General features: G+C 38.7%; 2 protein-coding genes across 3 annotated transcripts in view; one reads left to right on the forward strand and one right to left on the reverse strand.

Annotated features, from left to right (window-relative positions):
* Nucleotides 1-1,853, forward strand: part of KCND2 (potassium voltage-gated channel subfamily D member 2) — a 488,170-nt gene extending 486,317 nt beyond the window's left edge. For both annotated transcript variants that reach the window (XM_049641730.1, XM_049641731.1), the window contains exon 6: nucleotides 1,362-1,853. In XM_049641730.1, the coding sequence (XP_049497687.1) occupies nucleotides 1,362-1,539 (178 nt within the window). In that variant the 3' untranslated portion in view covers nucleotides 1,540-1,853. The remainder of the gene's footprint in view (nucleotides 1-1,361) is intronic.
* Nucleotides 1,854-32,023: 30,170 nt separating this feature from the next.
* On the reverse strand, nucleotides 32,024-103,152 carry TSPAN12 (tetraspanin 12). Its single transcript, XM_049641737.1, has 9 exons — nucleotides 102,948-103,152; nucleotides 102,527-102,694; nucleotides 101,420-101,555; nucleotides 89,095-89,177; nucleotides 87,732-87,867; nucleotides 67,403-67,477; nucleotides 63,587-63,694; nucleotides 59,357-59,500; nucleotides 32,024-33,497 (listed from the first exon to the last, which is right to left on the reverse strand). The coding sequence occupies exons 3-9, from the start codon at nucleotides 101,483-101,485 to the stop codon at nucleotides 33,192-33,194; spliced, it is 918 nt and encodes a 305-aa protein (XP_049497694.1). The 5' UTR covers nucleotides 101,486-101,555; nucleotides 102,527-102,694; nucleotides 102,948-103,152; the 3' UTR covers nucleotides 32,024-33,191.
* Between the last annotated feature and the right edge of the window lie 41,027 nt (nucleotides 103,153-144,179).

A 144,179-nucleotide genomic window follows, 5' to 3' on the forward strand; every position in this document is an offset into this window, starting at 1 on the left:
AGAGCCCCTTATGTGAATGCAAATAGCCTTAAATGATAGATGTTCAACACTTACTAAAGGAGACCAATTAGATTGACACTGGTATCATTGGAAAGTACTCAGCAGCACCTAAAATAAATCAACACCTTCAACGTAACAGTGAAAAATAAAACTATGCCTATACAAGTCTCTTGAACCAATATATAATTTTGATCATAAAGATATTTTGAGTTGCCAGAAGGACAAAAATCAATCCAACACACAAAAAAAGATAAGTGATATGCTACAATTGTTCACCTGTGGTTAGTTAATGGACAACTTCAGTGAAATTTTTCTGATGGTATTTTCCTTTGCTTGTCTTTATTTGCTTTCTGTTTTTCCCACAAACATGTAAGTGCAACACAAAGTAATCCATTTAAACTCTACAACTCATTAAAATGATCAATTCCTGCCAAAATAATTTTGCTTTGTTCTTCAGATTAAATAGCTATGTTTTTATATTAACAATCCATTAATTCAGCACTGCTTCTTTGTTCTCATTCAACAATCTTTGTGAAAAACCTGGATGAGATTCTGAATTCAGGCTGTGTTGATTTACATAAATCAGATGTCTCTGGGACCAGAATATTAAATTTTAGAACAATGAAAGATTTCTGTCTCTAAATGTTCCACCTCTGCGTTGCAGAATTAAGTAGCAAGCAGAGAAGTACTTAGAAAGAAAATTTTAGGACATAAACATTTTAAGTAAGATTTCCATGAAAATAATTAGATTTAAGTATATCATGTATACCCTTCTTGTTCCTTTCTCCTTTTCCCTCTATCCACGTAGAGTATAAAAGTCATGCAAGAATACTACTTAGGAAAATCTTGAATTATTGGCAATGGCTAACATTTTAGGGTTCTTAACATTGGCTGTCAGTAACTTGAGAGCTTAAAGGGCATCGTCTTTCCCAAAGAGACAAGACAGTAAAATGATTCTGTGGTCAAAAGAATTGAGACACATTCACAGGTAATTGAGGTACATCCCTTTCATTGGAGCATCTCAAAGCTCTCAGAGGTCCTGTCTTAAAGAAAACGATTTTACTTTGCCTGACCCTGGCTTTCCAAAACTGGCCTGAGTCTCTTTCTTGCATTTTCGTAGGAAACACTTTGATAAACACTGCCTGAGCCAAATTGAGCTGGGTGTTAGACACTCATTTAATATTAATGACCTGACCAATGTTCATTTCAACATATATTAAGGTTTAGGGCTTCATGTTTTAAAAATCATGGTGACTGTAATTAGATATTTGAAATGTTACTGACAAAATACATTCCTCAGTTGCAGGGAAATTTTTTTAAGTAAACAACTTACTTTTTTAAATCTATTTTCTCCTCATCAGCCGATCCAGTTTAAATGCCAAAATGGAAGAGTGTGTTAAACTAAACTGTGAACAACCTTATGTGACTACAGCAATAATAAGCATCCCAACACCTCCAGTAACCACCCCCGAAGGAGATGACAGGCCAGAATCTCCTGAGTACTCAGGAGGAAATATTGTCAGAGTATCTGCTTTGTAAGACAATTGGAACCAGGTCTAAGAGAATTTGAGCTCTGGCTGTGGAAAGAATTCCAATGTGGAAGAAAGAAGAAACAATAAACCTTTTGCAGATGAAAACAGCAAGGCAAGAAGGTTGGCAGTGAAATAAAAACAAAGCTTCCAAACTTGAGGATGGAAATAAAACCACCAAATGGCATTTCTAGACAGAGTCTGACCTGTTCTACAGAGAAGTAGTCTGTGACCCTTTGACTTTGTGATTGAGCACAATGAAATGCCGCCTAGCGATGCTTCTTATGATCTGAACTCTTTTTTAATAAAATAAATAAAATAAATCTTTGAACATAATGTTCCAGTTGAATGCAAAACAAAAAAATATGGAAAACATTTTGATAAAAATTTTTCCTGTTAAAACCATGAACATTGGCTATGATGAAGATTATTACATATTAAAAAAAACTCATACAACACATTTGTATTGACTGAAGGAAACCATCATAATGCATGCTAGAATTCTTTGGAGCAGTGATCTCAGTGTCCTTATGTTGTCTTCAGAATAGGCATGATAAATTATAATTGTAGAAAGGGGGACTTTCTGTGCACTTACAACAAGCTGATTGCTCATGTTCCATGGTGGGCTGTGCAAATTAACTCCTTTCAGAGCTGCGGTATTTCTCATGGGGATGCTCATTAGTAAATCTAAAGCGTTCGGATAGTTCAGTATTAATTATCATTTTACCTTGCACCTAGATACTGTTACAACTGCAATAATTCATTGTACACCTGTTGTATCAGGAATCAGGATTTTTGTTGTTGTTGTACTTTCCAGATCCTCATAGATACAGTAAGAGCCACATACATAGAGAAACTTCTGGTGTGGCCAGATTTTAGATAACTTTTTAATCCAAAACTATTGTGCCATAAATGTTTTTCAGTAATATTCTTTGGTCCTCTGTATTCGTGTGACAGTGCATTATCTGTTCTTGTATTTCTATAGCACCTTTTCGTGGGTTTATCGTCATCAACTGGACTAACGTTTTGTAGCTCAAATGACTTTCCTACTTTTGTATTCCCCCACATATTAGCTTGTAAGTAGATTACCATCATCAATCCCCTTGTCAAAAATTAGGAAAAAGGAGTTGACATCTATGAATGATCTCTAACTTCTTTGCTGTTAGGGAAAAGCCCAGACACTGGATATATCGTTCTGTGTTTCAGGCAAAGAGTAGGCTGGGATGAATATCACAAAATCGGTGATCCCAGAGTCTCACTTGATGTATTATTTATTTTACTTTAGATCTCGAATACATTTTGAGAATAACTAATGTGAATTGAAATGCAGAGATAAACTAGAGTGCTTTATGTAGCAATATTTGTTGAAAGCACGCTTTCTATGCCGTTGGAGAAGGCAGCACAAATTTATCTGAGAAAGGCTCCTGTAGACTGCAAGGAGCAATTTTCTCCACTAAATCAGGAGGATAGGAGTTTGACGATGCAAAGTTGATCTCTATGTACATTGAAGTGAAAAGTCTTTATACCTTTTCACCTTTAAACTATATCAGCAGACATGTCTGCACGTGACAGTGTAAAAAAGTTGTATGTCAAATGAAAAGTTTCGTTCATTCCAAACCACCACTGTAAGAAATAAAGTTTAGCTTCTGTACATGGAAAGAATTAATAATTATCCCTCTACTATAGAGATTTTAAAATGCTTATCATAATTTATCATAAAAAAGACTTAATCCAACCATTTTCGAGTAAAGCCAGAAATTCTTGCTTCCCATTTCTAGAATAGCTTCTAGAACAGTGCTGTGCACACAGTAGATATTAATAAACATTTGCTTCATAAAAGTAAGGCAAACTCTACTATCTCTCGGGAAGAACTGGCTTTATACCTAGTATGTCTTTTAAAAAGTTACTAATCTTCCTGGAGCGTGAATATTAACAATTATATTAACACCTGCCTCATGTCACTTTATGCTTCTAGAGAAAATATATAGTGAAACTTCTTTGATGGCAGTGGTTGAAAAACTTCCTAAAAAGTAGACTAAGGAAACCACAATCAGGAATACTTAGGTCTTTTGATTCCCAATGAAAAGTTCTATTTTCATGTTCTTAATACTACATTTAAAAAAACAAAGTTAGATGATTTCAGTTGACAATTCTGCCTCCTTTTCAACTTATCGTTTATCCCAAACTATTAATTTCTTTAGATTTTTGGAAAAGAAAAAAAAAATTTTTGGTGTTTTAGGTGATTTAAAAATCTACTGTGTTGGTGGTGAATGACTATTGATGACTGTGTTAAGTGCATCTGTATCGTAAGTGAAATGTAATTATTTCTGTGTACCATATGGAGTAACCAAGGTCATTGTTTTTGGCAATTTTGTTTGAAATTCATATATCTTATTTCAAAGGATAGCATAATACCTGCATTATGCTGGAAAAAAATAGACCTTTGGAGAATACTTAAATAAAACATGTGCATGCTTGAACAGGACAACATGGTTGACTGTTGCTCTTTTTTCTTACACTCCCTCCCTTTCCAAAATCTAGGCTACATCATACTCATATTTGGGGGAACCTTGTAACATGTACAAACTCAAAGAACCCATCAATTGTGAGTAACACTTAAATCTGAACAGTGGAGATAGTAGATTTCTGCCAACAATGGGAATTGAGGAAGAGACTTTAAGAAACAAAAAAGTTAATATCACCTAAAGAGTGTGACTGCTTTAGATGATAGTTTTTGGAAATATGTTGGCAAGTACAACTCCATAGCTACTAATTTAAGTATATTACAAGGTTTTGTTGGTCATTACCAAAAAAGGGTAGTATGTTTAAAATCAGTTGTTTTTGTATACGTGATATTTTTAGAATGCTTTCTGCAATGTATGACCCAGTTTATTAGCCAGTACCCTACATCCCACATGCCTCTTGGACAGCGTGGTCCACAGAGAAGTAAGGCTGGTGCCTGAACCTTACATACTTCTTGACTACCACTACTTAAACAAAGTGAAGCTCTGAGTTGATGACATTGGTGAGAACTCAATCAGATTCCCAGCCAAAGACTCTTTTCAATTTAGGAAACAAAGTGTTATATTTGTCTAGCTATATGTGTGTGTATATGTATATTTATATGTATTTATTCATATACCTACACATAGATTTTTATTCCTTTTTTTTTAATGCACATCTGACGGTTTCTCTTCAGGAGGAAACAAAAAACAAGGAAATTTTAAGAGATTATCAGAAGAGGGGAAAATTCAGAGTAAATCACAGACAGTGATTCTGAATAGTGATAACTAGTGATGCTCTTGGTGGATAGTCTCTTTTTGTTCCTGTTAATTCTTTTCTTTTATAGTCTTTGATTTATTGAGATGCCAATCCTGCATTAAAAAGGTTTAACACACCTCCCTATTCCCTCAACTGAGTTACAGTGTTGGCTTGGAAATAGCCTCCAGGGAGTTATATCAGTGGCTGCCGGCACCATTACTCAAAAGAATAAAAAGGGTTCTTCATATCAAATACATGACTCCTCAGAGTTTCATAGGAAAGGCATCTCCTCTTCCCTGGAGTGTTATTAGGTGTTTGTTTTATTAACTCACAGGTACAAAAATGATTGCTCTGCACTGTGTAAATTTCATCAGAATTTTCAGCACAATTGCATAGGCACACTGTACTTTAAAAAAAAAATAAGAGCTTAAGTTGGATATACATCAGCTGGTTGTGTTTAGGGTAGCAAAACATTCTCAAAAGAGTAAGATATTTTACATGTGAGGAATTATTACTTTTGAACAACAGCGTATTTGCTTAAGAGAATTATAAAATGTATTTATTGCAAAAGTTTTCAGTGGAAATATTACATCAATATCTTCTAATTCTTTGTTCTTTACTGTCCACTTTACCTTTTCCCTCCTTTCTCTTCAAGCCATTCTTTTACTAGATTATTCTCTCCCTTCCCCTAATCATTTTCCCCTGTTTTTTTTTCCTATGGAAATCCACTAGGTAACTACTGCCCATTCTATATATAATTCAAATTCTTGAGTGCATCACATGGGTCAGACATTGTGATAGGTGTTGGGGAAATAGAGATTAAAAATCCAAACCAAATCCTCTCCTCAAGGAGTTATATACTGGAAAACAGCTTAACATGCTCTCTGCTTTACGCTGCTAGGCATAGTCTTATACTGCAAGTATTTTTCTTTCTGCCATAATAATTTTTTCTGCTTCAATCTGCTGAAAACATGTCTTCGAAGGAGGCTACATTGAGATAATGTTCTTCAAAGTACTTTCTAAAACCCTCCCATCATATGATTAAAATCTTTGTGTGGGCCATGGTCCTCTTTCTATGGGGATGCAGGAAAGGGCACATGAATCCCCACCTGCCTGCTTGGAGAGAGATTAGAAAACAAGGCAAGGCAAGGCAAAACAAAACAAGAAAAGAGGCCCAACTTCACATTTATGATGTGAGCATGGTAAAAAACTAGACTTCCCTAAGTTTGCACTCTGCCCTTCCTACCAGCGCCCCAGATTATAAAGAAAACTATTGAAATAGCTTTGCAGGAAGAGTCTCACATAACACTGCTGTGAATCCTACTGCCCCTCCCCAAATTCATTCATCTGCTTAATCCCCTTGAAATATCTGAGAGACACTCTGACAATAAGAGCAGCAGGTCTAGAAAGGAAGGTGAGTTTGTAATTAGCAGCACTCACCAAAAAGGTGGGCCCAGGTGGTCTGTGTCAGTTCCAAGGAATGAGCCGGGCTGAAGAAGGGTATTGAAGGAAGAGTATCAAAGATGTGGAAAGAGATTTAGAGGAACCCTAGAACAAAGATGTGGGTGTTGACACGGGCTACAAGGTGGTAGAGAGGCATCCTTGGGCTTTGATTCTAAATTCAAAGCCTTTTTGACTTTAATCAAGTTAGAGCTTTGTTAGAGCTACAAATCGTAACACCAAAAGGTATTATCTTAATCTATTATCAGTTTTTACTATTCAGGCATAGACAAATTGCTCAGAGATCTCCTGGGCTCCCTGTACAACAGAGAACAAAACCCTAAAAGAGCAGAATATAGAACTGGTACTGAGAAATGGGAAAGAGATTTGAAAGAGCCAAAGCATGAACCTTGACCTTGGCAAGATGAATCTGTTAAATTTCCGAATCAGAGGCACTGGATATAAAATTTTAAAAAGTAAAAATGTCATGCTCATCACATGTTTCCATATGACTTATCTGGACTTCATGAGCATTATTTTTATTCCCAGCCACCTGGTAAGGAACCAATGGACAAGCCACAGAAGTTAAACCTGAAGCTGCCCTTTCCAATACACAGTTTCTTTCTTCTGTAAGTTCACAGTGAACAGTAAACAATTATGATTATAGCCACCATGAAAAGATAACAACAGTAATAATGACTGCGAACTTCTACTGTGTTCTAAATATATACCAGGCACTATGCTCATGACTTTATATGTATCAGTCCATTAAGTAATTATATTATCCGAATTTCTGTTGAGAAAACTTTAACACTGAAAAATGATGGCTCTGAAAATTCCTATTCAGATAATATAAATTTTTGAATTAAATGATGTATTTCTGTATAAAGTTCCCTTTTGTAGAAATATAGATGACATTTGTTTTTCTAGTGTAAAATAGAACTTAAAGAAAATGGGGGCAGGAAGAAGCCTGGTTATAACCATGCTGTGTTGGTTGCAATGTCATTATCAAAGACAATCACTGTTTCTTCCCATTTTCATTTTTCTAAATTTCTCTTATCTTGAAAAGCATGCTACTAATAGCTATTCCCGATTGACTATTGGTGAATTAAAATAAAAATGAAACCTAGCTGAGAAATATACCAGTGTCCTAGTTGACAAAGATTTTTCCAACAACCCCATAGCGTGGCATACACACTGAGATAATTTTCCAGTAACAAAAATAATGATGTGTTAGGACATCCATTATCTCTCACTTGCTTCCCTTTTTGAACAAGGCCTGCCAAAATGTTCAAGGTTGTTGATCAGGGCTGTGGTGATGACTGTGGCATCTCATTGGCTCATAACTCATCTCCTGGAGGCATATAATAATGGAACAGAAATGTTTTGGAATTCAGGTCAATAACCACAGTTCCCATCTTTCATTATCTTTTATATTTTCCTCAGATTCTTGTAGGCAAAAATCCCAGAGGATGGCTATGAAGTGCCCATTGGCATGTGAAATAAGGTGCAGAGAGATTTGGATTGGCAACATAACTGTATAATTCAGTATCCCAAATTAAGATGATATAACTTAAAATATCCTTGGAGTTTCACATCTTCACAAAGAATTCCAAAATTTTTCTGCAGGTCGTTGATAGTTTTTATTTGCTCCTAATAAAATACAGAGCTTCAATAAAGGTGTAAACACAGACATTTGATTTATATAGAACTGTAGAAAATTTAATGTACCTTTTAAAATGGTACTTGGGATATAACTACTTGTCATAAAACTTCTTCTTTGGGCTTCATCGTTTGCTTGTTTTATGTTCCAAAATAACATTGGGCTATTAATAATATCTCTTTACCGTCCATCTCACTCTTTCCTTTCCTACTTCTCCATAGGTAAATGTGTTAGTCATCATAAGTATTAACATTGTGCCCATTCTTTTCCATGAAAACTTAGGCCAAAATTAAGATTAAAAAGAAATGTAATGAAAATTTAATATTACATATGGTTAATCATGGTCAAATCCTACTGAAGATGATAATGAAGGGTAAAAATTCGCATGTCTGTTTTTTTTCCAAAGTAGGAATATACATCAGGTAAACCCTAATATAAAAAAAAAAAAAATCACAGTATATTTTGAAAAAGAGACATATATATATAATATCAGATGGCTCAACTAGTGTCCAAAACAAAATATTTTATTCATCCAAGGATATATGGGCCCATTAATGAGAGACTAAAAGAAATGGATCCATTTGTGACCAGAGAAACCTGATACAGAGTTTGGAAGATACAGAGTTTGAAAAACCAAATTTAACAGCATCTCTGTTTCTCTGGCTATCATACCTACTGTTCGGTTCCCTGGCAAACATCCTGAGAATTTAGTTCGATTACACCGCAGTTATTTACTGTCTAATAAGACATAGATTATGAATTTTCTAGGATTATCTGAAATTAATTCAAGTCATTTCCCCCATCACTTAGAGCCTCCAATTATAAGTATCTCAACATACGTTTAGACTGAATGCTAAAATGATTATAATAAACTCAATTTAGGAGAATAAGGTTAAGGCCATCAGTCAAAAAGTGAGGGTATAAATGCCTCAGTTTATGTGTCCGAGTACCTCTGATTCTAATTAAATATATTTCTATAACAATTCCTTACTCTAGTCAAAATTTAAATACAGATGATCTTTAAAAGTACTATTGTTTGTTTTTAAATAGTTGCATTTCCCTTCCTATAGCAGAAAAAAATACTTGATGTCCAAAATGTGTTATAGCATAGCCTCAACAAATGGCTTTTACAATATCAGAGAGAGTCAAACAATGGGCTCCTGGGTGACTCAGTCAGTTGCTCGTTGAGCATCAAACTCTTGACTTGGGCTCAAGTCATGACCCCAGGGGCATGGGCGAGCCTGTTTTGGCTCTGTGCCAAATGTGGAGCCTGCTTAAGGTTCTCTCCCTCTCCCACCCTCTACTCTCCTCCCCTGTTCATGCTGTCTCTCTCTTTCTCTGTCTCTCTAAAAAATAAAAATAAATACATTTAAAAGAGAGAGAGAAAGCCAAAGAAATAAGTGAATGTAAGCGTCCAATGCATTCTTCATAATAGAAACATGTAAGTAATATAAAATGTTACTATAAAATAGAAATATTTCTTAAAAATGTCTTGTATGTACATTTCTGTGTTTAATCATAGATTACTCTATAATTTATGTAATGGTTCTATTATGAAATGTCTTTTATGTCTCAGATAAAACTCAGAAGAAAAATGTTGGAGGGTGGGGTACACACCCAGGGAAACAGGCAGAATGTGGAGTCCCATTTATGTCACTACCTAATGAAACAGAGGAACTTCTTAAAGGACACTTTCTTGCCAGTAACATTGTATCTTCTGGGGCCTGTTTTTCTTCCTCTGTAGAAAATTATAATGTAGCCATCTAGTTTTTTAAATAAATTTTTCTGAAAAGATGGATCAAAAATAGCATTTTTAGGGGGTGTCCAGGTGGCTCAGTTGGTTAAGCCTCCAATTCTTGATTTGGCTCAGGACGTGATCTCACAATTTGTTTGCTTGGGGCCCTCATCAGGCTCTGCACCGGGCACAAAGTCAGCTTGAGATTCTCTCTCTCTCTCTCTCTCTCTCTCTGCCCCTTCCTCACATGTGTTCACACATTCTCTGTCTCTCAACGTCAATAAATAAGCTTTAAAAAAAAAAAAAAAAACCAGCATTCTTAGGATTACCAAACAGCATTACCTTTTGTTTAAAGTTTAATGTGATTGCCTGAACCTGCGTTAGTTAGCACAGGGAAGAAATAAGTTAGGGGTGAGCTGGAGAGCACACGTGAAATTTGCAAATGTATGGAGGAAGGATCTGTGCCTTTTAGGTGACTTTTAAGTAAACAATACACAGGTTTCCTTAAAATTTAACCCATTTCTTGGCTAAAGTTGTTTTAAATTTGAAGGTCATTATATCCAATAGTGGAATTATGGAAAACTACCATATTTTATTGCCATGACATTAGAAAGGACACCGAGAGTTTGAAATTCTTGCTTTCAAGATGTATCTGTGAACTTCTACCCTGTCTCCTCCTACATTTTAAGCGGCTAAACCACTTTCTCTGGATTCCGTAAATTGTAAGGATCACAGAGTATACATATGCCTATGTTCTCTGGGTCACGTTAATCATTGTATGTGACGCTCTGTGGAGAACTGGGGACACCAAGAGGAAGGAAGCAAGTTCTCTCATTCAAGGGGGATGTTAATGCATCCTGAATATTAAACAGTGTGTTGCAATTCCAGAAAGTTGTTTGAAGCTCCCTTAATGGACTGTATAATAATGTCCACAGTTTGTTAGGTTTTGATGTTTATATATTTTTGAGAGAGAGACAGAACACAAGCAGGAGAGGGGCAGAGAGAGAGGGAGACACAGAATCCAAAGCAGGCTCCAGGCTCTGAGCTGTCAGCACAGAGCCCGATGTGGGGCTTGAACTCACAATCTGCAAGATCATGACCTGAGCCAAAGTCGGACGCTCAACCGACTGAGCCACCCAGGCAACCTGCCCAGAGTTTAAGATTACACAAATTTCAAAAAAGCTTCTAATAAGAGACATTTTTAAGGAATGATTTTGCATTATACCTCACCTATGATGAAAACAGGACTGCAAAGGGGCATAATGAAACTCGGGCTGTGGAGATGGCCGTTCTTCTCATTCATTTTCTTTGTGAGCACATTATATGCTCTAGGCATATAATGCTGGGTGCTGGGGACAAACTGAAAACAAAATCCTGCCCTTGGTGGTCCTGTAAGGGAGGAAAGAAACATTTTCTATTCTTCTGAGTTCTTGTCTGAGACCCCCCTGTAACAAAAACAGATTACGAAGAGAAAAGCAAACATGTTCGTTCACACGTATACCTCAAATATACGCGAGAGATACCAGGGAAAGTGAATAACCATCCGAGGTGGCCTAGAATTCAGGACTAAACAACCACCTTATAGGAAAAAAGAAAGGTGATATAGGTCTCTTAGCAGACAGTAAATGATATTGAGGAAAGAAGAATAGATAGAAAGTATGATCATTTGTGACAAAGTTTGCCTGGATGTTCTAGGCACATAAGGGGAAATCAGAGGAAGGCTCTCTGCATTTGCTATTGTTCACATACCTACAGCTCAAAGTAATCAAAATACCAAAGTGGCATATTTGGGGGGTCCTGAACTCCTACCGCTGTATTTTGGGGAGATGGGCTCTGCTACCCTTCAGTGTTCATAGTCTACTTGTTGACTTGGACTCCAAAACAGGTAGAAATATAATTAAGCATATGAAGTTCATAGTGACATGTATTCTAGGAAAAAATATACAGGGTTCAGATCAGCAAAGACACGGTGATGATAGAGGAGGTGAGCAGGGGAAATGCTCAATATGATGGTAAAGGAAGAGTCTGTAGGAAAAGACATGTGTGACCCTGTAGAAGGAAGAGTAATTTGAAGAGCATTCCAGGCTGGGAAGCACATGTACATTTGCCCTGGGAATGTAAAGAGCCAATCAGTTGGATTTCAGGAAACTTCATGGGTTTTAATTTTTCCCTTCTAGTGTCTGTTATCTCAGGTTTCCATATGATTTGGGGCCACATTTTTCTGGATATTTTAAAGAAATTAACAGTTTATCACTCTTAATTCCTATTCCTTTCCCTTTCATAATTGAGTGCCAGAATAAACATCTTGTTGTGAAAATGACCGCTAACGTTTACTCATTAAGCAATCAACACAAGCTGAGCCATTCACTTCCTTTCAATTTCTCTGTAACAACTTTAGAGTTGTTATTAAGATAACCACTTTCCAAGTGAGGAAACGTAGGTCAAGGGAAGTTAAGCAACTTGCCCAAGGCCACAGGACTGGTAAACGATTAAGATGGAATTCAGACCCACGTTTGACTGCAAAGCCTGGGCATTTAGCCCAACAGAATCTCCCATTTGTTAACAATAATATTGAATAGTACTAAATCTGAGCATAGCATGCAACTCTGGATTTCGAGGTAAGAAGTTTAGGAACATCTTGTGACTTGCTTACATTTGTGTTACTGTGTTTTCATCACTGAGATGACAAATATGATCCCTGTCATTACAGTGTTTGCATCTAGTTGATAAGACTACCATTAAGCAAATAAACACACAGATAAGGTATCATTGAAATTAGTGCCGCAACGGGAAATAATGGGGCACTAAAAACGGGCTAACAGAGAGGTCCTCAGTCAAGATTCAAAATTCAGCAAAGTTCTCTTTGAGGAAGTGACATTTATGGGGGCCCAACAGAGAAGTGGGAATTATCTACAAAGGGGAGAAAAACATTCCTAGAAGCAAAATTGCATCCCACAATATAAAACAGCTCTTGCAGCTTTTGGAAACCTGTGAGGCCTGGGTGGTTGAGCCCTGGTGAGTGAGTGGTGGGGTGACTGCAGAGGGAAGGTGGATGTGGCAGATATGGATGAATTCAGAGACCCTTCTACTTAAGGGCTTTGGATTTTGTCCTCAGTACGAGAAACCATGAGGAATTTTGAGCAGAGGAGTGACATGATCAAATTTACAAGTTTTTAAAAAAATTTTTTTTAACATTTTATTTTTAAGACAGGGAGAGACAGAGCATGAACAGGGGAGGGTCAGAGAGAGGGAGACACAGAATCTGAAACAGGCTCCAGGTTCTGAGCTGTCAGCACAGAGCCTGACGCGGGGCTCGAACTCACAGACCGTGAGATCATGACCTGAGCCGAAGTCGGCCGCCCAACCAACTGAGCCACCCAGGTGCCCTGAAATTTACACTTTTTAAAGATCACCCTACTCGGGGCGCCTATGTGGCTAAGTCGGTTAAGCGTCCGACTTTGGCTCAGGTCATGATCTCTCAGTTTGTGGGTTTGAGCCCTGCCTCGGGCTCTGTGCTGACAGCTCAGAGCCTGGAGCCTGCTTCAGATTCTGTGTCTCCCTCTCTCTCTGCCCCTCCCCTGCTCACAGTCTGTCTCTCTCTGTCTCTCAATAATAAATAAACATTAAAATTTTTTTTAAAGATCACCCTACTTAAGGGACGCCTGTGTGGCTCAGTCAGTTAAGCACCTGACTCTTGAGTTCAGCTCAGGTCATGATCTCACAATTTGTGATTGAGCTCCATGTCGGGCTGTGCTTGGAAAGCACAGAGCCTGCTTGGGATTCTCTCTCTCTCTCTCTCTCTCTCTCTCTCAAAATAAGTAAATAAACTTTTAAAAAAATCACTCTAGTTGCTTTAGGCTGAAGAATGAGTTGGAAAAAAAGCACAAAAGGAAGCTGGGAGAACAAGTAGGGAACCTTTTCAGTAACTCAAGTGAGCAACAAGGTATGGCTGAGTGAGAGAGGCACCTGAAAGGACTGGATGACCTAAAGAACATAGAGTTAAAGTCTAGGAGACTCGATAATGATTGATAGCAGCATGAGAAAATTCTAGGAAAGCTGTCAATTTCTGATACAAGGTGAGTGGAGGAAAGTGTCATTTGCCAAGGAGATCAGATGTTCTGCTTGAACACGTCCATGAATCATCCCAGAGGAGAGGGAAAATAACAACAATATGAAGAATTAGCAAATATTGATTAAATGCCGACTATATGCCAGACATAGCTTTTAAGTGCTTTAAATGTATTACTTCATTTATCATCAGGAAAACCCTATAAAATATATACTCAGCTTCTCCAGTTTATAAAGAAGCAGAGGCACAGAAATGTTACATAACGTACATAGGGTCACTCAACAAATAAGTTGCAAAATTGGGATTGATCTCCAGGTATTGACTCCAAAGCCTGATATCTCAACTTCCAGGGACCTCTCACGTTGGTCTTTAAGCATACAGTTAGATACGGCTGTACACAACTCTGTGTACACAGCAAAGTGCCCCCTGGGTTTCCTTTTTGGAGCCCCTTGCACTCCTTCCTACCTCTGATTATTGTCAGTCTATGCTAGGAGGAACACAGTCTAATTGCAATAACTTGTAGGAAGATACAGATGACAGATGTAACTCCCAGGATATTTGCAATTGCAAAGAGCTCACTTCAACTTAATGAATCTCTGGAGAAACATCCATATTGAGAGAGACAATATCTGTGGCCCCTGAGTACTCTCAAAAACGCTCTTTTACCCAATCTACCTATCAATCAGGGTGTCCTGCTTACACAGAGACATACCAAGATACACATACAAGCCTGCACACACAGACACACATGTGCATATAGTCAAATACAGTAACACATTGAGACACATGTACATTATACACACCCACACAGCATGCACATACACACACACGTTCAAAATGTATCTACACATGTGCATACAATGTGTGTTAATATACCTAAGTACTGTGTATTTTTAACATGGAATATACCTTTATTAATAACCCTTATATTACCATCTTGATCAGCTTATCGTTCACTGAATTAGAGCTTCCTACTGGTATGCCCAGCTTACTGATCCCAATCTTCCTCCTCATGGTTTTTTTCTTGGGGAGGGGAGGGTTCTTTTGTTTTTGTTTGGTTTTGGGTTTTTTGATATAACATGCACAAATAGAAAATCTCTTTCACTTTTATAGTGATACTCCTGACTTTGGGTTATTTCGTTCAATTCTTTCCCATAATTACTACTCAAACCATGTGTTATTTTTAGTTACAATTGAAATAAGGTAGGATTTCCAGTTACATGCTTTTTTAACCAGATCATATATTACATGTGAGTGAGTGTGTTTGAGTGTATGTGTGTGTGTGTGAGTGTGTGTGAGTGTGTGTGTGTAATCAGTGTGCCTGGCTAGTGGGCAGGGGCAGAAATCTGTAAAAAATTAGAGCAAAGAGTTTGGGTTTATTATTCTAAATGAAATAGAAAGCCACAGTGAGTTTTAAACAGAGGAGTGACAGGAACTGATTTCATTTTCACAGTGCCACCATATATTCTCTGTACTGCAGAGAATACTCTCAAGGGCAGAGAAAAGGTAAGAAAACCCATTAATTAATAGAAAAACCCATAAAAGAAAACCCTCCAATAGCTATTGGAGCAGTCCAGATGGGAAGACACATAGCCTGACCTAGATGATTAACCAAGGGGATGAAGAAAATTTCGTAGGTGCAGGAAAGATCATGAAGAAAGTGCAACAGGACCTGCTGGTGGACTAGACATAAGACAAGGAAGAGCTGGGACAACTGGGTGGACTTACTAAGAAAGAGAAGCCCAGGAGTAAAGCAGGGAATCAAAATTCTCTTAGCCACGGTATATTGAATGCCTGTGAGCCATGTGGAGATGTCGAGGAGCATCCCTGGAATTGCAGAGAGAGGTCAAGGCTGCAGACAAATGTGCTTCATACACCATGGTACTTAGCAGGTAAGCACATACATGAAGAAGACGTGAACAGCTGGGACTCGCCAACATTTTCAGGCAGAGGATGAGGGGCAGCAAAGAAAAGAGACTATCATTGAAGGGTCAGAAATAGCAAGAGAGTTTTATATCAGTTTTACCAGCATGTGAACCAGCTGAAAAAAATAAATCTATTTTATGTGCTTTCTTCTGCAAAGCTAAGAATTAGAGTGAGGCATTGCAGTGGTGTTTGAAGATGTGTCCATGAGTTCTTTGATACTTCTCTCTCTAAAAAGTGGGGCTGACTTTCCCTCCCCTTGTGTGTGGGCTGCATTTAATGACTCACTTCTAATTAATTGAATTCGTGATGGTGATGGGCTATCACTTCAAGATGAGATTATAAAAAGATTGCAGCTTTAATCTTGGGTGCTCTCTCTTGCTTTTTCTCACTTTCTCTTGGATCACCGGCTGCTGAGGCAAGCTGCCTACCACATTGCGAAGTGGCCCAGAGAAGAACTGAGACTCCAGTCAAAAGCTAGTATCAACTTGCCAGGCATGTGAGAGAACCAACTGGGAAGCAGATCCTGTGTTGCCAGTCACACCTCCACATCTGGATGTAGCCTCCACATCTGAGGCTTCAGATGACCGAAGCCTCATCTCATGCCTTCACGAGAGACCCTGAGCCAGAACCACCCGGAAGAGCAGCTCTCGAAAACTATGAGATAATAATTGTCTGTTGTTTTAAACCACCAAGTTTTGGGGTAAAATGTTAAGAAGCAATAGATAATTAATTCATCAGCATAATGGAGACAACAAATGCTATATAGCTATGAATAATAAGCTTCCCCTACAATAGTTTTGTTACTTTACTCCTAAGGGGGAAAAAAAAGAAATCAAACATGTTAAATGTGTTTGGAGAGACCAGAGTCGATATCATCTTTTCTCCACAAAGAAGTGAGAACATGTGGCATGGACTCCCATCTGGTTAACATCTTCCATATTCATCTATTTGGGTCAAAGAATTGTCTACCTCCAATAGTATTCCTGGTAATGAAACACAATCTCTAGAGGTTGGTGTCAACATGCTATGGGTTTTGTAAAGTATTCCCAACAGGAATTACTTTAAACCCTCCCCAATCACCCTGAAATTGAAAGGTCAAGACCACATACAGAGAGTAAGGAGAATGAAGAGTCAGTGAGATCTAAAGGAAAGAACAGAAGGCCAGGCTCTCCCCACACCTGGCTGTGGGCTTTGGAAATGTATCCAGCCTTTTGAGCCTCATGTCTGCATCTCTGAAACGAAGTTCTGCCCACTTCACAGACGGATGAAGAGTTAAATAAAATAATATGCGTGAAAAGACTTTTTAAATGACAAGGTTTTAGGTTGATCACACAGGCCATCCTTGTCTACTCCCTCTGCTATTGGTATGTGGATAGGAATAGCTGGATAGAGGACAATGGTTTGTTTGAGGATAGAATACATTCAGGTGACCCTGAATGTTCCTCTCAAATTGTTCATATGTTGTATGAGCTCAGCACATTTTACTCCAAAGCACACAATTCTACCTGAGTATCCCTAGATAGCCCTATACACTCTATTCAGCTATTCTCCTGTTTTACCTCTGTAAGTGATCATTAGGAGCTTATTCCTTCTCCTTTTTGATTATTCTTTACGAGCTATTTTATCTAGATCAAAGACAGAAAATCTCAGGGAATAGCTGTGGATTAGCTGGCGTTTTTAGCATCAATTTTCTACACTTATTTCTCTGAGTTGAAATCATTAAAGAGAATCACACTAATCATGGCAGTTGAATGTAAGCAGATAATCATATTAAAGTTCATTTATAAATAAAACCTACACTCTGAAAAATCATCACAGATGAAATGTGTATAAACAAAATATATGTGCTCCTAGTTGGTTCTTCAGGGAACTGTGGCATCAGACTTATTGTTATTACTATTATTTTAGCTTTAGCCTTTCCTAGCCTTTAATATAAAGGAGAAGGCATTCCTAGGGAAAACTTCTGGTCTCTAGGAGTGAATGAAGAAAACCATCCTAATGACAAGTTTGATCTACCTAACCAGTCAAAGAAACATGCAGAATTAGCATCTCTTCATAAAAAAATTCCAGATTAGAACGTAAATTTCATCTATTTTTGTCTTTGTCTTCTTAGAAGTTAATTTTTTTGTGATCAATTCTTTTTAAGGGCCTTTATTTTAAGAATCACTTTTCTGAACTTTAGCAAATGTTTTGCAATGCAATCTATACTACAACATGTTTGCTTGCCACTTTTGGCTTCATCTCAAGTGTTTCAGATGTTAAAATATTTTTAATATGAAATATTTTGAAAATACTGAAAAGTAGGAAAAATAAACAAACACTACATTCTCACCACTAAGATCCAACAAATGTTCATATTTTGACTTGTTTGTTTCAGATATTTCTACTATTTTTGAAAATGAAGAATTAAAATAACAGGTAAAACTTTCCAGATTCCAATTCCACCCTTGTTTTTCCATACACAAACCTTACCCTGAGATTTATTTAAACCTTACAGTGTTCATTTGTGTTTTAATCATTGTTCTATATATGTGAGTATGCAGAATAAGTCAATAAAGTTCAGATACCAGAATGTCTTTGGTTTATTATAGATGAATGGATTCAAAGGCTGGGAGACAGGAATTTGGAATGGTTTTATCATGTGTGAACCACTCACCCACCCACGAACTCTGTCTTAAGGAATTACCCAGAATACACTACCTTCACTTTTACATTGAAAAATACACTGGTAAAGAATGGACCTACATTTAGGACCTACGTCCTAAAAAGTTCAAGGTACTTCAAGCCCGTAATGATGTTGAGAGATGCTCCCTCTGAAATGAGCTCCCTGATGCTGGGGTCCTTTGGCACAGCTGGAGGTGATTGTCAACATGGACGGCAGAATTAGAGCTGTAATCAAAAGAGTTTAAACTAAGGAGATCTTCAGTAGTAGCTAATTGATTATGGTACTCCTCAAAGAAATATATTTGCACGGGCTACACTCTAAGGAAAACACATTAATCTTTAATTCTTATGAACAGTCTTGACTTTAATTAACTCAATGGAGCCACAATGTGTCACATAACCCCCATTCTTGAGCCAGTTTGTAAACACGAGCTCCTTAAATGAAAGGACCAGATTCCTTCCAGTTTAGCTAGCATGTTTCTGCCACAGTACCATTAGAGGTTGTGTAAATCTTCTTGAGTTGCCCAAAGGCACCAGCAATCATTTACTAGTGTGGCTGTGTAGTGGAGAAAGTGAAATATTTAGACTTTTCAGAGACTATTGGACTGACTAGGAGCTAACACAAATTCAGGGAAATTCTCTAAGTCAGTGGCCCGGTAGTCAGAATAAGGACACAAGAAGTCAGTGACCTACATTAAATGGAGTTGAGAAGCCAGAAATTCTTTCTTATAATGCAGAGGAAGGAATGAAAATCAGAGTCCATCTCACAGTGGACTGAGTGGGTCTATCAACTCACTTGTGCTTAACACATAGTTTCTGAATACAAATCATACATTCAACAACAGGAAGTTTACCTACTTCGGCTCTTTTATCTATGTAGTAAAGACAATAAGGCAGGAAGGATCAAATGAAAATGGCTGGAATACTCCCTCCCTTCAAAAATCGAAAATCACCAATAATACTTCAGAAATTTGTGCCGCTATCAAATTTCAAAGATGGGGGGTGGGTGTTTCTGTCACCTCTCCCAATTAATTCACCTATGTAGTCTATGCCAAGGACAGATGGGTTTGTAGATTTATGTGGATTATCATAAATGTAATCAGGTAGCATTGCCACTTGCATGGTTGTTCAAGCTGTGGTTAATAGTATGCCATCATTAAATCTGGCAAAACTTTCTCCTCTGGACCAACTAGCAAACAATTTACTTTTCTGTTGCAGGGGCAGTACTATAGATGCCCTGTATTAACCCTGTGCTTTGAAGACTCTGGCTCTTGTGGTAACCAAGTTCTAGGGATCTTCATCATCTTACCAACCCACCAAACATCACGCTGGCCCACTATTTTGGTAGCACAGTTCCAGCTGACCCTGGAATGAAATGTGTGGGAATACTATTACACTGAAGCTGAATTTCTGCATGTCACCCCTCACCTTGACAAACGTTACACCTTTTTCTCTTTGTGCAATCTCACTGTCTTTGTTTTGCCCCTTTACCTGATAAAAAAAATCATGTCTCAATTTTCCCTTATGTAGCCTCTCTTACAAGGTGTGCTCATTTTTTTTCTTAGTTTTCTGACCATTCCTTCTCTGTGTCTTTCACTGACTCTATTTCTTCAACACACACACAAATAAAGCTCAGTCAAGTCATTGCCCATAATCTCTGTACCCAGAATACGCTTTTGTGTTACCATTCATGAGGAAAGAGGTCTCCAGTGTAGAAATTTTGAAATATAGGTAATTACAAGCATACACATCCGTAGAGCTGGAAGAATCAGAAGGAAGTCTGGGAGATGGCCAGAAATCTACAAGTGATTTCTCCCAGTTGCGAGGCCACCAATGAGAAGCCAGATGACAGCTGCTACAGGAAGAAGTGAGGACTGAGCCTTCTGAACATATGAAAGTGGCTCTCAATGGAATGACCTACCCTGAAACCATATAAGAAGGAAATTCTGAGGACTCTTTTCCTAAGTAACATAGGACAGTGAGGATACAAAATACTGCTGAGTTGACTGAAAACAATCCAACTGTTTTCAAACAACTGTCTTGAACCTGAGCTTTTCCTTTAAAAACTTATAGCATCCTGAATTTGCCATGATAATGTCAAACTTGAATCCAAAACAAAATCTTCTTTACAACAGTTCTCCTTTCTAGTTTTCTCTTCTGTCTCTGGCACTGTATTCTTAATGGTCTTTCTGACTTAGAAATCAGGGAGTCAGATTTTATTTCCTCTTTGTAATCTGTGAACCTCATTGTTTTTTTTACCTTCCATGCTTGGTTTCTTTCTTCCCAACAATGCTGCAAACATAGTACTTCAAGTTGTCATGATCCGGTTCTTCGTATTGCTATGTTCAGTTCTGTCTTCAAGTATTTTCATTGTTCAGTCTCTTCTCCATGCTATGCAAATGTAGACTTCAGAAATAGGCCCTGCTGATAAAAACCCACGTGGGGCTCTCCATAGCCTCAGAATAAAGTCCAAAATTCATAGAAAGCCCTCCTCTATCTGACCCTGTCCTACCTTCTCCAACCATAACGGGCTCCTTCCTGCTGTGAACACACACCCGGCTAACGCCTGTCTCTTTGGCTTATTCATAACGGCCCTAACCTGAAAAACGCTTCTCATTTTTTTCTCGTTAAAATCTGCCCCACCACAAGTATAATTTTCCCATGATGTGCCAAAACTCCAGCCCGCTTTGATGTCTTGCTTTCTCTGAAATCCATATCTGTACCACATACTTTTGCATTCAGCCTTGTACAAATTCTCAGTATTGTTGATTCAATTCACACATTAATGAGTACCTTCAGTTGCCAGAAACTGTACCAGGCACTGGTTAACTGTTCCATGTCCACTTGCCTGATCTCTCCAATTACACTATGAGTTTCTTGAGGCCGGGGTTATAGTTTAGTTTATTTACTTATTTATTTATTTGCTGCTCTTCACAGTGTCCAGCCCAACCTATTCTACATAGCAGATGTTCAATGAATCTTACTAAGTTGAATTGAATTGGTCTCAAACTTGGCAAGAGAAAATAAGATGAATTCCAAGGAAAACTAAGAGAGAATAGAAGGGAATTAGGAGCCATCCCTTTGACAAGCATCTGAACTACAAATTATAAAACAAAGGGAAGTCTCTCCTGCCTCAGGTACAGATGCCTTCCATCTTTGTTGCTAGATCAATCAGAGGTCATTATTTATAGGCCTATTTTGTTAAAACTTCTTTTAAGAATAGGAAAAAAATATGTCCTGGAAGCAGAGTAGCGATACCCTGCGTTGGAGTGGAATGAAGTCCCTGAGAAATGCAAGAGATGCTGTATCTGACTGCCTATCTTGCTGAGTCGTTACAAGGCCCTGAAGGATCATTTTTAAGAGCAGGCTCAATACTCCATGTGTTCATCTCTGTCCAGGTGAAATTTTCTGACACTAAACAGGAGAAATTTAGCCACGTCCTCATAAAGTATCAGCTACTAAACACTAAATTTATAAATTGCCCAAATGGTTAGTGAAGAATGGATATCAGCAAAGCTCAGGCCAGGCCCGAGAACTCCAGTTCAAGCAAGAGAAAGGTCAGAGGTGACGAAAGCCCCAGTAGGCAAGTAGGGACCTAACCAATCCTCTACATGCTCAGAGGTTGGGACACATCTTCAATTACTTATCATCTCCATGACTATTTTAATTTTTTCTCCCTCCCTTTCTTTCTTGAGGCAACCACTGATCTGCTTTCGTCATTGTCAATTAATTTGAATTTTCTAGAGTTTTATATAAATGGAATCATGTAATATGCATTATTTATTGTTTGGCTTCTCTCACTCAGCACATTTCTTTTGATTTTTACCCATGTTGTTGTATATATCACTAGGTCATTCCTTTTTTTTTTTTTTTTTTTTTTTTTTTTTTCTCTTTTTTTTACTTTTTTTTTTTTTTTTTTTTTTTTGCTAAGCTCCCTTCTCTAAGCATAATTACTTTGTGATTTACCTATGCTGTTGCAGGTATCAATAGACCATTCTTTTTACATTATTATTGAGTGATATTCCATTATATGGGTTTAATGCAATTTGTCCATTCACCTGCTCATGGACATTCGGCTTGTTTCCAGTTTGGGGCTGTTGCTGATAAAGCTGCCATAAACATTCATGTGTGAGTCTTTGTATAGAAATATGCTTTGTTCTCTCTTCAATAAATAAGTACCTAGGAAAGGAACAGCTAAGTCATATACTAAGTGTATGTTTAGCAATTTAAGAAACTGTCAAACTGTTTACTAATGTGTGTTTTTTTGTTTTTGTTTTTGTTTTTGTTTTTTAAGAGAGAGACAGAGAGAGCAAGCAAACAGGGGAGAGAGGCAGAGGGAAAGAGAAAGAATATTAAGTAGGCTCCATGCTCAACGCAGAGTCCAACAGGAGTCTTGATTCCATGACCCTGGAATCATGACCTGAGTCAAAAGCAAGAGTCAGGAGCTCAACTGACTGAGCCACTCAGGTGCCCCATGTCAAACTGTTTTCTATTGTGATTCTGCCATTTTACATTTGTACCTTCAATGTATGAGAGATCTAGTTCCTCCACATCTTCAACAACACTTAGTATTGTCAAACTTTTCATTTTAGCCTTTCTCGCAAGTGATACATTGTGGTTTTAACTAACAGTTTCCTAATGAATAATGTGATTTAGTATTTTTCTCATATGCTTATTCTCCATCTGCAAATGTTCTTTGTGAAGTTAATGTTCGAATATTTTACCCATTTTAAATGGAGTTTGTTTTCATATTACTAAGTTTTCAGAGTTTTTATATATTCAGGATACAAGATCTTTATCATATATATGTTTTGTAAATATTTTCTCCCAGTCAGTTCTTTGTCTTTTTATTCTGCTAATGGTGTCTTTCAATGAGCTGTGTTTTTAATTTTGACCATTCCAATTTATTAATTTATTATTTTGAAGATTATGTTTTGCTATCATATCTAAGAAATCTTTGTTTAATCTGAGGTCGTAAAGATTTTCTGGGTTTTTTTTTTTTCACCGTTTATTTATTTTTGAGAGACAGAGAGAGACAGAGCATGAGCAGGGGAGGGACATAGAGTGAGGAAGACACAGAATCCGAAGCAGGTTTCAGGCTCTGAGCTGTCAGCACAGAGCCCTACACGAGGCTCAAACTCACCAACCATGAGATCATGACCTGAGCTGAAGTCAGATGCTTAACCAACTGAGCCACCCAGGCAACCCAAGATTTTCTTTTTTTTTTTTCTAGAAGTTTATTTTAGTTCCACCTTTAGGCCTGTGATTCACTTTGGATTACACCATTTTATCTTCATGTAATTGTCTTGTACCATTTACTTAATGGTGCAAAATATAGAACAAGTTTTGGGGTTTTATTTTGTTTTGTTTTTTTGGTTTTGCATATAGATATCTTATTGTTCCAGTACTATTTGATGAAAAGACTATCCTTTTACCACTGCATTGTCTTTGCATCTTTGTCAGAAATCAGTTGTCCATATATGTTGGTTTATTTCTGGACTCTCTATTCTATTGAATCAGTACCACACGGTCTTAAAACCCAGTAGTATTGTTAGCCCTCTGACTTTGTTCTTATTTTTCAGCTTTTTAAAACTACCAGAGGTTTTTTGCATTTTCATATGAATTTTAGAATTAGCTTGCCAATTTCAACAAAAACTTCTGCTGGGATTTTGACTGGAATTTGAACCCAAAAGTCAGTTTGGGGTGAATTATCATCTTAACAATATTAAGCATTCTGATCCATGAACATGCTGTAAGTCTTCATTTACTTATGTATTCTTTAATCTCTCTCAGCCATATTTTATAATTTTCAATGTATAGGTCTTGCACATCTTTTTTCCCCTTGGATACATCCTTCAGTATTTAGTATTTTTAATGTAATTGTAAATGGTGCTGTGTAATTTCAATTTCTGATTGTTCTTTGCTAGAAAACAATTTGTTTTTTCATACTGACTTTGTATTTTTCATTTTTACTAAAATCACTTACTAGTTCTAGTAGTACTTTTGTAAATTCTACTGGACTTTCTGCAAAAAAGACAGGCAGACAGACTGGATGCCTTTTATTTCTTTTCCCTGCCTTATATGATGAGGGGGAAAAAAAGCCTTATATATTTAACCACATAGCAGACCCTCCATTTTCCTTTAACATTTCCTGTAGTGTAGTCTGCTGGCAAGGAGTGCTTTTCAGCTTTTGTATGTTTGAAAAGTCTTCATGTTACCTTCATTGAAAAGATATTTTCACTGGGTAGAAAATCCTAATTTGACAATTTTTTTCTTTCAGTTCAAGATATTATCCCACTGTCATCTTGCATGCATTACTTTTTCCAGTAACCATTTCCAGTGGTTATCTTGATGCTTGTTTGTCTGTATAACATGACTTTCCCCCCTACCCCCCTCTGGCTGCTTTAAAGATTTCCTATATATTGCTGGTTTTAACTAAAGTGATTATACTGTGACTTGGTGTCATTTTCTTCAAGTTTTTTGTGGTTGGGGTCCTTTTATATTCCTGGACGTTTGAAAATCAAGCTTGGAAAATTTTCTAGCATTACTTATTCAAATCTTTCTTTTGCTGCTCTTGCTTGAGGACTCTAATTACATGTGTATTAGACCACTTGACATTGTCACAGTTCAGTGATGTATTTTTCACTGGTTCTAATTTATTTTTCTGTTTCAGGTTTCTTTTGTATAATTGATATTGCTATGTCTTGAAACTTGTTAATCTTTTCTTCCACAATGGCTTACTTGCTGTTAGTTATAAGCAGCATATTTTTCATGTCAAGCTTTGAAGTTTTTATCTCTCAAATTTCAATTTGATTGTTTTCAAAATTTCTTCCCTATCTCCATTTAATTTTTCTAACACATGAATACCAAGGTAATTGCTCTTTTAATTCTTTGCCTGCTAATGTATCTGTGCCAGTTCTGGATCTATTTCAACTGATGTTTTCCTCATTATGGGTCATGTTTTCTTGCTTTTTAGCATAACTGGTAATCTTTGATTGGTTGTCAAACATTGTAAATTTTCCCTTGTTGAGGGTTGGTTATTTCTTTATATCATTAAATATTCTTCAGTTTTGTACTGGATTCAGTTATATTACATGGAAGAAGTATAATAATCTATGGTCTTGCTTTTATGATTTGTTTGGTGCCAGTAGAGCCCTATTTATTCAAAGATTAATTATTTCTCACTACTGAGGTGGGACTTTCTGTACTCCACTCACCGCCCTATGAATTATGGGTTTTCTGGTCTGGCTGGAGAGAATAGCACTATTGCCAGCCCTCTAGGGACACTAGGTACCATTTTCTCTAGTCCTTTTGAATGTGCTGATCGATACTCTTCTGAATACCCATTCTACATATCTGCTGAGCTCTTGATCCATGCATTTCTTTTCTCCATCACTCTCAAACTCAACTGCCTTGGTCTCTCTGTATTCTGAGCTTAATCTCCTCTAAATATGAAATCCAGGCTCTACTTAGATTCTCCCTCCTTCACCACATACTGGAAGCTCTCTTAAGGAAGTTGGAGAAACCACTGGACTCACCTCATTTGTTACCAGCCTCTTACACATCATGGTCTTTACTGCCTAATATCCAGTATCTTAAACAAAAATCATTGTTTCAAACATTTTTTTCTTATTGTTATATTTCAGGCATAAAGATACATTTGATCCCCATTATTCCATCTTGGCTGGAAGTGGAAGTCTCATTTTGCATTCTTAATGTTGATAATAGATATATTAAACAAAATTTTATCTCACAAATTAAATACAGTATTTATACCTTCCAAATTCTTAGACTAAAATGAAATTTAAAATAAATACATTTATAAGGCTCTAGCTTGTCCTTGATATAATATCTATCAAAGATAAATGAGTTAACAACAAAATAAATGAATATAACTTGTGAATATATAAAAAAAATTCCTAAAGAAACATTAATTAGCAAAATTCAGCAATATATTAAAATAATATGTCATGACCAAGAAATTAAGAATAATCTAGGAAATCTGTTAATATACTAGCTCTCTTGTAAAGTAGTTAAGAGCAAAGACTTTGAATTTAGACAAACCTGGTTAAAATCACACTGTGTAATTTGGGGTATGTTCCTTAAGATCTCTGATCCATAGGTACCTTTTTCTTTATTATAAAACCTACATCATTGGTATTATGAGAAGAGTAAATAGAAAACTGTATTTGAGGCACTCAGCACAGAACTTTTGGATGCCATGTATTATTTAAATGTTTGTTTATTTACTTTGAGAGAGAGGTAGAGAGGGTGCACTCATACACAAGCAAGGGAGGGGCAGAGAGAGAGAGAGAGAAAAAGAGAAAGAGAAAGAAAAAGAGAAAGATAGAATCTCAAGCAGGCACTGTTAGTGTAGAGCCCGACTCTGGGCTCAATCTTAGGAACTGTGAGATCATGATCTGAGCCAAATTCAAGAGTCAGACGCTTAACCATTTGAGCTGCCCAGATGCCCCCACCACACATTTTTTTTTTAAGTTGCTTTCTAGAATTGCATGAAAATTGCAAAGTTAGTGGTGATCTACTATAATCATTAATTCTCCAGAGATTTTTCTCAGTGCTGTATGTGAACTCAGATTTTACTGTGTACACTTCTAGTTTAACAAGTGTAGATTCAAAAGTTAAAGGGTTTGCGGGTAGGCATAAAAGCATTTTATAAATGTGAGACTCTATTATTGTATTAGACCACAAATACAACTTGATAGTTCACTCAGACATTCATAAGACTTTGACTGAGCTCTAACCGCATTCTACAGATCTAATCTACATCCACTTACAGCTAAATGAGTACTTAGCCCATGAGAACCCAGTGTAAACCCCAGTCAAGAACAGATGGCCTCCTTTAGAGTACTTTCTCCTTATTGAAATCATTTTGGATAATAGCTTTTGATTCATTAAACTAACTCATAATTCATGAATGTATTAATTCATACACATAGTGAAGAGATATGCACTGATACCTAAGAAACACTACCCAGTCCTAGGCAGTGTTGAGTGGGATAGAAAAGAGCATATTTGTTCTCAAGAGACACCAGACATACAAAGAGAAAATAATAATATAAATGAAAAATAGTGTTGGGGAGCCTGGGTGGCTCAGTTGGTTAAGCGTCCGACTTTGGCTCAGGTCATGATCTCATGGTCCGTGGGTTCGAGCCCTGCGTCGGGCTGTGTGCTGACAGCTCAGAGCCTGGAGCCTGTTTCAGATTCTGTGTCTCATTCTCTCTCTGACCCTCCCCCGTTCATGCTCTGTCTCTCTCTGTCTCAAAAATAAAAATAAACGTTAAAAAAATTAAAAAAAAAAAAAAAGAAAAATAGTGTTATAAAACAGAAAACACAAGGATCAAACTAGATATCATGGCAACAAATGCTGAGCTCACAGAGGGAAGCTGTTCTGTGGGCTGGAGTTGTCAGAGGAAGCTGCACATAGGAAGTAGCTGCTGAGCTGGGACCTAAAGGCTGAGTGCAGGGTGAGCTGGTGGACATGAAGGCATGTTAGAGGAACACCCTGATGTGAGCAAAATCAAGGAGGCCTCAGATATATCCCACAATGTTAGCGGCAACTAGTAGACCCTGGTTGGCCTGTGTGGCTCGTGTGTATTGACCTGTGGGAAAGTGCAAGTGGACGGGTTTGGAAAAATAAATTCATGCGGAAGATCTTAGTCTGCAAGTACTGAGGAATGTGGCAGAGATTGCTAAGTGACGCCTATACCAGTTTCCCCTCTTTCTATGGTCATAGAACTTCCTGGTCCAACTGGATACATGGGTGCCTGGAATAAAGACAGTTCCCCCAGCCTCCTTATAGTTGTGAGACGTGAATGGAAGCTATGTGTGTTTCTGGGTACGCCCTGAAAGGGAAGAAGCACGTCTCCTCCCATCCACTTTCCACTTTCTCCCTCCTGCTGCCATATATGTGAGAGTAGAGGGTGCCATTTGGGGCCATGTGAGCGTGGGAAATGCCTTAACGCAGCAGAGCGGCAGGAGAAAAGGGCTTGAGTCCCTGACTCCTTCAGGCAACTGTACCTTGGGCTACTCACACAGGTACATTTTATGAAATATAAAATCACTTCCATTTTGTTTAAAGCACTGGACTGCAGCCAGACCTACGTGCTGAGCTATCACTTTCCTGTAGCCCTCACTTATTAGGGCAAACCTAGGATGGCCAGTCCCCTCTGGCTTCATTTATCCCAACGCGCCACATAATTGCCATATACACAGATGAGCTGGACACCTCTGTCTTTTTTTAATTTTTTTTTTTAACGTTTATTTATTTTTGAGACAGAGAGAGACAGAGCATGAACGGGGGAGGGTCAGAGAGAGGGAGACACAGAATCTGAAACAGGCTCCAGGCTCTGAGCTGTCAGCACAGAGCCCGACGCGGGGCTCGAACTCACGGACCGCGAGATCATGACCTGAGCCGAAGTCGGACGCTTAACCCACTGAGCCACCCAGGTGCCCCCACCTCTGTCTTAATCAAAGCCAAGAACACCTGGGAGGGTTTGAACGAAGAAATGACATGACAGGAATTGTGTTTTATAAAAATTGAGTGACGTAAACAGTGTCACCTGGGGCTAGGAGTGGGGATTGTAAGGGATTTACACCAAAGGCATGTAGTGGAACTTTTTGAGATGATGAAATGTTCCGTATCTTGATTGTGGTTGTAGTTACATGAGTCTATAGATTTGTCAAAACTAATACAAATATATATAGTTTACCACCTCAATAAAGTTGATTAAAGAAATTAACTTGGCTGTGTATATGTGCAAGATAGATCAGTGGAAGGAGACCAGAGATGGGAGAAGAGAGAAGAGAGAAATGTAGCACTTCAATAGAAGTTTTAGATAATTTGAACTTGTTCTGGGAAATTGTAGGACGAATGAAATCAGAAAAGAGGCTCATTTTGAAGGAAGAAGTAACAGAATTTGGAGGCAAATTGGGCCTAGAGATACTGATGGCCATGGAGGAGGACTTGACTTTTCTGTGTAAGGCAACAGCTGCACTTCACCACAGGCTGATGAAGACACCGTGTCACAAAGTGGTGAGGCAGGGAGGGTAGAGCACTGCCACTTTACCTAGTTAGATGTATTTCTTCAATATCTCCGGGTCTCTCTCCTTCATTTGTATCACAGGGATCATGATGCCTATGGATTGCAAAACGGTTGTAGAAAGCAGAGAAAATATGTGTAATATACCTCGCACCCTGTGGCCTGGCACCTCATGGGCACCCACGAATGCACGAGATGAGTGATTGCAGTAACATTCTAAGAGAAAATAAATGACTATCAAATGGCACGAGAGACTCTCCCCAACATGTTTCTAGGAGGTGCGTGGAGGTGAGGAAATAATTCGGTTAATCGGAAAGAGGAATCTGCTTGTAAATCACAGGATGATAACAGGAAGTGGGGTTGGATGAGCAACATAGCTCTTGGCAGTATTGTTTTAAAAGGGGTGGCTCCTTTTGCCACAGAAGATTCAGTGGTTTATTCGTTTCTCCTTTCTTTACCTCGCTTGACTCATCCACAGGAGTGGGAGTTCAGACAAAAGGAAGCTCTTGTAGCATCCTACTTAAGATTCTCCTCATATTAGATTTGGTTCTCAGCCCATTTTCTGTCAGGCCTCCTGAGATGGGAAAGCAATGCATAAAAATTCTCAGGCTCCCAGTGAACTCTCTGAGCTCCAGACTGGAGTTTACAGCTGCCTGTAGACATCTCCGTCTGCACGTCCTTCAGGCCTGGCCCACTTGGTATGTCCCAAACCAAATTGATTACCCTCCCACACACCGGCTCCCCCTCCAGTCTTTATCTAGGCTAATGCCATTGCCAATTTACTAGCTACAAACTCTAGACATTTCAGGTCTTTTGCTTCTCAACCCACACTCAATTTGCTGCCCATTTTTGTGGATTCACTCTGTTGTAATCTGTTTTATGCTTTCCTTATTTGTTATTATTATTATTATTTACTTCCATTGCCCTAGTGAGGCTCCTTCCCTCTCCAGGACCACAGCAACAGCAATCTACCCAGCCCCCCTCCAGAGTCAGAGTCTCCGGTGTTCTAGAACTCTGGACACCTGGTAGCTACACGAGGTAAAGAATGGCCGCCCCACAGGGATGTGTAGTAACTATACCTGTCTCACTGCTCGCTGGCTAATCCAGTTAAGTTTCTGAGAGGCAAATCCTTTCTGAGAGTACTTCAATGACTTCCCATTTAGCTTACAAAATGAATTTCAAAACCTAAATTTCACTCATTTCCTTTCTCATGGTATCTCTTCAAGCATCCTGTGCTCTAACCACATCAAAGGACATGCTCTGCCCCCAAAATAATACATACTTATTAACTTCAGAGTCATGGAATGTTCTCCATGAGTTAGCTGAACTCTACTTTCCTTCCTGACTCAGCTTGAAGGCCTTTTTTTTTGGCGTAGCTGCCTCAATTCCACTCTCCTTAGTCTCTCATTCCTCGGCATGAACCCACTCACTGCATGTTCTCCTAAGAGTTTTATCTGTGGCTAGCACAAGGGTCTCTCCACCACATTTTACAGTGCTTGAGGACAGACTCTATCTCCTACTGTCATTTCTGAATCTCCAGGGCACTTTGAATGGACTATTAACTAGGCTGAAAATAATCTTAAATTTTCACCAAAAGTGGCGATTTTTTTTATAAAAGAAAACCTTTTAAAAACTTCCAAAGAAATAGCAATTTTTTTTTCTTTTTTTTTGCAGTACACCCAAACAGTGAACTCCCTCAGCTCTACCATAAGTACACTTTTTAAAGTCTCTTGCAGTTTATTTTTCCAGGTGCACTGCCACCGTAAGAGGCCTGTGGAGGCCACGGCTATAAATGTCATTTGTTCCCATTAAGCAAGTGTAGTATATATAAGATGTCTGTCTAAATTTATGTTGAGTCTTCTGGAGTACTAAGTCAGGTAATATATCAAAAAATCTAAAGTCTAAAAATGTGGAAATTGGCTTTTATTTAAAATTTGCAGATTTTCAACTGAGGTCAACACAATATGTACTTGTTCTTCCTGTGACTGAGACACATCAACCAAAAAGCAGCCATTTAGATAATTTGACCATTATCCAAATAATTCAAATAATAGTCATAGCTGTCTCAATTCCATGGGCATTTTAGGTGAAGTTATGGGGAGCTGGATGTTGAGGAAATTATAAAAAAGGACACTTTTGGTTCTGACTGAGCAAGGAATTTACTCAGTTTTTATTTGGATCTATGGGAGAGATAAAATCTGGCAGTTAATTTCAAATGTTGCATTTCTTAGACTCATTTGCTTCTAAAAGTTACTTGAAGAAACTGGGATGTGAAAACATTGAGAAGATGAATCAGCGTGAATGTGCATATTTTTAGGTTCTAGCAAACAACTACATTATTTATCATTTAGCTCAAAAACGAACCTGAAAAGTAAGTGGGCCTCTTTTTGTCTTTTCTCACTGAGGATACATCCTCTTATAGATTAGTTCCAGAGTTTGGCAATCATTATTGTTACTTTACTGAATCATTTCTTCTTATATTTCTCTCCCCTTGCCAATCATCGTGAGAGGTAAAAGCGTTCATCGTGTATAAAAATTAGACACAAATTATTACTCTCTAGAAAATATTTATTGACACATTTTAATTTTCTTTTCATTTTCTGAGAAATAAACATTATACACAAAATACAGTAAAATGCACTCTCCCCATTTCAAATAAATATATTTTACTCTTGTAAAAAATTTAATAATCTGTGTAATTCACCACAGTATCTTAATCAGTGAAACAAAGCGAAGAAAATCTCTAAATTGTCACTTATTTTAACGATTCTCTTGGCATTTTGCTGGAGAGAAGGAACAGTATTCTCTGTGGAGCTGTATTCAAACTTGTGGACTATTGCCTATTGTTGGGAGAAGACAAAGGCTTTAAAAAGTGTTGAGTGTCAAAAAGAGCCTTAGTTTGGGAGAAAGGCAGCATCCAAGATTTTGCTAAATGAACTACCGTTATGTGCAAACTTCCTTGGAATATTTCCTAGAGACCAGACGACATTCTGACTTAAAATGATTCCTATGCATCACACTGGCAATCTTTCAAAATTAGTGGTTAAGTATTTAAATTAACAGTTACGTACGTAATATAAGCCCAAGACGGATTTTTAAAGCTCTATTACAGAAAAGGTTAACAATAATGGTGCTATACAGGACAAATTTATCCTTTCCACTCACAATTGTTATTCTTAACATTGTAAGAACTGAAATCTACTGAATTATACAGACTTACCACAGACTCTTATATACACATAGATCCCTGATCAGTTTAAGACAATGTGTTAATTTGCTCTTGTTAAGTAACAAGAATATTTTAGTAACCAGAAAAAAAATCACATTTAGATAGTCACCAATCTTCAGAGTTTTCTTATGTATAATCAACCCACTCTCCAAAAACTATGTCACCAAGTAATACAATTCATTAATACTGCCTAACTTCCTGTGTTAGCAGTTCATTGGTACTTGATATACGAGCAAGCTTATGAAAGTAAATCAAACTTTACTGTGGCTCCAATGCCACCAGAGCATGGCTTGTTTACATGGATGCGGAAATGCTGGTCAAACTAGGCCAAAGCATGAGCCTCAAAGAATAACTGTGTTCAGTAAAAATCTTACACAGGCTATAAAGTGGGTATTGGATCTGTCCTCAGCATTATAAAGGGCATCAACCGTTGTCCAGGTGGTGACTTACAAAATGGAATTTTTCCCTCTTCACTTTAAAGGGTAGAAAATTACATGCTCCGGCATTCCTTATGGCAACATTTTTATTTCTACACATTTCTGAAACAGATAAGTGTGTGCTCAAGAATGCACGAGTCCAATAAAATAAATTTGTAGTTTCCTTCTTTGACATCCTCTATAATTCCTCCATCTCGAAGTGTGTAGTAAAGCTGTTTGCCATAGATGTGTGTTCAAAGATCCTCGACAGGCTTGGTTTCAACAGTTCTACTGAGTGACATGACAGGTGCTGAGTCGTGTCATTCTTCAGGGACATCATTTGGTCTGTCCCAGGCTCCCTTCGATCATAATAGAGAGCCCAGAGCAGAGTAATGGTGAGAATCATGGCCAGGATCTGTGTCACTCCAATGGAGATCCCCAGAAACCTTAGCACCTGCAGTTGTTTGGTTCCCCTCAAAAAGGAATACATTTTCTTCCCACAACCCTGTAAAAGAAATAACACAGTCAGTATTACTTTGGGTATGTCACGGAGGGTCAAATAGTGAAAACAAACAATCTGTGCCAGTTAATGGAACCAAACAACTTGAATCTTAACAGTTTAACACAGTGACTCTCAGCAGGGAACACCTATGAGAAACTGGAGGGGAGATGGAGAGGAGCACTTTTTGAAAAGCCTGCCCAGGTGATTCTGATGAGCTTACTCCTTTTTCTGTCTTCCTCACCACCTGACATTGAGAATCACCAGCACAAAACACAACTAGAGCAGGGTTGGTAACCTTTTGTTTGTGTCTTTGTTTGTAAAGGGTCAGATAGTAAATCTTGAAGCAAATCTTTGCCGGCCATATGGTCTCTATTGCAATCACTCATCTCTGCCACTGTAACAAGCAAGCCACCATAGACAATATGGAAATGAATGCATATGGCTGGCTGCCTTCCAGTGAAACCTCATGAACCAAAAAAGCAGTAGGCCACATTTGGGGCACAGGCCATAGATTGCTGACTGCTGATATAGACTGATTCAGATTTTGCAAAAATGTTTCCTTATTATTGTTGGTATTCACTGTTAGATTATAGCTCATTGCTGGAAGCCCAGCTACCCAGCCTGAGTGGCAGAGCCCCGGCTGTGGACGGACTGGTGACTGCAGGGTGGCCCGCCGACAGTGAAGCTTCTTGTCCTCCCGCTTTTAGGTAATTCGGCCTTGAAAGTACCTGGGGTATTGTCTGTTGGGGAATTGCCCTCGGCAGGCCCCCTGGGAAAAGAACCATTAGGGAAGAAGATAAGGTTCCGCAAGAAATTGTGCGGCCTTACGTTTAGCCCTTGCCATTCCCTATGGAGACTCCCCTACTTGCAGGAAGGATAGCCTCGTGCAGTTGCCAGCAAAGGCGGCCAACGAAGGAGAGACATATGGATCCGAAAGCCCCACTCCGGTAACTAAGGAGTGTATCTATGGACACAGGTCACTCTGACCCCTAGGCCCACCTGGCCCCCCGGAGGCATTCCAGATGATGATTGAACCTAGTCGGTTAAAGTACAGAATGGTTCATTGGTTCCTAGGTGCATTGTCTGAGAATGTATAAGGCGTGGGTTTCTAAGGCCCTCTTGGCCCCCTTCCTGGCACCTCGGACCCAGGCGAACACTTTTGTTCTTCAAAACCACGAATGGTTCAGGGAAACAACTAATAGGTCACGTCCCTGTAACTGTTCCACTTGAGGTGAGAGATAAACGACCTTTCGTGAAAACAGCAAAGCACTTTATAGATTATAAACATAGATACATAATAAAAACAATAAAAGAAATTAATCAATAAGCAAAGGGCAGGAGGGAACGTTATGACAAAACAATCATGTTATTCCTTACGGGGTAATTATACAAAGGAACGTTTTCAAAATTAGATAATGTTAGAAAAACATAGATGACGTATGTTACAAGGAAATCACTAGCATATATAATGACACGTTTACTGCAATAAATCGGCTAGTTCAACACACTGCTGTTGTCTGTATCCATTTTTATTTTTGTTTTGTTTTATTTTCACTTTTTCGCCGACGCCGTTCATCCTTCGGGAACCCCTGGACCTGCTGGAGCTGGACTCCGGCAGCTCATTTGGTCAGAGACTTTTCCCAAGGATCAGGAACGTTTGCCCAATCTGCTGCTGAAACTTGCTGATAGGTGGAAATTAATCTATTCCCTTTCACCTACCATCACACACTTTTGTCCACTGTCTGAGAAGAAATACAAAATGGAGGGGGGGGGTGTTCCTGGCATGGCATCGAGTCTTAGTTGGATTTATTTATTTATTTGTATATAGACAGAGAGACTGCATATGTGAGCAAACCAGGGAGGGGAAGATGGAGAGGGAGAGAAGGAATCTTAAGCAGGCTCCACACCCAGCATGGAGCCGGACACAGGCCTCAATCTCACAATTTTGAGATCTTGATCTGACCCAAAATCAAGAGTTGGACGCTTAACTAACTGACCCACCCAGGTGCCCCAAGGAAGGGTTTGAAAAGTATCTTTAGTTTCCCTACACGCTAAAGACACCTGACTTAAAAGGATTAGCAAAGTTTCTGTTTGTATTTAAAGTATAAAAGGCTAAGGAGTGCTTGTGGTAGACAGAAGAGAATTCTGAAAGAAAAAGAGAAGAGGGAAAAAAGGGAAAGAAAAACTATGACTAAAGATAATGGCGGGGGCAGGAGGCGCAAAGGAAAGGAGGGAGAATGCAACTAACAATTGTCCGAGTCACTTCTCCAGTGAACAAAGCAGAGCGAACCTGCCAAGTCTCTATTGAATCCACGACAAAGAAATGATAATTCCCTCTTCCAAAGGGAAGCTGATTCTAAATGAAGGTGAAAATCTAGGAAAGAATTTTATAATAATAAATTTCAAGGACTTGGAAGATTCTGAGTCTTTGCTCTACTTGGAAGAGAACAAATTTGCCTGCCACAGTTTCATGGACTTTGGCAGAAGACAGAGGCCAAGGACTTTATTACTCATAGCAATAGCAACAGCCAGAGTATGTGCCAGTTCCTCGAGATCCAAGTGCACCATGGAGACAACCAGATAATGCCTGCACACAGTGGACTGCATTATGAAAGAGAAACCTGAAGTTTAGGGAACCCTAATCTTTCATAATGGGCAGTAAGTATAAATGTCCTTTGCATCGGAGAAAGATATCATCTTTATTATACTGGACAGTAAATAAACCTGCCCTTTCCTTTGAAGGGAGACACCATCTCTATCTTCAAGGCTGTTTCTGTGCAAAAGCCCTTGAAAAGATAGTCCAGAACAAAGGCATCCATTGCTTCTGCATACAAGACATGAAGAAATGCAAGAGACCCATGTGAAATTATCTCCCAACAAGAAGAACTTGACTTTTCAAAACTTTTGTTCTGAGTTTGTGCAGTGATTCATTCTGCTTACCCTATTGAGGCAGCTACTTGAATAAAAAGAAATTGATAATTACATTGAAAATTTCCTCCTTGGGGATAAGTTGGATAAGCGTCCAACTTCAGCTCGGGTCATGATCTCATGGTTCATGAGTTCGAGCCCCACATCGGGCTCTGTGCTGACAGCTCAGAACCTGGAGCCTGCTTCGGATTCTGTGTCTCCCTCTCTCTCTCTCTGTCCCTCCCCTGCTCGTGTTGTTTCTCTCTCTCAAAAATAAACAAAACAAAAACTTTTTAAAAAATTGCCTCCTTGTTTTCTTCTCTAGATTTCACAAAGAACTCAACTAAATCAAGGGAAGCAAGACTACTGAATCAGTTGTGAATCTGTGCATTATGTTGGAGAAGAAGAATGAACAATACATAATTCTTAGATTTCCAAAGGCATTGATCAGTAACTTTACTTCAATAAGTCATTATGTTCAAAGGAATACAAAATCATGTAAAACGAGTCCTAGACATGCTTCAAGAACTTTTTCTGGTAAATCATGTAATGCAAATTAACAGCCAAAGATTAGCTAAACTTCATCAATTTCACCAAAAATGAACTTAAAATATTTATAATTTAATACTACTTAACATGGGTTTAATAAAATCACTTCTTTGGCCATCTTACCTTTTTAATACACACACAAAATGCATGTATGCACACACATGCACACGCAGTCTGTGGGAAACCAAAATAGCTGTCACAGAGAAAGTTCACCGAAGTTCAAATACTTTTCAAAGAATTTCATTGAGCTAGTTCATCAGAGCCGTCTCACCCTTATGTTTATGTGCAATTCTAACAAGTATCCTTGCATGACACAGTATAGAATAATAGTTAAGACCATGAACCGCAGAGCCAGAATTCTGAGTTTCATATCCCTGCAACACTTACAAGCTATGTGACTTTAGACAAGTTACTTAATCTCTCTGTGCTTCAGTTTTCTCATCTAACCTGATGAGGTTTTGGGGGGTGATTGTGGGGGGTCTGGAGCCAATGGCCAAGAAAGAATTCTTGAAGATGTCTTCAGTGCAAAAGGGTGATTTTATTAAAGCACGGGGACAGGACTGGTGGGCAGAAAAAGCTACCCGGGACCATGAGGAGAGACTGGTTTATACTATGGGGTTGGGGGAAGTAAAGTCCAGAGGAAGTTTCCAGTGAGATTTTCCTATGCTAAAGAAGACTCCCAGGATACCGGAGGCCTAGCTATTGTCAAGCTAAGGTTGTTTTTCCCTCTAGCAAAGCATTAACATTAAGACAGCAGGGAGTTCCTGGAGAAACACTTTACTCTGCCAGCCTCAAGTATTTGTCAATGGGCTGCAGGTTATAAGGAAATTAAATTCTATCTGCCATTTCCTTCTGTCTTTGTTTCCCACACCAGGCCCACTAAGGATTAGAAAGCTCAAATTAAAATAGATAAAAAATTAGGGCACCTGGGTGGCTCAGTCAGTTAAGCATTTCTCAGGTCGTGATCTTGGTTTGGGGAGTTGGAGTCCCATGTTGGGCTCTGTGCTTACAGCTTTGATCCTGGAGCCTGCTTAGAATTCTGTGTCTCCCTCTCTCTGTGCACTCCCCCAATGGCACTCTCTCTTTCTCAAAAAAATAAATAAATAAATAAATAAGTAAAAATAAAAATAAATTTAATTTAATTAAAATTTAATTAAAAATCAAAAAATAAAATGATAGAAAATCTATAAAAAGCAAGTATGAATAAACAGGTACAAGGAAGGTACAACATTTTTTAAAAGAGAATGAAAATACCAAATCACACCATTGTGCCATCTCTGAGTATTGATGCAACAGCCCTTGCTCACAGGAGCCAAAGTGGCTGATGCTGTTTTTCAGGGCAGTGAAGTAACTATCTAAAATGATTATTTGCCACTGATACATTAGATCACTAGCCTTCTCGTGGAGCAGAGAAGTATTAATTTCTTTTTGGTTTATTTATTTCTTTTGAGAGAGAGAGAGCATGCACAAGTGGAGAAGGAACAGAGAGAATCCCAAGCAGGATCTGCACCATCAGCACAGCCCGATGTGGGGCGCAAACCCACGAACCGCGAACCATGAGATCATGACCTGAGCTGAAATCGAGAGCCGGAAGCTTAACCAACTGAGCCACCCAGGCGCCCCAAAAGCCATTTTATATAGTTTGGAAAGGGTCACATTAAAGATAGTTAAATTTAAAAACTTTAGCTTCAAACAACCGGAAATTAATTTATATAGCTACATTATTTAACATCATTGCTAAGTAAGGCAGTACCAGATCACCACATCCATCTTTAGAAAAAGGAAATGGATATAAAATGGCAGCGGATTATGTTTAGTTAATTCCTTACCTATATTCATCAGTACTTAGAATAAAAATGGATGTTTAATAAGTAAATAAAGGATCAGTTAGAATAGATAAATCAATAATTTGGTAATAATAATTAAAATAAACTTCAGAATTAAATGTAAACCATTCAAGAAATACATATGCTAATGATTCAATCCTGTGAAATACCATAAGTCAATTATCATTTGAGTTTTACTTTTTCAGTTGTCACTGGTACTTAAATTTTACCTGTGTAGTTCTTCTTCTTCTTCTTCTTCTTCTTCTTCTTCTTCTTTTGTGGCACCATGTTATGAATGGGGTAGCATTATCATGATATATAGTTCTTATTGTCATAAGATCTCCCACCCCTTTTGACTAACTCATTCTAACTTGAAAAACTGTGCAGGAAAGGTAACGTTTCTTGTTTAAATCAGTGAGTAAAATCAAGCAGAGACTGATAACCAAACTACAGTCTATTGTGTTTCATATTTTGGCTTTGGGGAAAGTCTGTCCTAATTATATTTTAAACAACCACATTTGTAAAAAAAGGTATAGTAAACTATATCCTCTGGGATGGCTTGGGGGATGTGATATACTAGCTAACACTGAATGTTCTAGAGTGGGAGGAGACCTTGTAAGTTAATAAGTTCAAGTTTTAACCTTTAAAAATATGGCTAAAAACCACTTCCAGAACAACATCAACAAAACTGGCAGAGAAAGGACCTCTATATAGTTTCTCTTCCACATAAGTAATGAAAGCATTAGCAAAAATTGTCACAATCAACTTTTTTAGAACTCTGAAAATTAACCAAAGCTTGTAGCCACCTGAGGAGCATTATTCAGAAGTACCTGAGTCTCAGTAAGAACAGCAAGCTCTGTCACATTGTAATTAGCCCTCTCCCATCCCCTCTCCCCAGCTCTGCAGCAGCCTTGAAAATCAACAGCCCATAATTATGGTGAAAACCAGTGGCCTGGAAGCCAGAGGCAACAGAATATGACTGGAGCTCCTTCAAAGCCCCAGTCTCAGATAACTGTCATTATTTGTCCTATCTGGCGGTACCCTGGAAGACCTCATTTGCAAGGTTGTTTTTATTTGAACCTGAGTTGGAGCTCAACCGGGCAACAGCCTTTTCCCTGGGGGTATTTGTCAAAAGCACCCAGAGGAACACTGAGGCTGCCTGAGGCAGTGCATAATAACTGCACACAATGAGCTGGTCAAAAAGCTTAAAAAGAAAATCTGGGGGAATGAGAAGTCCACAGGGGCCTTGGCAAAGCTCTGGGATACTTGTGGAACTTTCCAAAGTTACACACAAGAACAGGGCAGTGCTTATGTTCAGGGCCATGTGCATGCTAAGGGAAGATCTAAGAAGGCCCTGCAATCTTACCTCTGGCTAACTTTGAGGCTCTGCGCACCCTTGACAAAGACCGGGAGGCTTATTGGTTCCAGGCATCTTAAGGAAATCTCTGATCATTCATTAACTGTCCCTAAGTTAACAGGGCAGACTTTAGTGGCCACACATGACAAAGAATACAGATTTTACAGAATTGATTCAGGAAGGTCACTAATGAATAAACAAGCAACAACAAACTCTGGGGAGGGAGGAGAATCTGATTTCCAGAGTTGCCCATTATATTATTTACAATGTCCAGTTCTCAACAACAATAACAAAAATTACAAGGTGCGCAAAGATACAGGAAAGAATGACTCCCATACAAACAAAAAAAAGTCTTCAACGAAAATGCACTTCGAATGAGAGGAATTCATTGCCCCACTAGACAGTTTTGTCCACGCTTGAGCAACATTAATACTTAAGCTTTTCCTTATTGGAACCTATCTTCTTAATAAGATGCATTGGTCCTGGGTCTGCTCTCAAACTCTTCTATAAGGTAGAAAGTCATATTTGAAGAACCATCACTTTCCCTTGAACTATTCTCTTCTCCAAACTAAATATTCCCAATTCCCTCAAGTTTTCCAGATATATACATGTCGTCAGCCTACTGAGCTCTTTTTGGATTGTGCTGATTTGGTCCATGTTTCTTTGAAAATAACACTGATTTTTAACTTTAAAAACTAGAAAATGCAGTAAAATATTAGTGTGCCAGAACACCTCCCTAAGGAATGTGGTGAACATCTCAACACATGGGAAGGCAACCTGGCTATGTGTGCATGCATGACATTCCTCATGGCTCTGTAACACAGACTGCACATTCAGACTGTATGTCACCATATATGGGAGACAAAGGAGCAAAAATTGTACAAGAGGCAACCCCCTACTGCGCCCAGGGCTCAGCCTTTTGGGTCTTAGCCCTCTGAGCCCGTGCTGACACGAACAAAGCAGCTTCCTGGAAAGAAAAACCTTGGTGTCCCAACTCTGTGACTCACTACTACATTAGGACAACCAAGACTGTTTGAATGAGTTTGGATCCTGGGCAAAAAGCTTTGTCAGGTTCCCCAGAAGTGTGGACATGGGATCGTATCATATGACACACAGTAAGGACCTGGCCTCCTTCTGGATCTTGGGGACGCTAAAGATTATTTCCACGTCAAGGTGGGCAACAGCTGTTTATTCAAGGCAAAGGTCTTAGATTCCTCAATTTATGTAACAATAGGTCAGCCTTATCACTACCTCATTTAGTTTATAAGGCATACAGATAACCCCTCAAACAAGACAGAATTTTAATACTTAAGTTTGTCATTAGAATTCATTAAATACAAATCTCTCCATACTGCACACAATTTGATATTTTTTTGATGATTCAGAGGGCATTGTAGAAATTTGCAGTATATCAGGCATCGTGCTGAATATTTGTGAATCATTTACACAATTACTTAAAGTTAAGGATTAATTTTCCAAAAGAATAGTCCTCTTCTTGAGGACAATATTTTTCTGGATTTCTATATAAGCATTGTCCTCCTTAGCCACTCTCTTCCATTCCGTGCCATTGAATAAAATCAGTCTGAACACAAGTTGTGAGCTTATTTTCAGTCAGTCAGATAATCATGCATAAGGTTTACGCTTTTCAGTGCAAACTTGGACACTTTTGCTGAAAACCAAGACACCAAGTCTAGAGAAGAAAAAAAAATACAGATGTGTCTCTATACACTCTATTGTACTATTCACAGAGATTTAGTTGCATAAACAAACATTTCTGTTGAGTGAGTCAAAGAGGAAACAGAAATGTTAGAGTTCAAAACCGCATTCCATTTCACAAAGGGTGTTTTATTCAGAATTGGAAAGAACTCAATTACACTTATTTGCTTTTCTCAAAATAAAATACTCTAAGTTGATTCACCTTGAATGTGTTTTCTTCCTACATAAAGCTATGTTAGTCCTACATTAATAACTTCAGAAAACTCAAAGGTATGAATACGCATGTGGTCTAACCTACTTTACTTGCTGCAGTATTAAAATCCTGGTCAACTATTAACTATAAATAATAACACTAACTTTTTATTAGAGAAAAAAATCACTAATCCCTACGTTTCCTAGAATCTATTGGAAGGCATGTCAGGATGCCTCATTTTACTTGAGGAAATGATACACTTGAAATTATGCTCTGATCTATCTCCAAAATGATTTTCTAAAACTGGAAGCACCCCATGGCTTTTTGTTATTCAATATTCACAAGCAACAGAGAAAAAAATTAGGCAGACTTCTAATCAGCTTATGAAGATAAAGTATGAATTAAGTCTAGGTGCCAATACATGCCAGTATTGATATTTTTCTAATTGATGTTTGGTAATAAACGTGGCTCTCAAGTTTGAAATGACTGTGTTAATTATCACGTACAAATATATAATCTTCAGCCTTATTTCTTCTAAAATTAAAAAAGTGAACGTGCTTCGTGAGTCTGTGAACTTTACACAGGTTGGACCAAATGTTCTCCACTGATAATCATAAGTGCTGCAGGGAAATGAATCCTTCCTTTAAAAAAATTAAATAGCAAGTAATAAAATTCACCATAGGACTTTCTGTTCTCGTTAAGGGTAAGGCTAACCAAACCCGTGCATCGGAAATGCAGTAGAAAAAGTCTTCCTATTTCTTAATGACGGTCCCTGGTATCTCTATTAATTCTCACAATATCCCCATTGGATAGACAGAATCACCAAATTTAAAAGACTGCATCTACTGAATATTTTTCAATTTTTACAGAAAGATGTGGTTGTAAAGAGACGATAGAGTCAGAAAACCCAGACAGTGCTGTTCTCCCTTGTGAGGCCGACTCCTGCAGCAGGCACTCCCTGATTGACTGAGCAGAAGCACATTTACGAGCTGCTCATTCAAACGTTATCTCTCATTGGGCCCTTTGGCCACCTAAATTTCATCTATAAGAAGAGGGGAGGTGTTAAAACCAGTGAAGTCAGAAACCACATGAAGGCCCCAAAATCTTGACCTCAAAATCTACCTTCAGCCAGCACAGATATATAGAACCAGAAAATGCTTACCCTTCCTGTCTTTAACTAGCAAAACCGGGTGCAATTTGGCTAGCTAAAGATCTAATTATAGATCGTTAATTATTCTATTTACTTTAATAAATGTTAATAATTAACAGCTATTATTGTCATTACTGTCATTTGCTACCGCCATGCATTGGAGATTTGTGTTTATTATACGCCAAGTGGTTTGCTAAGGGTTTCTCATTACAAAGCTTGATTTATCTTTGTAATACAAGATTGAGGTAGGTAGTATTATTATCTCATTATAAAAATTAAGTCATTGAGGTTTACAAGTGAAAAAAAATCTACAAACATTCAGCTTATTCCTCACCATGTATTCCATATCTCAAAATTTTAGTGTCTAAAATCTGGGCTTTGGAATCAAATAGATCTAAGCTCAGTCACTGACTAGCTATGACACAGGACTACGTCACTTAGCCTCTTTGTGTCTCACTTTTCTCATCTGTAAAATGGAGGTAATAATACCGCACCTTAATGGAACTATTTTAGGGCTTTAATGAGGTAATGCATGTTTACAGAGCTATATAAATGTGTGTCTTATTTAAAAATTCCTAGGTGGACTTTCCAATCCCTAATTTACCTTAACTCTCAGCTATGACTGGTAGGATTTACTACAAACAGGCACTGTTCTAATGGCTTTAATATGTTCATTCACTCTCCAGACAACCCTGAGATGGGTACTTTGGTTATCCTCATTTTGCAGGCGAAAAGAATGAAACACAGAGACAGGAACACCTTGCTCGCGATCACACAGCTAGTTAAGGCGCAGAGTGAAGACTTAACCTCAAGAGTCTGACTTCAGAGCCTGATCTTCACCTCTGAGCCATGCTTCCTGACTCAAGAAAACTCATTCCTAAAACCCTCTCCTTCCTTGACTTCCAGGACACCGCTTTCCATTTCTCCTCTGCCTACAATAGGTGGGGCTCCTCCTCTGCCCAAGTGGTGCCACTCCCTAAATTTTGTCCTCTGTCGCATATGTCACACCATCTCTTTGTGGGACCTGATCTCCTCCCCATGCATTCATTGCCTCATCTACACTGATAACACCTGTAAACTGTTAGTCCCCCCCACCTGCTCCAGGCTGTTTTCTACTTCTTCATAGTAATCAGTGTTGTCTATGGGAATGCAGTCTCCTAGCCAGAGGCCACATTTCCCAGCCTCCCTTGCAACTAAGCAGGGCCAAGTGAGCCCTTGCCAATGGAATGTGAGCAGAGGTGATGAGTGTAGAGCTGCACACACTGGATGTTCTCCTTCCCATGTCTTCCTTCCCTCTGACCGGAATTGGAGAAAAACAGGAGCAAGTTTGGAAGGCAGGTATTAAAAAAAGGTGGAATTGTCTCACTATCCTGGGTCCCTGGATGAAGGCAGCAGAGCTGTCTGGCAGTCTGGCCCACCTGACTGGTTTATGGGAGAAAAATAGACTCCCACCTTATTCAACTCATTGCATATGGAATTAGCTCTTTCCCTGATCGGTCCGCACAAAATCCACATCTCTGACTGAATTAGGTCTACTGAGCTTTATATTTTCTACTGGTTTCTGCACACCAAGTACCTGACAGGAACCTTAAACCCAGCATTTCCAAGAAGGACCCAATCAAATCCAACCTATCTCCTCAGTAAATGGCTTCTTTATCCAACCAGGATCCGAGTCCAAGGCTAGTGTCCTTACAGCTTCCCTGTCATTCGCTCTGCACAACCAATTCATCATTTTGTTTATTCCCCCTCAAATCACTCACATTCATCCCTTCCCTCTGTCCTCAATGGCACAACCCGAATCCCAGCCCTTATCATCACTCACATGAATCACCTGCAACAGTTTCCTACCTCTCTTCCAGGCCTCAAGGCCTAGTCCTTAGCTCCACTCCTCTTCACAAGGGCGACACAATAATTTCAAGGCACAAATCTAAAATTGTTACTTTGTGAAGTACTTCTTTCAGGTCAAAATATTCAAATGGCTTTCTTATGAGTAAATTGTAAAGGTAAACCTTGCAAGTCTTCATTAACAAAGCAAAAGAAGAAAAGTCATTTGAACGGTGACTAGGTAACGGGAAACCTACAAGTGAACTGTGCCAGAAAGAGAGGGAAAGAAAAGAAGAACGCATTTGTATACCTTAGGCAAAATCAGCAGAACAGTTCAAGGCCCCATTAGATAAAGCAAAGCCTGAAGATAAAAGGGATGTTCCCCCCACCAAGCACAAACTGGTCCTGCAGGGCTCTGAATGATAAAACAGGTATCACCTAAGTCAGAGTAAACCTGACCCCTGCGGGCAGTTGCTGAGGAGATAATGAAGTCAGCAGAGAGGCAGGAGGGAGTGTCTTTGACTTCATATAAAAGAACACTGTGAATGGAACTTCTTGGGGATATTCCATCTAAATAACCACTGAGCCTGAAAGCTGCCTACCGATTACTATCTGTGCAGGAGGTTCTGTGTGTGTTTATCTGAGAATGGAGCTTCATTATTAATAAATCAGAATCCCATGACTACTCAGCGTTAAGCTTTCCTGTCATAATAATGCCTCAAATTTGTGAATGTGCTTGCCTTTCTGCTTGGCAACTACTCACAGACTTTAGCATAAAATTCATGCGGTAGCAGGATTTATGGGGCTCTTCGTAATCCAGTGTAATCCAGCGCCTGCCCTGGCCAGCAAGCCAGGAAGGCCCTCTCGCCCCAGGCTCCAGCTCTAACTTGGCACGATTGCCTCTTTGCTTGCCCCTTTCCGGCCGTGCCACCCAAATATTTTCTCCACGTGGCTAACACCTGCTTATCTCAGGGAAAGACTAGCCCCTCTGTGTTCCCGATGCATATCTCACAAATATAAACAAAATGGTAATTAAAGATTACCTACCCATGTCTGGATCCTTCTTATGCTCCAGTTTAAAGTCACTAATTCCTATCTCTTATTATAACCACTGGTATGAGGATCATTACTATGCAGACTTGGTTAACTTCATGTTAATGCAACTGGCCAGTCCCTAGCCAGGGGTCTAAACTGTTACCTCGGGCTTCTGGTCTTACACTTATCTTTCAACATTAGCCCCTCATGTTGTTTTTTGTGTGTGGTGATGTACTTGGTCCTAAGTAGAATCCTACTACTAGTAATTTAAGAGCAGGGTTACCTGGGAGAAAAATAATCAATCTCATAACTATGTAGAACTTGCCAGAAAGCCATACCCCTATTCCCTACCATCTCCTCTTGGATCTACAATGTATGTCGTGTCTCCACCACAAAGAATTGCTAAGGAAATATTTCTGTGTTTAGGATGTTGTGTCTGAAAATTATAAAATCAAAGTTGTTTCTATTAGTCAAAGCAGACTATATACAGAGTTGACTCACTTTTCTAACTGTTAATAGAAGAGTGTTCGTCAAAGGTGTTGAAGGCTAAGATGCTGCCCAGAAAAGTACATATGCACAGATTATGAAGCAAATACCATTTGTTGACCACGACAGGGTACAAAGGAGATAAGGAGGAACAGGACCTCCAATCTGTGAGGGACGACAGCATGAGTTCATGACTCAGCTCACACGGAAGAGAACACACAACAGAGAGAACAAAAACTTAGAACGAACCATCCCACATGGGTTCATCATGAGCTGGCCCACCTTTAACCTGGGGGAGCATCCCTAATATGTCCATGTACCTTCTGGGAGTACCATGGACCTCTAGATGCTTGTCACCATCTGGGTTCTTCGTGCTGTAAATGGAGGCTCAGAGAGATCACATCCCTTCACTTCCATGCTTCCTGGCCTTCCCTATCACCCTATCCGTACAAGTTTTCTGTTACTCAGAGGCAGAAGTGGTTTGGGGCAAAATTCCTTGGGGAATTATAAAGAATATTTGCTATTCAAACCCAACATCACATGGAACATATAAAGACTAAGGGTCTAAAGGGAAAGTATTCCAGGGGCACCTGGGTGGCTCAGTCGGTTAAGCATCTGACTTTGGCTCAGCTCATGATCTCATGGTTTGTGAGTTCGAGCCCCACATCAGATTCTACACCAACAGTGTGGGGCCTACCTGGGATTCTCTCTCTCTCTCTCTCTCTCTGCCCCTCCCCTACTTGCTCTCTCTCTTTCAAAATAAATAAATAAACTTAAAAAAATAAAATAAAATAAGGGTGCCTGAGTAGCTCAGTTGGTTAAGCATCTGAATTCAGCTCAGGTCATGATCTCATGGCTTGTGGGTCAGGCTCACATCAGGCTCTGTACTGTCAGCTCAGAGCCTGGAGCTTGCTTAGGATTCTGTGTCTCCCTCTCTCTCTCTGCCCTTCACCTGCTCTCACTCTGTCTCTCTCTCTCAAAAATAAATAAACATAAAAAAATTAAAAATAAATAAGATAAGTAAAATAGAGGGAAAGTGTTTCAAAGGCACCCAGCTGTGCAGAAACCATCTCTCTATCCAGCCCTCACATAAACTGCTGTGAATACTACTTTTCCGAAGAAGCCAACAATATCTTTTAACAGTGGTCTTTCTCCCAACTACAAAACGAAGGCATGTATCTTTGGAGGTACATTTTACTTTACTCTCTGTTCCTCTTTGTTTTACATTTTGAGTTGGTCCATTTGAAGGAGGGCCTGTTGTGAACTTGTTTACTTGCATTCATTTTTCTTGAGGCGGCATACGGAGGAAGAAAATTGCATTCCAATCCCTCTGAAAAGATGTTTATTCTTCATTTCCTAACAGGGGTAGCAAACACTGCAACTATCTCTACAACTGTGGTTCTTCACACTTTTTGGTATGAAACCCCAAGAAAAGCTGATGAAAGCTAAGGATACTAGTCATTGAAAAAAATGCATATAAAATATTGAAAAAAATTTCAGCACTATCACCTTTCCCTTGAAGCCCATCCAAGAAGAGCACAGGTCCATGGGCAAGAGGTTGACAGTCCCCACTTTTCTCTGCTAGCTTTCTTTCTCAGTCTTTCTGTTTTTCTTCTCCAGATCAAGTCTAGACAGAGAACTTTAGTAACGACATGGTGGAAAACTCAGCAGATGAGAGAAGGAAGAGACATTTCAGTCCTGTATTCTACCGACATACACCCTGAGTCTGATGTTCTGCTGAGGCCAAGTCTAACACCTGGTATTTAGAGAGTGTGGTTACACAAATAATCCCAAAGAACAGGGTAGTAAGCAGTCAGTAATCACTGACTAGTCTACCTCTGGGTGAGTTTTTGCACTCACAGTTTCACAGGCTAAAAAAAATTCTTCAGTGGATCTTTTTTTTTTTTTTTTTTAATGTTTATTTATTTTAGAGACAGAGATACAGAGCACAAGTGGGGTCGGGGCAGAGAGAGAGGGAGACGGAATCTGCAACAGGCTCCAGGTTCTGAGCTGTCAGCACAGAGCCCGACGCGGGGCTTGAACCCACGAACCATGAGATAATGACCGGAGCTGAAGTCAGACACTCAACCGACTGAGCCATCCAGGTGTCCCAGTGGATCTTTTTGTTTTTTCTAAGTTTATTTATTTATTTGGGGTGGGGAACGGGTGTTCCATGCATGGGGTAGGGGCAGAGAGAGAGAATCCCAAGCAGGCACTGCACTGTCAACACAGAGCCCGAGGTGCACACTGTCAGCATGGAGCCTGATGTGGGGCTCGAACTCATGAATTGCGAGATCATGACTTGAGCCTAAATCAGGAGTCGGATGCTTAAGTGACTGAGCCACCCAGGTGCCCCTTCGGTGGATCTTTGCGTGGCTGCAGCCTTCTCACCGACTGCTCATCATTCAAATGTCACTTCCTAAAAGAGTGGGTTCCTAACCATCCTAAGTAGCTCCCTCACCAATAAAGCCATTCTCCAGCACACAACCCTACTTAAGAGTCTTCAAAATGCTTACCGTTACCTGAGATGATTTTTATTGTTGCTTTTTTCTTGCTAAATGTCTATACACCTAACTAGAATGTAAGTTACACAGGAGGAGAGATTTTGTCTGCAACTTTCTCTGTTATATCCTCAGCATTTCCAATAGCACCTGGCACTCACGAAACATTGTGAGTTGATGAATGTGATGGAACCAGGTTGATGGTCAGAAACATTTTCATCTGTGATTTTTGCATCTGTACTTGTATACAAGTGCGTAGCTCATTACAGGTATTGGAGGAGCTGTGTGCCAAATCCAACAATACTTCTGATGGGAATGTTTCTAAAATGTGCAATTGTTGCTTTATTTCTGCTCTGTCATTTTTCACAGGTTTCAAACGTGTCATAAAACATTATTGGGTCAGGGACCATGCAGGCCACCAGATGGTTGAGAATGATTTATTTCCTTGATTTCAGACTCCTGAAGAAAGATTGCAGGAAGAAAGCCAGTTCTTATCTCTGAGCTTACAGAATATGAAAGATAAAAGGGACCTTGAAGTTCATCTAGTCCAGATCCACTCTTAATTTAAAAACCCATTCTATCTGCCAATGACATGGTTATCTGACCTTGACTTTAATATTTTTAGTGATGAGCCGCTCATTATTTTATAAGAGAACCTGTGTCACAACTGGACTGATTTTGACGAGCAAGGTCTTCCTTCTATTGATTCAAAATTTCCTTCCTGTAATGTCTGGCCCTTGGAGCAACAATGAGCAAGTCTAGTTCCTGTTCTGAATGATGAACTTTGAAATATTTGAAGACATCTAAAATATCTCCCCCTTAGTATCTGCTACTTCAGAATAAGTAACATAAATACCTCCAGCTGTCCCTCACTTGTTCCTCCCTGTTAGACCCTTCCGTCTTCCAGGTGGATGGTCTCTGGGCACTCTTCAATTAGGAAACATGTTCTCCAGGGCAAAGTGGAATTGAGTCTTATTTTTAATGATGGGTTTAATTGTACTTGTACCATAAAGCTACTAAGTGATCCACTTTTGTAAGTCAACTATGCATATAATTATGCACTGTATCATTACCAATACCAGCATCTGTTATTAATTATAAAGTGGAAAAGCAGAGCTACTCTGATATAATGAACCTCCATCTCTGCTGGAAGTCTATCTAAAGAATATCTTGTCACTGGCAATGTCGGCTTGCTACTGAAAATCTTTTGATGAAAATATGAAAAAGCTTTTAAAATAATCTGGCTTCTCAACTTGCACATGCACAATAATATGGCTTCTATCAATCTCAAAATCCATAGAATAAGTAATTATAGACAGCCTGAATGTAAGGTATTCCATTATAAATACTACCAGCGGAAATAATCTAAGTTAAACTAGTAAAAATGAATGGTATTCTTACAGCAGAAGAAAAAACCCAACAAAACTTATCAAATGTTTAATTGAAAGCTTTTCAACTAAACAAAGCACAAGTGAAGTGAATCTGTCCATATTCAGACTTTATGGGAAGATCTGGCAAATTGATTTGTGTTTTGTCATTCTTATGATCAACATTGGTTATAATCATATTATCAGTATTAATCACTAAAAAGGGTAGAGATTATATATAGTGTTGTAGCCCAATATTTTCCCATACTGACTTGCAACTCCTAAAAGCTAACAAATGGATTAAGTTCACACTAGGAAAGTTGATAGGTTTCAACTCACATATACACTTAATACCTATACTGTAATCATCTGTGTTTTTAAAACCTAGTGGTAAGTTATAATGTATCTGAATATCCACAGTTATGTTTGCATTTAATAATATCTTAGAAATATTAAGCATTGTTTTTGTTCTGTGGCACGAACAGGACCTTAACTATTGAACTTGTTAGCTGGCCATCCTTATTTCAGACTTTCACCTGGAAAAAAAAGATGTAGCATAATCACTAAAGAACTCAGAGACACTGAGCAAATGATTCTTTGATTATCTTTTTTTTTTTTTTTTTATCTTCAAGGTAGTATATTTTATTGGATATCTGACAAGAAATTTATTAGCCATCTCTGCACGTATCTCAATAGAACTTTATTTTAGGGAGAGGAGGAAAAGATAACTTGGTTTTTTAGTGTGATATTAGGATATTTCAAGATACATACTTATCTGGTAAAGAACCATGAATATGCATCATATTTATGCATCCATAATAGAAAATATATGTCATTATTGATCTATTTTGCCTCTCTCCAAAAATCATACTTTGTCACCTAAAAGTCAGTCTTGAGTACGTCTGACTCCCCTTTTAGATCATAAGGATCTCATCTGGGAACAGAGACCATGTTTTTTTTCTTGTGGTAATCTCAGCATCTAACACACAGGCTGGCACAAAACTTGCATGGAATAAATGAGGTCTGAAAAACAAAAAAGGGCTAATTAAGTTAATCACCAAGCATATTTTAGCAGTCTAAAGGGACAAAAAGAAATAGAATATTTTCAAGGCTCACAGGAGTACCTTTATGAAGATGACAATGTTTTGTCAGATAAATTATGTAACTTCAAATTATGGAAAGCAAACACATGGCAAGATCATAAAGAAGCATTCTTTATCCATTCATCAGTTGATGGACATTTAGGCTCTTTCCATAATTTGGCTATTGTTGAGAGTGCTGCTATAAACATTGGGGTACAAGTGCCCCTATGCATCAGTACTCCTGTATCCCTTGGATAAATTCCTAGCAGTGCTATTGCTGGGTCATAGGGTAGGTCTATTTTTAATTTTCTGAGGAACCTCCACACCGCTTTCCAGAGTGGCTGCACCAATTTGCATTCCCACCAACAGTGCAAGAGGGTTCCTGTTTCTCCACATCCTTTCCAGCATCTATAGTCCCCTGATTTCTTCATTTTGGCCACTCTGACTGGCATGAGGTGGTATCTGAGTGTGGTTTTGATTTGTATTTCCCTGATAAGGAGCGACGTTGAACATCTTTTCATGTGCCTGTTGGCCATCCGGATGTCTTCTTTAGAGAAGTGTCTATTCATGTTTTCTGCCCATTTCTTCACTGGGTTATTTGTTTTTCGGGTGTGGAGTTTGATGAGCTCTTTATAGATTTTGGATACTAGCCCTTTGTCCGATGTGTCATTTGCAAATATCTTTTCCCATTCCGTTGGTTGCCTTTTAGTTTTGTTGGTTGTTTCCTTTGCTGTGCAGAAGCTTTTTATCTTCATAAGGTCCCAGTAATTCACTTTTGCTTTTAATTCCCTTGCCTTTGGGGATGTGCCGAGTAAGAGATTGCTACGGCTGAGGTCAGAGAGGTCTTTTCCTGCTTTCTCCTCTAAGGTTTTGATGGTTTCCTGTCTCACATTCAGGTCCTTTATCCATTTTGAGTTTATTTTTGTGAATGGTGTGAGAAAGTGGTCTAGTTTCAACCTTCTGCATGTTGCTGTCCAGTTCTCCCAGCACCATTTGGTAAAGAGACTGTCTTTTTTCCATTGGATGTTCTTTCCTGCTTTGTCAAAGATGAGTTGGCCATACGTTTGTGGGTCTAGTTCTGGGGTTTCTATTCTATTCCATTGGTCTATGTGTCTGTTTTTATGCCAATACCATGCTGTCTTGATGATGACAGCTTTGTAGTAGAGGCTAAAGTCTGGGATTGTGATGCCTCCTGCTTTGGTCTTCTTCTTCAAAATTACTTTGGCTATTCGGGGCCTTTTGTGGTTCCATATGAATTTTAGGATTGCTTGTTCTAGCTTCGAGAAGACTGCTGGTGCAATTTTGATTGGGATTGCATTGAATGTGTAGATAGCTTTGGCTAGTATTGACATTTTGACAATATTTATTCTTCCAATCCATGAGCAGGGAATGTCTTTCCATTTCTTTATATCTTCTTCAATTACCTGCATAAGCTTTCTATAGTTTTCAGCATACAGATCTTTTACATCTTTGGTTAGATTTATTCCTAGGTATTTTATGCTTCTTGGTGCAATTGTGAATGGGATCAGTTTCTTCATTTGTCTTTCTGTTGCTTCATTGTTAGTGTATAAGAATGCAACTGATTTCTGCACATTGATTTTGTATCCTGCAACTTTGCTGAATTCATGTATCAGTTCTAGCAGACTTTTGGTGGAGTCTATCGGATTTTCCATGTATAATATCATGTCATCTGCAAAAAGCGAAAGCTTGACTTCATCTTTGCCAATTTTGATGCCTTTGATTTCCTTTTGTTGTCTGATTGCTGATGCTAGAACTTCCAGCACTATATTAAACAACAGCGGTGACAGTGGGCATCCCTGTCGTGTTCCTGATCTCAGGGAAAAAGCTCTCAGTTTTTCCCCGTTGAGGATGATGTTAGCTGTGGGCTTTTCATAAATGGCCTTTATGATCTTTAAGTATGTTCCTTCTATCCCGACTTTCTCGAGGGTTTTTATTAAGAAAGGGTGCTGGATTTTGTCAAAGGCCTTTTCTGCATCGATTGACAGGATCATATGGTTCTTCTCTTTTTTTTTTGTTAATGTGATGTATCACGTTGATCGATTTGCGAATGTTGAACCAGCCCTGCATCCCAGGAATGAATCCCACTTGATCATGGTGAATAATTCTTTTTATATGCTGTTGAATTCGATTTGCTAGTATCTTATTGAGAATTTTTGCATCCATATTCATCAGAGATATTGGCCTGTAGTTCTCTTTTTTTACTGGGTCTCTGGTTTAGGAATCAAAGTAATACTGGCTTCATAGAATGAGTCTGGAAGTTTTCCTTCCCTTTCTATTTCTTGGAATAGCTTGAGAAGGATAGGTATTATCTCTGCTTTAAACGTCTGGTAGAACTCCCCTGGGAAGCCATCTGGTCCTGGACTCTTATTTGTTGGGAGATTTTTGATAACCGATTCAATTTCTTTGCTGGTTATGGGTCTGTTCAAGCTTTCTATTTCCTCCTGATTGAGTTTTGGAAGAGTGTGGGTGTTTAGGAATTTGTCCATTTCTTCCAGGTTGTCCAATTTGTTGGCATATAATTTTTCATAGTATTCCCTGATAATTGTTTGTATCTCTGAGGGATTGGTTGTAATCATTCCATTTTCATTCATGATTTTATCTATTTGGGTCATCTCCCTTTTCTTTTTGAGAAGCCTGGCTAGAGGTTTGTCAATTTTGTTTATTTTTTCAAAAAACCAACTCTTGGTTTCGTTGATCTGCTCTACAGTTTTTTTAGATTCTATATTGTTTATTTCTGCTCTGATCTTTATTATTTCTCTTCTTCTGCTGGGTTTAGGCTGCCTTTGCTGTTCTGCTTCTATTTCCTTTAGGTGTGCTGTTAGATTTTGTATTTGGGATTTTTCTTGTTTCTTGAGATAGGCCTGGATTGCAATGTATTTTCCTCTCAGGACTGCCTTCGCTGCATCCCAAAGCGTTTGGATTGTTGTATTTTCATTTTCGTTTGTTTCCATATATTTTTTAATTTCTTCTCTAATTGCCTGGTTGACCCACTCATTCGTTAGTAGGGTGTTCTTTAACCTCCATGCTTTTGGAGGTTTTCCAGACTTTTTCCTGTGGTTGATTTCAAGCTTCATAGCATTGTGGTCTGAAAGTATGCATGGTATAATTTCAATTCTTGTAAACTTATGAAGGGCTGTTTTGTGACCCAGTATATGATCTATCTTGGAGAATGTTCCATGTGCACTCGAGAAGAAAGTATATTCTGTTGCTTTGGGATGCAGAGTTCTAAATATATCTGTCAAGTCCATCTGATCCAATGTATCATTCAGGGCCCTTGTTTCTTTATTGACTGTGTGTCTAGATGATCTATCCATTTCTGTAAGTGGGGTGTTAAAGTCCCCTGCAATGACCACATTCTTATCAATAAGGTTGCTTATGTTTATGAGTAATTGTTTTATATATCTGGGGGCTCTGGTATTCGGTGCATAGACATTTATAATAGTTAGCTCTTCCTGATGGATAGACCCTGTGATTATTATATAATGCCCTTCTTCATCTCTTGTTACAGCCTTTAATTTAAAGTCTAGTTTGTCTGATATAAGTATGGCTACTCCAGCTTTCTTTTGGCTTCCAGGAGCATGATAAATAGTTCTCCATCCCCTCACTCTCAATCTAAAGGTGTCCTCAGATCTAAAATGAGTCTCTTGTAGACAGCAAATAGATGGGTCTTGTTTTTTTATCCATTCTGATACCCTATGTCTTTTAGTTGGTGCATTTAATCCATTTACATTCAGTGTTATTATAGAAAGATACGGGTTTAGAGTCATTGTGATGTCTGTATGTTTTATGCTTGTAGTGATGTCTCTGGTACTTTGTCTCACAGGATCCCCCTTAGGATCTCTTGTAGGGCTGGTTTCGTGGTGACAAATTCCTTCAGTTTTTGTTTGTTTGGGAAGACCTTTATCTCTCCTTCTATTCTAAATGACAGACTTGCTGGATAAAGGATTCTCGGCTGCATATTTTTTCTGTTTAGCACACTGTAGATATCGTGCCAAGCCTTTCTGGCCTGCCAAATTTCAAAGGAGAGATCAGTCACGAGTCTTATAGGTCTCCCTTTATATGTGAGGGCACGTTTATCCCTTGCTGCTTTCAGAATTTTCTCTTTATCCTTGTATTTTGCCAGTTTCACTATGATATGTCATGCAGAAGATCGATTCAAGTTACGTCTGAAGGGAGTTCTCTGTGCCTCTTGGATTTCAATGCCTTTTTCCTTCCCCAGTTCAGGGAAGTTCTCAGCTTTAATTTCTTCAAGTACCCCTTCAGCACCTTTCCCTCTCTCTTCCTCCTCTGGGATACCAATTGTGCGTATATTATTTCTTTTTAGTGTATCACTTAGTTCTCTAATTTTCCCCTCATACTCCTGGATTTTTTTATCTCTCTTTCTTTCAGCTTCCTCTTTCTCCATAACTTTATCTTCTAGTTCGCCTATTCTCTCCTCTGCCTCTTCAAGCCGAGCTGTCGTGGTTTCCATTTTGTTTTGCATTTCGTTTAAAGCGTTTTTCAGCTCCTCGTGACTGGTCCTTAGTCCCTTGATCTCTGTAGCAAGAGATTCTCTGCTGTCCTGTATACTGTTTTCAAGCCCAGCGATTAATTTTATGACTATTATTCTAAATTCACTTTCTGTTATATTATTTAAATCCTTTTTGATCAGTTCATTCGCTGTTGTTATTTCCTGGAGATTCTTCTGAGGGGAATTCTTCCGTTTGGTCATTTTGGATAGTCCCTGGAGTGGTGAGGACCTGCAGGGCACTTCCCCTGTGCTGTGGTGTATAACTGGAGTTGGTGGGCGGGGCCGCAGTCCGACCTGACCTGATGTCTGCCCCCAGCCCACCGCTGGGGCCACAGTCAGACTGGTGTGTGCCTTCTCTTCCCCTCTCCTAGGGGCGGGATTCACTGTGGGGTGGCGTGGCCGTCTGGGCTACTTGCACACTGCCAGGCTTGTGGTGCTGGGGATCTGGCGTATTAGCTGGGGTGGGTAGGCAAGGTGCACGGGGGCAGGAGGGGCAGGCTTAGCTCGCTTCTCCTTAGGTGATCCACTTCAGGAGGGGCCCTGTGGCAGCGGGAGGGAGTCAGATCCGCTGCCGGAGGTTTGGCTCCCCAGATGCACAGTTTGGTGTTTGCGCTGCGCGAGCAAGTTCCCTGGCAGGAACTGGTTCCCTTTGGGATTTTGGCTGGGGGATGGGCGGGGGAGATGGCGCGGGCGGGGGAGATGGCGCTGGCGAGCGCCTTTGTTCCCCGCCAAGCTGAGCTCTGCCGACCGTCCGGGGGCTCAGCAGCTCTCCCTCCCTTTGTCCTCCAGCCTTCCCGCTTTCCGAGCAGAGCTGTTAACTTATGACCTCCCAGACGCTAAGTCACGCTTGCTGTCAGAACACAGTCCGTCCGGCCCCTCCGCTTTTGCCAGCCAGACTCGGGGGGCTCCGCTTGGCCGGCGAGCCGCCCCTCCGCCCCGGCTCCCTCCCGCCGGTCCGTGGAGCGCGCACCGCCTCGCAGCCCTTCCTACCCTCTTCCGTGGGCCTCTAGTCTGCGCTTGACTCCGGAGACTCCGTTCTGCTAATCCTCTGGCGGTTTTCTGGGTTCTTTAGGCAGGTGTAGGTGGAATCTAAGTGATCAGCAGGATGCGCGGTGAGCCCAGCGTCCTCCTACGCCGCCATCTTCCGGACTCTCCTTGATTATCTTTTAAAACAGGCAACCTAGGTAATTCAGTGGTTTCAACAATTCTTGTTATGAGTTGAGTTGTGTTCCCCACAAAAGCATATGTTGAGGTCCTAATCCCCAGAACCTCAAATGTGGTCTTATTTTGAAATAGAGTCATTGCCGATGTAATTAGTTAAGATGAAGTCATACTGAAAGAGGATGGGCCCCTACTCCAACATGACTTGTGTCTTTATGAACAAGGTGAAATCTGGAGACCTACACAAACAGGGAAAGTTCCATGTGAATATGAAGGCAGGGATTGGGGTGATGCTTCTACAACCAAGGAACACGAAAGATTGTCATCCAACTGCCGGAAGCTGAGGGAAGGACATAGAACAGATTCTTCCTCACACCCCTCAGAAGGAACCAACCTTCCTGACACCTTGATCTCAAGCTTTCTAGCTTTCAGAACCATGAAACAATAAGTATCTCCTGTTTAAGCCACTCACTTTGAGGTACTTTATTACAGCAGCCCTAGGAAACAAATACAATTCTAAATCTCTTAAAAAAATCCTTGGCACACTTCTTCGTGGCACTTTAGGGCCCAAAGCACTTTATTTTGGATATGCTTAATGTGGCATAGTCTTGTCCTCTGAGATGAATTCTTTAACAGCCAAAAGCTACTTATACGTAAGCTATAAATACAATGGATCATTTGTGGAGGTAATCCGCCATTTTTCTCAAATAAGTTAATTTACACCATAAACTAATGAAACTGATTTTTGTGCATCTCTACAATTGACTTTGGCAGCCTAAAAGATGTTTTGAACAATAGGATTTTTAGGGAAAGACATATAGCCTCTTAAGATTACTGTTTTGAAATACATAAATATATATATAAATCTGGATGTTCTGTTTTAAAAAAAGTTTTGCTCTTTATCACCATGCTTTATGGTAAGCCGGAGGTTTTCAATGGTGCTTTTGGATACCCAGATGCTTGACTGGAGATGTTATTGGGAAATAATCCCAGCCCCTCAGCCTGAGCACCCTCCCTGCCATCTGATTTACATTTTGAGTTTCCACTCTAGATCAAGGCTGCAATAAAATTTTCCATAATGTGGAAATGTCTTATATCTGCATTGTCTAATACTGAAGCTGCAAGTCTCAAGTGGCTTTTAAGCATTTGAAATGTAGCTATTTGAACTAACAAAATGAAATTTTAATTTAATTTAATTTTAATTTTAATAGCCACATGTAGCTATTGGTGACTGTACTGGATGGTATAGTTCTAGATTTTAATTTGAATTAAGATTCTACTGCTAACAAAGTTTGAAAATCACCACTACAAAGGAAGGAATAGGAAAGCTTCTGCTAACAAAGGAATAACTGGTTATTCTGAAAATTTTTCCCAGAAAACGCAGATAGGCAACTTTCTTGGGCATGTGAGGATTGATTTTAAACCCAGTGAGCATCTAATTTCTTTAAATCAGCTAACTAAAACTAATATCGCTGATCATTAGCCAGTAGGGGGAACTGAAGAGTAGAGGACAACGTTTTCCCTGGAGAGTGGGATTTTTTTTCCCTACATATGTTTTCATCTCTGTGGAGGACCTAAAATACATAGTCTGTTCAAGAACTCCGAACCTTGTCTTCTGAAATATTCAGAGTTCTTTATACACTCCGCATGCACCTGTTTCCAAAGGATCCCTAGGAGGCAAGAGAACTTGGTTCTAGACAATACGGTTTAAAATCCAATTGATTCTAAATCTAGTCTTCCCCAATTCCTTTTTTGTTTAACTTCTTTTTTAATGTTTATTTATTTTTGAGAGAGACAGAGTGTGAGCAGGGGAGGGGCAGAGAGAGAGGAAGACACAGAATCTGAAGCTGGGTCCAGGCTCTGAGCTGTCAACGCAGAGCCTGGTGCAGGGCTTGAATTCACAAACCACGAGATCATGATCTAAGCCGAAGTTGGACGCTTAACTGATTGAGCCACCCAGGCACCCCCTACCCCCCACCGATTTCCTTTGTTAACACATGATGATTTTATACTGATTTTTAGTGCTATCCTGTTTCTCCACAAATTAGAGAATAATTTTAAGGGCCTTTATATTTAGATAGAAGAGGAAAATTTCATTGGCAAATTGTTGATTCTCTACCTAAAAGTCATTATAAGAAATCTTGTATGCATGATAAGTTCACAACATATGGCCTTACCTCTTGATAAAGGTCACTGAGATCTTCCTGGTGGGCCTGTTTGGAACATCCTGGGAATTCCCTAACACAACAGGAATCTGGGGGCCAGTCCATCTCTGTCATTTCCAGCCAGTCGGTGAAGTACACCACCCCACAGCATTTAAACTGCAAAAGAATGACTGGTCAGGCTCAGCAACTGCAAAAATATTTTCTTAACTTACAGAAGATTAAACGTTAGATTTCTTAAATTTTTGTACCCAGAGCCAAACTCACCTCTCTCATTACCTAACGATGTGTGTACATTCTATGTTGACGACAAAAATGCGGCCAAGGACCCTATAATGGAACACTTCGAACAATAATGCTCATAACACATGCAGACAGATCAGGCATGGCTGAATCTCTCCACAACTGTATGGCCCTCCATAAGTGATCATTCAGCAGCAGACTGAACATTCACAGTAACAAAATCATTAGCAAGAATCCTATGTTTACCATTAAAACTTTAGCTACTAAAGAACAGTTGATCCATCTATTTGCATATCACCTGGTTTAACTAATATAACTGCTTAATATTTTCAGACATTAAATTACAAGTTTCCATTATCTCTGTAGAAAGAGTTGTTGACCAAAAGTCCACATCACAAAGATTACCCAACTTGGATTGATTAACCACTAAATTTTCAAAAATTTTTCAAAACATAAACACAGGTTTGGACAACAAATTTTTATTTAACTGAATGAGAATCTTGAAATAAAGTATCATATTCTAGCACCATGATCTCAGAAGAAATGATATGCCTTTAGTTTGAATAAAATTGGATTGAAGGAAAATTACTGTTGTCTTTTGTTTCTTTTTATCTGATTTCACCAAGGATTAGCAAAAACTTTTTCTGGTGAAAGTTTAGAAACACTGCTTAAGGATATATGTAGATTAGATTCAGAATAATTAACTATGATAATTTTCTGCCCTTGGATAGAGGGAGTTACTCTTCCCTACGGTCAAAAACAAGGACTCCTGGCAATCACTGAAAAGAACTTTGCCAAGAGTGACTGGCTCTGCAAATTATGTAGCCCAACAGACCAATCTGTGTGCAGGATTAACACCGTATCATAAACTAGCACAATCCAGCATTCAAAATCCAACTAAAATCATCTATGAGGAATTCTGAACTTCTCGTGTAAAATGAAACAAGGAAAATACTAAAAACCATTTTACACTTTTCCTTTTGCCTAAGTAACTAATTAAAAAAAAATCTTCAGACTATTGTAAATGATGAATTACTGATGCCACGAGTAATACTAAAATTTTCTGAGAAACATTTTTTATATTTTTAGTACTTTCCTTTTATAAACTTGTTCTAAAAGCTACAGATATACCATAAACATCATAAATTAAGTCAAACATAATTTGACATCATATATTTTACAAAAGGCCTTGAGTATCCATAAAAAACATACGTAGTAAAAAGACTTCACTTTCTAAAAATCATAAACTACTATATTTCCAAGGCAGGCTTTTTCAATTCTTGCACTCAGAGAAAACCCACTTCTCTCGTTTCCTAAGGACATGTGTTTTTCTATGTTGACGACACAAGTACAGTTCTTGGAACTCAAGCTCCGTCCACAATAGAACAGCCCATTTATCTGGCCTGGTCAGGAAATGAGGTGCTCCACAGAAATGACTTTTCCAAATAACTGAAGCATACCATGCTCAGTGCCAGATATATTTTTTAATATTAATAAGTCACTGAGTCATTTTTTTTTCTTTTTACATAGTTGTTTTTCTTTGTCAACAGGAGATACTAAATCGGTAATGAAATTTTCCCTGAGAACTCCCCTAAGTGGTCCCTCCACGACACTAGGCACGACTGGTCTACCTCTTCTCACGGTTTTCTCACCACCTTTAAAACCGCATCATTGAGAGAGGGCCACTCTTGCTAGCATCCTGTGAAACTGGAAAATACCACCACCACTTTACATATAAAGAAAGGTTCCGACGGGCCAAGTAACTTGCAGAGACCAGTATGTGGCAGGAGCCTATTTATTCCAAAGCCTGTACTCCAACCATTAAGTTAAAATAAATAAGTAAATACACCTTTAAAAATGAGTTTTTAAAAAATATATGAAATAAAGATCACTAAGGCTTGAGTGAGAGTCCACTAAAATGAGGTACATGCATAGAACTGCACTGAATGAGGGTCAGAAAAACTGGGGCCCCACCAGGTCACTTTTAGCTCTACAATTTATTTTGGGAGAGGGGTGTTATGGGCTGAAATGTGTTCTCCCTTCCCAAAATTCACCCCAAAATGTGACCACATTTGGAGATAGGACCTTTACAGGTGTAATTAAATTAAAAGAAGGTCATAAAGGCGGGATCTACTCCCATATGACTTACATCCATATAAGAAGGGGAAATCTGAACACAGATACATACAAAAGGAAGACGATGTGAAGACACAGGGAAAAGACTGCTGTCTACAAGCCTGGGAGAGAGGCCTCAGAAGAAGTCACCCCTGCACCCCTCGATCTCAGACTTCCAGCCTTCCAAACGGTGAGACGACGCATTTCTGTTATTCAAGCCCCCAGTGGTAACTTATTATGGCCATAGCCCTAGCAAACTAACACATAGGGACTTTAAAAGACTCTTTCGGGGTGCCCAGAGATCTTTGCCATCTCCTTTCGGGTGAACTGGGCCTATGATACAGAGGAGGGAACTTACCAGGCAACAAAGCTAAAAACATGTACTATCATTACTTCGTCTACCTAAGTAAAGCCCCTCTTTGTGCCACTGGGAAAAAACTCACCTTGCTTTCTAGCCTGTTTTATCTTGGTCTACATCAGAAATCCCAGAACATAAGGAGCTCTGGACAGCTTCCACCCAGGGCAGTAGCTGAACACATCTTAACATAAATTCCCTAAGGCCTCACCTTTTTTCCCTTCACGTTGCCTTTAGTACAAATGAACAGTAAACAAACAAAGTCAGGAAGCATTTAAATAAATAGGAAATCTGTGTCACTATGATAATTTTCACCATCTCGACAACTGTGACACAAGGAGCCAAATTTGGAGATTATCCTGTACTTGAACCTCTGCCCATATTCCAGACAGAGGAACTGAGCAGAAAGCTGGATATCTATCATGGAAGACGCTGCCTCTCACATGAGTTGTGGCCCAGCTCTAAAGGAAATGAAAGGAAACAGGTATACTTGGTCACCCCAGCATCTCCAATCACAAGAAAACTGCGTGGGCAGAGAGCTTGGTTTGAAGCAAAATCAGCGGTTAACTTCAAGTCACCGAATTTTAAGCATCTAAATATAGTCTGTGTTTGAGAAGATGATATCTATGGGGCTTTATGGAAGTTAGGTAAGAAAAGCTGAAAGCGTCTGTGCTTTGTAATGCTATAGTTAATAACCTTGAGCTAAATGAGATCAAGCTTAAGATCCCATTTATTCTTCTCAACAATCCAAGGAGGCAGGTCATTTTATTATCCCTATTTTACAGGTGAGGAGACTGAGGCTAAAGAAGTTAAGTAAATGAGAGAAGCTCATGTAATATTAAGGAGCAGAGCCAGAATCTGAACCAAGATCTGACTAGAAAGCTCATGCTTCTTAAAAAAATTGTTTATTTCTTTATTTTGAGAGAGAGAGAGCATGAGGGAGGGGGAAAGAGAGAGAGAGAGAGAGAGAGAGAATCCCAAGCAGACTCCATGCTGTCAGCACACAGCCTGACACAGGGCTCCTTCCCATGAACTGCAACATCATGACCTGAGCTGAAATCAAGAGACGTTCGATTAACCGGCTGAGCCACCCAGGTGCCCCAAAGCTTATGTTCTCAATGATATACTGATGCTTAATTCCCCAATAAGAACCATTATTTTTTAAAAAATTAACTGTTTAAAAATAAAGACAGCCCTAAAGGTCGTGAAAAATTATGTATTCAAATAAAACTTGGATATATATCAAGAAACTCTCATAAAACTTCACAGTAGGTTAGCAACATGGCTCTTAAGAAATTCTTAAAATATATGTGAAGCATGTGAAATGAAGGGAAAAATGGTACACACAGGAAGAAAAGAAGGGCATGGAGTTACTTAAGGTATTTCTCAGTAAAGAATTCCACCCAGGGTAACTGAATCATAGGCTTTACTTTTCAGCACAGAGAAAATGACCAAAGCCAAAGCTTTGAACATTTGTTTTGAAAGTGTGCCATTTATTCCATACCCTCTGCCTCAGACACTGTAGCACTTACCTCTCTCTGGAAAAAATTCCAAGCGTGGGTAAGCCACCGGTATCTAGGTAAGCCATAATTTGTCATTCTGGCTTTCAAAGTGACCATGTCTGACCACTGTACTGGAACCTGGAGATAACAAACAAAATATCAACAGCTGGAACACACAAACACACACATACAGGAACACAAACGTTCACATATTCATAAATACAATCACTCACAGACTCATACACATACTTGGAATGTATTGCAATTAACAGATGCTATTTTAAACTTATATTTGTGGCCTAAATTAAGCTCAAGGTTATTAGCTACGTATTAAACAATCTCTATGTGTAGATGTTTGCAGTAAATGAGGAAGTTCCTTACATTAAGCAAGGGAAAGAAAAGCAAAATCATTTAATGCTAATATCAAGCATTAGAAAGTCACAAAACAAGCAGTTTACTGTATATCCTACAGATCCAGCTAAAGAGCTCCTCATAACAAATGATCTTTGCCCAGAAAAGTCCTCTGATTTGATTTCAGAATGCTATGGAGTTGGTCTTTGAAGTGACTGCAGGTTATAGCACTAAAATAATGGGATAAGAATTAAGAAGGAAAAGAATTCAGCTCAAGTCAAGCTTCACTATGGATTAAGTGTGTAACTATCTTTCCAAACATTGGGTTTCGGGTGCATGCTAGAATTTTAGAAAGAAAACCTCTCAGATTAAAGCGCTTTTTGTGCTTCTTGCCCCCAGTCACCTAGCACAGTCTCCCTTAACAGAGTGTTTAATCATGACAGCTTCAGGTACACAATCCAACAGTTGGCCAGAAACCTAGTCAGCATATCATGCAGTGCTTTATCTACAATGCCAGGGGAGAAACTGATGCATACACATCATAGCCTCACCACACATGTGGTATTAGGTTTACAATACGTAACTGGGAAACTGGACAGATATCCATATCCGATCTATCAGGTAATACAGGCCAAATTTAGCCAAACGAGCTTGACGCTAACTCAAGATTAGGACTGTTTTGAAATCTTATTTTTAAAAGACAGTAATACCAATAGAAGTAGTTTCAAAATTCCTGACCACAGAAATTCTTCATTGTTTTCCTTTGTTACTTTTCTTTTTTAATACTTGGAAATGTGCATATAAAAGGAAACATGCCAACACTGGGGCACACAACTCTGTTCCCCCCGAAAAATGGTCTGACCAGGTATACTCCATGTTCGCACGGTTTCGACATATTTCAGGTAACTAAACCAAAACTCAGGCTACTCACTATAAGTTATTATTTCATATGCTTTTGAACATAATATACATAGAAAGGAAATAAATTCTCTAGAAATTTGTAATCTGAAACAGTTAATATTATTGATTTTTCTAGAGAAAGAACGAATAGGAGGTAACTATGTATAAGCAACAGAAATAACAGGGAAACAGACTGACGTCAAATCTCTTGATTTGGTTATCAGAATAGTCTTATTTTAAATTTTATTTTACAAAATAAATATAAGTTGTTTCCCTCTTGTGACCACAATCAATCTGAGACCAAATATGGCAAGAAACAGAGATCACTGAGGTTCTGGCACAACATACTGTGATTTGGCCATAAAGGAAAACACACAGTTATTGGCTCCTTGCATGGAACAGCTAAGAGCACAAAGCCCATTCTATGCAAAGGCTGGGTTCTGCAAAATTTGGCAGCTAATAATAATGGCACTTTTCTTTCACACTGCTATTAGAGCAAAAGCAATAAAAAAAATTCTGACAAACTTTTTTTCCAAAGAACCATTTTCCACGTTTCTCTTTTAAACAGCCCAAACAACCCCTGCTCTATCATGATGACTTAGTGGGGAAGATTTGAATAAGCAAACAGTGATGTACGCACTCAACTGAAATGGCGGTGTGCATCCATATAGTACCACTATGACACCAAGAAGGTATGTGGCGATTGTCCCTTAACACAACAGAAGAAAGTATCTTCTAGAATTAGATTATATTAGAATCAAAACAGTTACTTTCACATACCTTAAATTAATTCATTTCATATTTGTTATAACTTGGGAGATTTATCAAATATTAGTATGACATAAAAACTATACAAACCATTTTAAAATCCATAGAGAGCAAACTTATTTCTAAAAACCTTTAATTATCAAAAAGAACATGATCAAAAGCTGAGCTGACGGGATCAGAGGTTAATTATACAACTACTATCTATTGCTTGAATGTCAAGAAGATATATGTATCTTGGGAAGAAAGAAAAAAATTGGAAGAGAACATCTCTTTATCAATAAAGCATAGAAACTGAGTCTGGAAGAACTACTCTTTCACTCCCCTAAATATACAATGTTTCTAGGGATGGAGTGAAAACGTGATTCTCAAAGACAGCAAGAACATTCCTATTTTAATAGGAGATTTCGTTTTAAAGAAAGTTTCTAACTTTCTTAAAATTAGTTAGAACCTGCCCTGACTTTTCAATTTTTAACAGAAAAAAAAAAATCATCGTAAATTCTCTCTTCTTACTAAGAGCTGTCAGACAGGGGAAGCACTACTGTTTTCGGAGGGGTTCAGAGAGGCGGTTGTGCCAAACATCGTTTACATGCAAATTAGCATATGCAAAGGACCCATTAGTCTCTAATTACCGCTTAGGATTCAAAACAGTCTCACAGGACAGTAACAGATTCACCACAGAATCTTCAACAACTGTATCGGTACCAAAACACGTCTATTTTATTACACAACTGCTGAAATGCCTCTCTGAAATAAATACAAAATAACCTCTCTCTTTTTAAAAGCTCTTAAATGTTAAAATGTTGAGGATTCACCTGGGGAACTTGTCACAAATGTGGATGCCTGGTGCCTGCCGTTTCTTCCTCTGCTTTCCCCTCTATTCTGGCCTAGTGCCCTATAATGTGCATTTTAAAGACTGCCCTGGGTGACTCCTGCTGTAGACAGTCCAAGGACTACTTGTTGAAAAACATCATCTTCCTGAAACAGAATTACTCCAAGATGCTCGCAGTGGAAAAATCTGGCCTGCCACCATGAAAACAGCCAGCAATCAAATATGCAGAGATGTTCAACCTCATTGGCGATAAACGCACCAATTTTCATCAATGACGTGGGCAAACGTTAAAAAAGTAATAATGCCTAGTGTTGTGCAAGGGTGAGGAGCAAGTGATTAACCAAGCAAGACTGGTAAAATCTGAAGACAGAGACTCTGACCCTTGTTCCTTCTCTCATTCATAGCTATAAAAGTTTGTTTCAGTTGATAAAATGAAAGAAAAAAAATGCTTCAGAGCTGTTTTCAGGTAGCCAAGTCTCAAACTAGCAGAGTGTTTCTAGGCTGAAGTAAACACACAGCAACTCCTCAAATATAATTCTTAAAGTAGAAGATGGCTCAGCTTGTTGCGAATAGAAGCTGCATGCTTCCTATTCATCAGCATACAGCTGCAGTGGGCATTTTCTGAGGCTTACATGTAGATTTCCAAGCTCTCCCAGATCCTGTTGCAAACACAAATCTTTCCTATTACACACTCAGAAGTTGGCACAATTATTTTAGGACACCTATTATTTGTAGTCTGTTGTATCCATGTTTAAGCAACCTGTGGAATTAAAGACATATAGTACAGCAAATAAAACATTACAAATTATGATTTGGAACTATGCTTTAGACACAGACAAGAAAATGTTAATTTTCAGAGGTATTGGGACCATCATTGTTATCATATAGTATAAACATTCAAATTAATAATCATGTGCCTAAATAACTCCAAAGTATGTGATTTAGAAGTCTGCACTAGAGATTGTCCAGATTGTAACTGTATCCCACTTTGAACTCACCATAATCTCCTGTTCGTACGTCCAAACACCGCAAGCCAGTTCCACACAGAAAATGACGAGCAAACTTCCAAAGTACTGTAGGAGAACAAACAGTTAATGCTGTTAGGATAGAATCAAAACGAGATGCAGTCATTAGACACAAGCTAAATATTATTCAGCATTGTTTATCCAGTGGACAAGAAAACAGAGGCATATAGTCAAGAAGCTCCCTTGGGAGTAGATGGGAGACGTGTCAGCAAATTTAGAGAAATCTGCAGACAACGTCCAACAACTCACGTACATGGGCCGTTTGGCTGGTGCTCTATTTTATCAAGTACTTTCATGATGAATTCACTCAAACACCTTGTGAAATGGATAGGACTACCTCATTTTATAAGTGAGAAAATAATGCAGAAAGTAGGCAGTGCGATTTGCTCAAGAATGTGTACAGCGAATTCTGGAGGGCTAAGACCCTCGCAGTTGTGTCCCTTAAGCCATACCTCGACACCTCTCCCATTGTGGAGGTACCATTGCAGAAATAGGAGGTAAAAGTGTGAGAAAGAAAGGGCTGTCTAAAAGCTCTCTTCACTAAATTCCAGCAGAAATAAAACAATACCAGCGCTTTCTGCATCTTACGTCACTGGGTCAGGGTGGGGGGTCCCCGGTAGTGATGATTAGTGATTAACCCCCGTTACTGGAATGACATTTCCCTTACGGGCAGGAACTTTACTGTGTCCCTTGTTACAAAGCAGGTGCTCAATAAAGATTTGTTATATAATAGAATAAATGAAAACAAAGCAGAGTGATATCACTGTAAGAGACTGGGAGCTGCCTTGGACTGGGTGATCTCTAGGAAGGTGATTTTTAGGAAGAGTCAGTAATGACAAGAAGGCAATGCTGATAAGATTCGTGGAAAAGCAATCCAGGAAGGGGAACTATTAAGTGCAAGGTCACCTATCTGAGCACGCTACTTCGTTAAAAATTCCCTGGTAACTGGAGTACAGAAGGAGGCAGGGTGGGTACAGGGAGTGTAAGTAGACCACGATGAGGAGCATAAAGAGCCAGATCTTCATGGGCAGTAAAAAGGATTTTGGCTTTTATTCAAAGTGTAATCAAAATCCAGCGGCATGTGACAAGATCTGACGTACATTATAAAAACATAATTCTGGCTGTTTTGTAAAAAACGACCTGCAGGAAAGCAAAGGTGTGATAACAAAAAAAATTGCTAAATAAAACAATTGCTGAGCTAGCATGGTAGCAGGGATGGGCTGATACAGGATTGTGAGCCATCAACACTTGAGCACTGAGCTTCTTTGCTCATCATTTTTGCCAAGAAAGGGGAGGAGGAAATAAGAAATCTCGAAAACTGAGCTGATTTTCTACTACTTCCAGGATATATCCCTGTTATTTAAAGACATCAGTCACTGCTACTAGTTTTAATTTGCTTCTTTCATATAAAAAAATAAAGAATATGTAGCTGCATAATCTCGTAGATCATAACATGGTTTGAAAATAAAAATTGGTTCAAAAGATAAAGTGATATTTGTTCAGGTATTCCATTTTAGCACTTTTGTTTTCAATATATGCAGTACTCCTGGTCAGCATCAATCTACTCAAATCTCATTGCCTTACTTTAAAGATTTTAGCCTTACAATGATGATCAGAAGAAAGTTTGTGAACACAGTACTCTAAGTCAGTTTTTCTGTAAACTCTCTTTCATGGCTTACTTAAGAGATTTCTAGACACAAACAATACTACATTTTCCCCTTATGTTACAAAGAGCAAATATTCAATAATTGTATACTAGATCAATTTTTTCTACGTTTTAGAAGACCCTGCAAGAGAGTAAGACTCTAGAGAAAAATTATACCATGGGATATTCTTGTTTTCTCAAATCCGTAATCTAAACTCTTTTCAAAATTGATGTTAGGTTACAATGAAGACCAAAGCAGCCCTGAAAAGCAAGACATCTCTAAAATAAAACATAGACATGGACACTGTTGCTTGTCAGGAGATAACCTTACTTTGCCTTGCAGATCACCAGGCAGATTTCTGGATTGATTTTATATCCTTTTAAATTCCACTTGAGTCGCTTCTCTTGTTTCTTGCCTCCTGGAGTCACTGGCCAGTGAAGGGCCAGCAGAAGGGCCCCAAGCACAGAACCCAGGGCAAAGTGCCCAGATGTAAGCAATACTTGTAATACCTGGGTAACTGTGCCAGGCCTATGGATCCAAACAGTGTAGTAACTACTCACACGCCAGCACCTCTGATTTCTTATGGTGAGCATTACAATGGGCTAGCAACATGATGACCTAAGCATCTCCAGGAATACATAAATAAAGCCTATATAACTAAAACAATCGCTTATTAAAAACTCAAAACTGAGATTATCTATCATGAGAAAGAAGAAGTCCACATAAGTTGGACACTGCTTTAACTCTGGGAAAACTCTAAAATTATTTTATCTTTTCAGATTTCCAGTGATGTCACTGGATGCAAGTTCTTTCATATAAAACAATACTTCTGTCTTTATTCTACTTATACTCGGGAGCAAAGATTTATTTCAGCTTCAGATTGAAAACGCACATTTCATCAACATTGTAAAACCTCCTTGAACTAAATTAAATCTAAAATTTAATTCAAATTATACATATATATGTTGTTGTTTTTTTTTTTTTACAAACAACGTTGCAGCCTCATGGTCAGATGCCTTTGCTTTGTTGTCATTGTATTGGCCTCACACATCTAGTCTTCTAATTCCAAGGAAAATGTTAAATGCCAAATCCATTGTGAACACAACAAAGAGAGATCAACCCCATTTACTCCTACTTTTTCTTTTTCGGTGAGCTCTGAGTCTTAGATGGTCATCTTCAGATTGACTATTGACCAGAGAATCCCTCTGCCAGTATTTTGTTTAAGGGCTGGACCTGAGTGAGGCATCTGCTAATCCATAATTTCAACAGAACAAAGGTAGCAAAGAATAAAGCAATGGCTCCTGCTGACCTTTGCTATGGTATGAAGTGCACATACGTGTCACATTTCACTAAAAAGCCCTCCATTGTCCTCGACAGTATTGGGAACATGTGCATATCTCCCCTGACGGCGTTAGCCTGTGTCTCTCCTGAACGTCTACATCTACCATCCCCCTGCACACGCCTGGGTGAGGTGGTCTGCGCCAATCTAGTTTGCAGACCAACCAGCTACTCTCATCTCCTTCCTGAAACTTGAGAAGAGCTCAGAATTTGGAGTCGGAAGACGGAAGTTCAAACCCAGATCTGAACACACTCTGTGACCTCTGGCAAATCATTAAACTGGCCTGACTTCAGTTTGCTCATCTGTATGGTCAAGAGGAAATAAAGCCTTCTTTGCTATTATCATCAAGGTTGATGGGAGGGTGGTTTGAAAAATGTTTTCATTTTAAATTTGCAAAACATTATACAAATGTTATTCTGAACCAGTGTGTGAAATGCAATCCAATATTGACTTGTCCTTCCTTGCCGTAGAGGAAGTGCATTACCTACAACGTGACCCGTTTTTTTCCTCATTATGGTTCTCCAGCATTTCCTCTCTCGTTCTTTACCACTTTGCTTTTCTCCTTCCCTCCATGTATGGCAGGGTTCCCACTGTGGTACATCAGGCCTCAGAGGCTTTGGCTTTTAAACCAGTGAGGTGCTTCACACATAAGACACAGTGCTCATTAACTATTTGATTATTGGTTCTGCCTGGCAGGGATCTAGTTCTTTTTTTTTTTTTTTTTAAGTTTGTTTATTTTGAGAGAGAGAGATAGAGCACAAGCAGGTGAGGGACAGAGAGAGAGGGAAAGAGAGAATCTCAAGCAGGCCCCGCACTGTCAGCAAGGAGCCCAACATGGGGCTCGAACCCACGAACCCTCAGATCATTACCTGAGCAGAAACCAAGCGTTGGACGCTTAATGGACGGAGTCAGCCAAGTGCCCCTGGCAGGGATCTTGTTCTTAAACATTATCTTATGCCCCGTACCTGAGCAGTACCTGTCACACAGCAACTAGTCAATAAATGTTTGGTGGGAATAATAGTTTACCAATGAAAAAGACCAATTTCAGATTTCCTTGAGATTCTCTAATTCGAACTGTTTCCTGTTGATGTTTGACTCCCCTTGACTTCTGCTTACACATTTAAAGAAATTTTAAATGTTGCCTTTCTGTTTTACTATGGTCTTTTTTTGTGGGTTACTATATGATAATCCGGTGTGCCTTTAAACAATTGGGACGATTTAATGAAGCTAAATGAGAGGAGCTTTCCTCAGCTACCAACAACTGAACATTTTCGACAAATGAAGAATGTGAAGCTGTGTGTTTATACAAAAAAAAAAAAAAAAAAAAATTCAGAATGCGATCATTTGCATGACAAACTATTTTATTTGCTTTAAACCTGATCCAATACAGAGTTCCTTAAAATAGCTAAGTTCATCTACTGTAACTCAACCAAAATTTGTGTTCTATGGATAAGCTTTATCTCTCAGCATATGTTCATGAAAAAAAGAAAACTGCATCAAATAAGGCAAGCGGGCAATAGGACACACACCCCAAAATATGCAATTAATTAGTGACTTTTTTTAACCAAATCTCTCAGGCTGAGGGTAATTACTGTCAGCTAAGAACTGAGAGCCCTCCCTAGGTTAGATAAAAGAAGATCAAATAAAACACTGTATGTGAAGTTGCTTTGTTGACTCTTTCTAAACGAGACAAATGAGAAGAACATGGGATCTGAAATAAAATAGACTTGGCCTCCAGATTCTGGCTCATGTACGTATCAATTGGATGAATGTGGGCAAACCACTAAGCCTCAGTTTCCTCATTTGTAAAATGAGAATGTTAAAAATAACCTTGCGGTGTTGTGCTAAGGATTCAATCAGGTAAAGTGTTCTTGGGTTGTAAACACTCCCTAAATAGCAGCTATTAGTAACCGTACCATAGCACCTAGTAGAGTATAAACTCAATGAGGACAAGACGTATCATTCTGGCTTAAATACTTAACATACTGACTGGGATAGTGCATGTACTCAAGGCCTATTTCTTGAGTAGATGTGCTAGGATCAGAGGAGGATGGTGAATAACATGATTCATTTCCTTTTATCAGCGGCACTCCCACTAAAGGATGTCTAATCCTACAAGCTATTTGACAAAATCTTTACTGAAATCCCTATCTAATGCGAATATAGCTGGTATTTTTCCAAACATCTCTATTAGGAAGCCAAGGAGGAAGTAGTGGGTGGGGAACCCAACTTCTCTTTAAAAAGGACTGAAATCAAGTTGTTATTTTAAACTAAGATTGGCCACAATATCCACAATATGGGAAGAATGGCATAGGGTTAACCACTCCCTTTGTCCACTGGAAATATTTGAGGAGGAAGAGAAGGACATCAAATCCCACCTTCCTATTTAAGCCCTTGGTGACTTGTGGGTAAATGCATCCCCCAAGAGAAACAAAGGAGAGTTATTCCTCCCTATTAAAGGTTATTTCATCTCATTATATGTATACAGACAAAATAGTAAAATCTCAAGGAAGTCCTTTCCTAAAAAAACATTTATTTATAAAAATGATTTGGTTCCCTGATACCATCCACCCCAGGATTTCCCCCTAAAGAAAGCAGATTAATAAATACATGTCCCTATCCCTTCTCCCTCCTGAAATTTCACTTAAAAAAAGGGGGAGGGGCATTTTTTTTAAAAAAGGTATATTCCCAGAGGTAAAGGAAAAGGAGATAGCAACAAGCATAGTTTGGAAATGTACAAATTTATCAACAGTCCCCCAAAAGCTGAGTCGTAACCTAGTGGAGAAATTTGAAAACAACAGGGTCCCCCAAATGCTCAGATATTGGCAGCTGGGATACCACTGAAAGTGGATGAAGGTAGAGCTAAAGAATGACTTGTTGCAAACCTGTTTAGGAAGAAGTGAGACCCCTCAGGTCCCTTTCCCCACACCAGGTAGCTGGGTGACTACCCAACCCCACCCATACGGAAGTTGGGGATATTCATTCATGTCTGGAGACAGTAAAACAGAGTGTCAGGACTAGGGACACTGGATACAGTAGAGGATAAAGTACTGTACTAAAAAAAAGAATTGAAGTTCAAATTTACACACCTTTTCCACAAAGGTTCAAAACTCCAGTCGAACCAAAATAAGCATTGGCTTTCTCGGTAGAATACCGGAAGCAAAAGGGCAGTGGAGGAATGTCCTCAACATTCTAGGGAAAAAATGATTTCTAACCTATAATTCCATAGCAGTCAAAATTATCATGAAAAGGCAAATAAAGCCATTTTTAGCCGTATAGGCTTCAAAAACTTGTCTCCTCTTCAGCAAACAACTGAAAGATGTGCTTCCTAAAATGAGAGACTGAACAGAAAATGGCAATGACTTGGAATCCAAAAAACGGGGATCTAAAATAAGAGAGAGACAAAGTAAATCCCAGAATGGTAGTAAAGGGATAGCCCATGATGCAAAAGCTTCAGTGGGCCTAGACTGGAGCATGTCTAGAATGTTCTGAGAGAGATTTCTTAAAAAAAAAAATTGATAGAATGCCCCAAATATTTGGACATATAAAGAGAACAGTTATACCAGAGGGAGTTTAGAGTTGAATTACACAGAAATACATAGAAAATAGAGTTATTAATTCCAAGAAAAACAAAGTATTATTCCAGAAAGAAAAATTAAGCCCAGTACTTTCCTGGCCCAGCTGTGAATAGTATTTACATAGTCCTAATCCTAAGCACTGATCTATCCAGAGTTATGACACGTCCGTGTTGAGATATGATAGGAAGTATGCATGAAAGGTTGGGGCATGAGGGCAGGAAAGGGCACCAGTTCTCCATCTTAATAAGTTCTTGAGCATAAGAAGTCAGTGGGTAGTATTACAGCTAAAAATTTTTAAAAATGAGAATTTACATAAATATGAGATTTAGAGATGGGGAAGTAAATTCCAAGGGAATCTGTGAAAACAAAATTGAGAGCAGCTGCCACTTAGGAGTGGAAGATGGCGTAAGACTACTATTTCTTGTAATAAGGCCTTGAGAATGAAATTAACTGTAAGTTATGTGCATGAAGCACTCTGATACAAATAAAAGCAAAATTAAAACAAACAATAGTCCCCCTGAAGCCCTGACACCAAAGAGAAGAAGCTTGGAGACAGGATTTTCTATGTTCTACATAGAAAACGTTTTTCAAACAGGCGGCGAATTTTAAGTGGCCCAATTATACTTCACGGTTACTGGAACTAAAGGTGGTGGGTGGCAAATGGAAACTTCATGCTCAGGTGCTGTCATCTTTTTGCTAAATGAACCTTCAGTAGCTTAAAATAGGAGTGCTACAACAAAATACAAAAGTGTATACTTAAATGTGATTTATAGACCCAACCCAGGGGTCTCTCTGTATTACTAGATCCTGTTTGGCAATTCGGATCTCTCCTGGAACATTGCTCATTAAAACCACACATACAGTCTTCTCAGATTAGTGTGAGTTGGATTATTTTCCATGATATTTCATTTCAGTCAAAAAATTATGAAGCTTAGAATTCTATTTTGTGGGCAATTTCATTCAATGAGAGGGGCCTGGTTTTAGTTAACTTGCTGGAGAGAGAGATATATTTGTATACTCAAGTCACATGAGTATATAACATTGTAAGTGCACAAAAGTATATTAAATGTGTGTAAAAAAATCAAGTATACTAATATAGCTATGCAAATATGTGTATGTGAGTGCATACACACACACATATGCATGCATAAATAATTTACTGTGCCAGAGATTTACATGCTATATAATTTATATAATTATATAATATGTAATATACAATTATATAATGCTATACTATATAATTTACTTCTCAAAAAATATTGCAAGAGCATCATTACGCTATTTTTAAAAAGAGAAAATGGAGCTAGGCACATTCTCACATAAGTGAGAGGCAATAGAACACTAAGTTTTTCAGAGCCCAGGTTCTGAAGTCAAACATCCTAGATTCAGATCCCAGCTTTACTACTTAATAGTTGGGCAAATCACTTTTCTAGATCTCAGTGTCCTCATCTGTAAAATGCAGATAACAATAGTGAAGCCTCATGGTATGGTTGGGAGAATTTACATACAATACTGGCTGGCACATAGCATGTTATTATATTAGGGATATTGGTGGTGGTGTTAGCGATATCTCACAATCTACCATTTAATAGACCCCCAACTTATGAACACACATGCACACAGGGACATGTTCACATATGTTTATATAAAACTTTTCTTATCTTTGAACTGATGGGGAATGACCTAAAAACCTATGTTCCCATCTTTGACCTTTCCCAGCTGGAAAAAAAAAGACTGCCAATAATTTCAAAATTTTAAAGATGGCAAAAAAAAAAAAAAATGTCCTTTTTTTGTCCATCTATAATGGCTAAAGGTACAAATGCTGTTTTACTGGCTATGTAAAATCCTTGACAAGTTATATCAGAAATTCCATCTCTTATTTTTATGTTTTGAACTTCTATTAAGTCAGTCAGATCAGCTTCTTTCCAATAGTAAAATTAATTTTTATTCTTATTCACATTTTACAATTTTATAATGAAGTCTCGAGTCATGTAGGCAATGAGTGCTTAACTGTTCATTAAATGGAACTTTTATGAAAGCACTAATAAATGAAAGTGATTTTTGTACCTTTAATTCTTTACTGTTAACAATCAATAATAATAAAATTTCTAAGAAAGTAGTATTTATTTTTGTATAAAATACCAAATAATTTTCACTTTTGGGAAAAGAGAGTAATGTTTAAATTTTCATTTCCAGCTTTGATCAGTCTAATGAAAACATAAAAGCAATCAATGTATTGAGTGTTTAAATGTGAAGAGTATTACATTTTATTTTATTTTATTCTAACGTTTATTTATTTTTGAGAGACAGAGAGAGACAGAGCATGAGTGGGGGAGGGGCAGAGAGAGAGGGAGACACAAAATCCGAAGCAGGCTCCATCCAGGCTCTGAGCTGTCAGCACAGAGCCCGACGCGGGTCTCCAACTCACAGACCGCGAGATCATGACCTGAGACAAAGTCGGCGCTCAACCAACTGAGCCACCCAGGCACCCCTGGGGAGTTTTAAGTTTTATAAGCAGTGAGAAATAGAGGAAAAAATATTTTTGATTACTAAGAGCATCTTATAGAAAATATATTCTATTACTGCAAAACTTCTATCTTCATTCCTTCCACCTTTAGAGAGAAGACTCTGAGATATACAGTATCTAAAGGAAACCAAAAGCCCTAGATCCAACCTACCACAAATAAACCAGGCACTTATTTTCCAAACTGTTTTTCTACATAAATACCAACTAGAAAATAACTTTTACATTAAAACAAAATTCTAATGTTTTCCTTGAACACTGTCATATAAGTTTCTCTGTGCAAGCAAGAGGATAATCAGCCAAGTATCACAGAACACTTTCAGTAAGAATATATTTCACTGAGAGAAAAGTAAAAATTATAGACACTGTAAAAATTATTTTAACCTGCTACGCTCTTAATTTATAGCTAAAAAAAATTATAACTAAAAACTCAGGCCGTTTTATCTTAAGAAACATTCAAAATATTGAAAACCAGAAAAGTCAGATTCGCTTATCTTGGAAAATTAGTACAACCTGAGATTCACCTCCCTGCAAATGAAAACAATTTCAAAATATAACATACTTTACTGGACATCTTAATATTTTTAAAACACGGTGCCTTCTGACTCCTATCTACACACTACATATCCAGCACTTATAACAAACAAAAAGTTTGATTAAAAGCCTACATTCATGAAATGATAAATGATAAACTCCAGTCTCTACCCTGTCAAATACTAAACTCTGCAAGCTTTCAGTGCTAAGTATCTCTATGTCAGTTGTTTATTTTTCCTTTCCTGGTGATTGGAGGTTTAAAAATATTATATTACTTATAGTTAGTAAATAAGAGAATTCCAGTGCCAAATATTTGTACAAGATAATGGAACAGCCGACATTTTGTTAAGAATCCACTGGGACTAAACTACTAACAGTCCAAGAGTACTTGCTGCTTAAAATATACACCCAGACAAAGCCTCTGTGTTAGCCTCGTCTCAAAACGATGTCATAGGCTTGGTACTTTCTGATGGCTAATTATTCACCACATTCTATGTCTCTCTACAAATTCTTCAAAGAAAAGGCAATGTTAAATATCCTTTAAGAATCACAAATGGAGTGAGATCAGTCTAATTTAGGAAAAAACCAGAACTATAAACCAATTTTTGAAGAAACATAATCTTGTAACTCCTGAGCCCATACAAAAGTTCAGGGTAAGGTAAGAAAATATGGGCATGATACGGTCCTTTGTTCATGCTTATGTTCAAATAAATATAGAGGAATATTTCTAATAGCACATCTAAATTCATGTTCCCTTTCAATTTTATCTTCTCCAGTAATTGCTGGGCTGATTTCTTTATCAAGGATGTTGGTGAAGTTCAAATTAGTACGTGTTTGCTTCATGTGCTGTTCAAACTATTTGAGAAATGTGTTACACCAGAATCTGAGGGACTTAGCCAAGGGCTACGAGTTCTCAGGGTCAATGATCTATATCATGAGAAGTAAACCATTAAGGGTGAGGCAATAAAGCAGCTGGACATGCTAGACAGGTTACCACACATATAGCTTCTGTTGCTTTGTAAGCTAGGTCAGCTAAAGTCTGCCTGCTCAGCCCTATCTCCAAAGATTTACAGGGTGTTACTGGTCTCTGAAGAGGCTATCTTTACATATAATTGGGCCATTTCTCAGAATTTGAGACAGGGGTTCCCATTACCAGACCCCGGGCAGAAAAGTGCAAACAGGAAGGAGCTTTAGAAATATTCTAAGCAACAATAGCCAAAATACGAAGCCAGACCTGCTTCGTATCCAGACTGCTCCTCTCACATAGACCCATCCAAAGGTGGTCAGATCCCTCCCGAACATACGAGGGGCAGGAGTTCATTATCACAGGCACTTTTATGACAGCATCTTTTAAGAGACAACAGGTTAAGAAACTGGAAATTTTAAAAGATGTTTTATTGGGCAGGAAGAGAACTTACACTCTAACCTCAGTCAGTAACTTTTGAACCTATTTGTATCTCTATGTCTGCGAAAGTTATCTTCTTCTAAATCACATTGTTTTAATTATTTGACGCTTATTTTGAGACAAGATATATGCACTTTAACTTATTTTTGTATATTCTCCAGAACACCACAAACCCTATTTGTTAAAAAGAGTATTATAATAAAATGTTTCCTTCAATTGTACACATCTACACCTACAAATATTTATTATAAGTACAGAGGGTTGTTTTCTTTCTTTCTTTCTTTCTTTTTCTTTCTTTCTTTCTTGTTTTGATAAATCTATTCAAGCAAAAAAACATTCTTCCTAAGCCAAAAATATACTTTCTTCCTTAAAAGAAGAAAGTCATGCTTAATGTTCAGGGAGAGAAAAATCATCAAATTCTCACCAAAGTTGTTCAAACATCAATATTTCAGCCTAAGTGATAGAAGGAATCGTGTAAATTAAACAGCATGAGGGGCGCCTGGGTGGCTCAGTTGGTTAAGCGTCCGACTTCGGCTGAGGTCGTGATCTCGTGGTCCGTGAGTTCGAGCCCCACATCAGGCCCTGTGCTGATGGCTCAGATCCTGGAGCCTGTTTCAGATTCTGTGTCTCCCTCTCTCTCTGACCCTCCCCCCATTCATGCTCTGTCTCTCTCTGTCTCAAAAATAAACGTTAAAAAAAAAAATTTAAACAGCATGAATTACAGAACTATTTTAAAGAAATGCACCCTTGTCACAACAAATATTTGAGCTACACCAACGTTGAAAAGTAGAAATCCTCCAAGACCTGCTTTTATCAACAGACCAACAATCATTTGAATGGAGTATATCCATTATCTATGGGTAAATGCTTCTAACACGCTTGGAAAGTTTATTCTCCAACAAGTTAAGCAGTTCTACAATAATCCTCTGACACCAGTTAGTTATTTATGGAACTGCTTTTTTTTCCCCCTGAAGCTGGAAAATTGCTGCAGCACTTCAAAGAACTACTGTTCTGACCCTTCCACAAGAGTCCTTGAACCTGGCTTGTCTCCCTAAGAACACCTTAGCCCTGCACCCAGTTTCCTGGTTACTACTTTAACCTGATAACCATATTTTTGCTGTGACACCTGAACTAAACACACCCAGATTCACATAATTTTTTTATAATGTACATCTGAAAAGAAAATTCTAAGACATTAGACTTCCCCACCTCAGTACCTTCATTTCTTCATCAGTAAAGGCACATTGTTAGAATAAAGTTTGTCTTCCATTCTCTCTTGTATCATTAAAGAAGGCTCATCATTTAAAAATGTGAAGCCCCCTTATCCCAGAGTGGCAAAACCAGGTACTATTTTCTCCCGGGTAAATGAGCAGAAAGCCCAGGGCAAGCAGGAAAGGACACTGCAAAAGATAGATCACATGACTCTTAGGCTCACAGAACTTCCAACTGCAGAGTAAGCACACATCAAGACTCTCCATAATGTGGCTTGAAAGCTCACAGAGCCACCTCTCTACCCTGCATATCTGGCCCACATTTCCCATATGACTGACACATGCCTTTCTCCACACACACCAGGAGCTTCCAAATGTTTTACTACAATTGCTCTATCCACCAGACTTTCAGTTCCTCCAGAGTACCTTCCCCCTCAGCAAGGACCTTTCTGTAAGCCACCTCCCACCTCTGCCCCCGATTCTCCCATCATCTCCTTTTCCTGTCCATGTATTAAACGTGTATTAAACAGTCTCAACAGAACAAGGTTATTGTTCCTTAGAGCTCTTTTAGAAAAGTACTTTAATAACACAAAGAGAAAACGTACAGAATTAAAATATTCTAATTATAAAAGACAAACGTCAGCCCATGCCTTCAACTCAGTTTGTAAAGCCTGCACAGAACATGAAATCCAAAAATATTTTCAATGCTAGTTTCCTCGAAGAGACGCTGAAAAAAATCATCTTTGTACTTAATGAGAAGTAACTGTTACACTGGCAAATATCATTTCATAAATGCTATCTTCTTAAGGACAATATTTCTACAATGTCTTTATAGCTGTGATCACTTTGATGAAATGTGTAGTTTCAAAATTTTAAAGTTCTAAAACTAAAAGAATGGTAATCTAAAGGAAATTCAGGGATAACCACTTATTTTAGAATAACCCAAATATATTGCTCAACAGAAATAGTGATATAACAATGCTTATACATTTCAAACAAAATTTAAAGCAGTGTTTGTCATGTGAACTGAGAAGATTCATCTTAATCTGAGCACATAACCAGGACCCGTTATCACCCTTTATCTGAAAAAAGGGAAAATTCTATGGATCACAAAGGGTTTTGAATTTATGAAATTTCAAGGGAAAAAACTTAAATTTAATTAATAAGCTATTATTTCATCATTAACTTCATGAGACACTGCATAGAGAGTAAATATTAAACATCATTTTCTAAAAAGTTTATCTAAAAGCTATTTCCTCAATGGTTGAAATGACTTAATTCTCTCACCTTTTACGTGTGTCATTTGCCCTCTTGCTTGAACTCTGTACTCTAGGGACACTGATTCCTGAGTCAGTCTTACAGCTATATGATTTTACATAAATGCCTACTGTTTTACATTTGCCAAAGGAAGCCAACAGACTGGCAATGTGGAAGCAGAGGACAAAGCAAAACCACAGCACAATTGCTGAACTGACCTCAAGGGAGCATTTGCTGAACCGGTAACCAGCATTCACAGCTGGAACGAACCTTTCAATGGAACATGCTGGCAGAGAAATACCTGGCTTTAAATGCTACGCAGACTAAAGACGTTCACCAAATTAATGGATATAGATTTACATGGCTTATATTTAGTCAAAGCTATCTCATCGTATATATTAAGAAACAACACACAATAAAGCTTAAAATGTTTACTATGATAGAGTACACCTAAATTATGCAAAGGTCAGAAATATAAAAACTATTCGCACTTCAAACCCCAAAGTAAGCAGAAAGTCCAATGAGCACTCAAAATCCCGTCACAAAGACCCAACACTAAGGGCATGAATATCACACAATTGTCCCAAGCCCCTGTCTTGGACACATTTACTTTTAAAGACATCTGCTTATGTGCTTTTCTGGGGCATAATCAGAGGTAGTCAAACCAACATGACTTAAGGAACAGAAGAGGTCACGGAACTCTGTGCTGGGCTTTTGTGCATACAAAAGCAAGTTGTGCAAACTGAGAGCCTCTGAATCCAGAAATGCCTACATCATCTTCAGTTTCCTCCAAAGACCTGAGACCCTTTGTGAGTTTAACAACTAAGTTTGAAAACTATAGCTTTTAAAGAGTTCTAGTTGAAAGGTCACAATAATATGCCTGTATTGCAGAGATGTGTTTTGATCATATGAAAAGTGCATCAGTGTAGAATAATACCTACTTCCTGATGTCAAGTAATACAAATTGTACGGTCATGTACAATTCTTTATTCATAATTCCACTTCAGCAAGGTCTACTGAATTCATCTACCTTCCATCCCCAAAGTCTTAGTTCTGACCCCAGCCATGGCTTTGAAGACTACTGTGTGATCACTAACGGGGCTTCCCAATGCCTCCAACCCTAAGTACTAGAAAAATCCACTGGCTCTTCATAGCCCAAGGGACAACATCAGACTCTCTCCTACAAAGACCTTCACAACTGGGCTACTTCAGGTGTTTTTCTCAGTGCAGTGACACTACAGCCACACAAAATTTCTAAGTTACTCCTCTGTGTCTTTGCACACTTTTCATGTTGTTCTAGAGCCCCTCCCTCCCCTTCTCCACCAGAAAACTCTGATGCATTCAATATCTTTTCAATAGCTCAAATAAAGACCCTCCTTCGAAACCGGTCATAAGTCTCCAGTCGCTCCTTATTCTGTGTTCCCACACTTATTTACTTCTAACTTTAATATTGTATTAAATTTTGTTATTTTCTTTCTATTCCCCCCTTTCATCTTTGTATCTCAAGTGTCTACCACATGCTGGCCAAAGGACATCTGTCTAAAGAGGGAAAAAGGAAAGAAACAGGGAGTGGGAAGGAAAGGAGGAAAGAGGAAAGGATAAATGGCTGGATTCTGTGATAAAAGAAGAGGGAACTATGGTAGAACTTTTATGATAAGGATATTAAAAGAGTATATTTTTAAAGGCTAAATGACCACTGAATGCCTTGGAATTATAAATGAAGCACATTTAAGTCTTAGAGAAATAATGCCAATAATTTATTAATGTATTTTAACAGTAGTGTGGTGTAGTTAGTGAACCCGGCATGGGCTTGAGCAAGGACTCTATTTGAAGGCTAATGATGGCAACTAGCAGCCCTGAATCTTTGGGCACCCTTCCTTCCCTCATCTGTACAATAAATCAAACCACAAAAATTTGCTGTATTTTCTGAGGAAACAAAGTACAACACTGGGCAGATGCTGAATACGTGGTCAATAATATGATGGACCTTAATTGAGAAACATAGATGCTAGGCTACCAACCAAAATCATAAACAGAAAATAATAAAGATATTTAACTCAATAGTTTAATTTTAACTTAATGGCTTATGACTAGCTATATAATTATAAAATTTATAACTGCTTGAAAGCAGGCCTTAAACAGAGAGTCTGTAGAAAATTACCATTTAAGATATTCTGGTTTTGCATTATGATTTCAACCAACAAAATACTCAAGGATGGTTAATGTCCTTGTGGCCATTGAAATTTACTTGATTTCCATTAAGAGCATCATTAAAAATCCGGTTCAATCACTGTATATTTTAAGAAAGCTTTACAAGCGCTTCCATATAATCACTAGCTTTATGCAAAGTCTCTGGAGTAATAAAAATGGAAAAAAAAAAAAAAAAAAAAACCTTCCATTTGAAACACAAGGTACTTGGTCTTGAACTTGTTAGGTGCATCCAACTTCAGTTCTGACCAGTGCCTGACTACTTGTGATTTGCTGGTGGTTGGATGTATATTAGCATCATGCTCTGACAAGTGACGATCTCCTGATGGTGACATTCAGCTGTTGTCGATACTGTAAACATGTCCGCTCAATCTGTTTACATTCCCCTGAGCGGGCACAGCTTTCCTAATGCCTGTGTTAATAGCAAGGTAGAATTGCAATAACAGGGGCGCCTGGGTGGCTTGGTCGGTTAAGCATCCGACTTCGGCTCAGGTCATGATCTCACGGTCCGTGAGTTCGAGCCCCGCGTCGGGCTCTGTGCTGACAGCTCAGAGCCTGGAGCCTGTTTCAGATTCTGTGTCTCCCTCTCTCTCTGCTCCTCCCCTGTTCATGCTCTGTCTCTCTCTGTCTCAAAAATAAATAAACGTTAAAAAAAAAAATTAAAAAAAAATTGCAATAACAAATGAATTTCATTTAGTCTACAACTAAAAGCCTTGGGAGTACCCATCTAAGGCTTAAAACCGATTTCCATGTAGCTGCAATTTCTCTTTAAAAACGAGAAGGAATTTCTGTTACTAAAATCACTTTGAAAGTCATGGCATATGCAAGTTTATTTTCCTAGTCGTTTTTGGTTTGTTTTCCTAACATAATTAGAATTTATTTTTATAAATATACAAAATATATTCTTACAAAGATATAAAAGTTTCTGTTCTATGACAATCTCACATGTATTAAGAACAAATCTAGTTAGAGTAGGGTTGCCAGATTTAGCAAATGAAATTACAGGATGCCCATTTAAATCTGAGTTCCAGATAAACAATGAATAATGCTTTGTGGATGTATATCCCAAATATTGCATGGGACATACTTATACTAAAATATTATTTGTTGCTTATCTGAAATCCAAATTTACTTAGCTATCCTACACTTTATACAGGAACCCTAAATTAGGGTATTTTAACAACTCGTATCTATAACTCAATAGAAGGGTGAAATTCATGACCAAAGTTCACCAGAAATGTTTTCCTATGGGTGGCCTCTTAGCCTGCCCAGTTGTTGGTATTTTAGGGGGGTGGTGTAAGGAGAGGGCAGGTTGGTTATAAAGACCTGTTTTGAGAGTCTCCCGTTTTTTCTTGATCAGTCTGATAAGTAATGGCATTCTGACTTTTGCTTAACAGCACCGTAGCCCAGTTGCCAGCTCTTTTTGGTTTTTGTTTTTTTGTTTCTCTTTTGATAATCATTCAAAAGATATGGCAGCTCTCAGAGATACTGGTTGTCTTAAAATAAATAAATAATAAATAAATAAAAACAAAAAGCATCTTCCTACTAATCTCATTTACAGTTCTTAAAAGTGAAACAAGATTTTGAATACAGGGAAATGAATGAGTTGGGTTGAATGCGTTCAACTTCTTTAAATACTAATTAGGATAAAAAGCTAAAGGGCACAAAGGAAGAAAACATGAGAGTTGCCTTGCAAATATTTGCCAAAGAACTAACATCCTGTCCTATTTTGCATTAGTACCCCTCCCCTCCTTTAAGAAGCCATTCCCCTTGTAGTAGAATCCTATCTAATAGGCTCCTTCTTTATTTTATCTTATTTTATTATTGTTTTTTAAAGATGATCATTTTATACGGCGCTTTAACAATTTCACAATATAAGTTTAAGCAATAAACCTGCTTGGAATCAACCCCAATGTTCAAATAACATCCAAAGATAAGGTGGCGAGGATGGCAGTTTATTTGCTGCCCCCAAATGAAGATCTGCTTTGATTCAATTCCAGCATCATTACAGTTTAGTGGGTCAGACTCCTCCTTTAAAATCTCACTCTCCTCATTGCCTTCCTGGTCCCATCTTCCTTCTGAGGTGCTGACCGCTCCTACTTGCGCTGTTCTAATGTCCTGTCCATTATTCAATTTGATAAACATTTACTGAAGCTATAGGCAAAGTGAACAGTTCATATTATCAAGCTGTTTGTAGTCTGGTAGTTTGGGCTGGTTATAAAACAAGGAAATTTATAATAAGGTAAATGTGCCGGGCTTCAAAGGTTGAGACACATCTACTAGAGACATCAGTAAAGACCCAATGAGAATGGGCTTGGCAGCCAGAAATATTGAGGTTTGAATCAAAGCAACACCCATTATTGTTGAGTGACTTTGGACTCTGAACCTCATTTATAATTCTCTACCTTAGACGATTGTTGTCAAGTTGAAGAAGTGAAAGATCATAGAGAAAGTATTTTATAGAATGTGAGAAACATTTATAAGCACTTAGGAAAAGGCAGCAGAGTAATATAGTGAAGTTGTCACATATATGTCGTACTGGACAGCTATGGTCTGAATACAGCAGATTCTCCATTTACTAGCAAACCTAGACAAATCAGCCAATCTGTGCCTCATTTCCTCATCCATATTATAGAAATAACAGTATCCATTTCATTAGAATTGTGGAGAGGACGACATTGATTAATTCATGTAAAACTCTTCATGTAAAAAAAATTCACGTAAACCTCTACAACATCTGTAAGCACCTGAGAAATGTTAACTACTTTAACATCAGCATCTTTGTCATTATTATGATTCCAGTCCTCCGTGTCACCTTTGCATCATAAGGTTCTTTCCAGCCTCTCATCACAATTCTCTGTGACTCATCCTGCCTCAAGTAGCGACCAAATTACTTGGTTCTTTGTCAACTTGCTTTATGAGCACTCAGACAGCCTAATGGAATGCATAAATGGTTTTCAAAATGGGTTCCTAAAAGTCTTTGAGGTTCCATGAAATATGCTATCCCACCCTCCCCAAACACACAGTCCAGGGACCACCCAGAGTCACACAAGTTGGAGACAGGGGGAAGACTAGTCATTCTTAAATTGTTGTGTAATGGGACATCATTCTAAGATTGTGGTTTTAAAAAAGGATTCTGAGATTTTTTTTTTTAAGTTCAAAATACCTCCTCCGTCCTTTAAGCTATGAGTTTCATATAAAGTAAGTCCTTGAATTTATGTTTAAACTATTGTCCAAATGTCTTAAGTGACAAAGTTAGATTCCAAACCCTTCTACCATTCTCCTCACTATATACGAAAGGGGAGAAAAGTAAGGTAATGGGCATGTTTCCCTTCTCTGAGTGTAATTTATTTTCTGCAGCGTTTTCTCTTTTCCAATCATGGACCTGAAGAATCCATGAAGCCAAGAGTTATCTAATACATCAACACAGGTTGTTCCTGTGAAATTCAAAGCTTTAGTTCAGTTTTGCACTAAGATTCTGTTTTAATTGGCTTGGGATGGGATCCGGTCGAGCCCTGGCATGCGGGAGTGGCTCCTGACAGCCACTTGTGCTCATCTCTCCCCTCTCTGCATTCAGGGACACCACTCTGGTGGCCTGAAATCCACGATGCTGCAAGTATTCAACCCATGGAGATCTTCAAATGCTACAAATCAGGACTTTTTTCTCCTCAGATATCTGGCGTATCAACACACCATTAAAACTTTTTTTTTTAAGTTCCCTACAAGAAATCAATGCACAGCTAATACTGAATCCTACTGCAAAGAAGGGCATATATCCAATGAATTAATTCTTCCAAAATCTGAGATGTCTGCAATTACATGTTAGCAGCCTCACTACCTAGTGCCACTAACAAGCAATATTTTATACATGCAACGTGCTTCAAAAAAAAGCTGTGTGTGTGTGTGTGTGTGTGTATGCTATAGTTTAAACTGACTCAAATTTTTAATGTTAAAAGAGAGTTGACTAACTTTTTGAATTAAAAGTCTAATCATAGATTTTAGAATCATAGATTTTGCGTGCTGAAGGGAATTTGAGAAGTCGCCTAGTCCAACTCTTTCAGAATCAAAACAAAACAAAACAAAAGCCACTAAGATTATGGAAACGAAGACTCATTTTTATCCACTAACCTCTGTAAAGGCGGTGCTGGGATTTTAATATCTGTCTGCTACTTCATCACCTGCATTTCCACATAGGTTTTTTGACAGGTTTGTTTTTAAAAAAGGAAGAGAGAGAGAAACAAAGTTTTGTCATGTCTTCTTCATTCTAGTCCCAAGGAGCCTGTTTGGGTGGTAATAAGGCTCATGACACAAGAAAAAATCTCGTACTTTCAAATGAAAATGTCAACACCTAGCCTGAGAGAAATAATTAAATAGCATCCAAATTTCCATACCTCATCATTTGAGGACAACAAATACTTGTGCTGAAGTCATCCCCCATGGAAAGAACGCTTCCTTTCTCACAGGATGTTGAACAATTACCACAGATTAGAGTACTGCTATCACGGTTCCCTAAGCACGTAATCTTGTACACTGATGAAAAAATAATGCAGTCCTGGTTGGTCTTTTTACCCATAATAAAGAGAAGATATAAACACCATACCCATGCAAGAAGCAACAGATTTCTTTTCACTGTTCCACAGTATCCTAACATCCCCACAATGATAAGGAAACAGCAAACAGCAATCATGACTGGATGAACCACAGGAAAATAAGTCAAGATGACAGCCTCCTCTACCCTGAAAGAAGAACGATAATGTCACGTTATACATAAAATAGAACCAAAATGCACCCAAGACATAGTACAAGACACAACTGAGATTCGTGTTAATAATCCTTTAAATCATCATGTCTCAAAGCTGATGACTGTATCGCTATTTTCAAAATCACTGCACTACCACTGACTTGCTTGCTTGTCTTATTTTTGTTATGTTTTGTTTAGTTTTTTATACAAGTGGTAGCACTTCTACCTCCACTCATTTAAAATATAAGATAGGGGTCCCCAGGGGCACTTGGTTGGCTCAGCCAGTTAAGCATCTGACTCTTGATCTCAGCTCAGGTCTTGATCTCAGGGTAATGAGTTCAAGTCTTGCACTGGGTTCTATAGTGGGCATGAAGCCTACTTAAAAAAAAAAAAAAAAAAGAAAAAAGAGGTCCCCAATAAGAAGTCAATCTATTATTTGCTCTGAAGCTTTAGCCTGAGCAAAACACACAGGCCCCACTGAGAAGGATCTCCCTCCTCTTCTCTGATCTGGAAATCCACATGCAGCACTTTCTCTGCTCGGCAACTAATCTTTCCCCCCAATGTGAAACACTGCTACGTGAAAGGAAATTAATCTATATTAAAAGAAAGAGGAAGGAAGATGATTTTGGTAGAAAACTTTATTGCTATGAAAAAATCATTAACTAGAACCATACTAGTAAGAGTAATAACAACAAAAAATTAGGCATTACTGTATACTAAGCTCCACTTTGTTTAGGACTTCACAAAATCTATCTCAGTTAATCCTTCTGACATTTCAGAGTGGTATACGCGACAGTCCCCATTCAGAGATGAAGAAATGGAGACTGGGAGAGGTTAAGTAACTTGCTTTTTGTGATGTTACTGGATCAACCTTTTGAAATTTGAGAAGACAATGGCAATGCTGAGTTTGGTTTTCCTTAGCTGAGGGATATGAAGGTAGGAAGATGTTGGCAGTGATTTTCCTACAGAAAAATAGCTATGCTGTCCTTTTCATGCAAATGTGACACAGCTGACCCACTCTCCAGAGGACAGCAAACTGATATTAGCATACCCAGAAGTTTTCTCTGGGACAAGTGGCATACCTTAACGAGAATGCTAGAAGATGTAACAAAGGTTATTGATTGTGGAAGAGTACTACCGTCTAAACAGGGGCAAAGTTACTTAGAAACTAGGGTCTAAGAAAACCTGATGAAAGAAATCAATCATTAATTATAAAGCTTACCTTGTTTCTGCAGTTAACGTCAGAACATTATTTAGGTAGTCCCTCATCCAAGCAGAAACTGCCAACACACTGATGGACATTAACTGGAAAGAAAAAAAAAACAAATTGGTTACCAAGGATTTATGCAACATTCTCTGCAAGATTAACAGTTTTAAAAATTAAGGATTTTTTGTTACATAACCATTATGCTTTTTTCCCTACATGGCTGATTCTGGGTTCAAGACAGGATTTGCACAGGATGAAGAGGCCACTGAATGACTAAACTATCAGATGTACAAGATGAGCCTAAAACACGTCATATGCAATAGCAAGGAAGCAATGAAATCCATATGACCGATATTGCCAAGAAAGTCACAGGAGCTAACTTGAAAGGGCTTCCATTAGCTAAAGTCGAACAATTTGAGCACCAAAATAATAATAATAATAATAATAATATAATAATAATAATGATAAATGCAATGCTTTGAAATATCACATGCTAAAATCTATGAATTCATATAATACTTAAAACTCACCTGTCACCTTTGTAAAGATGGTGGATACTCATTATTCAGAAAACTGGTAAGAATTAAACATTTATCCTACCTTTCCTGTACAAAGGAAAGAACTGAAGACTTCATGAAAGTTCTTATAGAAGAATTTCTGCTAATACATGCAGAAAGCATAATAGAGTATCACTATTTAACAACCTCACTGAAATAATGGATCTCTAGGCAAAGATCCTCAGCAACTGCCCAAATTATCAGGTTAGTAGTTCTCAGTCCTGTCTGTACATCAAAATCACTTAAGACTCTTAAAAAAAAAAAAAAAAAAAAGTACTGAGCCCAGAACCACCCTGGAAAAATTCTTGAAAGTGGGGCGGAGGCACGAGAAATGTGTAAGGTTCCACAAACGTTCTAATATGTAGTTAGGAGTGCAAACTGTGACACGTGAAAGGCTAGCTTCTAGAAAGGAGAAATCAAGTGGAAGAAAAAACTGCCATACCCCACTGCTTAGTTTTAGTGTCATAAAGAAAAGACAATGTGTCCCCCAATGTGATACGATCGGAAGCACAGAGATGACTTTGAAGTATTTTTACCGAAAAGTCAACCTGAATCTAACCCAGCCTCCAGCTCTAATTATCAGTTTATAGGAAATACAGGGACTAGATTTAAATTTGTTAAACACCACCATGGGGATGCAATCAGCAAAATTGAGAATATGAGAAATTTCACAGGACAAATGATCCAATTTCTTCAATTAAAAAAAACCGGCCAAGTGGAAAAAAAGAAGGAAGGAGAAACTATTATAAATTGAAAGAAATTTAAGGGATTACCCAATGCAATATGTTGACCTGATCCTGATTCAAACAAAACAATCACAGAGAGACATTCATGAGATGGCTGGGGATATTTTCACTGACTGGATATTTGAAAATGTTAAGAAATTATTGTTTTAGATATGACAGTGGTATGAAGATTTTTTAAAGGATCCTTATCTTTTAGAGATATATGCTGAATGGTTAAATAAATAATCATAATGCATAGGATTTAGTTGGGAAGTGGAGATTATGTTGACAATTGGGTAATAGGTAATTAAGGATTACTTATATTGTGTTTTCGACTTTTGTCTATATTTTAAATTGCCCACAGGTTTTTTTTTAAAGCAACTATATAAAACATGTTCAAAACGAGTCTTCCTAGGAAAAGTCTTCAACTTTTCAAAAAGTTGAAGGTTAACCCCTAACCCTCTCCTATTTAGATGGATTTCTTTTTCTAAAGTGTGCCTTCTACTTATGTTCTTAAGCACCATATAGTGAAAATTAACTTAATTTGATTTTTAATAATTTCTGTCATCTTAGTGAACATCGATTACCATTATACATCATAGATTTAGCTTTAAATTCATTAAATAATGAATATACAAGACAGGAATGAGTCTGTACTGACTGAGTCAAGCAGTGGTCATGAAAAATGCTTTCTGGATAAAGGCTCAAAGGCAAACAGAACATGTAGAGCTCTATGACCTCTGGTACAGGGAAGTATGGCTGCCTGCTCGGAAAATCAGGTAATGAATTTGCTCATTCTTCATTCAGTGACTGAATACATTCAGTGACTGAACACTGACTCAACACCTACTATCTGCCTCATACTATTTGTGCTAGATTTAGAGACCCCACAATAAATAAGAGATGCGAGATCCCAGCCTTTGTGAAGCTTCTTGTGGGACACGAGGAATAAACAGATAAAGCAGATAATTACAGACTATAAAGAGTACCATGAAGCACAGAAAAATGAAGTAATCTGTTCAAGGTCTTACAGGTTCTCAGTGGCAGAACCAAGATTCAAATTCAGGCCATTGGTCTTTGGAACTTAAGGCTTAGTCACCAACTGCCTTCCAAATTTAGAAATGACCATATCAGGGCACCCGGGTGGCTCAGTGGGTTCAGCATCCAACAGGCTCAGGTCATGATCTCACGGTTCTTGAGTTCCAGCCAGAGGCTGCTTCAGATTCTCTGTCTCCTTCTCTCTCTCTGCCCCTTCCTTACTGGTGTGTGTGCACATGTGTGCGCTCACTCTCTCTCTCTCTCTCTCTCAAAAATAAATAAACATTTAAAAATGAATGTATCTATTTCCACAGTGAGGAGACTAGCCTGCACAGCATGCAGGGATCTTTTTTTTTAAAGGGAGGGATAACATGGGGGTCAGTCTGTACTTGCCAGGCTAAGTCTGAATGTCTTAACTATATCCTTTGGGGAATAGAGTCTCAGGAGTCATGGCCTAAAACAGATTATGAACCCTGGGACCACAGCTCAGCAAAGAATGAGGCTAGTTATTACTATCCTCTTTTCTGTTAGGAATAAAAAGACTGTAAAAGTAAAAACTAATAAAAGTTACCCCATGGGTCAGCCACAGTTTATTAATCATGCTTCTAGCTTCTGTGAATTTGATGCTTTAACATCTGTTCTACGTGTTCAAGCCAGACACACCTTGGTCGGAACAAACTGATAATGTGCCTGAGCCACCTTGCCTCGGCCTCCTGCCCTCCACCACCCTTGAGAAGAGGTCTTCTCCCAGGTTCACACTTGTCATTTTCAAATAAAAACCAACCATTCCAGACCCCACACCCCAAACACCTCTTTTATTGCTCTCTCTCTCACTCTGGGCCACTCTACACCTGCCATAAACATGCCAAGGTCCAGGTGCCAGACAACCAGAGACAGCCCCTATACTCCAGAGGCTGCTGAAATTAAAGTAGCCAATCCAGACCCTACTTACTTTGTCTTGCCCATTTCTTCTTGATGTAGCCACAATGAAAGTACTTGCCCAGTCCCTTTCTCTCTGCCTTGTGATGGACCCCAGTACTTCCCCCTTGGCCCTCGTGATGAGGCATGTACTCTCTCTCTCAGGATCTGTAAGTATAATAAACTATCTTTTCAGTGCTAGTCATCTGATCTTTTGACTTCTCCATAGCTAAATAATAATAGAACCTATTAAAACACACAGGGCTAGCAGGGCACCATGGACTACTTGATTATATCTAAGGCTGCATGCTCTTCCTCTACTTGACTTGTATGTGGCCTTTTAAATACCTTGTAAGTTTCACGGGAGCCAGAAAATTCTATTAATGTGATAGTTTATTTACATCAAATTCTTGTGCAATTACAAATAATTCTCTCCTCTCTTTATCATTCTTTAAAGTAATAACTGATCTTGGTTTCCCCATCTTCGAATTTCTTACTGGCTTGTTTAGCCAATTTTCAGTATCTAAGCTCTGAGACAGGTGTCAATAAATTATCAGATTCTTCATTTTGGTATAGTGTATCATCAGTGGTTGTCATCATACACATTCTTCCATTTATAACAAAAAATGTGTATATCTTTTAAGTGGCATATTCCAAAACATCTCTAACAGGGTAGATTTGGTTAAATGCATGGGTTTTGAAGTAATTCTTCCATTCAAAAATACATATTGATCAACTGCTCTTGGCCAGGTCCTTTGTGATGTGGTAGAGACACGTGGATGGGCAGGAAAAGCCATCATCTCTATTCTGTGGTGAAATTTACTAAGAGAACACACCTTAATCAACCCATCAAAGACATAAATGTGTAGCTGCAAACTGTAATAAATTCTGGGAAGGAATAATACTGGTTCCTATAAGAATCCTATTTGTAGTGCCTGACCTATCCCGTGGAGTCAAAGGGACTTGTCTAAGAAAGCTGAGATCTGAAGGAGAATTACACAAGTTCATTACAGAAAGAGCAGTTGGAAAGTACATTCCAGCCAGAAGGAACAGCGAAGATCCCAGGATGGAAGGCTGCATGACATGTTCAAGGAAGGGAAACTGGCATGTGGTAAGAATGGAAAGCCAAGCAGGGACCAGAACACATGGTCTCAGAGGCCATTTAAGGCATATAGTCTTGGCCATAATGGCTATAAGAAGCCATTGAATCAAAAAGCTTTGGTTTGAATTCCACCTGTGCTCCTTTTCAGTTATAAGACTTTGGGTGTCCCTGAATCTTTCCTAAGCCTATTTCCTCACACACAAACTGTTAGGAAAATAAGACCGACTTCACAGAGGATTTATGCAATGAAAAGACAGACTAGGATTCTTATATATATTACCTACTACTATCTCAAGTCACTTTTGACCTCAGGGCTTTCTCTTAATCTTTCTCAGTCAGCTTAAGAGAAAAGGCAACTGCCTAGATTAGTTCAGAAATGGAATCTTCAGATATTTGAAGGTCTGGCACACGGATAAGGAAGAAAGCTCTGTGATATAGCTATCTATTGCATTGCATGGCCATTCCCAGTTTTGACACCTCTGAGAAGGTACTCATTTCCATTCCTCTCGAAACCTGCGTGTCCCTCCCACTGTGTTTCCTATCTCAGTAAATGGTATAATCAACGCTTCAATCACATAAACTGGCAACTGGGCAGACAGCCTGAACCTCTCCCTCCTCCTCAGTTCTCCATCTAATTATTTTCAAGTCCTACAGATAGTTCCTGCACCACGGCTGGTGAATTCCTCCCCCCTTCCTGCCACTTCTGGCTAGCTCAGGGCCTCATTCTCTTGCCAGGTAATTACAATCGTCTTCTAATGAACTTTCCAGCTCACAGAGTCCACCTCATACTCATCCTTCAGTTAGCTTTAGGAAACACAGATTGAGTTCTTCTGCTTATACAGCTCCCACAGCTGCCCTGAGGGGGGCCTTCCCAGCTCTGGCTTCCACTACCCCCAACTCTTTCCTGGAGAGTCAAGTTTAAACGCTTCAGCAGGGCACAGAGGCCCTCTTCAGTCACCTTTAAAGGATCTCTTCAATCCGTTCTCTGCCTGCTCCTTCCCACACACATTCTGTACTCAGATACAAAAAGCTGCCTGTACTTCTCCAGCAATGCACCATGCAGATCCCCCCAAGCCTCTATGTCTTTGCCCATGAAGTTCCCTCTCAACGCACCCTGCCCCAGTCTTCCCAACCTCCCCAGCAGAGCAACTCAACCTTACCCTTTGAGACCAGCTCAAACAGCTAGCATATAAAGATGTTCTCCCAACTCCCTCCTTACCCTCTGGGACAGACTTCACAGAGCAATTATCTATTGTTTCCTATTTTCACCCACCCATCTCATTCCACAGACCACTGACTACAGCCCAACCACACAGCAGAGTACCAGGCCCAACAGTGAGGCCCAACAGATATTAGATGAAATGAATGCGACAATGATTAAACTAAAGGGAGGCAATTTCAACTTGCTAGATGAGCTAAGCAAAATTAGGAGATGCTTCAAGAAGAACCAAGCTTTCTACCACTGGAAGTTTTCCAGTAGAGAGATGCCTGCTGAATTACAAGATCAAAGATTTATATATCAGGTCAGAAGCTGGTTTAAGTGTTCTCAAGCGTCCTTTAAACTACAAGCTTCTACTTGACTCTACTGTTCTTTTGCACAGTAGTTACCCAAGCATTGCAGCTGTGCCCAGAACATTAGTCAAAATAAATAATATCAATACAAAGCCCTATCTTATGGCGAACAAGCAACTCTGAGAATAAAACTGCTTTTTATTATGACATTATTTCTAGCTGCATTAAATGTCTGGAAACAGTTTCATTCTCAAAGAGTGATTTTACTCACTGGGGTTGAGAAAATCATAGCAGTGAACAACATAGAGTGCATGCTGTAGCAAGGAACAAAGCTAAAAGGAGATGAGGTCACCTCAATACAAATCGTGCTATTAAATCTACAAGCACAAATAGTGCGAGCAATTCAGGACCCCTTCCTAAAAACAGCATTTTCCACTAGGTTTCCAAATAAAAATAAAATAATTCTTCAACTGTCATTCATTATGATTAAATTCCTAGGAGCACTATAATTATCATATGTAACTAGGCATATAGCTCCTTACATTTTCTCCAATATTGCAAAATATCATTTGTAGTTGAAGAAAATGCTTAGAAAATAACCCAAATATTACTCTAGAGAAATATGCTTGATCTACTACTTAGCAGGACATTTGCCACATTCTGTCTTGAAAAACATTTAGAAAATGCTAGCTCTCAACAAATACTTGTACATATGAAATTTGCTATTGCTGGAGATATATTCTGGGTTTGTTCAAATCTAATTATGTAAAAATAAGTATTGAATCAAGTTGTTTTCTCAATCAGAATTTTACATGTATGCAGAGTCCTTAAACTTATTATGAAATGTGTGCCTTTGGTTTCCACCAAATAATAAGGGCCTAGTCATAAGACAGACTAATTCCTTCAACTGTCTGCCATCCATAATCTATAGTCTCATACAAGAGAGCGGTTCAAGGCTCTCTTGCAGAAGTTTAAGGCTGACAGATGTTTAAAACCATCTACCTTAACTTTACTTTTTATGTCAAATCTGGTAGCAAAGAGCAGAATGCAGGAGAGAGATGGGGAATTTAGTTACAGTTCTATCTCTGCAGAGAACTTGGACAAGTAATTCAAACTTCTGGAACCTTTGTTTATCCTGAAAATGGAGAATTGAACTAGGTGCTTTTAAAATTCCCTTTGTCTTGGGGCATCTGGGTGGCTCAGCCGGTGGGTTAAGTGTCCAACTTCAGCTCAGGTCATGATCTCACAGTTTGTGGGTTCAAGTTCCGCGTTGGGCTCTGTGCTGACAGCTCGGAGCCTGGGGCCTGCTTCGGATTCTGTGTCTCCTTTCCCTCTGCCCCTCACCTGCTTGCACTCTGTCTCTCTCTCTCTCTCTCTCTCAAACATAAATAAACACTAAATTTTTTTTTTAATTGCCTTAGTCTTAAAAAAAGGTTTGAAATAGTTATTTACTGAAACATGAAGTTAAATCAAGTCTTGATTATTTGGAGGCTGGCAGGCCAAGGTCAGTACTATTCTGCTCTGCCACAAGGACATGTCCCGAAAAATCCCCCACACCCCTCTCCAAAGTGTGGTCCTTATGAACCATGCGATGGCTCATCTTTGCTCAGTTGGGGCCACACTGTATGAAAAACATGTACCAGCTTTGCCCCTGAGACCAAAGCTTATTTAATATTTATTTTTAAAAAGAACTAACGTTTGTCGGAAAGCTCTCCCCTAGTCACTAGAATTAAAGAAAACTTCAAGGACTTTCAGAGTATAAAGTTAGGGGTAACAATTTAAAAAGTTGTATTTTTATATGACTACATAAATGCCATGTGAATACAAATGTCTACTTGCCAAGAATCTCTGTAGGGTCTGCCACGGGTCAAACACCTAAGGTTCACTACATATGGCCAAGGAAAAAGAAACAGGACATTAACCTTCTGTTATTTCATTTGCCCTGCATATATCCCAAAAGTATGAACTGGATTCCCTGTCCACTTTTAAGGTTTTCTTTTATAAGTTTCTTTTCTTAGTTCACTAGAGTAGTTCCTCTCTGTTGCTACTATCTTTAGTAATGGTAGGTGAAAAACAATGGCTCTTATCTGCCAGTGAGAATGGGGCTTAAAAACTACAGATGGGAAATTATATTTTTAGAAAATAATAAGCAAACAAATTTGATAAATGTTAAGTGCTCTCCAACTTCAAGAACTTCCAAAGACAACCATATTTATCCATAGTTGTAATAGCAGAAAATTATCATCTATGAATGGCAAGCATTCATATCATAAAGCCACAGAAGTTGTCTTTAAAATGGAGGAAAGCTTTCATTTACTCAAATAATATGCCATTTAAATAGTAAAAGTGGGATAAAACTGAAGTGAAAATAGCTCATTTCCTTGCTCCTTTGTGGCCAGAATGTGAATCATGGTTACAAAAGAGCTCTTGGGGCAGTTCACCCACGTGCACCGTGTCCCATGTGACCTCTCCCATTACAAACCCACAACACTCATGACAAACCTAGAAGGTCCAATATCTGTGTGCCAGCTCCCCTACAGCTATACCGGGATTGCGCTTCTTCAGAATGTGGAAGGGCCACTCAACAGATGACACATCAAAGTGACTGGATCCATGGCAAGGGAGAGAAGCAGTGCATTTGTGATCTTGAATTGTTTCCTCTTAGACATATCTCTGCCTCACATTTAGAAAAATACTCAGGATGTACTTTAAAACACACACACACAAAGCACTCTGATTTCCAACTCTCAGAACAGCAAAGCAAAATTCGATACGTCCTCAGTTAAGATTTTAGTTTTCTTTTCCCTAAAATCCTTCTGGATACAGAAGGAAAGATGGTAGCAACATAGTAGAAATAGGGAAGGTGGGACGTGGGGGGACTATTTAAAATGCAAAATGAGGAGTAAAAGGCTTCAGCTTTGAGCCCAGAGGTAAAGAGGGCAGGTTTCTCAATCCTGCAAAACTAGAGGCAAGAATAATCCCCTCTCCATACTCAGGATGTGAAGTGTGATGTAAGAAGTTGGGCTCATACGCTACACTGGTTTGTTCTGCTTCTAATCTCAATGAGAGCTGAACACAAGGACTAAAGCCTTGCTCCTCAATACGTGAAGCCCCTGCCACACTCAATCAGACTCTGTATTGTAACAAGACGCCGGTGTGGGGGGGTGGGATTCGTAGGCACACGCAGGTGAGAAATGCTGCTCTGGAGGACTTGTTAGGAGTTGGGTAGCTTATCCCTTCCTACTGAGGGTGTTTACCTCTCCACTGCAAATACATTCACCCCCATTTCCAGTCCTACAACTTCTATCACACTTGGAGAAGAAGTTTGAACTTTGAGTCCCTGTTCTGCCACTCACTAGCAAGTTATTGAACTTCTCTGAACAACCTCTCTCTACCCAAAAAAAAGAAACAAACAATTTTCCAAGGCCGTTGTGAGAATTAGATGAGACAGTAGTGCAAGAATGCCCAGGAATGTGCCCAGCACAAGGCTGAAAACTACATCTGACTCAGTAAGAAAACACAAGGTCTGCAAACATTGTTTTAGCACTGAAAGAATAATGCCGATTCTCCCAAAGTTGATATACACCACATACAATTCCAACAAAAATCCCAACAGATAATTTTAATTATATCAAATAAGCTTAAAGTCCACTGGGAAAAAGAAACCGTGACTAAAACAAGAAAGGCAGGTGCTTTGAAAGAACAGAAGAACAGAAGAAAGAGTACATAAGAACAGAAAGAACAGAAGAAAGAGTATATAAACTCTTATTCAAAACAGCCTATAAAAATTTGTTTAACTGTTGTATAGTAACAGCATAAATGAAATCAATGGACAAACAATAAGACAAACGTAAATGGTAAATATGACATACTTACTGAATATGAATTATAAAATGAAATAACATATATGAAATATATACGTGTCTAAAGAAAATGATGCTCATGCTCATTGGAGAAGAGAGGAAATAAAAAACAAAGCAACAGTAAAATAACACTTTAAACCTTTCAAACCGACAAAAATTTCAAAGTGCCCTAACACCAACAAGATGGCAAGAAATATTTGTGTGCATATAATGGGGTGTATCGGTGTTCTTCTTTCTAGGGAACAAATTCCCCGGGCGGGATTTCTGGGTCAAGGAAATGTAGCAGTGGTAGCAGTATTAATCCCAGGAATAACAATTGCTGCTATTACCACCACGGGGGTTCCTTTGAGTGAGCACTCCACCTCCTGATAATCTACTTGAGCGTCATTACTGTAGCAACAGCGGTAACAAACACAAGTACTACTACCTACTGTTACTGCCACCACATAGCACATTTAGGCACCACTGTTCAAACCCCTTGTGTACATTAACTCTAATCCTCAGGACAACGCTAGAAAAGAGGAACTATCATTCCTATTTCACAGGCTAGGAGACTGAAGCACTAAATGTGACTGGCAAACAGAAGAAGAACTGTATAAAGATTAGCTCTTTTGTTGTCGTCTGTATCACATATCCTCCCACAAAGCAATCCCACTCCTGCCACTTGAACCCACATGAGAAAAAAACCATTTTAACAAAAATATATTGTGAATATACATATAAATGTACACGAATGGGTATATGCGGACAGGTATGAGTAAATACATCTTTGTACACAATTTTAAAAGATACAGAGGTTAACACGGATTATTTTGTTGGAGGGGAAGTTGGCAGAAGAAGAGGGCTGGAGAAAGGGGGAAGGGATCTCAACAAATAAATAAAATACACCCACAGAAAATGAGAAGGCTGAGGTACAGGATAACAGCAAAGACATGACATTTTACATTTTGGGGCGCTAGAAAGAGCCCTGGAGGAATTTAAGAAATAGGTTTTTTGAAGCAAATTCAGTAGTCGGAAGAGCAATATTTTTGTTCAATGATTGAGGTTTCTTTCCTCCCACATAATACAGATTATTAAGAAAATTTCCAAATCATTGTTCTTTGGACAACAACAAAAGTCCTAGTAATTTCAAGACTGAGAACACAGTAATCATTCACGTAAAGGCACTCTCTGGGAGCGAGAAAGCTGAGTTCTGCTACAGGAACTGTCACCATCAGGCCATCTGACCTCTGACCAGTCACTAACCTACCCTTAGTTTTCTCATTCACAAAGTAAGGAAGTTCAACCAAGTCATCTTTAAATTCCTTTTTAGTTATAAAAGTATGATGATTCTATAATTAAAAAGCATAAAGTAGAAAAGTGAAAAACCAGTAAATTGAAGTGATAATTACCACACATTAAAAAAAAAAAAAAACCACAAAGTTCAAAACCTTAGTAACTTTATAGCTAAGTAGGTGATTTAATGATCCATTGAAAAAACGTACATATTTAGAATTAACATCTGCAATGAGATCAATTAGTGATTTTACATTTCCAAGTGGTGAATTTAACTATGCAATGATTTCTAATTCTCATGTAGAAAAAAAAAGTTGCCAATTTAGATATCTTTTCAGATTACTCACGGAAGGAAGGCTTAATTTGTCACTTCAAAATGGAGCCACCCATAGGGACTAGTTGAAACCAAAATGTCATCCTCTAGAGACCACTTGCACTAGCCTTATGAAAGGAGGCTGGTCAATGCCAGCCAGTTGGCCAGATAAATAAACCACACATTAAAATTTTAACAGAAAATTTTGAATATAAGTTATTAATAGAATACAAAATTGGCAAAAATTTACTTGCTTAAGGATGACAACTTCTTGAAGCAACATTAAAAGTTTTAATTTTTATATTTTCCTCATAAATTTTATAAATAATAATGTGATTTATTAATAACACTTAATGAAAATTTATGCCTGGGCGCAAAGCATAGAAAGTCACTAGCTCAAACAGCATAAAGATTTCCATGAGCTTGTTAAATTTTATGTATTTTATTTCCTTAAATGGTTATGGGATTTTCCAAAAGCATACACAAAATTCCTTAAAACTTTGCCAACTTAGAAATAGTTACATGAAAACCACCTTTGCAGCCTGGATGGAATCTCTACCGGTAGAAAAATCTACCCAGTCTTTCGATAGGCTATCTATGTATGAATTCTCACGAAAACATAGTAAGACTGCTTTACGCCAACCAGATTTTATAGGCTAGGATGACGTAAGGAAACAATTTATGGCTTGGACAGTTATCTGAAATTCCTGAAAACAAGCAGTTCCCTAAGTAGTGTGCCATAATTTTCTTATCTACAAGCACAAGCACGTGCATTTATTTATATCCCCAGCTTAACTTCAAGTCTAATTTTACTGCCACCAGTATCCAGGCGTCGATTTCTTTTTTCTAATTACAAATGGCACTTCAGCTAGATCAAAGGCATTTTAAGGTCAAAATGGACTTCTCTGAAAAATAGAGGGTGTGATCCTCTGTAATTAATTAATGTTTAGCCATGCCCTTTGGCGCATTAAGTGTGGCTGGAGGAGACCGAGTCCAGCCGTCCCCACCTGTTGGTGCAGTGGAACTGTTCGACTTACCCAAAAGAGCAGATTGAGGGCATAGAGAAGGCAGCGCAGGCACTTCACGGAATCTTCTCTGGCCATTGTGAGCCCCGTATGGGAGAAGCCCCATCCTTTCACCACATCCTACTCTCACCGGCAAAGTAGCTGCGGTCTGCAGGGGGCGGGGAGAACAGGGCACTTCTCATCACCGCGCTCCTCGCCCCCGCCCCCCCGCCCCGCAGCCCACCCCTCCTCTGCAGCTCTCAGCTGGGTCCCGAGTCCGGCCCGAAGCCTAGGTCATTTGAGACATCGCTTCATCGAAAATCATTTGTTAAAGTTGTAACTGTAACCTCAACTCCCCTAAAGTTCCAAACCGGCTTCAGATAACACCTGCTGAGAAGAGAAAAGATTGACTCCCGGATGAATGAAGGCACACAGTAAACTCCCGTTCTCGGGGGACGCGCGGCGGTGTCCTCTGCATTCTGATGAGACGCTCTGGAAAACGTCCCTCAGTCCACGCCCCCCCCCCCCGGGGGGGACAGCTCAGCTCGGAACCGTCCCGAAGGTTGGAAACCGCACTACCCCTGGGAGACGTCACCGGCGCCGCCGGCGAGGCCGCGGGTGCGAGCGTCCCCCGCATTAGGACAGCTCCCGGGCCCCCCAGCTCTCCGCACCCCCCACCCCACCCCGCCGCGCGAGTGTGAACAGGGGGCACTGGGGGGGGGGGGCGAGGCGCTGAGCTGGGATTCCGCCCCGCGACTAGGGTTTCTCGGGGAGAACGTGAGAAATGGTGCTCCGGCCCGGAATGATGGATTAGCCGGGGGCGGGGGCGGGGAGGGGCGCGGGGGAATTAGGGCCGGTGCAGCTGTGCAGACGCCGGGTTAGTCACTCACGGCCCCCTCCCCCGGCCGCGGCCGCGACCCCGCGCCGCCGGAGCAGCACAAAGCCGAGCGCGGTCCCCCGCCCCGCCACCGCGTCCGCGCGCCCCCGGCAGGGCGCGGTGGGGGCGGGGGGGGGGGAGCGCCGGCGGCGGGGGAGCCCCACCGCCAGCCTCTAAGTAGTTTAGCACACAGCGCCGAGGACAGCCGCCGGCGGGCTGGCGGGACGGCCGGCTGGGGAGACGGGAGACGTGCGGCCACTCACCGTCGGCGCTGGGCTCCGCGCCCCACTCCCGCCGGGGGACGGTCGCGGACGCACTGCGGGGGCTCATCGGGGCAGGGACGCTCCTCCCGGAGAGCCAGAGGGCTGCATTGGCTCAAGGAGGAGACGCTTCCTTCTCTTCCTCTCCCCCGCCGCCGCCGTCGCCGCCTCCTGGGAAAAAGAAAAAAAAAAAAAAAAAAAAAAGAGTCCTGGGCAGCAGTTGCTGGAAAGTCTCTGTTAAGCCACCTCCCAGCGCCTCTGTCCCTCCCAAGTCCTCGCCAAGTCCGGACGAGGCAGCGGCGGCAGCCAGGGCCAGCTGCACAAACTCTCAGCGCATGCTCCGGCCGCTGGCTGCCCGGGTTGGATCCGAGTGGGTGTTTCTTGTCCCTTCACCCGGCGTGAGCCCCTCGAAGGGACGCCTCACCTCTATGAGACGCGGCCCAGAAAGAGAGAAAACCTATGCACTGCGGGGAAGTCCGCGCAGTAACCCCCTTTAAAATGGTGGTGTCCGAGGAGGGGAGGCTGGGTTATAACCATAGGGAAACAGGCTTTTATTATATGAAAATATTTGTGTTTGAGAAGGGGGGGCGAAGGAGTGGCCCAACCCAATTCCTGCAATGAGAAACTAGTTTTCACAACCTTTCTGGAACCACCTCCTGTGATTTGTCACTAACGTGGTGCCCTATGATCCTTTTTATTGCTTTGTTGCCCTCCTGATTTAAAATTTAAAAAATAAAAATAAAATTGACAAAAATAAAAAGAGTTCTTTCCAACTTCCATGGTGCACTGACAGCATTTATGTAAACACCAGAGTAAACGTGTCCGGATCTGATATCCAGAATAGAAAGAAAGAACATTTTTAACTCTTTCACAAGTAACCCAAAGGTTCCAAAATTTTCTCCCAATAAGATTGTCTGAGTTTTAACTGGGTGTTTTATTTTTTATTTACTTTTTTAATGTTTTTATTTATTTTTGAGACAGAGAGAAACAGAGCATGAGCAGGGGAGGGGCAGAGAGAGAGGGAAACACAGAATCTGAAGCAGGATCCAGGCTCAGAGCTGTCAGCACAGAGCCGGATGCGGGGCTTGAACCCATGGACTGTGAGATCATGACCTGAGCTGAAGTGGGATGCTTAACCCACGGAGCCACCCAGGAGCCCCTGGGTGATTTATCTTGAATTGTGTGCAGAGTAACGGGTCTTTAAATTTGTTTTTAAACTAGAAATTCAGGAAGTATTAAAGTAATAATAGGAGACTGTCTTTCCAAAGTACCTTTCCTTTGGGAAGTAAGAAGTTTCACACTTAAAAAAAAAAATCACTCAATCATAGTTCCATATAAAACGTTGATGTTTTGTGCCCCATGATAGTTCACATTTCTATGATTACTTTTGTGCACATTGTGTGGCAAATAAAACTAGACTAACAAATACAAACTCCATGAAACATAAGCAACATCTTTGGGGAAAACCTCATAATGGAAGTCCTCCTTAAATTTCTTTAGGGGAAAAAGAAGAAGTTTGCAGTGCTGTGTCTATCATCTCCTGTCTGGAGTCAGTAGCCGCATGACCAGAGTGACGAGACACACGCTCTCATTTGGGTAGAAGTAAAACCAAGACTAAAAGAGAAGCTGAGAGTTCCAGGTTAGGGTCAGGAAAATTCTTGGTAAGCAAGTCACTAAGCCAAATGTAAGGTAGCAAGCCCAAAAGAGCACAAAATAGCCATCCACACAAAAGACCAAGAAAAACATGCAGTAGTCCATCAGATGACTCTACTCTGGCAATAAAGTATCTCCTGGAATCGTGGATAAGAGGAAAGAAACCTATTTTTTTATCCTCTAGCAGTTTCTGTGCAAATTAGGATGGACCCCAGTCCTCAGCAGGGGACTACTGAGAATCTTGCCATCCGAACACTGTTGGTGTCACACGTTCCTGTGAGAGGCAGAACCATCCCCATGTTGAGGGGCGTCTATGAGTGCCATTATAACTAACAAAAAAGAGTGCAAAGAATTCCCATGTCACTGAACACAGCTCCCCCTCTATTTTGAGAAAGCAGTAAGGTTGCCTTTTCATAATTCATAAACTTTTAAGGGCCCTAGAATAATAAAATTTTGGAGGACAGTGCCTTAGAAGTATATACACCCCACCTCCTTTTGATAAATAAGGAATATGGAACCAAGAGAAGTTAAGGAAGCTGCTTAGTGTTACACCTCAGGCTAAATCAAATTCCAAACTACAATCCACAATCATAATTTTTGAGCACGCTAGTTCAGTGATTCTCAAAAGTGCTGTACCTTTGAATCAGTTGGAGAGCTTTGAAAAAATCCTTAATGCTTAAGCCTTACCCCATACCAATTAAATCAGAATCTCTGCAGATGTGGCCTAAGCATCTAGACTTTTCAAAGTTCCCAAGTTAATTTTACTCTGCAGTCAAGTTTGAAAACCATTGCGACTAGTGATTTACAGATGCCTGAAAACCAGCAAAGGAGTCTCTTCAGGTTTCGTTGGACCAAATCCCTCATCTGTGAGCTGATAAATTGGGGTTAATATCCCCATTTTTCATGTTAGGTAGAAAACAGAGCTGCTATAATATTCCTGGTAAATGGCCATCAGTCTGGGAGTCAATACTTCAGGAGAGGAGTCCTCAATACCTTTGAGGCATTGCGGTACTAGGCAGTTCTGACTGTTTAAACCTGACCCCACCTCCCTTTATCTTATATCCCTCAACTTTAAGTTCTGCTTTGTAGTGTCCACAGCATGAGCAGTCCTCCCATCTGGCAGCCGTCAGCTTCTTAAGGGCAGCGGCTCTTCCCTCCTTCTCCAAATATTTTCTTCATCAGGATTATAGGAGCACGGTAAGACTTGACATCACAGCTGCCATTCTGTGGGCTCTATATTTTTCTCTGTGAGAATAACTTCTTTTGCGCACGAAAAGGAAGATAGAAAAAGTATCAAAATGGCATGACGACTTGAATACAGAATAACCCATTAGAAAGATTGTATGGTCTATGCATTGCCCATGAGGTAGGAACCCAATTCCGTGGCCATTTATGCTCATTGTATACCTTGTGGGTGTGTGGAATGCACTGTGCCACATGCTGAAGATACTAAAAAAGAGATGGGTCTCTATCCTCCAAGGAAAGGCAAAATTATTCTTCTTAGTTTAGGTACTAACAACAGCTATAATTTATGAACAATCTAATATGTGCCAGTTTCAGAGTCAGGAGTAAAACTCAGCTAGGGGCAGCTGGGTGGCTCAGTCTGTTAAGCATCTGACTTTCAACTTCGGCCCAGGTTATGATTTCACGGTGCATTAGTTAGAGCCCCACATTGGGCTCTCTGCTGTCAGCACAAAGCCTGCTTCAGATCCTCTGTTTCCCTCTTTCTTTGCCCCTCTCCCAGTTGTGTGCATCCCTGCGTGTGTGTGTGTGTGTGTGTGTGTGTGCGCGCGCGCGTGTGCTCGCGCTCTCTCTCTCTCTCTCTCTCTCTCTCAAAAAAACAAGTATTTAAAAAGAATTTTAACAGCGCCTGGGTAGCTCAGTCAGTTAAGCGTCCGACTTTGGCTCAGGTCATGATATCAGGATGTGTGGGTTCAAGCCCCGCATTGGGCTCTATGCTGACAGCTCAGAGCTTGCAGTCTGCTTCGGATTCTGTGTCTCCTTCTCCCTCTGTCCCTCCCCTGCTCACATTCTGTCTGTCTGTCTGTCTCTCTCTGTCTCAAAAATAAACATTAAAATTTTTAAAAAGTATATTGAAGAAAACCACTCACCTATACAGTAATGCAGTACAAGGTTCTCACACCACAAAGCATCTCATTTGTCCACATCTTACTGCACTCACTCTGCTCAGGTTTGTGCAGAGGGAAGAAGCAGCATCCGTACTTGTTTGGATGAATGAGTTTCTATTGCTTCTTAGTATAATATTCTTACAAGTGCACCTAAGAGAGTTCTTAGCAATCAATACAAGAAAGAGAGTTAATATGTTTGAAGTAATATGTACCTGACATGAATGGTGCTTCTCAAAATGTATATTAATTCTTCATAACTACATACTGAAATACTGAGACTCAGGTGGTAGATTTCTATTGCCCCAAATAGGTGGTAAGTAAAGAAATGGAGACTTTAGGATCTCTTTCTACAGTTAATCTGCATTAAAATAATATTTCAAATCATGGTAAGGTTTCATTGACAAGACTCAAGAAAAAAGTATTTTAGACATTTTTACCAGTTCTAGAGAATATGAGCCTGAATTCCAAATATATATACTCAAAGTATAACTCGTCACTCTATTTCACATTTTTACCTCTGAAAGAGCATAGCCAATAGGACCCGAGGAAAGCCTTTCATCACCGAACCAGGTAAACTGCTCTTAGCAACAAGTTTAATGTTGACAAATAAAATACAAGGTGTCCAGTTAGATCAGAATTTCAGATAAACAACAAATCATGACAAAGGATGTCCCAAATATTGCATGGGACAAATACCACATTAAGCATATATATACTGAAAAATTATTCATCATTTATCTGAAATTCAAACTTAACTCTGCAAGGTACATTTTTATTTGCTAACTGGCAACCCTCTGCAAGCTAGAAAATTCAACCAAAAGTGCCACAAGAGTAAGGATATAAGTAAATTCATTATTTCACGTAACAATAAGACCAAAAGTAGCATTGTCCACTCGACAATGATATCAAAGAATAAATTCTTTCTCCACCTTGCTCTTCTGATCCACGCAAGGTGTGAGCTCCTGTCCTTTGGCTTCCTTTTCTCATGATTGCAAGATGGCTGTGCAAATCCAGGCATTGTATTCAGTTACTACTTCTTCTAGAGGAGGAAGAAACTATTCCCTTCCATGGGTCTCCCTTAGGATCAAGAAATCCTCTCCCAAAAATTTTGTAGGAGGTCATCCCTGGTGATTCATTGCCTAGAACCCCGTGTCATACTCATGTATGCATCAATTATTGGCAAGGTCTATGAATCTGCTGTGGCTGATTTAAAGCAGTCGCAATGCACTCCCTGTGTCTGGGGCAACTCTTCTCGGAAGCACATGGCCAAACAGAGGACAGATAACTGAACAGAGGCAGATTTCTGCCTGAACTTTGAGTGGAGAAAAGAATGGATGCTACCATCTTCTTTCCTGTTCAGTACTAAAACAACCCAGCTGTCAGCCAACTGTTTCTTGGCACTACTCGGCAAAGCCCTTGGTTACTGAGAGAACCACCGAAGCAGGAACATATCGGCAACGGCAAAGGATCTTAAGAAAACTCCATCGCATCATTTCCATCTCATGACGAAATCTTACATCCTGCACCCATACTTGCCTTTGTACACCACACTATTGATTAAAGGATTGCCTCAGTCAGAACCCTCATAAAAACCCCTAGAAGACTTTCCTCTGAAAGTTTATCCAAACCCAGCCTCTGTACAAAGTTCAGAGATTTGGATACATTTCACCAGCCAGCATTGGTGCAAAGAATCCATTCCTATTCGATAAATATTTATTGAATTGTTACTGCAAACTCAGAACTCTGATGGGAGTTCTAATGTAATTTTGACTCTCAAAGAATTTACAACTTCATTAGCATACTTCCTGTTCAGAAAGCAGAATTTATACAATTTAAGAACTCTTTCCCTTTGCAAAAAGTCTTAATTCACAGTTCTTTGAAACACGCTGTACAGGTTCCATTTACAAACAGCTGCTAAAGCCTACCTTTCTTACAAAGATCCCCCAGGAAATATTCTATTATTCCACATTAGCTCCTGGCAATGCCCACAATGTAACGACTAGGAGGAAGATAGTTACCATGAATATTAGACATTTGTCTTCATCTGCTGCCCCTTCTAATCCACTGGCAGTGCTTTAAAACTTTCAGGTTTGCCCAAAAGTGCATTAATAAAACCTTTATTTATTTACACTAGGTAAAAATGTTTAATTTTAGAAATTATTTTCTAAAATAATGAGCTAATCCAAACTCACTAATGACCTCATCCTACCATGTATAGACCAACCATTTTATGTAACCAAAAAAAAAAAAAAAAATGTGATTTTGTGGTTAGAATTCAGCTTTTACAAAAGGTTTACATTGCAACTAGGACTTTCTATTCCTATGTTATTATTTGTATGTATGTGTATTGGGTATAACTGTATATGGCACACTAGAGATGTAGTAATTTTTCATTTCATATTTAATAGCATGAACGCATAGAGGATTGACCAATGAATAATAAAAACAAACTAATGTCTCTGCTTCGATGATGATCCATTTTGTTCATTGCAAAGAACTGACAATTGCCATTATGTTTTATTATATTTGCATTGTCAGTATTCTTTCTTAAGAAGCAGTATTAAGTGATTTCTATTCATGGTAATAATAAAGGAAGAGATACCATGTCAGAGACATAAAACATCCATGTATAACATATACAGTTAGTTTTTTAAACATACAAGCATCTCTATCATTTTAATGCCTTTCTTAGTCTATCATCACAACTGACTTAAAAAAAAAGATTCGGAAGATAATATGTTTGATTTAGCAAACTTAGATGTATTTTCCCAAATGACTTGCAGGAAATTATATGGGGTTTTTTGGTGTAAGTTTTACATTGATGGTGTTTTATGATCCACCATCACATTAACACTGGGTCATGGGGAAGAATCTTTCTAGGCCTGCCAACGTGGAGACAAGTTGGTTCCCTCTCCAGGGAAGGTGGCCTAAAACATAGCAGCAGCCAACGTAGGCTGCAAGGGTGACCATATGTTAACTTAATTAACTAGGTCCCAACAGCCATTCCTTGGATCAGACGTAAAAGCTGAGCCCGTAGCAGCCAAAACCTTACATTACTTAGGTGTGCTCTGTTTCTTGATCTTTACTTTCTTTTACTGTTCCCAACTTGCACATATACCAGCAGCATCATAAATCACGTCCCCTCTTCCCTCCCTTCCACAACCTCCCTATTCAGGCTAGTGTTGCCAGCTATCCCATGAACTGATCATGTTTGTTACACATCCACAGTCTTACAAACGTGCCTCATTCAGTTATGGGAGTGGGCAGGGATGGCCAGAACCTAAAAACTAGAGCAATCAATTAGGGTGTGACTGGAACTGGAGTGAAGACCCATCAAAAGGCAATGTAAATTCAGGCAGCCGAGCGGAACTAAGTATGAGGGGAATGTGCTGGCAAGCGCGAAGTGGAAATCTAGCAGGAATACAGATGGCAGCATCGGAGAAGCCCAGCAAATGGGAAGAGGCAGGTGCCCTGGCAGACAAACGGAAGTCAGGGGCACAGGAGTTGGGCAGCAAAACAGCATGGAAAGCTTCACAAAATCAAGGAAAGCTGCCCTCCCTGTCAAGGTGATTTAATCCTTCTCTGCCAAGGCCCCGGCAGGGAGGCTGGTCCAGGCTGATGAATGCAGTTCTTAGAAATGCAAGATTCGAGAGCAAGAACCACAGTCCCAGAGAAATGCCTCTAGTCCCTAGTTTGAAGAGTCATCATGTTAAGATTAGAAAAGTTTGTGGTTTCCAGATTAAGGAAGATCCTAAATGCTGGGCAGAGGAGTTTGCACTTAATTCGGAAGCAATGACAGCCACAAAAGGATTTTGATATGGGCAGAAGAACAGAAGGAACCTACCTCAGGGGTTTTGAAGTCAGCCCTGGATTTGAATGCTCCCTTCACCGTATGCTGGTAATGTGATAATGAGCAGATGTCCTTACCTCCATAAGTCTCAGTTTCCTTATCTGTGTACCTTCCTCTTAAAATGGTCATGAGCATTATGTAAGGTGTGAGTGACCTAAATTTAGTGGGGGTCACACTGTCCTTTGATGTTTAAATAGAATAGGTTGAGCCTCCTTCCCACATGCAGTGGATAAACTTGTTCTCTTCGTGCAATCCCTCTGAAGATTATTTGGATGAAAAAGAAGGGGACACACTTCTTCTAGAGTTCTGGATCAATTTATGGATCATCTCGTCATCCCATGCATGCTATTCTTTTCTCTGAAGGACGGCAGCCTTCAAGAAAAGATTGCTTCCCTCTCAAAGTATGGCCAGCATAAGTCTACACTCGTAGTTGCCTTTGACTGAAATCTCAGAGAGTGGGAAGGGATTTCTGTAGGAGCACCACGTACAACTCAAAAACAAATATTAGCAATTGTCTGGTTACTCTAGAACCACTTATTTGTTCCTTGTTGCCTTTCTCTGAAGTTTTCACGTTGACTGATACTCCTCTTACCTGTTCTTCTCTCTCACTGCTTATACTCCAGCCTCAAATTCCTGGTAACTTCTCATGCAGAGGACAAAGCTATCTATTTTGTTTTACAGTCGACTTTGAAACTATGCCCCAGATGTCTCAGCTTTCACACAATTCTCTCCCTGAGCGACATTCTGGTGTGAGGCAAGTGTGAAGAGATTCATGGATCTAATGAAGATACAGTGGACTGTGGACAGCTAGTTTTCAGAAGAGAACCTGGGATGATGACAGTTTTGGGGAGTCATTTTGGGATCGGAACAAATATCAAACACTGACCTCAGAAACTATTCCTTTCAAGAAATCACATTTTGATTGGATGACTTTGTAGAGGAATGTATGCCCAGGGACATTGTTGAAAACAATACCAGAACTGGCAGGCACTTAGTGGAATTTACCAGCTGGCTGCGGTCAGGGAGGGTAGAAGACAACTCTACCAGTGCCACAGTCACCCCAGGGTGGCTCCTTGAGGAATAATATCGGAGGCTTAACACCAAGTGGGGGAAATGGGATTTCACCAAAATAATCCAGCCGATCACTAAACAAATAAACAACCGAATAACAATAACATGCCCCAAAGTGGGAGGGAGCAGCCGGTACCTAGAGTTGCTCCAATATATTATCTAAAATGTCTGGTTTCCGACCAAAAAAATTGAGGCCTGAAAAGAAACCGGAAGGTATGACTCACATACCAGAAAAAAAAAGCAGACAACAGCAGCAGCCTGTGACAGTGACCTGATGCCGGATTTCACAGAAAAAGAGTTCAAAGTAGACCTTATAAATATGTTCACAGCACCAAAGAAAGATGACCGAAAAAGAAAAGGAAGGCATGATGGCAGTATCACATCACATAGATAATATGAGTAAAAAGATCCAAATTATAAAAAATAACCCAATGTTGCTGTATGTGCTAGACCCAATAACACAATTTATATTTATAAGAGCATTTTATATAAACAGTTATATGTATGTATGTATATATATAAAATCATTCAGTATGTATAATTATATGTGTGTAAAGTGTATTGTTGGGCCTAGAACACACAGAAATGTCATATAATTGTAATATACTGGTCAATGACAGCACAAAGGAGGTGGGTAGGAGCAAAGTTATAATGGGCTACAGAAAATGACTATAGGTGATAAAGTAATAATTATATAAAATAGAAAAAGGAAGAGAAAGAAAGAAAGGGAGGAGGGAAGGAAAGAAGGAAGGAAGGAAGGAAGGAAGGAAGGAGGGAGGGAGGGAAGGGGGGGAAGGAGAGAGGGAGAAGAGAATTCCCCATCTGCCTCATCAAAGATAATGATGCCAACTCCTATCTTCTTTAGCAGATGCTCGCTATATGCCTGATGCCCCTCTTCTGCAGGCTCAACCCCAGTCCGGTGCAGAGACAACCCCGATATTGCGATCCAGATGCCGTAACAAGACAGGAGAGCCTATTTGCTGCCAGGGCTTCCAAGAGTCCCTCTGTCCCCCAGTTGCAGCCTATCCTTATTGGCTCTATTGCTCCAGTACTAACTACGGGTTCCGGCTTCTGCGTTTCCTACCTGACATTGCAATTTAGAATTATATTTAGAATCAGAAATCCTTCCCCAAACCCCATCTTCTTGGTTAGGCCTTAGTACTTTTCTTAACCTCTCCTTCCAGAGGCTAGATCTTGCTCCCTATGTTTCATTTGCTTTCTTACTTTTCTGGGACCTGTTAGGATCGGACCCTTAAACCATCACAGTGTTACATCCTGCTTAACTTGGGGTTTTCTTGATGTTGTGCACCATCAGCCCCCCCCCCTCCATACTTATACACATACACACACACACACACACACACACACACACACACACACACACACAAGATGTTGGAGCTTCTTAGTTACAAAAACCAGCAGGAAGCAAGTTTCCTGCCTGACCCTTCAGACATGTACCTCAAGTCCAAGAGCTGGGGCACTGTCTCAGCCCTTTCCTATACTGGCCTGTAGGGATTGCTATGGTTTTTGTGTCTGTATTTGTTTTGCCTAAACACCTTTGACTTTTAACAGTGAATGCACTAAAGTGTCCTCAGCGCTGATGTCACAGCTTATGTAAATAAGCAGGTTATTAGCTTCTCTGCTAGGTGAGTTTATAACATAACTTCCTGTCGCCTCACTGTCAGACTGGTTTTTGCTGGTTCCTTTGTTAGTTTTTGCTGGTTCCTTTTTTATTTTTTGCTAGTCAATGTGTGCCTGCAACAAGCTGCATAGCCCTCCCTCCCTCCCGCCCATCCCCTGCTCTCTTTCTTACCAAAAGCAAAGGAACAAATTTTCTAATTTACTCTGGGCAGAAAATCAGAAGAACCAAAATGATGCAACCGAACTCAGAATCAGAGGAAATATACTCCAATGAGACTCTAGAAAAGTCCCTGAGAGCTTAAGTGTAAGGATTTTGTGATGTCTGTGTTTGCATGAGGACTTAATGCAAGCATTGTATGTATGGTTGTGTATTTTCATGTTTTTACTCATCTGTGTTCTGTACAGTTAAGGTTCTAAGATCAGTGGCTTCTGGTCATGAGATTACTACTACATTAACTTTTTGGGAAAAAAAAGACTCTGGGAAAATATGTGAAGGGAATTTTACTTTTAGCAGATTACAATATTTCTGAGTCTAATTTTGTATCTGAGCTTACTACACACTTATGTAGTGAGTGAAATGACCACTGAACTGGGAAGTAGAAGACTGAGGTTCAAATCCAGATTCTTCCTGAGCCAGGAAACCTAGAGTTGTTTAACGGTTCTCCATCTAGAGAGATAAAAAAAAATTTAACCTAGTTAATTTTAATGTCATAGTTCCAACTTTGAACAATTCAACCACATTTCTGTCCTTCCTACTTCTTACAAAAGTTACTACCCTCTAAAAATAGTAAATTTTTTAGAGGCAAAACATTCATGACCTTACATCCCTTTCTTAAATCTAAACACTAAGTGCTGATATGGGTGGATGTCCCTCAATTCTATTGATAACAATTGTTGAGCAATTTGATATTATTATGACAAATCGCATCCTAGTTGTTAAGATTCAAAGTTAGGTTTACGATATTAGTTTACATACTATTTTTAATTAAAAAAAAAACAGAAATAATCTCCTGTTTGTAAGAGATCTTTAGAAACAGTCTTTGTGTTATATAAACCAAATACTCACGTCTCCTCTAGGTGTATTTAGGCTTTAAGGATGTTAAATTTGCTTTCTTTCTTATTCTTCTTTTGTCTTTCAACTTGGAAGATGGCTGTGATTGAACCATACAGTTGTATTATGTATCCACATTCATACTTAGTCCTGTAATGTTTTGTTCATTGGACATTCATAGTAGACATAATTGTACTTTATAAATCTGTGTTAATTGGTAGCTACTAATTTCCTCTGTTAATTCAGATTCAAGACCTTAAATCACGATGCATTTAACCTATCATTCTTTCATTTATAGGATAAAAATGACAATGTGGTATAATTTTTATGACTTGACAGTCATCACAAAATAATTAGTACATTAGTAATCAGTGATAGCTCAGTACAAGTACAGTTGAGATTCTCAATTGAATAGAATGGGGGGAAAGGTGGTTTTCAAAAGACATGTTTTCTGCTAAAACTAACAGTAGTGCCAAGGGTTTTAGAAATTTTTGCAATGCAGATAATAAAACTGCAGTGAATTGGACTAGAAATATCAAACTCATTTCATATAACTGGCTTGTTCTGAAGTCAGACTCCCCACTTTGCACCAGGCATCCTCTACATGAATACTGAAAAAGAAACACTTCACTCGCCCTGATGAATGCAACAATTATAACACAAAAGAAATCATTAATGCATCAGAACAGAAGAGTATGGTCTGTTAGCATCTAATTAGGCTCTTGCTGTAATTATCCTCCATTTGAGAAATTTTCTTAATGCAAAAATGATAAAACAAATCATGAGTATTCACTTAGTTTAATTAGTTAGCAGCACTAAGGCACATTTAGTTTAATCTGTATCCTTTTTATATACTTTGTTCCAAGGATCTTAACTACAGAAAAGCTGAATACCCTACCACGTTAAACTTTTTACAATATGCACATCATAAAATGTTTCTTGTACACTCCACAAAACTTCCTCAGACAAATTTCCAACATTGTGCTTGGTTATTTGTGCTGAAGGGCTACAGGAGGAGGGGAAGGATTAAGGAAGCACTGTGTGGCTAGAGTTGGAGCAGAAAGAATGAAGTGGGGGAGAAAGCAGGAAAGGGAAGGGATAAGATGGAGGAGAGATTTTGACAAAGGAAGGAAGACCAGGAAAGGGGAGGGAAGGAGAAGATAGAAATAAAGAAGGAAGGATGATCCAGAAAAGGGAGAGTTAATGAGGTGGCTGAAATAGAAGCAAGAAGACAAAGACTGAACTCATCACTCATTGGTGATCACATTGTGATTTTTAAAAATTACCTGTCTATCTATCTATCTATCTATCTATCTACCTACCTATCATCTATCATCTATCTATCTATCTATCATCTATCTATCTATCTATCTATCTATCTCTACTTGGCAATGGTTTAAAAAAAAAATCCTTCTTTCTCTGGGAAAAAGCACAGGAAGAGAAGACTACATTCTGCCTATGATTCTCCAAAAAAGAAAATTCTCCAAGTTCCCTAATAACATTTTTCCATTTCTTCCATAACCAAAAAACTTTCAGCCACTTAAATGGACCAAGTCAGTCTTGATTCTTAGGATCACAAGTTCTTGCTGCCCCCTTAATCAACAGAGAGCTCCTAAGACAATAGGAACAAACTTCAGTTCAGTGATGGAAAGCAACCTAATGTGCATGCCTCTTTGTGGATAGGCAAGGCAGCACTCCACCTAGACATGCTGGCAGGATTGAGTTGTATCCAAGTCAGTTTCTTCCCCTATTTGTATCAGTGGAAGAAAAAAAATCATCTTTCCTACTAGTAATTTCTTTTATAATTTATGATCAGTAAAGCTTGTTTACTATGCTGATTAAATTTTTAAAAACCATGCTTGGAAAGACTGTGCTAAATGAGTTCTTCCCAAATCTTTATGTGTAATGGTCCTGAGATATTTCAAATGCATGTATACATTAAAACGTTTCAATACATGAGTGAAATCTTGATTTGGGCCTATAAAAGCCATCTGGTAATACTCAGCTTTGATTATAGATCTGATGCATAAGGAAAGTTTCAGAATAAGTGGCTCTAAAATCTTTTCTATCATCAAAATTGATGTTTACTAGAATAAATACTTGATGAATAATTAAGAAAGCATGCTCAGATTCATTCACTGAAATAAAACAAAAAAATATGCTGTATACCATTGATTCAAGTTTTTAAGAGGAGAGAAGCTTTTGAGAACCGTTATTTAATTTCATCAGCTTATATTCATCTGGAAAGCATTGATATGGCCATACTGGTCATTAACATATTAAAAGCTCTGAACTACTTGGTAAATAGCTGCAGCTCTGAGCCTTTGACTCCCCAACCACCCTGTCCACTCTCTCATTATCTTTGCACTGTCTAGAAAATACAGCATTAAGGTTGGGGAAGCATGTGCTCTCTAGGTTCTGTCTCAAGGCTATACAACATCCATGCTACTTTGTTTGTATCTGAACCATAATGGTATTCAATATTTTATATATAACCTCTGAATGGAATGTGTGTTGCCAGTTTTTGTCTAATGAGAGAATTAAGTTTTCAGGGGGAAGGAGTAATATAATTACCATAGGGTTGTTTTTTTTTTTTTTTTTACTGTGTTTTTAAACTGTAAGCTTGTATACGCTTCTCTCCTTTGAAATGGTCCAGCCTATTTCACCCAGTCTGTGGATATCATTAGAACTTTATTCTACAGACACAGGTGCCAATACAGTGGCTCAACTTCCATTGCCAATGTTGATCTCCATTTCAGTACCCATTTCTACCCTAGAGATGTAGGCAAATCATGGCATGACTGCATTGCCATTGTGTCTCCTTTCTTCCCACAGTCTTTTCCACTCCCCTCTTGGGTGAAGGAGGAAAAGGATATGTATGTGGAGGAGTGAGCTAGTCTTTCTCCAGCCAGCATAACAGATCTTTTAATAGGTTCATGATCACAGTTGTTTGGGACCCCAGGCTTTTCCTGTACAAATTTTTTATGCGAGTTCTTGATTTATCTTTGTGGGGCAAGCTTCCTTTGGAGCCGGGTTGTGGGTACCACAACCAAAAGAAATCAACTCTTCTCACTAATAATTACATTCGCAGGTCTAAAATGAAACACCTTTACTTTTCTCTTTTTCAAATTGAGCTCCCCAGGACTAGGACCACTGTTGAGAGAAATCCTTCTCTGCTCTAGAGGCTCATCCCAAAAGTCTTATTTCAGCCCTGGCATGTCCAGACTTCACATCTCTTCCAGGAGGTAAATGAAACCTTCTGGGCGCCACATTGGTGTGAGATGAGGTTCGTGAGATAAAGATAAAATGTTGTCTGGATCTTCACCACACACACACACACACACACACAGTGGGCTATAAGAATGTCCTTCCTTTCCCAATCTTCCTTACTACATTTAACATCTTCTTTTTAGTTATTATCTTTAATTGTTCCATGCTAGTCAAAGACATATCCAAAATAATTGGGTGTTTCTATTTCACGTGAAAAACTACAGAATTGCTAAATAAAAGAGCACCATCTCTTCTTTCTGCATTTTGTGAGAAGAAAATATTTTGCTGACGTAAACTCTCCTCGTTTCAACTTCATTATTTTGTTTTCTGCCTTTTCTCAGAGTTAAAAGGGCTTCAGGTGAGAAGTGATCGAACATTGAACGTGTCACATGAAACTTTCTCTTTTCCGCTCAGCACTAATGAAAATATTTGCCTTCTACTTAACTAACAGGTCTTTTCTTTAAAACTTGCTGAACTTGTTTTTTACCTGAATAACTTCGGTGTGAACCATAACAGGGATGCTTTAGATTTTCATCTCTTTCATTCCTCAGGGGGAAAAAAAAAAGAAAGGAGGAGGAAAAAGTCCCCAGTTTTACAAGTTCAATGAAGAAAAGTTTCTTAGTTCATAAAATAATAATTTTAAACTCTCTTTGGCTTATTAAATTACTAGTTTTCATTAAATATGAACCCAAAATCACTTACTATCACCAACACAGTATTTGTAAATTGCCAATATATTTTCATTTTATGTAATTACAATGTGGAAGGCAAAACTAAAAATGAGCATTCATTAACAGATAAGTAGTACTTTAGAGTTTTAGCAAAAATGTTGTTCATTCAGCTAACTCAAACTTAACATATGGCATATCTAAGTTTTTTGCACCTTAAAAACATCTGAATGTCCTGCTGTAAATCTACTGGTGCAATTAAAAAATTGGTAAGACATATAGGTATATACAATCAGCATAAGAATATTTTAAACTGTTTTATCTACCCAACAAAATTATTTCACTGAAGCTAAATAAATAGTCATCAAATTACTACCCAGAAAAGTCAACAGCTGCTTCTAGTTAAGACTTTCATATATGTCTTTACTGTCCCCTCCCTACCCAGCCAAATTAACCCGAGAAAGAGACAGTGGGATTCATTTCAAGAGCTCTTTCTCCCTGCAGGGCACTGGGAGATGATGGAATGAGAAGCAGCTGCATTTCCTGAGCCATTCTGTCCCTTCTAGTTATTTTTCTGCCTTTTCTTGCCCTCCACAGTCTCTCCCTTCCCATATACAATCTCAATTAGTTCTCAAGCTTTAAATTACATTTATACCTTGATGACACCTAAAAGTACCTCCCTAGCCCAGACTGTCTCTACTGGGAACTCCAGATGCCAGTATTCAACCAGCTGCAGAATATCTCAAGCTTCATGTGTGCAAAATGGAGCTCCCAGTGATGGAACACCATACCACTTCTCAATAAGTATTAGTGGAATCACCATTCATTCATTTTTCAACCAGAGACCTAAATTTTATCCTTGATTCAAATTTCTCTCTTATCCGTATATTGAATTCACTCTGATGGAAAGTTCTATTAATTCTATTTGCAAAATATACCTCAAATCCATCTTATTCTCTGTCTCCATCGCCAACAGACTAGTCAAGAAAATGGCAAGCTCTCAACTGAACTACTTTGTCAGCCTTTGTCACATTAATATTTGCTCTCAATTCATTCTCCATAAACAGTAGGAATTCTTGTCCTATTGTTACAAATAAGAAAACTGAAGTCTCTGATGGTAAATAAATTTGCCCAAGTTTACATGGCAGTGAAGGATAGTATTAGAATTTTAAGCCAGGTGAACCAGCTCAAGGTTCAACAATTTATTCAATTTCATATAACTACAAATTGGATCTAGCTAGTTCAAATTTGGGTTCTTTTTACTAAGTTATACTGTTACTCTGTATTTAAAGGAGTAGTGACTCCTTTTTATGGCTCCCAAATTAAAATGGACCAGGAAAGTCACGTGTGTGTGTGTATGTGTGTGTGTGTGTGTGTGTGTGTGTGTGTATACATATATTGTAGAAAATATCAAAACGTTAAGAGATGTTAAGAAGGGAGTAACAGAGAGGTGAAATTGTGATTACTTAATTTTCTTCATAATTTTCTATTTCTACATTGTCCCAAATTTCCTGCTAATAACATATACCTGTTATAATCAGAAAATCATCATAAAGCTTTAAATAGGTCTGGATATAACTAAAATATAGATTTTAAGTAAACTAAATTAAACTGAAACATCTGACCTGTTTATATTAACTTTGTGACCAAATTTTCATTACTTTCATAATTTTATGACTTCATTAATTTTTATTAATTTTATAAATTGTATTGTACAGATTGGTCAAAAGATTCTTTGCAATTGAAATGAGAAATTATAATTTTTTAAGACTTTGCTTCCTTCCTGTATTTTCCTGACCAAATCTATCATCAAATGTCTTTCTCTTTTAATTCTTAAGCCATTCTAAATACTTACAGGTGAAAGGCATATTCACGTACACTTGGAAGTAATCATAAGGAATAACATAGCGTTTACATACAAGTGCTTCTTAGAGCCCTTTGATTGTTTTTATAATTGTGAATGGTCCCAAGAGTTCCACCTATAACCTTTACTTGCTCCAAAATTGCAACATCGTACGTCCATCTTCTATTGACAACTCTGACATTTTCAACAACATACACCTAAAACTGAACTTGTTGACAGCTCCAGGCTGAATTAAGTGCCCCTCATTGATGCTTCCATAACACCCTGTGAAACTTCTTTTAACACATAACTTGTGTGTCGTAATTACCTGTTAGTCTATGTTCTCCACTAGATTGTAACCTCCTTAAAGGCAGTCTCTCTCGTTCATCTCCTCAGTGTCTAAAAATTGTCTGTAGGGATTTTGTCAACATTTTTTTTTCAAATTAAATTAATGAACATCTTTAAAATAGTATAATAAAAATAGTTTCAGCCAATCAAAATCTACATGATAATTAACTCTTGAAGGCAATTTAAAGTTAGTCAATCAACATATATTTCAATGCCTAAAAGATTCAGTTTCCTCTGGACCAGACTGGGAAGGGTTTAAGGATACAGTTTATCAGTTGGAAAATTTTGGCTCTTGGCACACCAAAGAGAAAATATCAACAAAGTGTATTCAGATGATGGCAAAGTATTTAATTTCAATGTTCTTTAGTTCACGGAGTTGGTCCTCAGTTTTCTTCTGTAATTCACTAGATCTCATCTCTGTTATTCCATTTAGAAGGTGTCTTTAGATGTACAAAGACTTCATTGAAGAATAATGAATTTCAGCAAAGGCTGAAATAGAGGGGATTGTTTCCCTTACATACAGCTCTCTAAAAAAGTCTCACTTTTTGTTATCCAAGTATTGTCAACATCTTTGCAAGCTCTCTCTCTCTGAATCCTAGATCATTGTATTTGATTCTTTTAATGTTGTTTAGCGTTGGTGCCTGATATAAAATGACACTTTCAGAATTTCATCAACCACAACAGTATGTTGACAACAACCATTTTTTACAGTTTCCACAAGAGTTTCAAAGTCTCATATTTTGCAGCAAATAATTATGGTTAAAAAAAGAAGAAGAAGAACTCAAGCATCCATTGGTTAGATGAACAAAACTAACACCAGGGTATTTGGCTGGTGAATGAAGGAGACCTTAAGGACTTAAGTAGGCAGCCCCAAATCTTGTGTATGGTAATTGTTGGGCCTAGGGATTCTTCTCATTCCAATGGATATAGGATATGTGATCTCTGGGAGATTGTATGAGGCCAGAGTTTCAACCCCATGAAGTCTGAAGTTAGAGTTCCTGCAGGGTATCATTTACACTAAGAAGATCATTGCCTAACATTGTACAAGGGTCTTTGGAGCCTCTGGCAGCCAGCCATGATTCACTGCAGCAGCATGTTTTTGAGGCAGCTGGTCCTCTGTGTAGACACACACACACACACACACACACACACACACTCAACCCACTGCAGAAATTAACCCTTTCTCACCTAATAATACATTCATACCCTGACTTCACACTACCCATAAGAATCATGTCTTACTCATTGAGGGCCAGTTGTGTGCCAACTCTTCCCATGTAATGTCTCTAAGCTTCACGACAATCCTCTAAGGTAGGTATTACTATTCCCAATGGACAGATGAGAACTTAGAGGTTGAATATCTGCTCAATTTTTCAGAACTAGTGGAAGGCTTAACTGATTTCAAACCAAGATTTGTCTGGTTCCCAAACCCTCTTTCCATTAAAAACTAGTGATCTATTCATGCATCACGAGAGGACCTGGAGAGAGAACAAAAGCTCTTTTGAGGTGAAAAGTCATGAAAAACCATTAAGAAGTTAGGTAAATTCTATTATTAAAATTACAAGCCTATCTTCCTTATTATCAGAGCTGACTTGCTTGAGAACCACAAGAACCTGTGATTACTTTAAAGTGTGTGCTTTAATCTCAATGATACATTGTATTTTAAATATTCATATTCTAGGGGCATCTGGGTGGCTCAGTTGGTTGAGCATCTGACTTTGGCTCAGGTCATGATTTCACGGTTTGCAGGCTTGAGCCCCACATTGGGCCACTGCTGTCAACGTGGAGCCCACTTTGGATCCTTTGTCCCCCTGTCTCTCTGCCCTTCCCCTGCTTGTTCTCCCTCTCTCAAAAATCAATAAAACATTTAAAAAATTAAAAATATATAAAAAGATATTCGTTATTCTAAAGAAATAACTCACTTTAATAAAGCACTACAAAAGTTGAAGTTTCAAAAAAGGAAAGGAATTACCAATAATGTGGTCAGAATGCCATATGGGAGAGGTCAGTTGCCCATGTCCCAAAGGGACATCTGAGGTTGGCCTTCTCTAGTGAATTTACCATGGCCTAACTGAGGCACTGGCTTTAACTTTTTGATATCAGGAGGTTGATTTGTGTCTGATACTAGAAGTTATTTCTGTTAAATGAGAGTTTTTATTCCTCCAGACTGGTTTTTACATGGGGAAAAAAATTATTAATAGGTTGTTAGTTTTTTAAATATTCAATTTATTATCATTATAAGGAAAAAAAAGATTAGTTCTTCTTTACAGTTGTCAGTTCACTTTATAAACCTTATTATCCCATGTACAGGGCTAGCAAATTTTCACACTTTAAAAGAGGCCTTTAATTACTATCTAAAAGGGGTTATAAACCTTGTTAATTAAACTACTTTTAACATTGTAAACTGCATTAATACGTTTAGCACACTCAAATTCTTTCAACACATACATAAATTATCTAACACACTTTTCAAGTATTTAAGCAATACTTAGAAAATTAACAAATAAAACTTTGAAAATGGTTTCCTTTAAGTTTTCTTAAATGCTCAAATACTGTATATGAAATTAATTATATTCAGTCTAGATGCACATATACAAATCAGTTTTTAATTAGCCATTTTAAAATGGTGTAAAAGTGTCCTATACATTACAGATTTTTTTTAATGTTTTATTTATTTTTGAGACAGGGAGAGACAGAGCATGAACAGGGGAGGGTCAGAGAGAGGGAGACACAGAATCAGAAGCAGGCTCCAGGCTCTGAGCTGTCAGCACAGAGCCCGACACGGGGCTCGAACTCACAAACCGCGAGATCGTGACCTGAGCCGAAGTGGGATGCTTAACCGACTGAGCCACCCAGGTGCCCCCATTACAGATTTTTTTAAAGTTTATTTGTTTTGAGACAGTATTGCATGGGAGGGGCAGAAAGAATTCGAGAAAGAGAGAGAGAGAGAGAATCCCAAGAAGTCTCCACACTGTCAGTGCAAGGAACCCAAAGCAGAGCTGGAACTCATGAACCCATGAGATCATGACCTGAGCCAAAATCAAGAGTCTACCACTTAACCACCTGAGCCACCCTGGTGCCCCTACTTTACAAATATTTAATAAAGCAAGTATGCATACATTAATTAATGTAAAAAGATTAATAATAGCTTCTGGATCTCTAAAACATTTCTATGATTAATTCTAAATCTTCCTAGATGTGTAACATTCTTTTCCACGAAGGAAACATATACCACCTCACAAAATTTTAGGGGTTATATCACTATACAACTTTTGAAACTGCCTTCTTAGCTTCTCAATGAATTGAGACCAGTCCCCTGATAAGACTGGATCCTGTCTTTGACAGGGATGGAACATACTGAACCCTTTAGAATATAGCTGACAATAATAAGGACTTTAAGTGAAAGAAGAAAACTTCATGGGGCTCATAACCATTAGAAATGAATCACATCATTATCTAATTTTCAAGTCAGGTTAGAGTCCTACCCAGGTGGCCATGCCTCTTAATTGGATTTTGCTTTCCTTAGTTCTTAAGACAAGTAAATATATTCACATCTAGGTATAAAGACATTTGAATGTAAGGAGGTCCTGAATTTTCTCACACTAATCAAACTACCCAACTCTTCCTGGTATTAAAACCGTATTGGATTGAATTCTGAAATGTCTTGGAGCTTTGTCTGACAATTTTGCTCACAACTTCTAACATCACTCTGTTGACAGACCCATCTTTTAAGGGCAGATGCACACTAACCAGGCTCACAAAAGTAAATTATCAAAACAAAATGCCAATGTGTTAATTACAAGGAGAAGTAGGATTGGTAAGGAAGCCAGGCCCTTAATATCTTCTGGTGCACACATTATCTTCCTTTAATCAAGGCTCATAAAGAGGTGAGTTATTACCTGAAGATTGCCTGGTGAATATGAATCAGAATAAGAGAAATTAAAAATATGACTTGGATAATTAACAACATCAGCATGACATAATCTCTACCTACCAGGGTTTGAAGGAGCGTAATAGATAGCATCCTTTCCTGCCCCAGAAGTTTGGTACTAACTAAAAAGCAAATATGGAGTCAAACAGATACAGCTCAAAATGTCAGCTTTATTACTAATGAAGGCTAGAGACACAGCTTTAGCTACACAACTAAGTGCGCTTGGCGCTATTTCTTCACTGAATTAGACCAACTGACTTTGTCACAAGTACAACTCCTCAATCCCAGTTACCCTTACAGACAGACCCTTGACTACAGGGAAGGAGAGAGACCAAAATGCATGCATCCTGTGGGAAGACTGGTTTCCAAAGAGGGGAGAGATTGAGAGAGTGCCATCTCTCTCTTCCACATTTCACTTATTAGATAAGACATCTCTTCTGCCAAAAGGGGTAAACTGGGGAAAGAGAGGCCAGGAGTGTTTCCCTTAGGGAATCCTTCCACATAAAGACCGGGGAATGAATGCTCCCTGAGCCTTGGTGATAACCATCTCTGCAGGAAGGAGAGATCTGATGTGCCACAGTGCCAGGAAAGGGTTGTTTGCGTACGTGGACCAGGACCGCTTCAGCCCCTGTTGGAGACAAGAAAGGCACTGCCAGGATCTGCTCCTGGAATGCTCATCTCCCTCTGGTTCCATTGCAGATCAATCCTTTTTCTCATTTGCGGGTAGGTGTGGTATGCGCGTGCGTGTGTGTGTGTGTGTGTGTGGTTTTTTAAAAATTCTGTTAACGTATTAAATCAGGTTGATGTCAAGTTCCATGGGCCTGGAAGCTATTCTGCCTTTCTAAACACTCTTTGCATGTCTGTGCCATGATCCATTATTCCTCAATCTTAATTCTCTCTGTTCCAAATTCGTGAAAGATGACCCAGTCCCCAGGAAAGTCATAATAGATTCTGTGGAGCTAATACTACTCTGTGAGATGGAGAGATGTTCTTCTGTTTACATCCTCCCGGGAACCTTCACTTAATGGCAGTAATTGATTTCTTTTTACGGATACGTCTGGTTTGCTGCTCAGTTTTTCAAAACTAACAAATAATTGCTTAAGAATGAATACATAGATGCTGAATCTATTTTTTCAGCAAGGGAAGCTTAGTATAAAAGTAAAAAGTGAAGTTCCTACTGGGAAGAGAGGAAGGGAAATGCAATTGGGAAGGAGCACAGGGCCTTTCTAAGTACTATGAATATTCTATTCCTTAATCTGAGTAGTGAGGACACAGGTGTTTATTATTACCACATATACATTAATTATGTGTCTTCATATGTTTGTATACAAGTGATACATTTCAAAGAAAAAAATAATTCATCCATGATAAAAATGGCAAGTGTAATGATTCTATTTATGTAAAATTTTATGCGTGTGTATGTATGTATAAAAATAGAGACGTGTGAAATGACAATCATAAAAATGTTAATGGAAGATTTCTCAAGATAATGAGATTTCAGATTATTTTGGTTAGTTTGTGTTTGAGGGTTTTTTTTTTCGGCATTAATGTTCTTATGCTATGAATGTAATTAGAAAAATCAATAAAGCTATTTTCATTGAAAACCAAAAAGAAACAGAACTGCTGCACACAAGAAGTTATTAAATGAAATTGTATATGTAGCTTTGTGTTTTGAACTCGTTATTCAATTGCATTTCTACGCACTTATTTTTCTCTAATTAATGGAAAGGTGGTACTAGTATACTGTGCGCCGCATGGGTTCAAACCTTACTGCTGGTACCAAAATCAGCATTATTTTTCTATTGCTGCTGTAACAAATTGCCACAAATGAAGCAACTTAAAACGGCACACATTTGTCACAGTTCTGAAGCTCATAAGTCCAGCATGGGTCTTCCTAGGTTCAAATCAAGAGGCTTGCAGGACTGCTTCCTTTCCAGAGCCTCTAGGGGATGGTGTGTTTGTCTTTCACAGCTTCTAGAGGCCATCCATACTTGTAGGCTTAAGGCCCCCTTCTTCTATCTCTCTATCCATTCTTCCTTCTGATTCTCTCCTCCGCTGGGAAGGTTCTTTTAAGGACTCATATGATTAGGTTAATTTCCCCATTTCAAAGTCTTTAAGATTAACCATATCTTCAAAGTCTCTTTATTCATGTAAGATAATATGTTCAGAGGTTCTAAGAATTAGGACAGAAACATCTTGGGGTGGCTATTATTCCGCCTACTATGTCTGGCTTAAAGATACAAAAATACAAATCTGTGTTTGTCTATATGTAATTTTTCTCTAAAAAATACAAAGGAAAATTCATTTCAATCTTCAAAAAACACATTGTCAAATATGAATGTAATTTTAATTTATTGAAAATAACTTCTGAACAAAAACTGGAAAACATTGTTTATGATAATGATTCAGTTGAAAAATAGGTACATTTATAAATTGTCAAATAAAAATGCAGTCGTGTAAATACTGAAAGCCCAAACCTTATAAATAATTTAGGGTTTCAAAAAATAAGGTATCTTCAACAAGTTTTTAAAAAGATTATAAAATCAGACTGCCACAAAGCAGGAGTAGGAATCATCTCATATATATATATATATATATATATCTCAACCAGGGTCAGCTTCCCAAACAGGTGTCAAGAATGTCAGTGGGAGGGGAACCTGGCTGGCTCAGTCTGTAGAGCTCATGACTCTTGATCTCTGAGCTGTGAGTGCAAGCCCCACATTAGGTGTAGAGATCTCTTAAAAAAATAAAAAATTAAATTAAATTAAAAAAGAATCCCAGTGGGAGCCATTTACTGCACGCTATTCATGCCTCTTTTTGCACCTCATGTATGACCTTTACTGAAAATTCTTCCAGGAAGGATTTATTCCTTTGGGTTCAAGTCCTCTATTATAATGCCAGCTCTCAGAATATAAGCTAAATATTGGTGAAAATCTTGACCTCAGCTTGTTAAAAACTAGGGTAAAACTTGACATTTGAAGAGGAAGTGCATCAGAACTCCACTAGAAACTAGGAATGGCTCATTGAAATGGAAAATACAACAATCTAACTTTTCCGATTGTCTATTTTTTAAATGCATCATCCTGTATCAATAATGACAAGTCATACCAACCAGCCAGGGGAAAATAAAATATAAGGTTATAGAGGCATTTTTATTAAATTTAAAACATTTGATGTTCTGGCCAGAGAGGACAGTGACAAGGGATTCTTGATGAAATAATATGAGAGGTAGATGTAATTTTCAAGAAATGGAAACAGATACCTAGAGTCTATCATAAATCATTGATCATAGTTATGCCTAATGTTTTGTAACATTTTCCATGCAGTGCTTATTGTTGATTCATATTTATCAAAAATAACCTGAAATTAGTGCCAAATGCCCTCAGAAAATATTGCAAAGAAAGGAAATTACTTACAGGGTTACTTCTGCTTCTGCTCAAAAGAGTTTGAAAGCTTTATATCACTCGGTGGCATATTTCATTTAAAGCAGGTTTGTCTACTTTCATGTCTGTGCTATGTATAGCTCACTGAACTATCTTCATTAGATCAAAGGGAAACTCGCTGTACTTTATTTACAAAGGCAAATTTAATGGGTAACCAAGGTACTTATTTTACTAAACTGACTAGTGCCTTTGAACTAATATCTTCACTGATCCATAGACCATGCTCAAATGTGGAGAAGGCTTCCTTGAATCTGGAAAATGTTCTTAGTCTAATTGGTGCACTTTCTTTGAACTGCGTGCCATGGATTTTATTATGCTGTAAGTGCACAACAGAGGTTTCCTCAGGACACATGAGTGCTAAAATACTTTAGAAAACAAAAAAACAAAACAACTAAAAAATATACCAACGCTGCAAAATTGAAACTATTTTATTTCATTATCAGTGGGTAAAAATAACTCACTCCGAAGTACATGATTATGGTATTAGTAGTTTATAATAATAGGTGCAGTAATTAGCATGTAGCTGGCTATCTAATAACTTACAATGCTCACTTCTACATTGATTTAAGTGGAAAATATGTTCTGTGTGTCATATTAATGTAAATATGAATGTGAATATATGTGAAGCAACATCATGCAGTTGAAAGAATATAGATTTAAGAGTCTTACATTCTAATACTCCATTATAAGAACAGAGTGATTTTGCCAAAGTTGTTAATCTCTCTGAACCTCAAATTCCTCATCTTCAAAATAAGAAGACTTCTTTTTTGGTAGACATCAATGCTCCTCACCAGAATTTCTGGCTCTAATTTTGTGGGGCACAAGAGGGAGTTGTATTCTCTCGCCCATTGAGGTTATTATGCATGGTGCTGTAACTTGCTTTGGCCAAAGAAATATGAGGGGAAGTAATATGTCATTTCTGGGAAAAAGTATTGTTTGACATTCTGAGACTTTACAGAAGTATATTTCTTTTCTGGGACAATTTTAGAAATATGTATGGATATGATATGGAGTTGCAAGTCTGAGCCACCACATGGAGAAGAGCTGCCTTTGAGAATTAGTTAAATCTAAAATCTTGCTGTTTGGGGGAGGGGGGGCACCTGGGTGGCTCAGTCAGTTAAGCATCTGGCTTCAGCTCAGGTCATGATCTCATGGTTGGTAAGTTCGGGCCCCATATCTGTGCTGACAGCTCAGAGCCTGGAGCCTGCTTCAGATTCTGTGTCTCTCTCTTTCTCTCTGCCTTCCCCCACTCATGTTCTGTCTCTCTCTCAAAAATAAATAAGCATTAAAAAAATAAAGAAATAAAATCTTGCTGTTTTAAGCACTGAGAGTTGTTACCACAGTTGTTGCCTGTTCTGATGGAATATCCCTGTGAAATTAATGAAAGGATTAAGTAAAATCATATAAATAAGACACCTAGCTGAGTGCTTAGCACATATCAGTTGATTCATAAATGCTGGTTCTTTTCCTTATCTTTTGCTCTAATCTTGTCCACTTTTTAAAAAGTGAACATGCTATCATAAGCTTACAATAATATAAAGGTAATAGTTTTCTCCTCATCCCTTCCATCCTTTCCTATTATCTTTTCACCTCTCCTGCCTCTTTCCCTGGGTCACAGCAACCAGCTATTACAGGCAGAAGTAAAAATATATACATATATTTTATAAAAATTTCCACACTCCTCATAGTGGTAATATCAAGAAAGATAACTTTTTTTCTTATTTTAGACAAAGAGAGCACATGCACAGGGGAGAGGGGCAGAGAGACAGAGAGAAAGAGAGAGAGAGAGAGAGAAAGAGAGAGAGAGAGAGAGAGAGAGAGAGAGAGTCTCAAGCAGGCTCCAGGCTCAGCATGGAGCCCCACGCAGGGCTTGATCCCTTGACCCTGGGGTCATGAGCTGAGCCGAAATCAAGAGTCAGACACTCAACTTACTGAGCCACCCTGGCACCCCTCAAGAAAGAATTTAAAGATTGGTTAGATCACCTGAAAATGCTATTTTTGTCCTCCAGAAGCTGCAAAGGTAGTCTTCTCTGGATTGTCTTCCTCTGATGCTGTTACTTTTAAGTACTTTCCAAGATCCATGGCAGTTCCAAAGAGTATTTTCCATTACATTTACTTCAGTGTCACAATTTCCCTTGGCTTACTTGGTCTGTGAATAGCTACATTTCTGTTTATCTTATCTTGGTCTATATTGAATGTTTTTGTTTATTTGTTTGTTTTTTAATTTACTGCAGTACCTGGAAAATGAAAGCATAACAGAAATATACAAAGAAAATACTTTTTCTGGTTCCGTGAATGCAAGAAATGGCCCAGAAAATAATATTATTAACATATATAGACTACTGACTATGTGCCAGGCACTTTGCCAAGCATTTGGCAAGCAAAGCTTTATGTAATCTTCATGATCCTATGAAGTAGACACTGCAATCAAGAATGATAAAGCCGAGTTTAGAGGAACTAACTCATCAACATCCCTAGCTACTAATGAGTGGAGCAGGACAGGTGCCCAAGAAGTTTGACTGCAAAGTCCACACCCTTAACCAATTCCTAGTACCCATATCACAATATTGGTGTTGCCCATAAAGTCATTCTGTAATTTACTAAGTCGTGTGGTTATAGAGGTATATTAGCAGGATTGTTCTATGTTGATTTCTTATATGCCAAGCTCCATCCTTCAATCCCTACTAAATAACTGACCACATCCCGCATTCCTCCATAATGAATGGATTGCCCACATGTACATATAAAAATATCACATATAGAGAATATGTGTTTCAGTAAATTTCCTGGAAATCAAAGAATGGAAGAAGAGGGGGGTGCTTTTGTTTTCTCTTTGTCATTCGGGGCTCAAGTAGCAATTATTCGTTTATTAAACTCTTGGATTATTTACAGAAAACATTTACAAGGAGGTATTTTAACTCATATTTATTGGATTATTGAATATGGTTGTATAGAAGACAGTATACTAGGAATATTTATGAAATACAGAGATTTGATCCTTGCCTCTCCAAACTCAGTTTTGGAAGGGAAAATGGTTGAAAGATATGCTAGATTTTTGTTGTTGTTGTATAGCTATGGTCACCTGGTACAATGGAGAAGAGAAGAACACAACTCTAGTTTTCTTTGTATATTTTAATTTCATTCCATATTTAAGTTAATTAAAACTGCTATGGAAAATTATCTCTAGTGCCTTCTGTTCTCATTCCATTCTGAGGAGGAAAGAAAGAGAAGACATTCATTACTCAACCCATTAATTTCCTCAGCATTAATTTTTTAGTGTAAAGAGGCTGCTTAGAATCCTTTAGAAGTTCTGAGGTAGAAAGGAAATATTACATGTAATAACCGAAAGAACAGAAGGATAAGATCAAAGAGCAATTGAATAGTTATAAATATGGTTTGCTAGATTAGCAAACAATATTGCTTTAAAATGGTAACTGCATTTTAAGATGGTAAAATGTGATTTTCTTACATCATCTTTATCTCTACATCAATTGTATATATATATTTCTGATATTTGAACATATATGCATACATATACGTATGAAGGATTCTCAATTTGTGCATAAATGAGTTCATAAGACTTTTCTAATTGAAACATCTTGAAAATCTGTCATTCACTTGATTCCATTGTAAAATATTCTCTATTGCTACAAAGAAAGAGTTATATGGGAGAACAACTTTGGGGGCTAAAATGTGTCACACAGTTTTATATAATTTAATATGGATGAATAAATATATGAACATAAGTATATGCACAGAGTCAAAAAGAACATGAGAGGACATCTAGTTCATTCCGTGTCTTTAGGTAGGGGGGATCCTTAAGTTATCAAAGGCAGACAGTTATTAAGAACATTTGCCTGATTAATCACGAATTTGCTGCAGGGAGAAGAGCTATAGATGCAGGGATAAGTAAGCTGATATTTCCCCAGAGAACAATTTAAGATCTTAATTTTGATAAATGTCTATAAATTAGAACACTAACACATGCTAATGATAGCAACTGACTGAAGCAAAAATTACACAAAGATAAAGGAAGATACACTACTTCACGTTTTAGTAATTTATATACACGTAATCTGAGGACAACAGAGTCCGAAATGGATGAGGATTACACTCTAGGCCTAAACCTCAGTGGTAAAAAATTCCTAGATGACAAAGAAATGCTTACCTATACCTTGATCCAAGGTAATATATTGCTTTGTCTGGAAAATATCTCCCCCAAAATATATTTAATGCTTTGATAGGAATGAATTGTTACACCATTCCATAAGCAATTCATTGCCATGAATTTATCCTCACTTTAAATGGGATTTAAGAATACAGTAAGAATAAAATAAAAATTTTATTTTTAGCAGTTTTATCTAATTGCCAAAAATTGGAACAAGTTACATGACCTTCAGTTGTACATCCATCAGTGGAATACTACTTAACCATTCAAAGGAATACACTGCTGATAACACACAGCAACACTGGTGAATCTCAAATGCATTATGCTGAGTAAAAAGAATTTGCTCAGCCAACTCAAAGAGTTACATTGTGTCCAGTTCTGTTTGTGTGACTTTGTGAAAGTGGCAAACTATAAGGATGGGAAACAATGCAGTCAGGGGTTTTGTATGTCAGGGACTGAGTATGATAATGAGTAGGAGTAAGGATAATGACAAAAGAGACATAAGTAAATTTGGGAGAATCAATGAAATTGTACTATACCTTGATTGTGGTGCATTTTTCAAAATACAGAAAGAATGACTTGCATTCTATGTAAACTATACATCAATTTAAAAACACCACCGCTAACAAAAAGGAACATATTTTCTAGTAACTACAAACATACTATGGTTAAAAGAAATATATAGCTGACAAAACCTGATGCATTAACTTCTATGGATTTCCCTGAGGTGAAAGAGATGACTATAGTTTGGCACAGAACTTCCTTTGGCATTTAATTCACAAATGCCTATATATACACATGTCTGCCTCTTTAAAAATGTATGTTTTGTGTGGCATAAGCAGAAAGTTAATGGCTTTGCAGCTGTTAGCATTTGTGCCGTTTTCATTATTTGATGTACATGGGAAATAAATCTATTCTTTTGTCAGAAGAAGCAAAAAGTTTTCAGTTTTATTAAATAATTATTATTTTTTTAATGTTTATTTTTCAGAGAGAGAGAGACAGACAGAGCATGAGTGGGGAGGGGCAGAGAGAGACAGAGAATCCGAAGCAGGCTCCAGGCTCCGAGCTGTCAGCACAGAGCCTGACACGGGGTTCAAACTCACGAACTATGAGATCATGACCTGAGCCAAAGTTGGCTGCTTAACCAATTGAGCCACCCAGGCACCCCATTAAATAATTAGTTTAAGTGATATTTTTGAAACTAGAAAGACCAAGATAAGTTGTGTCATGGTTTTTAAAATAAGGGAATTAATTAAAAATTGTTTTCAAAATAAGTATATATGTCAATTTTAGTGACATAAAAATAAATCTTTCAGGAGAAATTATTATAAAATACAAATAATTGCTACACAATGCAAAAGATATATACATAAAAGGCACCAGTTCGATGAATCTGTTAAGAAAATATAAGGATTACTGTAGAAAAAAGAGATAACATAGAAGGAGGCTATCAAGAATAGACATTCATTAGATTTCTGGAATTTTTGACTAGTTACTCTCCTTCTTAAACTGATTGTGTGATCCCTTGCTAGCCAGGGCCTCGATCCTTACAAATATAGAGCAGTTAATAACAAATTCTATCCTGCATAGTTTTTTTCTAGCAAAGAACCCTTAAAAATACTTTAATGACTTCTCATAGTGATATTCACGTAGGCATGCATTTATCTTTTTTTTTTCTGTGTATGTTCTTAAAAAATTTACCAATGAGTTAACTTGGTAAATGAAATAAAATATTGCTGGCATGCAGTTTTATTTATTTATTTATTATTTTTTTTTTTTCTGATTGTGATTTTTCAAAAATTTTACATTCCATTTCAAATAAATATAGATCAAGTTAAATTATTATGAATGTTTGTCCATTAGCACGTTGATTGCAAGGGAACTGCACCAAATCCTAGCCTATGTGATAAAACAAAATGTCTTATATAAATTGAGTTACTTCATGAGATTTTCATTTTCTCTAAAAAAATTTGTAAAGAATGTTAATTCTCATTTTTGGACTTTTTGAGCCTACATTCAGTTATCTTTGTTTAGTAACAATCTTTGCAGAGAAGACAGGATGGTATGTCAAATATTAAGAAATGATTCTTAAGGAGACTGTGGAGAATGTGCTGATCCAGATATTCTTTTCTGCGCAACTGTTTTAACAACGGTAGTGAAAACAGGATATATGTAAGTGACTCATCAACGCCATGTTAATCACAGAAAAGACAGTCTCTTACTCAGTGGTGACTGAAATTTAGGCCTGAGTAATTCCTGGCTCACTTGAGGAGATAAGATCTATGGAATGTCTCAGTCTCTCAGTGTTTGGGAGTCCTAATACAGCAGAGAAAGTCTGAAGGCCTTTGCCTCAACGCAAGAGGTGCAGGGAAGATACACACATGCATCAGATTTAGCCCTCATACTTCAGCCCCACTCCACTTAAGTAGAATATCATGGCCTTGCATCCTTGCAAGAGTTGGAGAATACCGATGCGGGCCAGCAAAATTCAGTGTAAGATAACACTATGAACCTCTGAGTGGCATGGCTCCCTAATGGATGGAGGTATGGGAGTCACAGTTAAATGTCACGGTGGCATTTACTTTTTCTTCCTAGAAATATCACATACAGAAGGAAATGAGAAGGCTGATGGAAAGCTGGAGTGGCCTTCAGAAGGGAAGCCAGACACACGCACATTCTTAGAGAAATGACCAAAGAATCAGAGATTATGCTTCTAGTTTAGCTAGACAAAGGTGCACACAATGCAACAAGTGGTTTTTTGGGAGAAACGAAAGCCTCTAGGGTTTGAACTGTGTACTCTTAGGAGGGAAGGAAAGGAGCCTTGGTGATACTATATCACTTCCTCATCAAAGGTTTCAAAGCTGTGGCAGTGCTGGAGTGGTGCTTCAAGCACATTACAGGGGTCAGTCCTGTGTCTCCGCCCGAGGCTGGAAAACTAGACCTCTGTCTAAAGTGATTCCACTAGTCCTTAATTCTCAAGATAGAATATCATCCTCCTCAAAGTGATTTTTTAATGTATTTATTCATTTATTTTGAGAGAGGAGAGAGCACCAGTGCAAGAGGGCCAGAGAGAGGGAATCCCAGGCAGGTTCCACGCTGTCAGGACAGAGCCCCATGGGGAGCTGGAACCCATGAACCTGTGAGATCATGACCTGAGCTGAAACCAAGGGTCAGACGCTCAACTGACTGAGCCACCCAGATGTCCCTTACTGGAAGTGATTTTTCATTACAAATAAGGCTGAGGCGAAAGATTGTATTTTTGAAGGTGTGTGAAGAGTAAAATTGAACTGAACTTGTAGCGTTTCCTCGGGGAGGCTCACTGATGGAGGCTACTGCAGGACTTCCCAGGGAGAAGCAGGAATTTGAGTGTAAAGAAAGACTATAGTCAGGGAGAGTAAAGAGTTCATCTTAGTTGACTAGTTTACACTTGTAGAAAAACAAAAACTTGAGGGGAATAGGTTTTCCTGGTACTTCTCATAGTGAAAATCAATTAGACTCACCATCTTCAGTTAGGTTCTGTTTCATTAGAGGATTGAAGAAACAACAATTCAAAATAGCAAATTATATGTTCATAAATATATTAGAGGTAGAATACGAGTAAAATTTTATATCTATTATCAAAAGCTAAAAAAAAAAAAAAACTTCATAGAGGTTGACATTATGTCTGGGACCATGGAAAGGGCAAGCTCTGAAGCTGCCCTTGATATTGACTCTTTCTGAACCCTTGAGTCACAGAACACGGGTGCAGATACAGACGACCCAACCAGTTCATCCCGATGAAAGATTCTGCCCTTGTCTAAACCTCAGTCAGGCTCTTCTGAGTCCTTTTTCAACACATCCTTGACTTTTGGGTTTTTGTGTTCATCTCTGCATTGTCCAATTTTAGCAAGATTTCTGTTAAGTTGTTTTAGCCAGAACCCCCCATCCTTGATATCTGATCATGTGACTTCAATATCTAATCAGTTTCCTTATTCTCTGATACCCACTCCACAAGTGACATCTGATCACCCTGGTCTGCCTTCACCAACAGCCCTACTAGGTCAGTTTAGCCCGAATTCTCTCTTACTCCTGATACTTTCCTTTGGTAATTATCCATGCATCAACCCTCAGCCTGGCTCCTTGGGTAAAAATTCTCGCTTTCTCTTGTTACACTCAGAATTGAGCCTAGTTCTATACTGAGGTCTTTCCCCTATTGCAATAGTTTTTCTGAATAAAATCTGCTTTCACTGCTGTAAGTATTGTCCAAGTCTGGTTTTTCCTTGACAATCCTACCTCTGGAAAGACCACCTAGTTAATGAGAAGGCTGTTTTACACTAGACGTTGATATTGTAGAACAGAATTTGTAAATAACTCTGGGTCGAACCTGATCAGGCTCCTCCAAAAGGTTGCTTCTCTGGCAGGGCTCAGCCAATGCTAACTCAATGCTGTGGTTCCCTGGCAGCATTTTATGGCATTCATCGTCTTTATATATTTGAGATCCATGTAGCCATAAATAGAGCATTGGAAGCTAGGCTCTTTAGCTATAGCTAGGTGTCTCGTCAAACTTACTTAACTCAGATTACAGCAATATTCAAGTCACATCTTGCCAGGACATCTAGGCCTTCACTAACTATATTTTAAACCACAGGAGGCTTTTTATAATGGCTAAAATTATGAGGCTTACAGACTGTCATCAATTATTTGACTTTGGCCAAGGGACATGCATTATTAATCCTTTCTTATTTCCACCTTTTTAACTGTGCCAACAAATAAGTGAAGTGTGTGTGTGTAAGAGAGAGAGAAAAACAGAGATGGTGGTGGGGGGAAAGGGAGAGACTGGGGCATGAAGGCACATCTATATACATACCTATTTGTATGTTGATGGTATATCTGAAATTTATGCGTGGAAGGAGAGACAAAGCTATATGGTTGGGTAAGCAATAAAACGTATAAAAAATGAAAGGTTTGAAACTATAAGAGTAGCTTGCTAACTGTAGAGGTCATGTCTTTGAAAACTCCTGTGGGGGAGAATTTAGTTGAGAAAAATAAAATAACTGAAGTCAGGAATTAACCAATTAAAGTTGTTACACCTTTATGTTCACTACACAAAGCAGAAAATAAACTCTTATCGTTAAAGATAAGATCAATATTGACTCATGAAAGCAATTAATAATTTGTTCTCTACTATTATTTTTGATTTACCACCTAAGTCACTATAGAGGCTCCTTCTCTTCGCTGCAGACTTAACAAGACATATACACAGCTGTTGGATGTTTCTAGAGTCATAGACCATGAGGTCCAGGCTCAGATCCACGATATCGTCAGAATGCAACCAAAGAGATAATTTTTAAAAATTTAAGTCCTTCACATGTGTTTCTTAAAGTCCATGAGGGAGGCGTATTTCTAATGTAATATTTAGAACTCTTTCCTCACTCATCAGCTCCTCTCATATTCTGGGCTACTCTCTTCAAAATTCCTCTGAAAAACTTCCATGAAAGTTTTAATCCTCAAACCATTTTATACTCAAATTCAGTCCACATTCCTTCATCTAATAGTTCATCACAAAAGCCCCAAGACAAGTGGAACAAGACAGGACCTTTTTTGGAGATCAGTGGGGATAGGGGGTGGGGGTGCGAGGAACTGACGAGATGAAGCCAGAATTTATTTTAGTATATCAGGGGGAGGAGAAAGGCCAGCACCATTCAGTGTTTAATAAATTTGCCATCTCACATCCAGAAGACATTTTTTGCTTAACGCCTTTCTGATTTAATGACTTATAGATGCTGACATCTGCATGCCAACCCCTCCCCCTGCTTTCATGCCTCATCTTCCCAGTTCATCTCCATCAGCTTTATTTTGTACATGACCCAGCTCACTCAGTCCTCTTCTAAGGATGAGGTTTTCCTACTTTTAACATTCTTTATCTTTCCAAGCCTTAACCGAGAAAGAAAAGTGGTCTCCCTCTTGCTTGATTTACTTTCCTTTTCTACTCCTAAACTTAGTTCTTTCTTCTTTAATCGACAGGAGTGTTTTGAGAAAGCACATGCGCTAAAATCCTGAGTTGGGTACTTTTTGACACAAACGTATACATACATAAATTAACAAATTCTCTAATTTTACCAAGGGAGGAACTTTTATTGGGGAATGACTACTATATTTCCAACTCTGCTTTAGCTTATACAAGCTAACTCTTAACCAAGAAGATTATGTTTTGTTCAAGGCATTATTGCATTACTTGAACTTGCTTTGTACAATTTGCTGTGTGTTTTTTCTGCTCAATGATTGCAAATACCCCCTTTCAGCTTTACTGTAACAGCTGCTTCAACATCCCGTTCACAGTGGTGTTGGGTTGCATCAAGGATCACTGAAACGCCAGAAGACTGGCTATGGTCCAGGGTCTTGGTAGTGGTGATATTATCTGGTCATTTTAGATAAAGTATGACTCCAACTGATGGTGATGAAATATATTAAGAATAAGATATAGTCATTATGACAGATGAGATCCCACAAATATGCGATAGGCCACAATTTGCCACCGTTCTTCAAGCCTTTAGTTGGATTAGGAATCTAATCTAATATCATAGCCATATGATATTAGCCAATATCATAGACTGCTCTGTCTTCCAACCCACCGGATTTTGATTGACTATTTCAGTTAGTGCATTATTTCACAATGTGTGCCTAAGCATGTGTCTAGTGATAGCCTTAATTTTAATGTGGCTGATACAAATGTTCAGTACATGCAATGTATCTGTGTATCCAATGTATACTACTACACTAACCTTCCAAAATTGTTGTTTAATGCTCAGTCATATAGCATGTGTCAAATGTGCCTGGAAACCTGCTCAAAGCATTTTGGATGGTGAATAGATCATTTCCTGACCCAAAGGAGACATGTGGCCCAGCAAATTCTAAGAACGGTACTAATTAGAGAAGCTGTGATTTGGAAAGAGACTAACTGTGATCATATGACTCCCTTTTTGAGAATGTGAATGCAACAAAGAGGCTGCAGTTAGTAAAAAAAAAAAAAAAAAAAAAAAAAAAAAATACAAGCAGACATCCATGTAACAGAAGTAATGGGAACAAAACATTAGGGAGAATGAAATCACACACAGTAAGATTTCAAAAAAGACCTTGCCATTTACTGCAGCTACAAGTAGGAAGGAATAAGGAGGCAGCCATAAAGTGAGGTTCTTTGACTGGCTTTCCTAGGGATTATGATTTATATCCACCAAAAAGATGATGGATTTTATGTCATAAAGCATGTTGATCATGGCACCATCTTTGATACTGACTTATGAAAAGATTTTTCCAAACATATAAAAAACTTGGAGAAACCTCTTAAGCTTTTTAAAATGAAGTATTTACATACTAACCATGCATTTTTATGGTAAATATCCATAACCCGAAATTTACTGTTTTAACCATTTTTAAGGGTACAATTTAGGAGCATTAGGTGCATCCAAAATGTTATGTAAAATAAAGAGGAGCCGGAAAGAAGGGTGTAAGGTTGGTTTGAATAACCTCCTGCCCGTAATTTTTACTGTTTTATATACAAAGCTTTTGCTATTAGGCAAGATTTAAAACTGCCATCTTTAAAAAAATACTTGGATTAAAAAAACTTGTGATAATTAAGCTACTCATTTATTCTTTAGCCTGTGGCCTGTTCTTAATCAAACCAAAAATTAAATCTTATTTTTGAGGCTAAGACTATGCTGGAAAATATGGTTCTTAATCAAAACTGTTTAATTCATATATATTTTAACTACATATAAATGTATACATGTGCTCATTTAGGAAAAATAATTCAAAGTCAAGTTTTTTATATTTTTACAAGTAGGTGTTTCATTTTAAAAAATCAAGTACTTTTTTTTTTTTTTTTGAGAGAGAGAGAGCACATGCCTGTGCCTGTGCACATGCTTGGGGAAGGGGCAGTGGGAGAGGGAGAGAGAGAACGTCAAGCAGGCCCCAAGCCCAGCACAGATTGGACACAGGGCTTAATCCCACCACAGTGAGATCATGACCGCAGCTGAAATGAAGAGTTGGGCGCTTAACTGACTAAGTCTCCCGTGCATCCCAAACATCAAGTACTTTTTAATTGCTTGATTGGAGGGCACATTTTCAATTAATTACAATTAGAGAAATCGAAATTTCTGAACAACATTTTAATTTTATTTTATTTTATTTTTTTATTTTTTTTATTTTTTAATATATGAAATTTACTGTCAAATTGGTTTCCATACAACACCCAGTGCTCATCCCAAAAGGTGCCCTCCTCAATACCCATCACCCACCCTGCCCTCCCTCCCACCCCCCATCAACCCTCAGTTTGTTCTCAGTTTTTAACAGTCTCTTATGCTTTGGCTCTCTCCCACTCTAACCTCTTTTTTTTTTTTTTTCCTTCCCCTCCCCCATGGGTTTCTGTTATGTTTCTCAGGATCCACATAAGAGTGAAACCATATGGTATCTGTCTTTCTCTGTATGGCTTATTTCACTTAGCATCACACTCTCCAGTTCCATCCATGTTGCTACAAAAGGCCATATTTCATTTTTTCTCATTGCCACGTAGTATTCCATTGTGTATATAAACCACAATTTCTTTATCCATTCATCAGTTGATGGACATTTAGGCTCTTTCCATAATTTGGCTATTGTTGAGAGTGCCGCTATAAACATTGGGGTACAGGTGCCCCTATGCATCAATACTCCTGTATCCCTTGGATAAATTCCTAGCAGTGCTATTGCTGGGTCATAGGGTAGGTCTATTTTTAATTTTCTGAGGAACCTCCACACTGCTTTCCAGAGTGGCTGCACCAATTTGCATTCCCACCAACAGTGCAAGAGGGTTCCTGTTTCTCCACATCCTCTCCAGCATCTATAGTCTCCTGATTTCTTCATTTTGGCCACTCTGACTGGCGTGAGGTGATATCTGAGTGTGGTTTTGATTTGTATTTCCCTGATAAGGAGCGACGTTGAACATCTTTTCATGTGCCTGTTGGCCATCCGGATGTCTTCTTTAGAGAAGTGTCTATTCATGTTTTCTGCCCATTTCTTCACTGGGTTATTTGTTTTTCGGGTGTGGAGTTTGATGAGCTCTTTATAGATTTTGGATACTAGCCCTTTGTCCGATGTGTCATTTGCAAATATCTTTTCCCATTCCGTTGGTTGCCTTTTAGTTTTGTTGGTTGTTTCCTTTGCTGTGCAGAAGCTTTTTATCTTCATAAGGTCCCAGTAATTCACTTTTGCTTTTAATTCCCTTGCCTTTGGGGATGTGCCGAGTAAGAGATTGCTACGGCTGAGGTCAGAGAGGTCTTTTCCTGCTTTCTCCTCTAAGGTTTTGATGGTTTCCTGTCTCACATTCAGGTCCTTTATCCATTTTGAGTTTATTTTTGTGAATGGTGTGAGAAAGTGGTCTAGTTTCAACCTTCTGCATGTTGCTGTCCAGTTCTCCCAGCACCATTTGGTAAAGAGACTGTCTTTTTTCCATTGGATGTTCTTTCCTGCTTTGTCAAAGATGAGTTGGCCATACGTTTGTGGGTCTAGTTCTGGGGTTTCTATTCTATTCCATTGGTCTATGTGTCTGTTTTTATGCCAATACCATGCTGTCTTGATGATGACAGCTTTGTAGTAGAGGCTAAAGTCTGGGATTGTGATGCCTCCTGCTTTGGTCTTCTTCTTCAAAATGACTTTGGCTATTCGGGGCCTTTTGTGGTTCCATATGAATTTTAGGATTGCTTGTTCTAGTTTCGAGAAGAATGCTGGTGCAATTTTGATTGGGATTGCATTGAATGTGTAGATAGCTTTGGGTAGTATTGACATTTTGACAATATTTATTCTTCCAATCCATGAGCAGGGAATGTCTTTCCATTTCTTTATATCTTCTTCAATTACCTGCATAAGCTTTCTATAGTTTTCAGCATACAGATCTTTTACATCTTTGGTTAGATTTATTCCTAGATATTTTATGCTTCTTGGTGCAATTGTGAATGGGATCAGTTTCTTCATTTGTCTTTCTGTTGCTTCATTGTTAGTGTATAAGAATGCAACTGATTTCTGCACATTGATTTTGTATCCTGCAACTTTGCTGAATTCATGTATCAGTTCTAGCAGACTTTTGGTGGAGTCTATCGGATTTTCCATGTATAATATCATGTCATCTGCAAAAAGCGAAAGCTTGACTTCATCTTTGCCAATTTTGATGCCTTTGATTTCCTTTTGTTGTCTGATTGCTGATGCTAGAACTTCCAGCACTATATTAAACAACAGCGGTGAGAGTGGGCATCCCTGTCGTGTTCCTGATCTCAGGGAAAAAGCTCTCAGTTTTTCCCCGTTGAGGATGATGTTAGCTGTGGGCTTTTCATAAATGGCCTTTATGATCTTTAAGTATGTTCCTTCTATCCCGACTTTCTCAAGGGTTTTTATTAAGAAAGGGTGCTGGATTTTGTCAAAGGCCTTTTCTGCATCGATTGACAGGATCATATGGTTCTTCTCTTTTTTTTTTGTTAATGTGATGTATCACGTTGATCGATTTGCGAATGTTGAACCAGCCCTGCATCCCAGGAATGAATCCCACTTGATCATGGTGAATAATTCTTTTTATATGCTGTTGAATTCGATTTGCTAGTATCTTATTAAGAATTTTTGCATCCATATTCATCAGGGATATTGGCCTGTAGTTCTCTTTTTTTACTGGGTCTCTGTCTGGTTTAGGAATCAAAGTAATACTGGCTTCATAGAATGAGTCTGGAAGTTTTCCTTCCCTTTCTATTTCTTGGAATAGCTTGAGAAGGATAGGTATTATCTCTGCTTTAAATGTCTGGTAGAACTCCCCTGGGAAGCCATCTGGTCCTGGACTCTTATTTGTTGGGAGATTTTTGATAACCGATTCAATTTCTTCGCTGGTTATGGGTCTGTTCAAGCTTTCTATTTCCTCCTGATTGAGTTTTGGAAGAGTGTGGGTGTTTAGAAATTTGTCCATTTCTTCCAGGTTGTCCAATTTGTTGGCATATAATTTTTCATAGTATTCCCTGATAATTGTTTGTATCTCTGAGGGATTGGTTGTAATCATTCCATTTTCATTCATGATTTTATCTATTTGGGTCATCTCCCTTTTCTTTTTGAGAAGCCTGGCTAGAGGTTTGTCAATTTTGTTTATTTTTTCAAAAAACCAACTCTTGGTTTCGTTGATCTGCTCTACCGTTTTTTTAGATTCTATATTGTTTATTTCTGCTCTGATCTTTATTATTTCTCTTCTTCTGCTGGGTTTAGGCTGCCTTTGCTGTTCTGCTTCTATTTCCTTTAGGTGTGCTGTTAGATTTTGTATTTGGGATTTTTCTTGTTTCTTGAGATAGGCCTGGATTGCAATGTATTTTCCTCTCAGGACTGCCTTCGCTGCATCCCAAAGCGTTTGGATTGTTGTATTTTCATTTTCGTTTGTTTCCATGTATATTTTAATTTCTTCTCTAATTGCCTGGTTGACCCACTCATTCGTTAGTAGGGTGTTCTTTAACCTCCATGCTTTTGCAGGTTTTCCAGACTTTTTCCTGTGGTTGATTTCAAGCTTCATAACATTGTGGTCTGAAAGTATGCATGGTATAATTTCAATTCTTGTAAACTTATGAAGGGCTGTTTTGTGACCCAGTATATGATCTATCTTGGAGAATGTTCCATGTGCACTCGAGAAGAAAGTATATTCTGTTGCTTTGGGATGCAGAGTTCTAAATATATCTGTCAAGTCCATCTGATCCAATGTATCATTCAGGGCCCTTGTTTCTTTATTGACTGTGTGTCTAGATGATCTATCCATTTCTGTAAGTGGGGTGTTAAAGTCCCCTGCAATGACCACATTCTTATCAATAAGGTTGCTTATGTTTATGAGTAATTGTTTTATATATCTGGGGGCTCCGGTATTCGGCGCATAGACATTTATAATAGTTAGCTCTTCCTGATGGATAGACCCTGTGATTATTATATAATGCCCTTCTTCATCTCTTGTTACAGCCTTTAATTTAAAGTCTAGTTTGTCTGATATAAGTATGGCTACTCCAGCTTTCTTTTGGCTTCCAGGAGCATGATAAATAGTTCTCCATCCCCTCACTCTCAATCTAAAGGTGTCCTCAGATCTAAAATGAGTCTCTTGTAGACAGCAAATAGATGGGTCTTGTTTTTTTATCCATTCTGATACCCTATGTCTTTTAGTTGGCGCATTTAATCCATTTACATTCAGTGTTATTATAGAAAGATATGGGTTTAGAGTCATTGTGATGTCTGTATGTTTTATGCTTGTAGTGATGTCTCTGGTACTTTGTCTCACAGGATCCCCCTTAGGATCTCTTGTAGGGCTGGTTTCGTGGTGACAAATTCCTTCAGTTTTTGTTTGTTTGGGAAGACCTTTATCTCTCCTTCTATTCTAAATGACAGACTTGCTGGATAAAGGATTCTCGGCTGCATATTTTTTCTGTTTAGCACACTGTAGATATCGTGCCAAGCCTTTCTGGCCTGCCAAGTTTCAAAGGAGAGATCAGACCCGAGTCTTATAGGTCTCCCTTTATATGTGAGGGCACGTTTATCCCTTGCTGCTTTCAGAATTTTCTCTTTATCCTTGTATTTTG

This window comes from Panthera uncia, chromosome A2 (genome assembly GCF_023721935.1).
Source record: "Panthera uncia isolate 11264 chromosome A2, Puncia_PCG_1.0, whole genome shotgun sequence".
NCBI classification, from domain to species: domain Eukaryota; kingdom Metazoa; phylum Chordata; class Mammalia; order Carnivora; family Felidae; genus Panthera; species Panthera uncia.

Coding starts and splice junctions, on each gene's coding strand:
- TSPAN12 (XM_049641737.1), bottom strand. CDS start 101,485: ATGGCCAGAGAAGATTCCGTGAAGTGCCTGCGCTGCCTTCTCTATGCC. Junction 67,478..87,731: donor ATCTGTTGCTTCTTGCATGG/GTATGGTGTTTA, acceptor GTTCTCCTACAG/TACTTTGGAAGTTTGCTCGT. Junction 63,695..67,402: donor CGTACGAACAGGAGATTATG/GTGAGTTCAAAG, acceptor TGTTATCTCCAG/GTTCCAGTACAGTGGTCAGA.